General features: G+C 35.6%; 6 protein-coding genes across 6 annotated transcripts in view; 1 reads left to right on the top strand and 5 right to left on the bottom strand.

Annotated features, from left to right (window-relative positions):
- Nucleotides 1–2,528: 2,528 nt before the first annotated feature.
- LOC141295527 (uncharacterized) lies at nucleotides 2,529–25,077 on the bottom strand. Its single transcript, XM_073826751.1, has 80 exons — nucleotides 25,034–25,077; nucleotides 24,885–24,932; nucleotides 24,766–24,813; nucleotides 24,636–24,683; nucleotides 24,310–24,351; nucleotides 24,092–24,139; nucleotides 23,953–24,000; nucleotides 23,769–23,819; nucleotides 23,626–23,673; nucleotides 23,483–23,530; nucleotides 22,972–23,016; nucleotides 22,796–22,837; nucleotides 22,663–22,710; nucleotides 22,456–22,497; nucleotides 22,300–22,344; nucleotides 22,148–22,192; nucleotides 22,011–22,058; nucleotides 21,867–21,914; nucleotides 21,694–21,735; nucleotides 21,550–21,612; nucleotides 21,385–21,429; nucleotides 20,945–20,992; nucleotides 20,810–20,854; nucleotides 20,685–20,732; nucleotides 20,553–20,597; nucleotides 20,399–20,446; nucleotides 20,270–20,317; nucleotides 19,967–20,014; nucleotides 19,824–19,871; nucleotides 19,514–19,561; nucleotides 19,359–19,406; nucleotides 19,171–19,218; nucleotides 19,023–19,070; nucleotides 18,888–18,935; nucleotides 18,767–18,811; nucleotides 18,469–18,513; nucleotides 18,326–18,373; nucleotides 18,139–18,186; nucleotides 16,270–16,331; nucleotides 16,149–16,179; nucleotides 15,988–16,035; nucleotides 15,855–15,902; nucleotides 15,686–15,733; nucleotides 15,553–15,600; nucleotides 15,412–15,468; nucleotides 15,259–15,303; nucleotides 15,008–15,058; nucleotides 14,814–14,861; nucleotides 14,689–14,733; nucleotides 14,552–14,599; nucleotides 14,414–14,461; nucleotides 14,098–14,144; nucleotides 13,238–13,277; nucleotides 13,082–13,129; nucleotides 12,947–12,994; nucleotides 12,772–12,816; nucleotides 12,613–12,660; nucleotides 12,475–12,519; nucleotides 12,354–12,401; nucleotides 12,036–12,080; nucleotides 11,889–11,936; nucleotides 11,758–11,805; nucleotides 11,633–11,677; nucleotides 11,471–11,515; nucleotides 11,335–11,379; nucleotides 11,159–11,203; nucleotides 10,953–11,000; nucleotides 10,815–10,862; nucleotides 10,681–10,728; nucleotides 10,535–10,582; nucleotides 8,488–8,652; nucleotides 8,309–8,377; nucleotides 8,151–8,198; nucleotides 7,800–7,847; nucleotides 7,463–7,510; nucleotides 7,289–7,336; nucleotides 6,901–6,924; nucleotides 6,757–6,801; nucleotides 6,450–6,488; nucleotides 2,529–4,959 (listed from the first exon to the last, which is right to left on the bottom strand). Exons 29-80 carry the CDS (start codon nucleotides 19,858–19,860, stop codon nucleotides 4,874–4,876), a joined length of 2,592 nt encoding a protein of 863 aa, XP_073682852.1. The 5' UTR covers nucleotides 19,861–19,871; nucleotides 19,967–20,014; nucleotides 20,270–20,317; nucleotides 20,399–20,446; nucleotides 20,553–20,597; nucleotides 20,685–20,732; nucleotides 20,810–20,854; nucleotides 20,945–20,992; nucleotides 21,385–21,429; nucleotides 21,550–21,612; nucleotides 21,694–21,735; nucleotides 21,867–21,914; nucleotides 22,011–22,058; nucleotides 22,148–22,192; nucleotides 22,300–22,344; nucleotides 22,456–22,497; nucleotides 22,663–22,710; nucleotides 22,796–22,837; nucleotides 22,972–23,016; nucleotides 23,483–23,530; nucleotides 23,626–23,673; nucleotides 23,769–23,819; nucleotides 23,953–24,000; nucleotides 24,092–24,139; nucleotides 24,310–24,351; nucleotides 24,636–24,683; nucleotides 24,766–24,813; nucleotides 24,885–24,932; nucleotides 25,034–25,077; the 3' UTR covers nucleotides 2,529–4,873.
- Nucleotides 25,078–27,759: 2,682 nt separating this feature from the next.
- Nucleotides 27,760–44,914, bottom strand: LOC141295330 (uncharacterized). Its single transcript, XM_073826548.1, has 26 exons — nucleotides 44,638–44,914; nucleotides 43,250–43,453; nucleotides 43,043–43,147; nucleotides 41,627–41,722; nucleotides 41,429–41,536; nucleotides 41,180–41,296; nucleotides 40,969–41,073; nucleotides 40,677–40,787; nucleotides 40,386–40,505; nucleotides 40,185–40,304; nucleotides 40,066–40,095; nucleotides 38,823–38,849; nucleotides 32,361–32,426; nucleotides 32,085–32,246; nucleotides 30,407–30,490; nucleotides 29,872–29,907; nucleotides 29,712–29,759; nucleotides 29,588–29,629; nucleotides 29,412–29,456; nucleotides 29,219–29,263; nucleotides 29,089–29,130; nucleotides 28,750–28,788; nucleotides 28,315–28,362; nucleotides 28,086–28,124; nucleotides 27,886–27,933; nucleotides 27,760–27,767 (listed from the first exon to the last, which is right to left on the bottom strand). Exons 1-26 carry the CDS (start codon nucleotides 44,654–44,656, stop codon nucleotides 27,760–27,762), a joined length of 1,914 nt encoding a protein of 637 aa, XP_073682649.1. The 5' UTR covers nucleotides 44,657–44,914.
- Nucleotides 44,915–46,818: 1,904 nt separating this feature from the next.
- fyna (FYN proto-oncogene, Src family tyrosine kinase a) lies at nucleotides 46,819–60,209 on the bottom strand. The gene is made up of 13 exons (XM_073826525.1): nucleotides 60,036–60,209; nucleotides 58,415–58,502; nucleotides 57,041–57,297; nucleotides 56,472–56,568; nucleotides 55,863–55,961; nucleotides 55,576–55,679; nucleotides 53,680–53,829; nucleotides 53,427–53,591; nucleotides 53,040–53,219; nucleotides 52,651–52,727; nucleotides 52,387–52,540; nucleotides 51,416–51,547; nucleotides 46,819–48,376 (listed from the first exon to the last, which is right to left on the bottom strand). The coding sequence occupies exons 3-13, from the start codon at nucleotides 57,285–57,287 to the stop codon at nucleotides 48,168–48,170; spliced, it is 1,614 nt and encodes a 537-aa protein (XP_073682626.1). The 5' UTR covers nucleotides 57,288–57,297; nucleotides 58,415–58,502; nucleotides 60,036–60,209; the 3' UTR covers nucleotides 46,819–48,167.
- A 4,267-nt stretch (nucleotides 60,210–64,476) lies between these two features.
- marcksb (myristoylated alanine-rich protein kinase C substrate b) lies at nucleotides 64,477–67,207 on the top strand. Its single transcript, XM_073827135.1, has 2 exons — nucleotides 64,477–64,816; nucleotides 65,623–67,207. The coding sequence occupies exons 1-2, from the start codon at nucleotides 64,730–64,732 to the stop codon at nucleotides 66,241–66,243; spliced, it is 708 nt and encodes a 235-aa protein (XP_073683236.1). The 5' UTR covers nucleotides 64,477–64,729; the 3' UTR covers nucleotides 66,244–67,207.
- A 930-nt stretch (nucleotides 67,208–68,137) lies between these two features.
- On the bottom strand, nucleotides 68,138–72,845 carry col10a1a (collagen, type X, alpha 1a). Its single transcript, XM_073827222.1, has 3 exons — nucleotides 72,737–72,845; nucleotides 72,300–72,441; nucleotides 68,138–70,547 (listed from the first exon to the last, which is right to left on the bottom strand). The coding sequence occupies exons 2-3, from the start codon at nucleotides 72,424–72,426 to the stop codon at nucleotides 68,707–68,709; spliced, it is 1,968 nt and encodes a 655-aa protein (XP_073683323.1). The 5' UTR covers nucleotides 72,427–72,441; nucleotides 72,737–72,845; the 3' UTR covers nucleotides 68,138–68,706.
- Nucleotides 72,846–96,821: 23,976 nt separating this feature from the next.
- LOC141296067 (transforming growth factor-beta receptor-associated protein 1) overlaps nucleotides 96,822–103,757 on the bottom strand; it is a 10,732-nt gene continuing 3,796 nt past the window's right edge. The window contains exons 4-11 of the mRNA XM_073827346.1: nucleotides 102,888–102,970; nucleotides 102,398–102,742; nucleotides 102,266–102,323; nucleotides 102,048–102,191; nucleotides 101,493–101,633; nucleotides 99,672–99,831; nucleotides 99,134–99,555; nucleotides 96,822–99,031 (exon numbers count right to left, since the gene is read on the bottom strand). Coding sequence (XP_073683447.1) covers nucleotides 98,885–99,031; nucleotides 99,134–99,555; nucleotides 99,672–99,831; nucleotides 101,493–101,633; nucleotides 102,048–102,191; nucleotides 102,266–102,323; nucleotides 102,398–102,742; nucleotides 102,888–102,970 — 1,500 coding nt within the window. The 3' untranslated portion in view covers nucleotides 96,822–98,884. The remainder of the gene's footprint in view (nucleotides 99,032–99,133; nucleotides 99,556–99,671; nucleotides 99,832–101,492; nucleotides 101,634–102,047; nucleotides 102,192–102,265; nucleotides 102,324–102,397; nucleotides 102,743–102,887; nucleotides 102,971–103,757) is intronic.

The following is a 103,757-nucleotide window of genomic DNA, read 5'->3' as shown; positions in this document are numbered from 1 at the left end:
TTTATTTACGTTAAGAAAACTTTCCTGGCTAACCAATCGTGAACGAATATTCTGTTAATGCTACTGAAACAATTTGTTCATAATTTTTGGAGTTAGCTGAGATGTGTATTCATTCACAAAACTTTCATTAAGAAAATGAATTGCGCTCAGTATAAAGAGGGTTTGCACTTGCATCACGATTTGGACAGTTACCCGGATGTGTATCCATATTGGCAATACTCAGATGTAAACAACAGCATGGATTGCATGGTTAATGTACTACTGAATGTGCGTATCTGCTAATTTATGCTGTCTAAACCACAAGAAAAATGTGTTGAAGCTGCTAAATCATGTAGAGAAGGACTTAGTAACCAGGAAAGGGTGCAATATTCGACAAACTAAGTTAATAGTAGGTAAAGATACGTATGAGCAGTATTAACTAAGATAGCCTAATATTTCACCTACCTGACTGGAAATGATAAGAACAAACACAAATGTTGTCAAGATTCTTGCCCTGAAAATCCTGGTACAGTTTGGCCAACCACAAACGGCTTTTGTTCCTCAGACTTGTTATAACTTTTGGCAGTCTATAGTACACCAAATGTTTTTCCAAGTCCGACTAATTAGTACAGCCCCAAACATGACAATAATTGACCATTTTAGCAGCAATAATCAGCACAATAGAGTTTTGTTCGGTTTAGTGCTTGATATTGCAAATAAGTGTGTCTTACCATTTTACTTTATTGTATTAATTATAAACACACTGGTTTGTAGTGCAAACTGTTTTTTCATTCACTGCACGTTGTTTTTCTTCTTGTTATTTCCCTATAGCGGCTAATTAACCGGAAGTCTCGGCCATAGGCTTACTTCCGTGTTGAAGAATAAGGTGGATATATACAACTTCAAGAATATTGTCGTGTTCTCCAAGAAACTTTGCATACGCTCACAAAAAGACTTAGTGATTCCTTTGCATTTATATTTTGGTTGATAGTGTGGCAGTGTAGGTGAAAAGACATTAGTTACCTACTTAATTCAGGAACTGAATTCTAAAACCTATAGTAAAAAAAAGCTTTCATTTCTTTTAGATCACCACAGGTGTTTCCAAAAGTGCCAAGACTACCGTGTAGACTAATTTAGTCTACAAAGTGACTGAGCGAGAGGGAAAAAAGCGAGAGGATATGGGGGGTCTATTCAGCCCCTCAGTCTATGTCAAGTCTCTGTGGCCATTTGTCAGGAAGCATGAATGCTTGCCTTCATCTTCTCCCTTTTTTTCTTCTTTAGGCCAACCACAGTTCAGCTTTAAGCTGATTTTGCCTCTCTTCTTTGTGGGCCGAGAGTAGTCCGTTCTTCCGCGGGCCAATAGCCTATAAGTTTAGGAGTGACATCACTGCCAGATTATGCTCTTGCCAAGTGTCATGAAAGAAACTCTCCCCGTTGTTCCCCAATGAAAAGAAAAGAGGCAAAGAGGCTCTGGGAAACCCTGACACTCCTCCTTGCCTGCCATGGGAACTGTTAACATAGAAGAGAAAATATTTCAGTTGACAATGCACAGATTGTAATCAGGCACCGGTCCAAAACCGGACCACGGTTCACTCTGGGACTGCTTTTAATTTTAGGCAAGACTTGTTGCATAATGGCTATAGTTATGTTTAGTGTGAGAGAGTGATTCAAACAAACGTGTCTTCATTTGGTGTCAGTTTCACAATTTCAGTCGTGGAGAGATGTCAATGTGTAAACTGAACTCACATATACTTTCATGTCTGAAAATCATAAGCCATCTGTGCTACATATGTCCTGATATTGATTTTCTTGTCCTTATAGAATCAATGAGCACCATTCAAAATTGCGTAGTCTAATGTGACTAACTTGCATATTTTAAAACATTCATAATATATATACTGTACACACACATATGCATGTTTAATAAAATCTCATTTGCAATAAGGGTATTTTCAAATAGCCTCAGTTAGGAATAGTCTCTGTTGGCTTGGAGATGTTTAAGATTTTTTTGGGGGATGCTTGAATAGCAGTCTGGCAGAAACCTTGAATAGCTCAGTGTGCAGGGTGTGCATACCAATGCAGTTAACACTTGGCACTATTGGCAGCTTTTTGTAGTATTGTGAGAGTGATAGATTTAAAAAAAATTAGATACAGGCATATTTATGAATCCTAATCTTTTTTATTCATCTGAATATTGTTATTTTAATTAGGTGTTTAGATGTAGTTGTTTATTTCTACAATAAATGTAGTTTTTGACAAGACTTACCGGTAATATCCTAAAAGATAGTTTTACATGAATACACTTTTGAAATGCTATTCGTCTGAGTAACTTATCTAACAAAACCTGCATTTTTACTTGCTTTTTCACAAAAATTACACAAGGACCAAAAAGGTTTCATGAGAGCATATTGCAGTAATGCCACCTACTGGTGACAGTGGATGTTGACATAATGGCCTGTGGTGATGTTAAAATACAGTAGTTTCTTAAAATGACCTGAACAAAGAAGAAGACAAAAAATACAACATAAAAAATAAGAGCCCTTAAACAATTGATTATTGCAAACATTTATTCCTTCTAAACCTTAAATCAGACTTTCAGCAGAATTCAAGTCTGTATTACAACTCCAATAGCATTTACAGTTTCAACCAGGCCTCTTTTTTTGACTATATTGTTGATTCTCCTGAGAGCTTTACAAATATGATTTCAGTGTATGGCTATACATTGTTCAGAGAATGTACAATGTAATTGTATTTTTTTTTTGCATTTTGAATATCTGACTGAAAAAACATGCAAAAGACCAAGAAAAAATACTATACCACAGTATACATTTTTAGAGAAATATAATTCTAGCTACAAATGAAATGTGATCTGGTTTAGCTACATTTTTTAAACAATGAAATGAATGCAAACATCATGCAAAACTATGGCATTTTTCAAATATTTACTGTTAATTAGATTTAAAAATAACTCTATGCTAATTTTAAAGTAAACTATGGAAAAATTCTGTTATTTATTGCTGCACAGTCTGCCTGAAAACACTCCAACAAGCTCATAATATACCATTGTTAAAGTAACTATTTTTTTAAAAGTCCAAAAAAGACCTATTTCTGTTACACAAGCATTAATAAACATTTGTAGAGGTAACCATACGTCCTCTTTTTTTTCTCCCCCAGACATGTCCTGGTCAGGATTTCTATATTGCCTAAAATGTCAGTTTTTTGGGTTTGCTTTCTTACTGACATTCTCTATACACTCTTCATACATTATATGTACACAAATCTGCATTGCTCTGACTGTTCTTTGTAGATCCCACCTTCTCACACACCAAAATTGGTCAATAAATACAATACCTGCACGCTCATCAAACTACTTTACAGTCATTGCCTTCAGCAAGTACAAAAACAAAGCCAAAACCCAGACATTTAAGGCCATTTGGAAATCCTGGCTAGAATCTGTCTTGTAAAAACAGACGTTACTGTACATCAGAGAAAAAAAGCTCTTTGTACAGACAAGAGTTTATTCTCTATGGAGCCACATGCTGAACTCCAGCAGAAAAGACAGTGGCAGTCAAAGAAATGTCCCCGGGGCGGCCCAATGGCACAGTAGTTTAATGGTGTGTTTTACTAGTACACACCATTAAACACTCAACAACATCATTAAATCAAGTAATGGAGTAATAAGCCAGGGAGCCACCAGGGGCAGTGCTGAGAAACACTGTGGTTGCATGCAAAACATTTCATCTGGCACATAATTTTATCCCATACTAAAAACGTTTGTATGAGAATAATGTGCAATAGACAATTTGTGTAACACAATTCAGAATGCCATTTAACTGGCTCTTCTATATTAGGTAGGTCTCTCCGTGTAATACTGCAAAAGCACATCCACATTTTACAGTCATATCTTACATAAACTATTCATGTTATGTTGAGAAATGTAAAAACAGTAGTGTTTGCAATTTAATATATTGAAACAATGCAGTTGCTTTGATGTTAAATGTATTTTCCTGGATTTAGCACCACAGTTTAATTTTGTTATATACAAAATCCAGTGTGTTCATTTATAAAGAGCACTGAAAAAAGATTTGTTTCCTCTGTAAAGTATAGATTTATATATAAAAAAAGTTGTATTAAATAAAATGTATGGAAAGCTAAGAAAAAAAATAAAACAAAAAATAATAAAATAAAAAGATGTATACATTCAGAGGAACTGAGCTTACTGTGGAAAGCCCTTAATTCTCAGTGCAGTTGTTACTCCTGTAAACAGTTTAGTAAACAGTATTACTAAGAAAAGATAGATAAAATAGTTGTACTTATTTCACGATCTATTATATCCTTCCTTTCAGTTGTGCGAACAGTGAACAACGTTCAAACCCCATTCTGACAGAAAACACGGTGGAATGCTTTGAATTAGCACCCCATCAAAATGAGGTCTTGTCCCATGTATATATAAAATCGTACGTTCTTGAATGTTCCTGAAAGGAAGTTAGTTCTTTCATTACTTCCTGTCAGTGCTGTCTGGACAAACTATACTCACATTCCTTCTTGGACACATATTAAGCATCAATAGATATTAATCCTTCTGAAACAAAAGGCAAACCCATGATATTGATTAAAAGTTGGATAGCCTTAAGATGATATTATTGATAGTGCAATATTTGCAACCTCTGTCCTTCGAACAATTTGAGAAGGAAGTTTTCCAGTTTTGAAATCCAGGTAGTAACTTCTAAAAGTAAATCTCTTTCAGATTTCTTGGTCATTGTTGGTGTAAGGCTTTAGGACCTACTTTGAACCGCTCCGCTGCATTAAGAGCAGCAGGTTCCTCAGGTTCAGAGGTCCGTCTTCACTGGCTTTGCCATGTCGTTTAACATCAGACTGTGAGGTTTAGCTGGACTCACCACAGTGGTGGTGAAAAGGGGAAAAATGGATACTGAGTATCATCCTCATCCACAAAGAAACACTGGAAGTAGGGAACATCCTCTGTAGAGGAAAAGACATTAGAGAGGATTATTTTAGAAAAAAAAAATGAATGGCCTTTGACCTTTTTCTTTGACTTTGAAATTTTTCTATTGTCAAGATGGGTTATACATTACTACAAGATTGCTTTTAAAGAATATGTGCATATACAGTATCTCACAAAAGAGAGTACACCCCTCACATTTCAGCAACCATTTTAGTATATCATCTCAAAGGACATTACTATAGAAATGAAACTTGGATATATTAGAGTAGTCAGTGTGCAGCTTGTATAGCAGTATAGATTTACTGTCCTCTGAAAATAACTCAACATACAGCCATTATTGTCAAAATAGCTGCCAACAAAAGTGAGTACACCCTAAGAGACAACAGCAGTATGTTGTTTAATCATGCAAAGCCACATGTCCTAACCGTAACCCTAACCCAGACCATACGCTGCACACTGCAACAAATCAGTTTGCATGGGCATACTCCCAGAAGGAAGCCTCATCTGAAGCTGGTTCACAAGAAAGCCTGCAAACAGTTTGCTGAAGACAACCTGTCCAAGAGCATGAATTACTGGAACCATGTCCTGTGGTCTGATGAGACCAAGATAAACTTGTTTGGCTCAGATGGTGTCCAGCATGTGTGGTGATGCCCTGGTGAGGAGTACCTAGAAAATTGTGTCTTGCCTACAGTCAAGCATGGTGGTGGTAGCATCATGGTCTGGGGCTGCATGAGTGCTGCTGGTACTGGGGAGCTGCAGTCCATTGAGGGAAACATGGATTCCATTATGTACTGTACATTCTGAAGCAGAACATGATGCCTTCCCTCCAGAAACTAGGCCGAACAGCAGTTTTCCAACATTTTAACAACCCCAAACACACCACCAAGATGACAACTGCCTTGCTGAGGAAGCTTAAGGTGATGGGGTGACCAAGTATGTCTCCAGACCTGAACCCTATTAAGCACCAGCAACAGCCTGTGCAGCTCTGGTCAATTCCATGCCCAGGATGATTAAGTCAGTGCTAGATAACAATGGTGCTAACACAAAATATAAATTCAGTTGAGCTGAGTAATTTTCAGGGGGCAGTAAATCAATACCAATACAAGCTGCACATTGACTACTCTAAAATATATCCAAGTTTCATTTCTATAGTATTGTCCCTTGAGAAGATATACTAAAATGGTTGCTGAAATGTGAGGGGTGTACTCACTTTTGTGAGATACTGTAATATATGGAATCAGTGTTGCCAAGTCTGTTTTTTTTTCCACAGAATTGGGATACTTTAACACTGTTACTGTGGGTTAAAGTCACCTCAAAAACACGATATTAACCCTTGAAATGTGAATTTTACCAAGGGAACCGCCCAAAATGAGATTGGGCTAGTTTTGAGTAGCAATTGGGCAGGTTTTGTTGTGAAAACCTGGCAACCTTGTGTGGAATGATTTTAATTCAGATAAAGGTTCATCATGATTTGAGGTCCACACTTGATATAGTGACAAAAACTCACCCTCCTCTATCTCTGGAATATCTTTGGTGACATCAGGTTCTGAAACACATATTTTCAGGACATATTTCTTTAATTTAATCTTAATCAATTTATTTTACAGTACACCATAGGTACTATAATAAACTAAAATGACAACTAAAACCATTAACAAAATGAATAAAATAAAACAAGAAAACAAACTACATTTATTCCAGTTAGTGGACAGCATGATGTTAATAAAAAAATAAAAATAAATAAAAAATAGCAATTTTGTTGCGTGTGTTTTTTTAGTATTTCAAATATATATACACATGCATGAATATCTTACCTTTTACTTCCTTGTCCACAACAGCTTCCTTCTCAGTTGGCTCGACTACTGATTACAGAACATTCACAAAACATCAGGTAAATGTTTGTTATGCCAGTTTATAACTGTTTAATTTAAAAGAAAAACAAAATAGAAAAAGCTTACCTTTTTCTTTGACCTGTTCAGGTTCTAAAACAAAAAAGAAAATGGCTGTATTAGAAGTATCTTTAAATGTTCTGAAGCATATTCATGCATATGTTTTTACCATGAAGGACTGGAAAATAGATTTCTGTTTCTTATGCTAGATTGCTCTGATTTTCTTCTACAAGTGGGATTAATATTTTCAATATTTCTTCTTAAGGAATATCAGATTCCAGGTCACGTCTACGCTATTTGTAGCTGAAAAGATTTCTATACTCATGTGTCAACTATTATCATAATCAACTATTAATGGAAACCCATTGATGATTATATAAAACAATGAATATGAATAGGAATAAAAGTAAGAATAACATTAAAAGTCTGCGTTAGTAAATCACTTAGTAATCAGTACCTTTCTGTAAAGGTTTCTTTACTTCTTTAACCTTCTCATGGGTCATTTCTAGCATCAGAAGAGAGATTTTTATTCACTGACACAACAATAACAACTTATTCTTTTACTTAGTAAAAAAGAAAGTTTTTTTTTTTACAAAACACGTCAATTTTTAAAAGTAAATATAAATGTTACCTTTCTTTTTGGGCTCTGGTCTGATCTTAGCTCTTGGAGCCTCTTTTTCTAGAATAGAAAAGTTGATCAAATATAATGTATATAAATTTATGTGGATATAAATAATTTGCTGTTATAGCCTTTAATCTAAATAACACTTCAAAGTGATTTACAAGATGCAAGAAAACTAATAATAAAAATAATACTTAGCTTAACTAAATAATCTACTGATTTAGGATTTTATGTCTTAATTGCTCACAAAAATCAGATAATTCTTAAAATAATTTCAAGAAATTCTGTCAAATATGCATATTTGTGTAATACAGTAGGTGCTGATACATAGCTTTTTTTGACATACCTTTCTTGGCAGGTGCTGGTTTAGTGATGTTTTTCAGTGCATCACGTTCTGTATTGTGAAGAAGACATACTGGTTACGCTGCCTGCAAACTTTAATTTCATACTAGGACAAAAAAGCTAGATATAATTTACATTCATCTTGTACTTTATATATGCAAAGTACAGAGCTGGTAAAAAGAAAAAAACAAATTATACATAACAAGCAGAAGAGCTAATCTGACTGAAAATGCATTATGTAGAATATTCTAATATTGCTCTTATGAAGCTTAGATTTCAATAATAAATTGTCTTTGGCAACTTTCACAAGAAAGAAATTCCTGGAAATAAGTAAGCAAATAGGTTGTAGTATTACCTGCTTTAATACGTGCTGTCTTAGTAACATTCATCAAAGCATCACGGTCTAGAAAAGAAAAAAAAATTAATCACTCGCATGTGAACATTACATTGGCAATCAGTTCCTGTTTAGTTGTCGCTCGTTATGTCTATAATTCATGAGCAGCTTTTTAATACCTTTTTTTACTGTTTTCATCTTTTCTTTAGAGACTGCTGGTTTTACCTTTACACCAAAAGTCTCTGGCTCTGAAAGAGACACAAGCAGCATGTGGTTTAACAACAAGAATAATTTCAAGTCTTTTTTCAGTCTGATAATGTCTGATAACCATATTTCTAACATGGATCAGATCAAATACCTTTGATTGTTCTATTGTCCATTCTTAAAAGTGTAATTTGATTTTGAGTGGACTCCAGATCACTCTTCATTTCACCAATGTCCTTCCTCATTAAGTCCAGAAGAGACAGTTTTTGGTTGATAGAGTTCAGGAGCTCCAAGTCCAAACCAAGAAGACCAACATCATCTGTGTATTCAGAAGTGTTTTGAAATTGTATGAAATTTAAGCTTTCATTAATCATTAACATATTAAACAAACAAAAAAAAACCCTAAAAAAAAAATATAAAAAAAAAAATAGCTGCAAGCAGCAATTATGGGGCCAAGCACACCAAAGGGAAAATGAAGAGCTAAGCATGGCATGGAGCACCAGACCAACTGCAACAATGAGTAAAAAGGAAGCCATTTTAAAATGATTTTAATATTGTAGAACTCCTAGTAATATGATTTAATGGCTCATCACTTTTGTCCAACAGGTGCCGCTGTTGTCAAATCAATCTAGTGTGTTTAGTGTGAGGTGACAAAGGCACAAACAAAGTTTGGTGTCATTATGTCAAAGCTTTGCAGAGATAAAGCTTCAAAATCATTTTGGCATCAAGCCTAAAATTTGTAGTGGTGCTGCACGAAAACAGTTTCATCTATCAACATGAAATCCATAACTTGACTCGATTTTGGTGAAAATTGGACAAACAGTCTAGGAAGAGTTTGAAAAAGTAGGTTTTCAACATAAATCAATATGGTGGACAGGAAGTTCGGCCGACTTTGTATATTGTCGGCGTGACCCAAGGAATATTTTGAGACCAATACTTTTTTCATTACAACAGGCTAATGCAATCAATAGTTATTAGCATTTTTGGAAATTAACGGTTAATGAATGGCTTATTACTCTTGACCTATAGGTGGCACTGTTACCAAATTGATGTGGCATGGTCAGTGTGAGGTTCAAATATGTCAAAGCTTTGCAGAGATACAGCCTCAGATGCACTTTGGCATCTTTCTAGCAAATTCGTTGATGCGTTAAAAGAAAACCGTTTCGTATTTTGACACAAAATCCATCAATTTTTTGTCAGCATGGTCTGAAGATGATCCGAGTCAAATTGGGTGAAAATCTGACCAACAATCTAGGAGGCATTCGAAAAAGTAGGTTTTCAACATTAATCAAAATGGCGGACAGTAAGTTTAGCCAATTTTGTCAAAATTGATATCAATGTTCTAGGCATGACCCAAGGAATATATTAAGACTTTTATTACAATAAGCCATTTTGATCAGAAGTTATTAGCATTTTTACAAAGTTTATTATAACTTTTGACCACAAAGTGGCGCTGCCCCCAAACCTTTTGAATATTGTCAGGGCATAGTGCTGGAGGCACATACCGATTTTTGTAATATGTCAGTCTTCATAAAATATAGCATTTTTGGACAAAATTCTAAATGGCCGACGGGAAAATTTGGTATTGTTCAACTCGGCTTGTTATAACACACACCTCAATACGCCAAACCTTTGCAGAGATTCATTTTTGCATGCTTTTCGTAGAATTTGTTCACACGCTATTCGAGAACAGTTTGACTAATCAACTTGAATTCCATAACTTTTTGCCACCATGGTCTGAAGATGATCTAAGCCAATTTTGGCGAAAATCAGACAAACCGTCTAGGATGAGTTCGAAAAAGTAGGTTTTAGGAACAATTAAAAAAAATAAATACATAAAAATAAATTTGGGTGTTTTTGGCATGAGCCAAGGATTTAGAGAGAAAAAAGACTTCCTGTGCCTTACGGTTCAAAAGTTATTAGCATAAACATGAGTGAAACTTTGGAGAAGTGTTGGCGCTAGAGTGTTTGAGATAGAAACTCAAAATTTGCTATAGTGACATTTTAGACTGTCCCCTATTAGTGTGGCAAATTTCACAACTTTCCCGCAAGCGGTTCTATGGCCTGCCATAGACTCAAGAGCGGAAGAAACGGAAGAAGAAGAATACCAATAGATACAATAGGTGCCTTCGCACCTTTGGTGCTTGGCCCCTAAAAAAAAAAAAACAGTACATTTTCTAAAATATGTGTGTAAGTCTCACCTTTTTTAGGTGCTGGTTCTATTAACTTTGCTTTAGCGACTTCAGGCTCTATAAAACAGTATGGTTTCATGTGATGATTATTTCATATAATAATCATACGATAGAAAGTAGCTCTACATGCAGGATGATTTCATTGACATGCATACCTTTCTTTATAGGAGCTCGCTTAAGTTTCTTCTTAATGACTTCAGCCTCTGAAAATTAAATTATTGTTTTCTTTAAATTATTAAAATTTAAATATGATTTTCTTTAAATTGTAGGTAAAACATTGAACTCTTACCTTTCTTCTCAGGGGCAGGTTTAGCTTTCTCCTTGATGATTTCAGCCTCTGAAATAGAATTTAGAGCAAATAAAAGACTATACATAATATTCTGCTTGGGAATATTGTTAATGCTATTGTAAACAAAGTAAATCAAACCTTTCTTCACAGGGGCTGGTTTAGCTTTCTCTTTGACAATTTCAGCCTCTAAAATAGTAATAGCAATAACAGTACATTGAATAAAGCCTTATGGCTTGGCTGAAAATTGATGACTCAACTAAAATAACCTGATTATTTTAAGAGGCTGAAACCTGATTTGCAACACATGATATCACACTATAAGACATAAGCAAATAAACTCATACCTTTCTTCACAGGGGCTGGTTTAACCTCTTTAATGACTACAGCTTCTGAATTAGAGACAATGAAAAACATTTATAAAATGTAAAACGCAGATAAGAAAAATTGTTCATTTAACATTATTAAATAATTTATTATACCATAATCAGATGTTAAATGGCAATAATCTAAATAAAAGTACCTTTCTTTGGTGCTGGCTTTGGCTTTTCTTTGCTTATTTCGGGTTCTGTAAAACATGGCAGTAGAAGTTAACAAAAGTAAATGACAAATAGCAAATAAATGGACAGTTTTCAATTAAAATGTCAACTAGATAGTACCTTTTTCTTTAAGAACTGGTTTTGCCTTTTCCTTTGGAACCTCAACTGAAAACGAACCAAACAAAAAAGGATTTGTCTCTGAGAAAATCTTGAAATATGAAAACCTCCATTGCAAAGGGGAATTGTTAAAAGATAAGCATAGATTGCTCAATACATTAATACCTTTCTTTGTAGGTTCAGGTGCCTTTTCTTTATGAACATCAGGCTCTATAAAAAAGCAGTTTCAAGTGATGAATGATCATACAGTGGGAAGCAACATCATTACAGGATTTTATTCACATCCATACCTTTCTTTACAGGAGCTGGTTTAACTTTCTCCTTGATGACTTCAGCCTCTGCAATTATGACAATAAGCATTTTTTTTATTTGCACAGTCTTAATTATGGCTTAAGGATGATGTCAATTTGATAACACAAACCTTTTTTCTCAGAAGCTGGTTTAGGTTTCTCTTTGATGACTTCAGCCTCTAAAATAATGTTATTATAATAGTTTTTATAGATTTAGCATTATCTGGGCAAAATAGAAATTTGTTTTGACTTTTTTTTACAAAAATGAATTTAAATACCTTTCTTTGGTGCTGGCTTGGGCTTTTCTTTGGTTATCTCAGGTGCTGCAAAATATGGGGTTTAACTTTAAACCATTTTAGAAAATCAGGCAGATATTTCAGTTTCAAACACCTTACAATGGACTTCAATACAATACAAAAAACTCCTAATATATTTAGCATTTGAAATGCTAAGTTAAAGATTTTTTTCTAATTTTTGCTATGGGAAAATTTCTTTTTGCTGCCAGTTCTTTAGCAACTCTAAAAAACTGTTGAATAATGAATAATCATAATACACAAACAACAGCATATGCAGGATGATTTCATTGTCATCCATACCTTTCTTTACAGGAGCTGGTATAACTTTCTTTTTGATGACTTCAGCTTCTGAAATAATACTTGATTTGAGTACATTTAAGCCTTTAACTTGACAGTGCACATCAAGCTATATTGCTCTTACCTTTCTTAGGAGCTGGTTTAGGTTTCTCCTTGATGATCTCAGCCTCTAAATGGTGATAATATAAAATAAAAAAGATTTTTAGCATGATATTAAATTTTCTTTGGGAAATTTTTCAATACATTTTAACGTAAATCAAACCTTTCTTCTCAGGAGCTGGTTTGGCTTTCTCTTTAATGATTTCAGCCTCTAAAATGGTGATGATATAAAATATTTAAAGCATTAGCATTATCTTAAAACCAGCATAAATAGAAATTTAAATAGTTTTGATGTTGTTTTTTCACAAATAAACTGCATTACCTTTCTTTGGTGTTGGCTTTGGCTTTTCTTTGATCATCACAGGGGCTGCAAAACATTTAAAATGTTTTAAAATATTGATATTCGATATCAAAAATGCCTAACAATGAAGTTTATTACATTCTTAATATTTTTAGCTTTTAAATATGTTCCTTATTTTTGTTCATGGAAATCGTACCTATTCTTGGTGCCCGTTCAGGTGCCTTTTCTTTAGCAACTTCAGGCTCTATAAAAGTTTTAGTTCATGAATATAATAAAGATCATCATACAGCAGTCATCATACAGCAGAAAACAAGCATATTGATATTTATACCTTTCTTTACACGAGCTGGTTTAACTTTCTCCTTGATGACTTCAGCCTCTGAAAAAATGAAAAAAATTTGTATCATCATTGAATAGAGTAAATGAACTATATAACTATTATCTTTAACTTAAGCACATATCAAGACACAATAATGGTAACTTTTACCTTTCTTAGGGGCTGGTTTAGGTTTCTCCTTGATGACTTCAGCCTCTAAAGCGTTGATGATATTAAATAAGACTTTTTAGAATCATCTTATATTTTCTCAATAAGATATTTCATTACATTTTAAAATAAATCAAACCTTTCTTCTCAGGGGCTGGTTTTACTTTCTCTTTGATGACTTCTGAAATTGTGACATAACCATATAAACATATTTAGAGAAGACAAAATATATATAATATATTAATGTACTGCTCTAAACTGGGCAAAAAGTCTACATGAAAGTACACATTATTGGCCTGTGTTAAAAAACAAAAATCACCTTTCTTGGGTTTTGGTTCAGGTGCCTTTTCTTTAGCCACTTCAGGCTCTATAAAACAGTATGTTTTCATGTGATAACTGAATCATTATACAGAGAAAAGTAATAACATATGCAGGATTATTTGTACCTTTCTTTACAGGAGCCGGTTTAACTTTTTCCTTGATAACTTCAGCCTCTGAAATGATGAAAATATTTAGAGAATGAGAAAACTTTAGCATCATCACTGAATTAAATTAACTTTGAGATTTGTTTTTAACTTGAGCAAATATAAATATAAGCGACAACAAATGTAACTCTTACCTTTCTTTGGGGCTGGTTTAGGTTTCTCCTTGATGACTTATATATATTCAGAGATGACAGAATAGATATAATAGAGTATTAATGTACTACTCTAAATTGGACAAAACATTTACATGAAAGCTCATATTATTGGCCTGTGTTGAAAAAAATATATTTTGGGGGTTTTGATTCAGGTGCCTTTTCTTTATAAAACTGTATTTTTACTATACAGTTGTGCAAAAGCAACACAGCTGAAACACCTACCTTTCTTTACAGGAGCTGGTTTAACTTTTTCCTTGATGACTTCAGCCTCTGAAAAAGGAATAATGTAGAAATACTTTTTTTTTTAAACAATCTTAGTTTTTTTCCTCACCAATAATGCTAATTTAATTGCTAACACAAAAAAATCAAACCTTTCTTCTCAGGAGCTGGTTTTACTTTCTCTTTGATGACTTCAGCTTCTAAAAATGTAAAAATACAAACTTTTAGAGAAAATTAAGTACATGTATTAGAGTATTACTTTAACTGTCAATATAAAAAGTTATACCACATTATCTTCTTAGGTTGAGAAATAAGCTCACCTTTTTTCGATTTTGGCTCGGGAGCCTTTTCTTTAGAAACTTCAGGCTCTATAAAATAGTATGTTTTCATGTGATAATTTAATCATTATACAGGGGAAAGTGACAACAAATGCAGGATGATTTCACTGATATTCATACCTTTCTTTTTAGGAGCCGGTTTAACTTTCTGCTTGATGACTTCAGCCTCTGAAATGGCATATAATATATTTAGATATTGTAAAATCTTATTATAACACAGAATAAAATCACCCAATGTAAAAAAAGTTAACAATTACCCTTCTTCTCAGGGGCTGGTTTAGCTTTCTCCTTGACTTTAGCCTCTGAAAAGATAAACTTTTTTTAGCATAAACCTTTTTCTCATTAATAGCATTAATTTAATTGTTAACACACAGAATCAAACCTTTCTTCTCAGGGGCTGGTTTTACTTTCTCTTGGATGACTTCAGGTACTAAAATTGTGAAAATATAAACATTTAGAGCTGGTTTAGCTTTCTCTTTGACTTCAGCCTCTAAAATAATGATAACATAAAAGCATTAACATTTACTGAAAATCAGGGACCTTTTTGGCATTATTCTTATAAAAAAAATACAGTACCTTTCTTTGGTGCTGGTTTTGTTTTTTCTTTTTCTTTAGTTATCTCAGGTGCTGCAAAACATAAGAGTTTAACTTTAGATCTTACCTTTAAAATAGCAGCTGTGATGTTATAAGTTAACATAATTTGTCACATATCCTGTAATACACATTACATATAATAGTATAGAAACAAATCATAATTGACTATTTTTGCTAGCAGTTGCTGATGTGTTGATAAGTCAGCAATATTAGGTCCGACACTAAATATGTACCTTTTTCTTTGAGGACAGGTTTTGCCTTTTCCTTTGGAACTTCAACTGAAAGGAATTAGAAGAAAAATTAAATATTTTAGAGCAAAACCTTAAAAACTGAAACTAAACATTCAGGTATTCACACAAGTTACCAGAAAAACACACATATTATACCTCTCTTTGCAGGTTCTGGTGTTGGTTCAGGTGCCTTTTCTTTACGAACCTCTGGCTCTGTAAAACCGTATGGTTTGTTTTGATAAATGATCATCATTATGAAAGCAACAATATGTGCAGATTATTTATTTTAATCCATACCTTTCTTTGTAGGAGCTGGTTTAACCTTTTCCTCAATGATTTCAACCTCTGCAATGATAATAATACACAAATGTTTATATAACATTTTGCTTATAAAAAATTAAGTGAAATTTTTGTTGACAGTAAATCAAACCTTTCTTCACAGGGACAGGTTTAGCTTTCTCTTTGATGACTACAGCCTCTACAAAACAGAAAACAGAATAATATTTCAGTTTTATAATGTAAAACAGTTACGGTTAAATAGATTGACCATACTAGTAAAAGTATAAAATGCAAAAAGACCTGTGAGGAAAAAAACTCACCTATTTTGGGTTTCGGTTCAGGTGCTTTTTCTTTAGCAGCTTCAGGCTCTATAAAACAGCATTTGTGCATGTGATAAATGATCATTGTAATGTCAAAATCAGCAGTGCAAGAAAATGTTGTTGATATCCCCACCTTTCTTTACAGGAGCTGGTTTAGCTTTCTCTTTGATGACTTCAGCCTCTGAAAGGAAATTATGTGAATATTTTTAGAAAGAAAATTATATTAATGTTATATTTTTTGAGGGAAAATATTAACATAAACTTCGGGGTAAAAGCACACATGATCATTTCTACCTTTCTTCTCAGGGCCTGGTTTAGCTTTTTCCTTGACATCAGCTTCAAAAATGTTGATAATATAAAAAAATGTAACATAGTATTAGCAAAATATTATATTTTGCACAGATACATTGTTAACACAGTAAAACAAACCTTTTAATTTGGGGACCGGTTTTGCTTTTTCTTTGACAACTTCAGGTTCTATAAAACAGAAAACAGAAGAATATTTAAGCTTGTCACGTCAAACAATGAAGCTTTTTCACTATTTTTCTCCGCATGATTGGATAAACCATATTTCTGATACAAATTTCAAATGTTCTACAAAAAAAAAAAAGAATTTGTTGAGTCAACATAAAATAATTTGTTAGCCTGCTGCCTTAAAATTTGAAGTTTAGTCAACTTGAAATGTTAAGTTGTACTAAGTGACAACTTAGATATTTAAATTGACTTAAAATAAAATAGTTTGTTAAACCTAAAAGCTGGGCAAGTTACCCAGTTGCTGTAAAATTTTAAGTTGAATATATCTCAAATATCCAAGTTGTCACTTAGTACAACTTAACATTTCAAGTTGACTAAACTTTGAGTTGACTGAACTTAAAATTTTAAGACAGCCAGGTAACAAATTATTTTAAAGGAACACTCCACTTTTTTTGGAAATAGGCTCATTCTCCAACTCCCCCCGAGTTAAAGGTTGTATCAGCGATTTCTAGCCTGAAACATAAAGTGTCAATTTCAGCTGACCTTTCTTCACGATCCGCTCGCTGCCTGCCCCATAAATTGTCTGTGAAAAAAACGCGTCTCTCTGGTCAGCCTAGGGTCCGAGATATGCCAAAAAAACAATCGGCACTACCAACCTTTCCACAGATAAACAAACAGTGTTCCAACCAATCAGCGTCAGGGGTTTGGTGTTGTGGACTTTCCTACTGGTGCAGGGATGTGAAGGAGGCGGAGCGAAAGTCCACAACACCAAACCCCTGACGGTGATTGGTTGGAACACTGTTTGTTTATCTGTGGAAAGGTTGGTAGTGCCGATTGTTTTTTTGGCATATCTCGGACCCTAGGCTGACCAGAGAGACGCGTTTTTTTCACAGACAATTTATGGGGCAGGCAGCGAGCGGATCGTGAAGAAAGGTCAGCTGAAATTGACACTTTATGTTTCAGGCTAGAAATCGCTGATACAACCTTTAATAAGTTGAGTTTTACCGTTTTGAAATCCATTCAGCCGTTCTCCTGTTCTGGCGATATCACTTTTAGCATAGCTTAGCATAGATCATTGAATCCTATTAGACCAATAGCATCACATTCAAAAATGACCAACGAGTTTCGGTATTTGTCCTATTTAAAACTTGACTCTTCTGTGGTTATATCGTGTTCTAAGACCGGTGGAAATGCAAAGCTTCAATTTTCCAGGCTGATAAGATTAGGAACTACACTTCCATTCCGGCGTAATAGTCAAGGAAGTTTGTTGCCGTAATAAGGCTGAAGCAGGAGCAGTAATACCATGCAGCACATGTGCAAATGCTAAACTAGCTGGGAACTCATTTCTGATAATACTCCGCCTGCCTCGGCCATATTACGCCGGAATGGGAGTGTAGTTCCTAATCTTATCAGCCTAGAAAATCGCAGGTTTGCATTTCCACCGGTCTTAGTACACGATATAACTACAGAAGAGTCAAGTTTTAAATAGGACAAATATGGAAACTCGTTGGTCATTTTTGAACGCGATGCTATTGGTCTAATAGGATTCAATGATCTATGCTAAGCTATGCTAAAAGTGATATCACCAGAACAGGAGAACGGCTGAATGTATTTCAAAACGGTAAAAATCAACTTATTAACTCGGGGGGAGTTGCAGAATGAGCCTATTTCCAAAAAAAGTGGAGTGTTCCTTTAAGTTGACTGAACATGAAGCCAGGTAACAAATTATTTTAAGTTGACTGAACATGTAATAATTGATCATTATACTGTCGAAATTAGCAATGCAAGATTATGTCACTGGCATGCATACCTTTCTTTACAGGAGCTGGTTTAGCTTTCTCTTTCATGATTTCAGCCTCTGAAAAAGCAAATGATGAGGAAATATTTAGATGAGATAAAATTTTGGAAAGACTCTATTTTATATTAGTTTCGTATTTTTATTTTAATGCAAAATTGATTTTTTTGAAGTTTGGATGAAAGCACAGAATAACTTCTACCTTTCTTTTCAGAGGCTGGTTTAGCTTTCTCTTTGATGGCTTCAGCCTCTAAAATGTTGTAAAACATTTATAAAAAAACATTTCAATACAATATTTTATTTAGCTGAGGGAAAGTGCAAACAAATAAATATAAGTAGGCATACCTTTCTTTGGTGCTGGCTTGGATTTTTCTTTAATAATCTCAGGCTCTGCCAAACACAGAAGAATGTCATGTTAAAAAAGCAGAACTTGAGTTGAAACTTCTTATGGTATAAATTATCATAATGTTCTTTACAATATTTATAAAAGCCAAGTGGCTCAAGTCAGTCAACTGACAGTACTTGCTATGCATTCACAAATCAACAGGTCATTTACGATGCAAACATGGTTTTGCTTTTTCATTTGCACCCTTTTCTAAAACTTGTTTGAAATGTAAACAAGTAATATACATATAAAGTATACCTTTCTTTGTAGGTTCAGGTGCCTTTTCTTTAGAAACTACAGGCTCTATAAAACATTATTGATTTGTGTTATGAATAATCATACAGTGAAAACAACAGTATACATGGTTTCGCCTCCATACCTTTCTTTACAGAAGCTGGTTTAATTTTCTCCTTGATGACTTCAGCCTCTATAATAATGATATTGCAAACGTTTAGAGAAAAAATTACAATCTAATAACGACAGTGAAAACTGAATACATAACAGTAAATCAAACCTTTCTTCTCAGGGGCTGGTTTAGCTTTCTCTTTAGTAACTTCAGGCTCTACAAAACAAAACAGAGCGATTTCAATCATGTCAAACAAGGATTTAGTTCATGGGATTCATCATATAGCAGAACGAGCATTTCAATTCAATCCATGTACCTTTTTTTACAGGAGCTGGTTTAGCTTTCTCCTTGATGACTTCAGCCTCTGAAATGGCAATTTTTAAAAAATATTTAGATATTGCAAATATCTTTTTTACATTATCTTAGAATTTGTTTACTAGTTTTATCTTCACCACAAAGTGAAATTACTCTCAGATAGAGATAATAAGAGACAACATCTCATACCTTTCTTCTCAAGGGCTGGTTTAGCCTTCTCCTTAACAGCTACAACCTCTGAAATGAGATAATGCAAAAAAAATTAGAGGAAGCCAAAAACATCCTTTTGTGTGATCTTAAATTTTGCTTTGAGGAAATGTTTTAAATATTAACATAAATCAAACCTTTCTTCTCAGGGGCTGGTTTAGCTTTCTCTTTGATGACTTCAGCCTCTAAAATATTAAGACAAAACAATTCTAATCTATTTTGCATTATGAAAAGCCATCAAGTTTTATTTTTTGAGAAGGTTTATGAACATATGAACGTTTTAATGATGTCTTATAAATAAAATTAAGTTTAATATTGTGTAAAAGCATACAAACTTCTTTTTAGAAGAACTGGGTTAGCTTTTTATTTTATACAAAAAACTAAGAGAAAATAATCAGTATTACTTTAAAAAGTGGGTAGAATATATTTTTTTATTAATATACATACCTTTCTTTACAGGAGCTGCTTTAGCTTTCTCCTTCATGGTTTCAGGCTCTAAAGTGGCAATAATGTAAAAAAAAATTAAGGAATTGATTACCTTTATAATTTTCTTGTGAAAATGTTAATTTGATTCTCAACTCAAATCTAACCTTTTTTCACAGGGGCTGCTTTAGCTTTTTCTTTGATTACTTCAGCTTCTGTAATTGATATAATATTTTAAAAATTAGGAAAAAATAGCTAGGCAAAAAACATGATACTTTCATTTTAAAAATACAAAATAGAGTACAAAACAATGATATGAAAGGGTGAATGGCATAAATAAACACTCTGAGGCTGGTAAAACTAAATACTTGCAGGATAATGTCTACTAGGAAAAAAAAAATCAGGTCTTTATGATGATACAGCATTGTTTTATGTGATGAAAATCAGAAGCATTTCATCGTCATCCATACCTTTCTTTACAGGAGCTGGTTTAACTGTCTCCTTGAGGACTTCAACCTCTGAAATAGCAATGATATACAGGTTTTAATTTTTTTAATAGCAAGTGCTTGTGTAAAATGTTTCTTAACAGTAAATCAAACCTTTCTTTTCAGGGGCTTGTTTGGCTTTTTCTTTGATAATTTCAGCTTCTGAAATTATGAAAACATAAAACAGTAATTAAAACAACTGACATGAAACTTTTTTCCTTGAGAAAATAATTTTAATGTGATGAACTATCATCAAACAAAAGGATACCTTTCTTTACAGGAGCTGGTTTTGCTTTCTCCTTGACTTTAGCCTCTGAAATAGCAATGCGGTGACTGTTGAAGTTTTTGTTTTTAATATTAACTTTAAAACTGCAGAGATTACATTTCAACATGAACTCACCTTTTTTCTCAGGGGCTGGTTTAACTTTTTCCTTAATGACTTCAGGCGCTAAAATGATCATAAAGTTTAATCATACATGTTGTTACAGAAAACAGTAATTTGATTCTTAATACAGTAAATCAAACCTTTCTTCTCAGGAGCTGGTTTAACTTTCTCTTTGATTACTTCAGCTTCGAAAATAGATTAAAAAACATAAATTAAAATCTGAAAAAAGACCAACATTTAGGCATTATTATCAGTAATAAATATAAACAATTTACCCTTCTTTGGTGCAGCCTTGGGTTTTTCTTTGGTTATTTCAGGTGGTGCTGCAAAACATGATTTTACATGTTAAACATGATGTGTTTAACTTCAGAATTTGCAGATTTACAGAAAAATCAACAATGTACACTCTTAAAAATAAAGGCGCTTTAAAAGGTTCTTCAAGAGATGCCATAGACATAGAGGAACCATTTTTGGTTCCACAAAGAACCATCTCTTTCATACCTTTTTTTATAATCTTATTTTCGAACCTTCTTTTCACCACTTTTGTGAAAGAGAATTCTTTAGATGTTTAAGGTTCTTAATGGAACCATTTAGACAAAAAAGGTGATTCTATGGCATTGTAAAGCACCTTTATTTTTAAGAGTGTAGTGTACCTCATTACATAATTATTAAAAGTGATTTTGAATTGGCAGGTATACCTGTACTAGACACATACCTTTCTTTTCAGGCACTGGTTTTTCCTTTTCCTTTGGAACCTCAACTGGAAAGGCATCACAAGTTAAATTGATATTAGCTTCTAGACAACCTTAATTGAAAACAATGTATATTTTTCCAAAATGCATATTTTAAAATATAAAAAGTTAACACAGCATATTAACACCTTTCTTGGTGGGTTCGGGTTTTGGTTTTGGTTCAGGTGCCTTTTCTTTTGCAACTTCAGGCTCTATGAGACAATAGCATGTCATGTGATGAATGATCATCATAGCTGAAATTTAAATTATGATTATCTCATTCACATTCATACCTTTCTTCACAGGAGCTACTTTCTCCTTAATGACTTCAGCCTCTATAAAATAACATGGTACAAAATGTGATTAGCTTTGGGAAAATGTCAATCTGAGAAAAGCATACATTCAGAATTTTGTTCACAAATGAACAAAATCTAAAAAAAAAATATTAAATAATGGTAACTCTTACCTTTCTTCTCAGGGGCTGGTTTAGCTTTCTCCTTAATGACCTCAGCCTCTAAAATTATGAAAATTTACAGAAAAAGTATATTTTAGCATAATCGTTTTTGAAGGTGGATGATAATTACAATTTAATTGTTAAAGTAACTCATACCTTTCTTCTCACTGGCTGGTTTAGCTTTTTCTTTGATTACTTCAGCTTCTAAAATGAAGTTTATAAAATATTTAAAGCATTAGCATTGTCTTAAAACTGGCCAGACAAAAGGTTTTGACATTATTCTTACAAGATACCTTTCTTTGGCGCTGGCTTTGTTTTTTCTTTGGTTACTTCAGGTGCTGGAAAACAGCAGTAAAGAAGAGTCATAATTTACTTTTTACATTTGCAGATGTGTCAAAAAATAAATAAAAGTGATTTTCTATTTAAAAGCTAACTGGATGCTTACCTTTCTTTTCAGAGACTGGTTTTGCCTTTTCCTTTGGAACCTCAGCTGTAAGAGTTTACAAGGTGAAAAAGGACAGGACAATATGTGTATGAGATTCAATCTAATCCAGTATTTATTGCTGTAAATGTTGGTCAAGCATATACTGTATCTTATCACCTTTTTTTGGAGGTGCTGGCTTTTCTTTGATAACTTCAGGCACTAAAAACAGATGGATATTCTGTTTTATTTAATAATGTCAAGCAACTTCAACAGCTTCAACTTCTGAAATGGTAAGATAAAGCCTCTCTCTGGAATAATTACATTGAATGCTAATAAAATATGTAAAACACTCATTGAATGTTTTTTAAAGATTCAAGAACTAACCTTTTTTGAGTTTTGGTCCAGGGGCTTTTTCTTTAGCCACTTCAGGCTCTATAAAACAGTTTTAATGTAATGAATGCTCATTATATAGTGGAAAACAACAGCATGTGCAGGATGATTTCATTCACACCCATACCTTTCTTGACAGGAGCTGGTTTAACTTTGTCCTTGGCGACCTCTGAAATTACAATTATGTAAAAAAAAAAAGTAAAATTATGAAAGGTGTTCTTTAGCATGTCCTTGGATAATTTTTAATTAATATTTAGCACAGAATGAAAGTCCACATCAAGCTACAATAATGGTAATCCAAACCTTTCTTCTCAGGGGCTGGTTTAACATCTTTAATAACATCAGCCTCTGTAATGATAAAAAGAGATATTAAAATGGCTCATATGTGACCCTGGACCACAAAACCAGTCTTAAGTCGCTGGGAAATATTTGTTGCAATAGCCAAAAATACACTGTATGGGTCAAAATTATTGATTTTTCTTTTATGCCAAAAATCATTAGGAAATTAAGTAAAGTTCATGTTCCATGAAGATTTTTTGTAAAATTCCTACTATAAATATATCAAAATGTAATTTTTGATTAGTAATATGCATTGTTAAGAACCTAATTTGGAGAACTTTAAAGGTGATTTTCTCAGTATTTTGATTTTTTTGCACCCTCAGATTCTAGATATTCAAATAGTTGTATCTCGGCCAAATATTGTCCGATCCTAACAATGACCTATGACTGGTTTTGTGGTCCAGGGTCACATATGTTCTTTAATCTGTTTGGGGGAAATGTGCATTTGACTCCTAATTTTGCTAAACAACAATACCTTTCTTTACAGGAGCTGGTTTAGCTTCTTCATTGATAACTTTAGCCTCTGAAATGTCAATGATGAGTAAATATTTTGATACTGCCTGGTAGTAAATTTAGCAAATATTTAAAACAAACATTACATTTACTGCCTCCTAATACCTTTCTTTGCAGGTTCTGGTTTGGCTTTCTCTTTGGTAACCTCAGGTTCTGAATAGAATGATATTTCAGTTTTAAAACAGTTCAGCAAAGACATGCCTTTATAGCAGATTCAGACTCTAAAACTGCATTTAAAACATTAGTACCTTTCTTTGGTGCAGGTTTTGGTTTTGTCTTTTCAACTGCAACAGCAGGTTCTGCAAAACAATGACAGAATTTCATATAATTATGTTTTCTTGAATATCTAACTGTTATTGAAATAATATTGAATTATCGGTTTGGTTTTCCTGTTGTATAGCAATTATACAGTAAACACAGAGTCATCCAAACCTTTTTTCACAGTGGCAGGTTTAAGTTTGTCCTTGGCAACTTCTGCCTCTGAAATATTTATTACACAGGATATATTTTAAACAAAAAGGGAAAAACAATGCACAAAACAATGTCCCATTAAACTATATAGACAATTAACCTTTTTTGGCAGGTTCAAATTTTGCTTTCCCTTTTGGAACTTCAGGTTCTGTAAAAATAATGGAAAATCAACAGCATATTCAATGTGGTGTTTCATGTCCAATATGTGCTTATATTCAGGTAAAACAAACAATTAAAGATTCTTCTTTGTCTCTATATCTTCATGTAAAGTTTCAACTTGTCACTGGCCAGAAATAAACACTTAAGTAGTATAAATACCTTTCTTTAGAGAAGCAGGTTTGGGCTTTTCTTTTACAGCTTCTAAAAAAAATATACATTTTAATCAACATTTATTCTAAATTACATGAACACAAGAGTAGTACCTTGTGCAGTTTAAAAACTATTACTTTCTTTGGAGGTTTCTCCTTCTCTTTAATAATTTCAGGCTCTAAAAATCAACTCAAACTGGTGGGTAAAATATTTATGCAGAGCTAATGTACACACTTAAGTAATGTAAAATATTCAGAAAGTTTCTTTTCAAACAAACCTGCATCTTAATGGATAATGATCTGATGAATTTAATGACACTATCAGAAGTGCTGTACCTTTTTTAGCTGGTGCTGGTTTTGCCTTCTTTTTAACAGCTTCAGCTTCTGTGCAAGATTCAGTGATTTTTCTGTATGATAACTATTGTAACATACGCACATCGAAAATAAAAAATTGCATTAATTTTACCTTTCTTTGAAGGTTCTGGCTTGGCTTTTTCTTTGGAAACCTCAGGTTCTACATCAGTGGATGTTAACAGTTAGCATCATTAACATTGCAAAAATATGTCCAATAAAATCAAACTGTACCTTTCTTAACTGGGGCTGGTTTCACCTTCTCCTTAGGAGCTTCAGCATCTGAAATGATCATAATTGCATGCATTAGAAAGTGATATCTAAGTAATATCCAAAACATATACTTTGATAGATATTGATATTCAACAGAGGGTTATTTTAACCTTTCTTTGAAGGTACTGGCTTTACTTTCTCTTCTGCAACTGCAGGTTCTACAATTTAAGAAAAAGTTGGTGTAAAAGTAGACCTGACCTGAACTTAACTTATCTATGAATTTAAAAAAAAAGAAAAATTACTAATTGCCTGTTTTAACAGGAGCGGTTGTTGGCTTCTCTTCTGAAAAAGATGGAAGAATATATTTAATAAATTATATATGAGACTGACAAAAAAAAAAAAAACACATCAAGGACACATATTTCCATATTACCTTTCTTGGCAGTTGGTGGTTTTACTTTCTCCTTAGAAACTTCAGGCTCTGAAAATGAGTCAGCAGGCTCAGCTAATGCCATGCATAAAAAAAAAACTTTTAAAAGAATTGGTGTTACTTTAAGTGCATCCTACCTTTCTTCAAAAGGGCCGGTTTAATTTTGTCCTTGGGAGCTTTAGCCTCTGAATAAGTAAGAAAAGAGAAAAGCATTTCAACTTGCTGATTTCAACTTTTCCCCTGAGGCTCTTTAACTGATTAAGTTAAAACTGTGAAAAATAATTAAATACATAATTAGGTGGAGTTGTGATACCTTTCTTTACTGAAACAGCTTTATCTTTCTTTTTGGGAGGTTTGTCTAAAAGTATGGAATGACATTATTTGTTTTTATTTAGACCACAGGTTGTTTGTCTAATTCACAGTTGTCTATCTAAAAATCAAGCACCTTTCTTTTCTTCAAGAAATACAGTGGTGTGAAAAAGTGTTGGCCCCCTTCCTGATTTTTTGTTTTTTGTTTTTTTGTTGCATGTTTGTCACACTTTAATGTTTCAGGTCATCAAACAAGTTTAAATATTCATCAAAGATAACACAAGTAAACACAACATGCAGTTTTTAAGCTACACATCATGTTGAGATCCAAAGAAATTCAGGAACAAATGAGAAAGAAAGTAACTGAAAAGGTCTGGAAAAGGTTATAAAGCCATCTCTAAAGCTTTGGGACTCCAGCGAACCACAGTGAGAGCCATTATCCACAAATGGCGAAAACATGGAACAGTAGTGAACCTTTCCAGGAGTGACCGGCCGAGCAAAATTACTCCAAGAGCGCAGCGACAACTCATCCAAGAGGTCACAAAAGACCCCACAACAACATCTAAAGAACTGCAGGCCTCTCTTGCCTCAGTTAAAGGGGTCCTATTATGCTCCTTTACAAAGTCTTTATTTTTTGGTGGGGGTGTACTTGAACATGCGGTCATCCTTAGTTGTTCGAAAAACGCATTATTTTTCACATAATTTACATTATTACAATAGCTTTCTCCCCAGGCTGGCACAAACGGCTCGATTAGTTCCGGGTTCCACCTTCCGAAAAACCAAATGTATTGTGATTGGCCAGAAGTCCCACTGCGTTGCGATTGGCAAACAGCATAGACCGTGTTCCGCCCTGTTGTGCCCCTTCCCAAACCAGCAAATTAAATTAAAGTGATTCTTATGTTTTTTTTACAAAAACACATCTGATTGCTAAAGTAGGCTTTTACCGACCGCCCCGGAGCCATATGAGGCACTTTTGTTGTTATGGATCGACTTATTTTGGATTGATGGAACACTTGCCCATGCCGTTCAATCTATGCTGTTGTATGAGAGCCAGAATTGATTTAATATAACTCCGATTGCATTCGTCTGAAAGAAGGAAGTCATATACACCTATCGTCAGCCTGCGAGATCGCGGATACGTGATATTATCATTATTGTGCTAATGTATTTAATTATTTGCATGCCCGAAACCATAAGGCTAGTGAAACTATCTACACTGTATGATGAATAAATCTCTTACCACACACTGCACGTCTACGGCGCGGCGCCGACGCGTCCACGGATGATCACTAGTCAGTGTTTGTGTTTACAGCAGCCGTGGATCTGCGTGTGTTTGGACCCTCTGTACAACACACGTGAACGCCGCGGCTTCAGCACGGCTACCGGAGCAGTTCGCGGACCCTTTAGTTAAATCTCGCCTTTAAACGAGCCGACCTACGGCTCACTGCAGTATCCCAAAAGCGGCTGTCCATAATACATGGCTAAAGTTAGGCGAATCCCCCACCCGCCAACAAATTGAATTTCAGTAGGCGGGACTTACGTTGTGATATAATAGCCTCCGGAAAACAAACGCTGTAGTCCAAACGAGTCGTTTCCTTGTAGTTCTTGAAAAGGGATTTTTTAAAAACTAAATATCTCCCTTTGGAGTGGACTTTGAGATTTGTAACTTTGTAGATGTTTTATGCCCAAACATACACACCACACACTGGCTAAAGTTCAAAAAGTGAAAAAGCATAATAGGACCCCTTTCAGGTCAGTGTTCATGACTCCACCATAAGCAAAAGACTGGGCAAAAATGGCCTGCATGGCAGAGTTCCAAGACGAAAACCGCTGCTGAGCAAAAAGAACATAAAGGCTCATGTCAGTTTTGCCAGAACACATCTTGATGATCCCCAAGACTTTTGGGAAAATACTCTGTGGACTGACAAAACAAAAGTTGAACTTTTTGGAAGGTGTGTGTCCCATTACATCTGGCGTAAAAACACTGTTTCACACAGGGCCATGTGGGTTTGGATTTTGTTTTCCCTTCATAATAAAAAACTCCATGTTTTGTTTACTTGTGTTATCTTGATTAATATTTAAATTTGTTTGATGATCTAAAACATTAAAGTGTGACAAACATGCAAAAAAAAAATCTGGAAGGGGGCCAACACTTTTTCACACCGCTGTACATAAAGAAATCATAAAAAATTAACCCAAGTAAGATTCGACATGCAACAAAAGCTCTTAGCACTTGCTTTTGAAACAGTATTTATGTAAATGTGCATAATATTTCCATATTACCTTTCTTGGCAGTTGGTGGTTTTTCTTTCTCCTTAGAAACATCAGGCTCTGAAAATACACATATATATGTACATAAACAGTCACAGGTCATCAAAAGAGGCATGTTACTTCCATTTGAATCTATATACTGTATATAATAACAAGGCTGTAAGAACAACAATTTCATTTTTTTAGTATAAGTTTAATAGGAGGAGTCATACCTTTCTTCACAGGGACAGGTTTTTCTTTCTTTTCGGCTGCTAAAAGACATTAATAGATTAAGTTCTTGTTTTCTTCCAAATTAAATGTTAGCTAAAATAATACATAATACCATACCACAGACAGACATAAAAGCAAGAATGAAATACATCAAGAAATTTAATTTGCTTCAATTTTGTAGTTCAGGTTTTGGAATCTCAAAAAATAACTATTTTTTCCTTGTCTTTTTACCTTTCTTTGAGGGCTTCAGTTTGGCCTTTTCTTTGGAAACCTCAGGCTCTGTAATTTCATCAACATCAGCAGTTTATAACACATAGAAAAAACCCTTTGTTTAAAAACACATTTTTTTAGAGTAGCATTTATTGTTTGTGGAATGCCATACCCTTCTTTACAAAAGCAGGTTTTGCTGTTTCGACAGCAACTTTAGCAAAGATAGTAATTTTTCAACAAAAATAAATGAAACACAGCACATAAATACCTTTTTTACGAGGTGCTGGTGGTTTATCCTTGATCTCAGCTTCTGGAATAATAAAAAAAATGATGTACTTTTAATGCATATTTAGTAAACATTTTTCAAGCTCAGGAGTCAAATGCATGACATACATCATACAATAAAGCTGATCTCAAGAAAATACTTCATGAGAAACTGGAAAAAACAACGCATACCTTTCTTCACAGGTTTAGCTTTTTCCTTAGGTACTTCAGCTGTAATATGAAATAAAAAGGTACATTTTTCAATTAATCTTCAGTTGTATTACAATAAAAATGCACTAGTTAAATGTGTTTTTTGGTTTGCATCATTTATGTAGCTCAAATGGATTTTAAAAATGAATAAGAATGCGTAAGGTGAGGAAAGTTACAGTGTAATCATCAACTCTAAAAATATAGAGAAAGACTTCTCTAGCCTAAAGGACACATATTTCAGCCAAAATATTTTTGAAACATTTGAAACAAACTGTTCATATACAAAAACCTTCATACGTTAAAATATTAGTACATAAGTACCTTTCTTTACTGGCTTAGCTTTGTCCTTGACATCCTCAGCAACTAAAAAGACCAAATATGTTATCTCTGATACAAACAAATCATATACACTGTATACGACAAGCTTAATATTTTTACAAGACAAGCATACCTTTTTCTTTTGGAGCTGGTTTTGCCTTTTCTTTGCTAACGTCAGCTTTTTCAAAGAAAAATGTAAACATTATACTGATGTCAGAGCAAACTATAATTAAAACACACCATGAATGCACAGAACTATAAAAGTGATCGCTTAAAGCACTAGTTTCTAAATCAAAAATGGAAGTAGCAGTTTTGCATTGTGATACCTTTCTTTGAACGAGGTTTGGCCTTTTCTTTTGTAACTTTAGGCTCTGCAAATGAGTGGAGAAAAATTAAGAATTAATATAAGACCCAAACTTTAAAACCCTAGTGTACATAATGTACTTCAGTTATGACTTTGCATTATTATGTGTGCTCAGTGAAACTACACACACCACAATACCTTTCAGTGTTGGTTTGGTCTCTTTTTTGGCCTTTTCAGCTCCTGAAAAAAGAACAATTACATTTATTACCAGTTATTTCAGAATTTACCAAAAAGAAAGTCACTTATCACACAAGATGCATACCTTTCTTGGCAGGTACTGCTTTGGTTTTGTCCTTGGCCTTCTCAACATCTATGGTATAATAGAAACATTAGTTGGTGGTGAATGTTACTTTCTGTGAATCTTTATTTCCAAAAACCACAACATTAAAATATATCGTCCATATTCAGGATGTGTTGAATACCTTTCTTTGCTGGTTTGATCTTTTTCTCAGGTCCTGCTAAGATGAAATTGCACACATTAGAATTTTGTTTTATAGACAGCTTTGTGAAAAAGCATAATGATCATGTGAAACTACTGTAGCAATATATTGTAGTATTACAAAAAATGATAAAATATTAATATAAAAATTGTAATGGACAAAAGCTGAAATATATAAACCTGGTTTCACAGAGAGGGCTTAGAATAAGCCAGGATTAGGCCATAGTTCAATTAGAACTTTTTTATAGTTCAATTTTTACAAACGTGCTTAGAAAAAAACATTACTGGTGTGCATCTTGAGATAATGGCACTGATATATTTTAAGATCAATCAGTGCAAGTTTCTTTTAGTTGAAACAGCTCAGACTTACATTTAGTCTAGGACTAGGCTTAAGCCTCGTTTGTGAAACCGGGGGAATGTGTTTCAATTAAATACTGCACATTAACCCTCAGACAGAGTAATGAGGAAGCAAAGCTTTATTGATCTATTCTATTGGTGTTAGTACATCATGCCTGTACCATATTTCTTCTTTTTTAGAGTGGGTTCCTTATCCACTTTAGTCACCTTGACCTTTTTGTCAGGTTTTCTCTTGGTGCCCTTTTCTAGAACACATTTCATATACATAGTACAGGTATATGATCTATTGAAACAGAGGTGTGGGCTTTTACGTGTAATCTATAAGTGTAAAGTAGGCCTTGACAGTACAGTGAGGGAAAAAATTATACCCTGCTGATTTTTTAAGTTTGCCTACTGACAAAGAAATTATCAGTCTATACTTTTAATGGTAGGTTTATTTGAACAGTGCGAGGCAGAATAACAAAAAATCCAGAAAAGTGCATTTCAAAAAAGTTATAAACTGATATGCATTTTAATGGGTGAAATAAGAATTTGACATGACTTCACAAAACCCTTGTTGGCAATCACAGAGGTCAGATCTTTCTTGTAGTTGTCCACCAGGTTTGCACACATCTCAGATGGGATTTTGTCCTACTCCTCTTTGCAGATCCTCTCCAAGTCATTAAGGTTTTGAGGCTGACATTTGGCAACTCGAACCTTCACCTCCCTCCACAGATTTTCTATAGGATTAAGGTCTGCAGACTCCAGGACCTTAATGTGTGGCTGAAGGAAGGAGGTTCTCACCCAAGATTTGACAGTGTATGGCCCCGTCCAGCGTCCCTTTGATGCAGTGCAGCAGTCCTGTCCCCTTAGCAAAAAAACACCCCCAAAGCATAATGTTTCCACCTCCATGTTTGACGCTGGGTATGGTGTCCAAACACGGCGAGTTGAGCTTGTTTTTGGTCTCATCTGACCACAACACTTTCACCCAGTTCTCCCCTGAATCATTCAGATGTTCATTGGCAAACTTTAGACAGGCCTGTACATGTGCTTTCTTGAGCAGTGGGACCTTGTGGGCGCTGCAGGATTTCAGTCCTTCACAGCGTAGTGTGTTACCAATTGTTTTCTTGGTGACTATTGTCCTAGCTGCCTTGAGATTATTGGCAAGATCCTCCTGTGTAGTTCTGGGCTGATTCCACACCATTCTCATGATTTCTGACTCCACAAGGTGAGATCTTGCATAGAGCCCCAGGCTGAAGGAGATTGACAGTTATTTTGTGCTTCTTACGTTTGCGAATAATCGCACCAACTGTGATCACCTTCTCACCAAGCTGCTTAGCGATGGTCTTGTAGCCCATTCCAGCTTTGTGTAGGTCTACAATCTTGTCCCTGACATCCTTGGACAGCTCTTTGTTCTTGGCCATGGTGGAAAGTTTGGAATCTGATTGATTGATTGATTGCTTCTGTGGACAGGTGTCTTTTATACAGGTAACAAACTGAGATTAGGAGCACTCTCTTAAAGGGAGTGCTTCTAATGTCAGCTCGTTACCTGTATAAAAGACACCTGGGAGCCAGAAATCTTGCTGATTGAAAGGAGATCAAATACTTATTTCAATCAATTTATAACTTTTTTGAAATGCGTTTTTCTGTATTTTTTGACTGATCATTTTTTTGTCAGTGGGCAAACGTACGAAATCAGCAGGGGATCAAATATTTTTTTTTCCCTCACTGTAGCAGTGGGCTAAGCATAGCCTTCAACCTTCAATCTATAATCTAGATGTGGATTTTGAGCATTTCACATAAGAGAAATTAGATAGTTTACATTAAGAAGATAAGTTTAGTATGTTTTACTACTCTTACCTGGTTCTAGAGTCTTGTCCTTTTTGGATTTTTCTTTTCTTTTAGCTTTTTCTATCACCTTTTTCTCATGTTCATGTTTTTTCTTGACTTTTTCTACTGTTATGTTTATTTGTTGTAGAGTTATTGCTTCCTCTTCACCGTCGGCCTTCTTTTCCCTCATATCTGGAAGGACAGAAAAGATCATTTGTCACAGTTCTAGCATTTTCCTCTTAAACTGCAGTTTTCATTTTGCACAAGCACTGTATTTTTTGGTGTGCAAAACAACAAACCATTCACCTTGAATGATTTTGTATATCTCCTCTCTAGCTTTTTTCTCTTTGGCTTCTTTCACTTGTTCAAGAACTGAAATCATGATTAAATGTTAAATGAAAGTTACATGTTTTAAAATCTGTATGATTAATGAACAATGTAAATTAGTACATGAATTAGTGCACGATAAGTCTGTTAATTTAAATTTAATAGTACTTGTAAAGCAGCAAAGTGGTTGTCAGCCATGTCATGGTGTTAGATTGCAAACTAAAATGAATAATGTATAATGGATAAATTAAATCATTCATTCTCCTAATGGAATCATTTAGCTAAGCAACATAATCGACTTTGCAATCATTATGCACAGCCTTTTTGCAGAGTTATAGTTGCATTTTGTGCCATCAACAAGACTACCCAAATACTACAAAATATTAAATAATAAAGACACTGAAATTCTTTACAAATCAGTGCATACAAGTATGTAAGGTTTTTTAGGTTTTTCTTTTGATTTGAGTTGAGAAAGCCATTTTTAAACATAAATTACAAATAACAAACTTATTTTTTTGTGCAATTTGCCTAAAAAAGAAGAAATATTGGACAAAAGATGATACATTTCTTTCATCAGAGTCCTTTAGAGAATCCTCCAGCTGTTTTTGCTCCTCTTTTAAGCATCTTTCCAGAAGCAGAGGTGAAGTAGAAACAACAGTGAATGAAACTTCATCTTCATCCGTCAATTTGTTGTTCTTCCCAGTCCAAATTGTAAGAGACGTGAAATAACATTACAACTATGTTATGTTGAATTATTGGTCAATGATATTAAATATGGCGTTATATATTTATAACAACAATTAATAAATTATTTATTCTGTAAAGTGCAATTATGAAGGGAATATGAAAGCAAAGTTAGCTATGTTAAGATCTTGCACTCTTACAATCTTTATTAAATTATTAATAATAATTAACTTAATTTAGTGATTAATTTTCCCATTGTAAGTGAATTATAATTTATTATTAAGGTAATCTGTTGACATATTGGTTGCCATCTGTCAACTGAACTATCACTTTTCCCTATTTGTGAAGTATACAAAAATGTTCTATACCTTTGTTAGACTCTTCATGAAGATCCATGTGTGCTTCTTGGTCGTCTGTTTCAATGGAATGACTCTTTGATGTTTTTCCCCCGCTCAGGCCTCTTTTTATGCCATCTTTCTTCCTGTCATTGTTGTTGTTATTTTCATCATCTCTGTCTGTGAGGTTATGCTGGACAGGAGGAAGGGCCAGCTCCTCTTCATCCTCATAGTCATCTTTACCAGCAGTGGTTCCCAAGATAGTTTGATCTTTAGTCTTCTCAAGCTCATCTTTGTCTACCTCATTCTCCAGGTTCTTTGTGGCCTTTTCAGCATCAGCAATTGCCACATTATCCTTCTCCTCCTTGTCTTCTACTTTTAAGTCATCCTTACTCAGGACTTCAAGATCATCAAGTTCTGTTGCTGCAATTGTTTCCTTCACACTGATGGTATCTGGCATAGCTTCAGCCAATTCAGGTGGCTGTTCTTCTCCTTTTGTCTCTTCAGCTGTTTCAGGTTCTTCATCCTCACCTATGAGATCATAAGTATCTTTAACTGTTTCAGGTTCTTCATGCTCCTCTGTAAAACTAGGGATTTTATGAAATTCATTTTCAGATGTATCATCTAATTCAATTGTTATTGTAATATCAGAATTATCTTCTGCTGTTTCAGTTGCTGCTTCTTCAGTTGTTTCTATCTCCTCTATAACTTCAGAAGTATCTTCATCTGAGATATCATCAATGTCAGAAGTAATTGTAGTTAATTTTTCTCCTGAAAAGTTTAAAGAGACCTCTGGTTTTGCAGATTTCTTTCCCTCATCTGTGACATCGGGGAAATCAGATGTTTCCATCTCTGTAACAACACCTGAGGTATCGTCTATATCTTTCACATTTGAGGCATCAGAGGTCATTTCAGTTTCCTCTTCTTCAACTGCAAAGGTATCATTATCTGAGGTATCATCAATGACTTCTGCCACATCAGCGATAATTTCTGTTGATTCATCCTCTGCAAAATAAGAGATATCTTTAACCTTTTCAGTTGCTATTTCCTCATCTATGACTTCTGGCATATCAGATGTTTCCTCATCTGTAACATCCAAAATATCTTCAACTATTTCAGTAACTTCTTCTTCCTCTGTAACAACATCTGAGGCATCATCAATGTCTACTGTCACATCAGATGTTATCATAGTTGCCTCGTCCTCTATGAAATCAGAGATATCTTCAAATGTTTCAGTTGCTATTTCCTCATCTATTATTTCCAGAATATCAGATGTTTCCTCATCTGTACCATCTGGAAAATCTTCACCTGTTTCAATAACTACTTCCTCCTCTGTAGCATCATCAATGTTTTCTGTCACATCAGAGGTCATTTCAGTTGTTTCATACGCTTTAAAATCAGAGATATCTTCAAATGTTTCAGTTGCTATTTCCTCATCTATTATTTCCAGAATATCAGATGTTTCCTCATCTGTACCATCTGGAAAATCTTCAACTGTTTCAGTAACTATTTCCTCCTCTGTAACAGCATCAATGTTTTCTGTCACATCAGAGGTCATTTCAGTTGTTTCATACGCTTTAAAATCAGAGATATCTTCAAATGTTTCAGTTGCTATTTCCTCATCTATTATTTCCAGAATATCAGATGTTTCCTCATCTGTACCATCTGGAAAATCTTCAACTGTTTCAGTAACTATTTCCTCCTCTGTAACAGCATCAATGTCTTCTGTCACATCAGAGATAATATCAGCTGATTCATCCTCTGCAATATCAGAGATATCTTCAAACTTTTCAGTTGCTATTTCCTCATCTATTATTGCTGGAATATCAGATGTTTCCTTCTCTGTAACATCTAGAATATCTTCACCTGTTTCAGTAAGTACTTCATCCTCAGTAACAGCATCATCAATGTCTTCTGTCACATCAGAGATAATATCAGGTGATTCATCCTCTGCAAAATCAGAGATATCTTTAACATTCTTAGTTGCTATTTCCTCATCCATGGCTTCTGGCATGCCAGATGTTTCCTCCTCTGTAACATCTAGTATATCTTCAACCGTTTCAGTAACTATTTCCTCCTCTGTAACAGCATCAACATCTTCTGTCCCACCAGAGATCATTTCAGCTGATTCATCCTCTGCAATATCAGATATATCTTCAAACTTTTCAGTTGCTATTTCCTCATCTATTATTTCTGGAATATCAAATGTTTCCTCCTCTGTAACATCTGGAATATCTTCACCTGTTTCAGTAACTACTTCCTCCTCAGTAACCACATCAACATCTTCTGTCCCATCAGAGGACATTTCATTTTTTTTGTACTCTATATCTTCAAACTTTTCAGCTACTACTTCCTCATCTATTATTTCTGGAATATCAGATGTTTCCTCCTCTGTAGCATCTAGAATATCTTCACCTGTTTCAGTAACTATTTCCTCCTCTGTAACATCATCAATGTCTTCTGTCACATCAGAGATAATATCAGCTGATTGGTCCTCTGCAAAATCAAAGATATCTTCAAACTTTTCAGTTACTATTTCCTCATCTATTACTGCTGGAATATCAGATGTTTCCTCCTCTGTAACATCTAGAATATCTTCAACTGTTTCAGTAACTACTTTCTCCTCAGTAACAGCATCATCAATGTCTTCTGTCACTTCAGAGATAATTTCAACTGATTCCTCATCTGCAAAATCAGAGATATCTTTAACATCCTCAGTTGCTATTTCCTCATCCATAGCTTCTGGCATGCCAGATGTTTCCTCCTCTGTAACATCTAGTATATCTTCAACCGTTTCAGTAACTACTTCCTCCTCTGTAACAGCATCAATGTCTTCTGTCACATCAGAGATCATTTCAGCTGATTCATCCTCTGCAAAATCAGAGATATCTTCAAACTTTTTGGTTGCTATTTCCTCATCTATTATTTCTGGTATATCAGATGTTTCCTCCTCTGGAACATCTAGAACATCGTCAACAGTTTCAGTAACTATTTCCTCCTCTGTAAAAGCATCATCAATGTCTTCTGACTCATCAGAGGTAATTTCAGTTGTTTTGTACTCTTTGAAATCAGAGATATCTTCAAACTTTTCAGTTGCTACTTCCACATCTATTATTTCTGGTATTTCAGATGTTTCCTCCTCTGTAACATGTAGAATATTCTCACCTGTTTCAGTAACAACTTCCTCTTCTGTAACAGCATCACCAATGTCTTCTGTCACATCAGAGGCCATTTCAGTTGATTCGTACTCTGCAAAATCAGAGATATCTTCAAACATATCAGTTGCTATTTCCTCATCTATATCTTCTGGAATTTCAGATGTTTCCTCATCTGTAATATCTGGAATATCTTTACCTTTCTCAGTAACTGCTTCCTCCTCTGTAGCAGTATCATCAATGTCTTCTGTCACATCAGAGATAATTTCAGCTGATTCGTCCTCTGCTAGATCAGAGATATCTTCAAAAATTTCAGTTGCTTTTTCATCATCTATGACTTCTGGCATATAAGATGTATCCTCCTCTGTTATGTCTGCATCTTCATTCATTTCAGTAATGTCTTTCTCCTCTGTAACAACATCTGAGGCGTTGTCAAGGCCATTTACATCTATAGCATCAAATGTCATTCCAGTTGATTCATCCTCTGCAAAATCTGAGATATCTTCAAACTTTTCAGTTGTTATTTCCTCATCCATTTCTTCTGGAATATCAGATGTTTCCTCATCCTTAACATCTGAAATATCTTCAGCTGTTTCAGTAACTACTTCTTCCTCTGTAACAGCATCAATGTCTTCTGTTACATCAGAGATCATTTCAGCTGATTCGTCCTCTGCAAAATCAGAGATATCTTCAAACATCTCAGTTTCTATTTCCTCATCTATGACTTCTGGCATTTCAGAAGATTCCTCCTCTGTAACATCCATAATATCTTCAACCATTTCATTAACTTCATCATCTTCTATAACAACATCTGCAGCATCAGAAATCATATGATCTGCAAAACCAGAGAAACTCTCAAAACTTTCAGTGGATATTTCCTCATCGATGACTTCTTTCATATCAGAAGCAATATCTTCAACTGTTCCAGCAGTTTTATCCTCATCCATGATATCAGAGTCAACCTCATCATCTTCAACTGTGACATCCCTCCCTTCCTCCTTTGCAACGTCCACAATATCTTCAGCTTTTTCAGCTGTATCTTCAGCAGCTTCCACCTCACCACGTTCCTCCTCAACCTCTTTTATTTCCTGTTCAGCACTGTCTGTCTCCTTCACTGTGGATCTCACAGCAATGTAGGCAGCATAGGCAGGGTCCTGTGTTTTGCCTAGTATTTCTGCAACTGTTTCATTAAGTCATTTTTCAGGTCATGTTTAAAGCAGAACTGAGATCATTTTGCAAATAAAAACACATTTACCAGTTTATGTGCGAGACATGACAGTTTGTTCAGATTGTAAACACGTCATTATATCACATTGATGACCTTAACAGTATGCACATGTTGCGCCCTGACAAAAAAACTTCAGTTGACCCATTTTTAGTAGTTAAAATGCACTTTTAGGTACTCAAGTTATACATTTTATCATTTCAGGAAAGACCTTGCTAGTACAATTCTCCACTGTTTGAGCTGTTTGAACATTTTGTATATCTAGAGTGCAGCAACTTGAAAAGAAACTTTATTTCTTTCCACAACCTCAGCTTAAAATCTCAGGGCATTAATATCGTGACATTCACAATATTCTTGCAACATGTGCCATAACTGTGGTAAGAACTCCTACATGCTGTATGTTTGTGAAAAATATCAACCGACGAATGTTTCAGAGAAGGTTAGATGTTGCACGACACCGCAAGAAGGAACAGGAAATCAAACATCAAGAAATGCATTTGACAAAGTTTTTATTCTTCTGTTTTGTAAATGTGTCATGCACCTCCATTTAAACCATTCTGGAAAATTAAATGCAAGCACTTTTACATAATAATGAAGAAACACTGGGTACTGTGTGAGATGGAGAGTGCAGGATGTTAACATTCATACTACAGAAGACATAAATAACAATCATCCCTGTATGTAGTCAAGCAGGGCCTTTTCATGCACCATATTACATAACCTGTAACAGTTTTCTAAATGTTCTAATTACCAAATGGACTAAACATGGTAAGATGCAACATAACTGTGCATAAAGATGAATGGATGGAATGACAAGTCAGAAAACAATATCACAGAAAACAATATCATTCAACTAAAGATCTACATGCTCTCATTCTTTTGCAAGTTAAAAATGAACACATCTGAAACCTAAGTTTGTTGATGCTGTTTAGCAGGTTTATTTTTTTGTTTTGTTTTTTTTTTGTTTAGGTTTGACTAACGGTGTTAGTATTCATGTTAATCTATAGCTTTTATGTAAATTAAAAAATGTGCATTTACTAACCTTTTTCCATAGGGGGCAGAAATTCTCCTGGAAAAGTAAACAGTTTTTTATATACACGATTCCTCATTTCAATTCGAGTACTCGGTTTAAAAAAAAAAATCCTTGATTGCATTTTGCCCATGTGGAGTAACCGGCAAAATACAAAAAGTGGTGCATTCCAGGGACAAGAATTCATTATTAAACTGTTTTCCAAGGCTGCATTAGCTATATATCAAATCCATTTAAGAATCATAATAAAGCATAATTCTATTGTAATTTCACAAATGCTACGAGTCAATTAAATGAATATATGTGATGCAGGTTTAATATTTAAATTTGCTTGCGTGTAGGTTACATACGTGCGTGTCAGAGCGGCTCCGTTCATAGTCAATGCTGCTCCACACAAACTGTTATCATTTACATATGTGGAATGTCTTAAACTTTTTGGGTTTAGAGTTTGGGTTTATTATAATATTCATCTGGTAACACAATGTGTGCCATTTCATCAGATTTGTATGGTAAATAATTTATAAACCTACGCCAACACAAGAGAATACATCATTATCTTTCTGAATATGCTAACTGTTCATTGCGTTCATTCAATAAAATATAAAATATTCAATAAAAGCTCAAATCCTCACTCTGAGTTTGTATGTTTTGATGCCCACATATTCAAGAAATTACAGTGGCTGTAGTATTTTTGTCATAAAGAAATAGACAAATATTAAAGCTTAAGTGGACATTTGAATTAAATGTTGTTTAGTCAATAATAAACAAGGATTAGATCATGCAGTAAAGTGTAAAAACAATCATCAGGCCGTTGGTGCCCTCTGCAGGCCTTTTATATAATACATAATAACTTCACTTCTATTGTTTATAATACATTATGTATTTGAACAGTTTTGTTCAATAAAACCATATGATTATTTGCTTTTGATACTTAATTTGAACTAATTATTATTGCTTCATTGCTTTTATATATTTATTTTAAGTAATTTTAAAGGCTACTATATTAACCATATGATTACTTGCTTTTGATACTTTATTTAAACTAATTATTATTGCTTCATTTCTATAATATATGTATTTCAAGAAATTTTAAAAGCTATTGTTTGCTTAGGTCTATTTTACAACCTCAAACAAACTAATTAAAATGATCAGAGTACTTGATTAATCATCAAAATAATCGTCAGATTACTTGATTATCAAAATAATCATTAGAGACAGCCCAGTATATAAATTGTTGAAGAATATTGACGCAAACCTTTTCGTCGTATCACTTGCGGTGAGTCGTCTGAAACACAGAACACCGGGGATTATTAAAAAGATAATTGTTTTTAATAAACAAGAATACATTTGTGACATACTTAATATGTTGAATACCTTTGTCTTCCATGAGCATGTTTGAGAGATAGGCCAATAACATGTCCCTCCTGTCAGCAAACTCCTCAAAAGTGTCTGTGACAACTTTCATGGGATCAAAGCTAATGTCAGAAAAACCACCTGGGAAAAAATAAAAAAGATCAACTTACTATTTTTTTTACAAGTAAAATACATTGTTTTGAGCTGATAAATGAACAATACCTTCATCCCCTGGATACAGACTGGATAGGTAATTAGAAACGGTGGTCTTTAGATCTGTGGCCTCCTCTACAACAATTTCAGCGAGCTCCGCAGGAGCAGTGCTCATTTTGGAAAACCGAGCTGAAATATTGAGAAGGTTAGTCAGATATGCATTTATTCCTGTTATGGCAAAACTGAAAATTACAACAGCATATTGAATTTTGGTGTTTAATAAACATATGTTCTTACTCTGACCCCAAACTGTGTGTAGAGCATATCACTGAATGTCTTGTGAATGTGAGAAATAAATACCTTCAAGATTCCCGAATATGGGTGAAGAAATGGTCTTGATTCCACTTAAAAGTTGCAGAAATGCTTCACTGGCAATGTCCGCTGGATAAATGATTACTACATCCAGGATGTCTATGCAGCATGGAAAGCATTAAACAGAAGTCAGTGAGTCTGGCATAAGCAGATGAAATTATGTTTTACTGAAATGCTCAAATATGACTTGTTGACTGAAATGTTTTCTTGAGTTAGAACACATCATGAGTCTGTCAGCTCGCAGAACAACGATGGCCAATAATTTCAGTAATGTAGGTACCTTCAAATAAGTGGAATAAGTAGGCCACTGGGAATCTAATCCAGTCAGTAGCCTCATCCAATACAGTGCCACCCAGTTTCATTGTTTCAGTGATGTCTGCATCCCCTGTTAAGTGTTAAACAGACCATTAGGATCAGGAAACATTGACAAGATGCACCTAATAGATGATATAGCATAGCATATAAAATTATGAGAAGATGCTTTTCAATACCTTCAATGCCTTCAAACATGGTTGACATATATTGTATAATGGTCTTGCCTCCGCTTAAAATTTGCACAAGAGCTTCACTGACCATATCCACTGGAGTAAACACTATATTCAAAATATCTGTTGCAGAGAAAGCATTAAACAGGTATTAGTGCTAATAAGAGTAATACTTTATATATGAGTCTTTGATTGTATGTCAGCTCCCAGAACAACATCTGTCAATTATTTCAGCATGATCAGTAAAGCAGGTACCTTCAAATAAGTCGAATGAGTAGCTCACTGGGGATCTGATCCATTCTGTAGCCTCATCCAATATAGTGCCACCATATTTCACTGTTTCAGTGATTCCTGAGTCTTCTCCTGTGTGGTAAAAACAACAATATAATGCAAAAAACTTGATAGTGTTTTAAATGGCTTATAAATGATTTTTAAATGAATATATGTACATACCATCGGCGCTAAACATTCCTGACAGGTAAGACACAGATGAGTCCGCAGCTGAACTAATAGCTTCCACCGGATGAAATATTATTTCAGTGACGTACTCTGTATTTTAAATAAAGGGCAGAGAGAATTGCTTAGTTAAGTTTAAGTTAAGTATGTCAACAACATAATGTAATACTTTAAAAACGAAAATTCTGTCTTTATTTACTCACCTCATGTTAAAAACCCGACTTTATTCTTTCGCAAAACGCAAGTAAACTCAATTATAATGAACGTGGCTTTCAAAAAAGACGCGAAAAGCATAATAAAAGTATCAAAAAGTGGTCAACAATAAACCTGCGCTATATTTTAAGCCACACGATAGTTTTGTGTGAGGAACAGATCAAAATCAGTCATTATTCACTTACTTTCGACAAATTTAGCTCTCGCTAGCACGTTCCGGTGAGAATGAGCTTCTTCAGGCGACTGATGAATCAATTATGAGTTGAATCTTTTCAGTGAATCGGTTGATGCTGTCTGAATCGTTCGCGAACCGGATTGATCCAGTTCTCAAAGCCAAAACTCACGGATTCAATGATTCGTTCCAAGACAGTTCACTGGATATGAAGATTTGTGTGAATAATGACGGTCTTTTTTCCACACAAAACTACTGTATAACTTCAAAAGACTTATTTTTTTCCCCATTTGTACATTTTATGTTGCTTGATATTGCAAGTTGGTGTCTTACCATGGTATTTTAATGTATTCTCTTAATTATGAACACACTGCAAGTTTATATTGGCAGCACTGAATGTAAACAATGCCTCTGAACCAAACAAAACTCGCATATTTTGTTGATTATTACTGCTGAAAATGATCAATTACAGTCATGTTTTGTGTTCTACTTATCAGTCAGACTGGGAAAACATTTGGAGTACTATAGACTGACAAAAATTTTAACATATCAAGGAGAAGAGTGCCAAAAAACTGGAACAAAAGTCATTTGTGGTTGGCCAAACTGAACCAGGATTTCCAGGGCAAGATTCTTGACAACATTCGTGTTCATTCTTATCATTTCCGGTCAGGTAGGTGACATATTAGGCTAATATCTTAATTAATACTGCTTGTATGTATATTTACCGCCTGTTAACTTTAGTTTGTCCGAAATATTGCACCCTTTCCTGCTTACTAAGTTCTTCTCTATATGATTTAGCAGCTTCCACACGTTTTTTCTGTGGTTTAGACAGCATAAATTGGCAGAACAATATATTCAGTAGTACATTAACCGTGCAATCCATGTTGTTTACATCCAGGTATCACCAGTATGGCCATACTTACTTCTGTGTTGAAGAATAAAGTGGATATGTTTTGCAACCTTGTTTGAAGACTGTTTCAGTAAGTTTCAGTAATTGAAGAAAGTATTTGTGTGCTGTGAAAGCATACCTTGAGCATCGTTAAACCTATCGTTCATATGGTTTATCCTGTTTTCAATGCCTTCAATGGCCTTGCTCGCTGCTAGCACTGGATCAGAGCCAAAATCCTGGATACCTGCATAAAAACAGTTCTGAGTCAACCCAACAGATTCAACAACGGCACTGTATTAAATAAAATAGTAACAGTGAAAATGAATTAGGCCTGTTTAAAACTTACTTGCAATCTGATCATCACTGACAAAGTCAAACATGACAACGCCTGCTAATGACCAAGAGATCAGAAGTGTAATGATGACCACCCATTGTGCCGGCCGATTCATAATTCGTAAAATTCCATGGCTTCCAGCTGTAAGTGAGTCTGGGTGCGCTGCCCTAGCCGGGGCATCTACAGCGGTGGGAGGAATGGACTTCATTATGGCACCTGGAGACATATGAATGAATTTAAAACATACACTACAAGGTCTATATAGCAAACATTGCTCCTAAATGTCACCCACATATCGTTTGCTAAATTACTGTTCTTTTTTATTACTTGTAATAATGTATTCTAAATACTTTCCATATTTCTACATTGTTTTTTTCTATATAAATACAGCACCATAACAACATGTACTGATAGTTGTTGCAGCTGTTCACTTGCGTTAAGTGCAAGATGCATGACTGACTTCAGACTTGCAAGAATAAACTGCATCTCCATCTTGTGTTATTTTCTCCCTGCTGCATGAGCTTAATGACATCATGAACTAAAAGAAACTAATTAGTAACAAAAGTCTTAATATTGCATTTGTCATTGCAAATATAAAACACATTTGCTAGATTCACCAAAATGTAACAACATTTGGGGTCATTATTTTATAATTGTTTTGGAAGAAGTTTCTTATGCTCACCAAGGCTGCATTTATTTGATCAAAATACAGTAAAACAGTAAAATTGCGAAATATTATTACAATTTTAAATAACAGTTTTATCATTTAATATATTTTCAAATGTGTATTCCTGTGATGGCAAAACTGAATTTTCAGCAGCCATTACTCCAGTTCTCAACGTCACATGTTCCTTCAGAAATCATATATCACCATATCATCATATCATAATCATATATCAATATGCTGATTTTGTGCTCAGACAACATTTATTTTTATTATGAATATTAAAAACAGTGCTGTTTGTTTGATATTGTTGGTGAAAACCGTGATGCATATTTTTTCCCCAGGATTCTTTGATAAAGAAGTTGAAACAGCATTTGCATTGATAAATCTAAATAATGTAGAAAAATAAATACAGTTCAGAGTTTCTTAATTATTTTAAGCTAAATATTTACTTCTCTATATTAATCTTGAAAACATGTAAAAGTGTTTGAAGCTACATAAATGTTATGATTACAGCTTATCATTTGTTACAGCAGATTAAAATTATACTTAACTGAGCTGTTAATTCAGCCTTATATGGTACCACAATAGCATTTATTGTAATTCAATCTTTTATTTTTCAAACATTATTATTAAATGTCATACTAAATATGTACTTTTAATTTTTTATCATGTATTACTTAAACTCTGTCTGTCAATCAAATGCAGGAGATCTTGAGTACAAAACCTGCAGTACCTTTAGTTTCCTGAGCCATGGTGGTATTTCAGCCGAATGTCCTTTGATTTTGCTTGTGTAATCTTATTTGGCCGGTTTCACCCAGTTGATGTTAAATCCCATTTAGGAAAAGATGTTCCTCTTTATCGTCCCCATCCAATCCACGGGTGAAACCTCCCAATCTCGTGAGAAAAGCGGGATGAGGGTTTTCAAAGTGCCGGATTTGGGACCATGGCTGGGGGAGAATGGGATATTAGGTCAGGGCCATAAACAGGGGAGTCCAGGCTCTGGCAGGGGACGCAGCAAATAGGTGCTGGTAATTTAGCCCATGTTATTGGTGGGACGGGAAAAGTACTGGGGTGCTTCAAGGTAACCTTATCCACTGCAAGCCTGGTTTATTCTTAGACAGTATAGCGTTTACCAGCTGCACTCTCTCTTGCCTTTTTAGGCGGTAGGGGGTGTGATCTACTGGGAGCAAAAGAAAAGGAGACAGTTGCATGTTCACAGATTCTAAAGTTTTTAGTTGTTGGTGTTTCAGTTAATGCCTGTTTTATCATATTATGTAATATTGCATCGCCACAGTAATCATGTTTTGAAAATAAATGATTTAGATTAAATGAATCATTGCATTACACTCTATTTAAAGTGAATCATGCTTCTTCTAATTAGCACTCTTTATTAATTCTTACTGCATATGGTTTCACTGGTGATTTCGTAGAACAGATCTGAAATATAGAAGCACGGCTCCTATTTTTAACTACAAACTAGCTAAGAACAGACGTGAGATGTGGACTTTTATGTGGCGCGGATCAACATGTTTTGGCTGGAATGCAGTGGCCCTCCGCAGGACAACCAAGGAATTGCAGAACTGCACTGCTGAAAGTGGCAGCAATATGTGGGAACAGACCATATTGCCTGCTTGCAAATTGATTAAAATGCTACAAAATTAAAAAAAAAAAAAATGTATCCACCTTATTTTTTATAATGCGGAAGTAAGCTGAGCCTTTTGTCGAATAACGAAGTTCAGTAAACGGTAAAACTGTTTGCACTACAAACCATTGTGTTCGTAATTAAGATAGTACATTTAAATAATATGGTAAGACAGCAGTTTGCAATATCAAGCAGCAAAACGAGCTGTTTTTGTACAAAACAGCTGGAAGCGATAAGACCGGAAGCCAGACACACTAAAAAATGGCCGCGCCGGCTCTTAGGAGAAAAGTAGAAATATTTTATTAAATATGTGGAAATATATGAAAGCTGAATAAAGCTTTCAATTGACGTATGGTTTGATAGGATAGGACAATATTTGGCCGAGATACAACTATTTGAAAATCTTGAATCTGAGGGTGCAAAAAAATCTTAATATTGAGGAAATCGCCTTTAAAGTTGTCCAAATTAAATTCTTAGGCATGCATGTTACTAATCAGAAATTAAGTTTTGATATATTTAGCATAGGAAATTTACAAAATATCCTCATGGAACATGATCTTTACTGAATATCCTAATGATTTTTGGCATAAAAGAAAAATGTATAATTTAGACCCATACAATGTATTTTTGGCTATTGCTACAAATATACCCCTGCTACTTAAGACTGGTTTTGTGGTCCAGGGACACATATGTATTTAAATATAATGCAAATATAATAATTAATAACAAAATATGTTCTTTTGAACTTTCTATTCATCACAGAATCTTAAAGAAAGGTTTCCACAAATATATTATGCTGCAGAACTGTTTTTTAACATTGATAATAATAAATGTTTGTTGAGCACCAAATCAGCATATTATACTGATTTCTAAATGATCATTTACTTATGTATATAATCTTATGTATAATATGTATATAATATTTCACAATATTACTGTTTTACTATGTTTTTCCCCAGATAAATGCAGTCTTTGTGAGCTTAAAATATTTCAAAAACAATATAAACTCTTACCAACCTCAAACTTTTGAATGGTCATTGCATCAAATAATTAAATAAAAATGGCAACTAATGTTTTTTTCTTTTTTAACATTATATCTACTGTTTGATCATTAAAAACCTAATTAATGCATATTAATCCACCTTTGAAAAAGTTAAAATTTTGACAAAAATGTTAACTCTTGAAGAACCTGCCAAATTATCTAAACACAAAAGATATTCAATTATAATTTGATGATAATTGAGGTGAAAAAAACGAAAGTTTGAAAGAAATGGATTTGAATGACACTTTATTCTAAAAATGTTTGTGCATAAATGAAACAAAGCAATTAAATAAACACAACATTTATGAATTAATCCAAACATAGATGGTACAAAAATAAAAGTGAAAATTATGAGGTTGGATTTTAAAAATTATGAGCAGCCTTCATTTGAACCCCAAAATATTGGCTGAAATCAACACTATAGTCATGAAGAGTAGGTGAGTAACTGTTTTTGAAATATGGCTCATGTCGATATTGTCGCAATATGAATATGACCTACAGTAAGCATGTTCACAGAGAAGTCTGTTGCTTCTTAAATGCGACAAAAAAGTAAAGAATGACCCGATAGTGAATATTCAGACATGTCGTTTTATCATGAAGGACAAAATGAGGGGCAAAAAACAAGGCAGACCAGCAATGAGTTATCTCGAGTGAAATTCTACCATTTCATAATATTTCTCTACGCATTTAGTCGTGTTATTTTATAATGCATGATATTGTGAGATACATTTAATGGACTTGTTTTATTTTCTCTCACAACAGTAAGGATGTTAGCAGTCATTTTATCTTATTTGCAGGAAAGATGCAAGTATGGTCAAGCATAATGCCCACTTGGTCTCGTACTATTCTGATACATACATTGCTCTATTGTTAATCCAAAGTGACTAAATAGAAAATGCACTCATTCTAAGAAGCAGAAAAAACAAAAGAGCAACATTGAGTGCTTGCTAAAAGCAGGTGCAAAATAATTAGGCCCAGCAAAATCACTAAAACCAGTGCAGACATCATTACCTTCTGTGAAAGTCACAATAATGTGTCAGAAATGCTACCTATGCACTGCTGTATGTCTCGGCTAAAAGGGAGTGTTTTGACACGTACAGTTAATTGAATATACAATTGATTCCTTGAATATTTAAAAGAGGCTGGTCAACGTCCAACTGGAAGTGTCTAGGAATGATTTCCAGAATCATTGTAAATGTTAAAACGGTTGATATGGCCTCTGTTGATCATGCTTTCCTCACAGCGTTGACTTTCTCGGCCTGTATATGAACGCAAAACAGCATTATAAAAAGTAATAAAACAAGCCAAATACAAGGGAAAACTAAACACACTATTTACACTACATACAAACAAGCCATTCTTATCATGAACCGTGACTGATGTCTCTCCCCAGAACACTATTTTTGGCTTTACTGACAGATATAATGCGACTGCATGTCCTTTTTTTATAAATGGAAGATGAATTGTGTCAGATATTGGGTCGAGATGGCACAAAACTTGGAAGCTTTTTTCATCAAACGCTCAGTCTTTTGAAGGGCAGTCTGTTGTGGCGTTCACTCTGTGGTCTGGAGATCCGTGTTTAGAGGTTGTCCCCAGGTTGGTATTGTGGTTCAGTGGCAGTGAAGTAATCCTCCAGGAAGGCTTGCAGATACTCAAAGGTGGGCCGCTCCTCGGGGTCCCTCTTCCAGCATTGGAGCATGAGCTCGTGCAGGGAGCTGGGACAGTCCTGGGGGCAGGGCATCCTGTAACCACGCTCGACTTGCTCCAAGACTTCTCGGTTGTTCATGCCTGAGGGACAAATGCAAAGCATGTGCTCTTTAAATGAAGAAAAAAAGCCGTGGGGCCCTTAAATTCCTGTATGATGTGGAGTTGTACTTCATTCATATATTCAAGCTCTTAAAGTGATAGTTCATTCAAAAAGTGGAAGTCACTGGGGTCTAGTGTTGTTTTGGATCCCATAGACGTAAAATGTATAGACAAAATTATCTTCTTTTGTGTTAATCAGAAGACAGTCTTACAAGATTGAAACTTTTTGGGTGAACTATGCGTTTAAAGGGATAGTTTATCTAAAATGTTGTTCCAAACATAAAACACGTTGGCTAATATTCAGAACACAAATTAAAGGGATAGTTCACCCAGAAATGAACATTTGATGTTTATGAGCTTACCCCCAGGGCATCCAAGATGTAGGTGACTTTGTTTCTTAAGTAGAACACAAACAAATATTTTTAACTCAAACTGTTGCAGTCTGTCAGTCATATAATGGCAGTCAACGGGACCCAAGGCTTTGAGAGTCAAAAAAACATACACAGACAAAACCAAATTAAACCCTGCGGCTCGTGCCGATACACTGAGGTCTTAACACACAAAACAATCGGTCTGTGCAAGAAACTTAACAGTATTTATATCATTTTTTATCCTCTGATCCACCACAATGTCCAACTAACCTAAACACTTTCACAACAGCCGGCATTATCCTGAATGTTGCAACTGATTAAAAACTAAAAGTTTACGTTTGCTTGCACAAACTAATCCGGGAGTGTTGACTTTTCACCAACTCCCAACTTTTGAGCCTGATCGACTGAAGTTATGGTCGCTTGCTCTTCTTCACGCATCGGCTGTTGTGAACGCGCTCAGGACAGTTGGACATTGCAGTGGATCAAAGGTAAAAAATTGTATAAATACTGTTCAGTTTCTTGCATAGACCGATTGTTTAGTGTGTTAAGACCTCAATGTATCAGGTCACAGGTCGCAGGGTTTAATTTGGTTTTGTCTGTGTATGTTTTTTTGTCTCTCAAAGCCGTGAAGCCCATTGACTACTATTATATGACTGACAGACTGCAACGGTTTGAGTTAAAAATCATTGTTTCTACTGAAGAAACAAAGTTACTTACATCTTAGAATGCCCCCCTGGGGTAAAGCAGATAAACATCATCATCATTTTTGGGTGAACTATCCCTAAGATATTTTTTTATAAACCTGAGAGGTTTCTGTCCCTCTATTGAAAGTCATTTACATTTACATTACATTTATGCATTTAGTATAAACATAGAAGATCCAAAATGATCATTAATGCGTCGTAAAATTAATCCCTATGAATTAGGCGGTTTAATTACAGTCTTGTAAAGAGATGCGACCACTTTATATGATGAACTTATTTCATTTAGGCTTTTATTCAGATATAAACAGAAATACATAGAGCGTATCACATTTTGTAAAGCATATTTTAAACGCTACAACAAACTTTATTGGTTCTTATGCCTCACATCCATATGTGATGTGTTTGTCCATCATTGTTCAGAATGAAAATTTCCTGATAATTTACTCATCCCCATGTCATCCAAGATCTTCAGTTGAAAATAAATGAAGGTTTTTGAGGAAAACATTCCTGCATTTTTCTCCATATAATGGAATTCAATGAGGATCAGCAGGTTAAAGGTCCAAATTGCAGTTTTAGTGCAGCTTTAAAGGGCTCTACATGATCCCAGCCAAAGAATAAGGGTCTTATTAAGTAAAACGATTGGTCATTTTCTAAGAAAAATACAAATTTATGTACTTTTTAACCACAAATGCTCATCTGGCACCAGCTCAACCTCAAGCATAATGTAATCACACACACACACATGACGTAGGCGGAATTACCAATTCAGTGTTTACAAAGCGAACGTGCAAAGAAAGTCAAACGGCCTTTACAAAAAAAGGTAAAACTAATTTTGATCATTTTGAAGTTGGAGGTGAAAATGAATTGGAGTTTTCTCTTTACCCTACATTTTTGAACCAAAGTACACAGACAAAGAACTACCTGCGTGTGACATTTCCAAAGTAATTACATAATGTGTGAAGACACACATGCACATCGCAGAGCTAGTGCAAGATAAGCATTTGTGGTTAAAAATTATATACATTTTTATTTATAAAATGACCAATCGTTTCGCTGGATAAGACCCTTATTCCTCAGCTGGGATTGTGTAGAGCCCTTTGAAACTGCATTAAAACTGCAATTTAAACTTTCAACCCGTTGGCCACCATTAAGGTCCACTTTATTTTCCTCAAAAAACTTGGAACATCTTGGATGATAAAGGGGTGAGTAAAATATCAGGAAATTTTTATTGTGGAAGTGAACTTCTACTTTAAACAAAGTTTTAAATAAATTAATTTGAAACATCATGAGACAGTAAGTGGTGAATTATGCCTTTAAAGGCATAATTTACCCAAAAAAGGCCCCAAACCTGTAAGATTTTCTTTCTTTTGATGAACATAAAAATAGATATTTTACACGTTTCTGCTTTTGTTCATACAATGTAAGTCTATAGAGTCCAAAACAACACTGGACCCCACTGACTTTTAACTGTAAGGACAAAAAACACCCGACAACTTTTTTGTGTTCATACAGGTAAACAATGACAGAATTCTGATTTTTGAGTAAATTATCCCTTTAAGAATCATTTTAGTCATTTTAACCTACTAAACTTTAATCAGTTGCTGTCAGTACTGAAGGGTTAGTTCACCCAAAAATAAAATTCTGCAGCAACAGCAATTAACGTTATAAATTAAGGTTGAACCACTGTTGTCACATGGACTATTTTAATAATGTCCTTACTACTTTTCTGTGCCTAGAACCTGGTAGTTCCGCTGCTGTCTATACAGGGTCAGAAAGCTCTCGGATTTCATCAAAAATATCTTAATTTATTTTCTGAAGATCAATGAAGGTCTTGCGGGTTTGGAACGACATGAAGGTTAATGTAATAATTAATGACAGAATTGTCATTTTTAGGTGAACTATCCCTTTGTTAGTCTAAAAATGTACCTTCCACCATCAGATCTCACCTGGATAGGGCACACGTCCTTTGGTGACCAGTTCTGTGAGGAGTATTCCAAATGACCACACGTCTGACTTGATAGTAAACCTTCCATAGAGCGCTGCCTCTGGAGCCGTCCACTTGATTGGGAACTTGGCACCTACAACGGAACACTGGATGTATGGATCTGATCTCGAAATGTGGCCTACTTGTGAATTGGGCAATGTTCCCAGGGAAATTACAGATTTAGATATGTGCATAAGGAAAACATAAGTAAGCATAATAGATAACGCACAGCGTAGTCATATGTTAAATGACCTGTATAGCCACGTCATCCCCATTTGAGAGGCTGCCACATTGAAATCTTTTCATACGCAATTAAACATTGTACTATAAACCATATCCAGGAAAATATCCAGAAATAGAAGGAAATGTAAATAAATTTGAGCAGCACTTAAATATTACTAGTTTTTAAAAACTTTGATCTTTTAACTCCAATAATGCAATGTAGTGAAGAAAAATGAAGTTGCCATATGTGATCCTGGACCACAAAAACAGTCTTAAGTAGCACGGTTTTATTTGTAGCAATAGCCAAAAATACATTGTATGGGTCAAAATTATTGTTTTTTTTTCTTTGATGCCAAAAATCATTAGGATATTAAGTAAAGATGTACCATTAAGATATTTTGTCAATTTCCTACCGCACATATATTAAAACTTAATTTTTAATTAGTAATATGCATTGCTAAGAACTTCATCTGGACAACTTAACTTAGCGATTTTCTTAATATTTTTATTTTTTTGCACCCTCAGATTCCTGATTTTCAAATAGTTGTCTCTCGGCCAAATATTGTCCTATCCTAACAAACCATTCATCAGTGGAAAGCTTATTTATGGTTTTGTGGTCTAGGGTCGCATATGGCAACACTGTACCACAGAGGGTTGACTAAACCTATGAAGACAGAGTAGCTAAGTCTGATTTGGGGGTGTAACTCTTACCTTGTCGTGCTGTGTATTCATTGTCCTCTATTAGTCTGGCCAGTCCAAAATCGGCAATCTTGCACACTAAGCTGTCACCAACAAGTATATTGGCAGACCGCAGATCTCTGTGAATGTAGTTCATCCTTTCAATGTAAGCCATACCTGCAGCAACCTAAAAGACAAGCGTGAGCAATGAAAAATGTAAATGTCCCGTGGTTAAGTAAGCACTTACTGAAACCAGACACCTTTATCTATTATGAGTATCAAAACATTTTGACTAACCTGAGCGGCCATGTCCACTAAATTTGGCAATTTAAGCCCACGTCCTTCACCATCCTTCAAGAAATCCAGCAGGCTTCCTAAAATACAATCAGTATACATGTGAACAAACTTGTGTGATTTTTTTGGTGGACTAACTGTAATATTGTGAAATAACTGTATAAAGTTAAAATAAATGTAATTTTAAAATGACAAAAAAATTCAAATTAGAAGTGTCACATGATTCTTCAGAAATCACTGTAATATGCTGATTTGATTAAATCAGCGTTGAAAACAGTTGTTGCTTAATATTGATGTGGAAACCGTGACACATTTTTCAGGATTCATTGATGAAAAGAAAGTTCAAAAGAGCAGCATTTATTTAGCACTTCTGTTGCAAAATCTGTTCGTACCTTTGCTCATATATTCTGTCACAATGTAGATGGGTTCTTCAGAGACGACCGCATAAAGCTGCACTAGCTTGTCATGCCTCAGTTTCTTCATTATCTGAGCCTCCTCCAGGAACGACTCTGGGGACATTGTGCCTGGTTTCAAGGTCTTCACTGCCACTTTAGTATTGCCATTCCAAGTGCCTGCCATTCAGAGACGAGATTTCATAGTGAGTCACACGGCTCTTGAAAGGAACCACACATAAATCCCTCCAAGACAGCTGGCTTTCTTTTGACGAGAGGAAATGTTCTCTGCCTCACTGACAGGACTAGATTCATACCCCTGGAATTATAAGTAATGTATGAATATCAAACCCTTTTATTGGGCATGTGGTTAAGCTAATCTCTTACCCATCCAGACCTCTCCGAACTGTCCATTCCCCAATCGTTTGATGAGCTGAAGTGACTCCCGTGGGATCTCCCATACATCTTTGGTTTTGACAGACAGGTCGGCAAGGCGGGGCATGCCTTTATGGCATGGGACTATTAAACGGCAACAAAGTCCTGCAGCCCGTGCTGAATGCAAAAACATGAATAGATTACACTGTTAGTTCATCATTTAAGATGAATTACTTTTTGTATCAGGCATTTAATGCAGATTTACCGGAATAATGGTGCACAAGCTGTTGCAGAGTTTCAAACTGAGCTCTAGTGGTGATGTAATATCCTCCATTGTCCAATTTGCGGATCTTGTAGTGCTTCACGTGGTCACCTTTAGTTTCATCCCAGTCCTGTATAGACAATGAATACGCTCCTAGAATAAACATGAGAGAACAGAAAATTAGATATAGGACTCTCAAATAGTCTCAAATAACTCTCAAAATCTCTCAGTTAAAAATTCAAAGATTAATTTAGTAAATTTAATAAATTGGTATTTTAGTCTGTCAAGGATGGATTAAAGTTATCAAAAGTGACAGTAATGACATTTATAATGTTACTAAGATTTCTATTTGAAATGTTGCTCTTTAAAACATTATTCATTAAAGAATCCTGGAAAAAATGTATCACACTTAAGTTCCACACAAAATTATTAAGCATAATGATGATAATATGAAATGTTTCTTGAGCACCACATCAGCATATTAGAATGATTTTTTTTTTAAATCACATGACACTGAATGGCAGGTTAAAATTCAGCTTTGCTATCATGAGAATAAGTGACACTTTAAAAACAGTTGAAGTCAAAAGTTTACATACATCTTGCAGAATCTGCAAAATGTTAATTATTTTAGCAAAATAAGGTGGTTCATACAAAATGCATGTTATTATTTATTTGGTACTGACCTGAATGAAACATTTCACATGAAAGACGTTTACATATAGTCCACAAGAGAAAATAATAGTTGAATTTATAAAAATGACCCGTTCAAAAGTATACATACACTTGATTCTTAATACTGTTGTTACCTGAATGATCCACAGCTTTGTTTGGTAGTTGCTCATGAGTCCCTTGTTTGTTCTGAACAGTTAAACTGCCCACTGTTCTTCAGTAAAATCCTTCAGGTCCCACAAATTCTTTGGTTTTCCAGCATTTTTGTGTATTTTAACCCTTTCCAACAGTGACTGTATGATTTTGAGATCCATCTTTTCACACTGAGGACAACTGAGAGACTCATATGCAACTATTACAGAAGGTTCAAACACTCACTGATGCTTCAGAAGAAAACATAATGCATTAAGAGCCAGGGATGTAAACTTTTAAACAGAATGAAGATGTGTACATTTTTCTTATTTTGTTTAAATATCTATTTTTTTCATTTAGTACTGCCTTTCAGAAGCTACAGACGATACTTACATGTTTCCCAGAAGACCAAATAAGTTAAATTTACCACCGATACTCAAATGCAAAAAGTTTTCACCCCCCGGCTCTTAATGCATAGTTTTTTCTTCAGAAGCATCCGGGAGCGTTTGAACCATCGTAATAGTTGCATATGTGTCCCTCAGTTGTCCTTAGTGTGAAAAGAAGGATCTCAAAATCTGACAGTGATTGTTGGAAAAGGTTTAAATACACAAAAATGCTGAAAAATCAAAGAATTTGTGGGACCTGAATTTTTCTTCTGAAGAACAGCGGGCAGTTTAACTGTTCAGGATAGACAAAGGATTCATGAACTATCAATGAGCAAAAAACAAAACCCAGCTGTGGATCATTCAGGTAACAACACAGTATTAAGAATCAAGTGTATGTAAACTTTTGAACGGGGTAATTTTTATAAATTCAGCTTTTATTTTCTCTTGTGGGCTATATGTAAATGTCTTTTATGTGAAATATCTTATACAGGTCAATACTAAATAAAAAAATATCATGCAGTTTGTATGATCCCTCTTATTTTGGTAAAATAATTAACATTTTGCAGATTTTGACTTTAACTGTACATTAACATAGAAAAGTGTATTTTACTGTATATTTGATCAGCCTTGGTGAGCATAAAAGACTTTTTTTGAACACAGTAAACATTTTACTGACCCCACACTTGCGAATGGTACTGTAACTGCAAATTACCTTTCGTGGTCTCACTCTCCCTTATGAGGAAAGTGCCTCTGGGATTTCCATTTGACAACAGTTGCCGTTCTGCATCTTTACGGCCAAGTTTTCCAAAATACCAACTACAAAGGAATACATAGTGTTTGGTTTGGTTAACAGTAAGACCACATGACAAAACTATGTTACTGCCCTTGTCCCAATGAAAACACTACTAGGAGTAACGCAAAAAACAGACATTGTTCTTCTGGATAGTCTTTCTATTTATGTTTCACTTTTGTCTATTTTAGAACTAAAATGGAACTTACTCTTCTGCCTGTATGGAGTCTACTGGAGCCACATAATTACTGGGTATGTATCCTGTTCCACCTGTAGTGAGAGAGCGGGCCTCCCACCAGTCTCCTTCCCTGATATACAGCAACAAGAGCAAGAGAACAAATAAACAATTAATGCATTTTGAATGGGTCAAGTTTCAGTTATTGAGAAGGAAACTAAATTAAGGTAAAGTACAGAAAAAGTACAAACGTCCTATTCATCAAAGTATCATAAAAAATGCATTACAGTTTTCACTAAAGTACCATTGGATAAATATAAACATAATAACTGTTTCCTGAACACCATATAAGTATATAACAATGATTTCTGAAGAATAATGTGACACTCAAGACTGCAGCAATGTAAGATGAAAATTCAGCTTTGCCATCAAAGGAATAAATTACATTTTACAATCTATTAAAGAAGAAGTTACTCAGAAAAACATTTAAAAATCTTACTGATCTCAAACTTTAGAACAGTAGAGTACATTTAAAGCATTAGTTAATTTTTCAGACAGAATCCTTCTGAAAAGAGAATAGCTCTGGTATGAATTATGAAACATTGTTTTTGATTGCCTACTAAAATATGTTCTGTGAACTTACGTGCTATTTAGAATCTGGAACTTTTCCCCTTTCCTGAAGCTGAGGTCATCCTCTGACCTTGCCTCATAATCATAAAGTGCTACAAAGAGTGTTACTCCTGCAAAAGAATATGAAAAAAATAACATCAGCTACTAAAACAATGCCATTTTCCACAAATATTACAATGTCACAACAATGTGGCGTACAATGTGAAATTGTTGGGATATTTTGGGAAAAAAGGTTATTTTAAATGGTCAACCATAAATGGTATTTACAATTTATTTGAGAAATGTAGGCCAGGACCTTTTGACGAAATTTATCCATCAGATTTGATTAGATAATAATAGCAGAATAAAGCAAGGAGGGAAAAGAGGCCTTAGTGATGTCAGCCAAAAAGAAAACTTTTTTCCGAAACTTAACAATTTATTTGGAATGATGTGGATCCAATGGGCTCAATAAAACTCGGAATGATTACTATGGAAGTTAATAAAGGGGATTTTTATGTCACATTAACTTTAACATTCAGGGCAGTTCCAATATATTTCACTTTCTGTTCAAGTGCTAGAACAGTAAAGTCCCATTTGTTCTACCTGTTCCACCCCGGGACCGTAGCGTTCCAGAGTGTGAAGAAGAGTTCACTCCACCAAACACAGTCACTCCTTGACTGACAGGCGCATGGAAGTTGTTGTAGTTGGGTATAGTGGTGACTCCAAAGCTGGGGTAGTGCTGAGGTGTCGGATCTGCCCCATATCGATATCCTGCATGCTGCGAGACGCTAGTTTCTCTGTCGTCTGTGAGTTTGGTTGCCTCTTTGTCCTTGCATTGCACACAGCCCATTATCTATATTCTTTGGGGGTGAAGAAAGGCATAAATGAACATTCATACAAAATGACATTTTATTGGTTTGAATCTAATCAAATTAGACTTATTAAAGAAGAGGTTCAGATTCATATTCAAAACAGCTGACTGGAAGTGAACAAACATCCCTAAGTGATTACTTGAAATGGACATAAATCGATAATTAATTCAACTTCAGAAAGACATTTGGCTTTAAGCAACCAGTCTGTAATTACAGTGACAACAAATGGATTCTGTGATTCATTTCATCTTATTTGCAAATAGCACGATTTGGATAATTGAGTTTAGGAATAGTCCACCCAAAAATGAAAATTTGCTTAAAATATATTCACCCTCAGGCCATCCAAGATGTAGATGAGTTTGTTTGTTCATCGGAACAGATTTGGAGAAATTTGCATGATTTTCTCAGCAATGGATCCATTGTAGTGAATGGGTGCCATCAGAATGAGAGTTCAAACAGCTGATACAAACATCATAATAATCCACAAGTAATCCACACCACTCCAGTCCATCAATTATTGTCTTAAGAAGTGAAACAATAACTTTAAACCATTCTGATGAAAATACAAGTCCATTATCTATATTTCCTCTAATTAAAAAGTTCATCCTCTGTTGTACTCTTACATCAAAATCCACAGACATATTTGTTTTAAACTGTTTAAGGCTGTTTGCGCTTGTAAACAATACTTGATCTGTGCATATTTCTCTCCTGATACAAATGAGAAAGCAATGGTATGAGAAAAGAAAGATGGAAGCAGCAGATTAAAGTTAAAAACTTCTTAATAATGGATTTGTTTCTTACAAACACACAGCTTTTCACTTCACGAGCTTTAATTGCCAGACTGGAGTTGTGTGGATTATTGTGACAGCTGTTTAGACTCTCATTCTGACGGCACCCATTCACTGCAGAGGATCCGTTGGTGAGCAAGTGATGCAATTTTCAGCAAATTTTCATTTTTGGTTGTACTTTTCCTTTAATGTGACTAGTTTTCTATTCTGTAGAACATTGTGTTAATATTACATGTAAATATAAGTGGTGTTTCATACAAGACTTGTAATGTAACACATGCAGAAAGTAAATGAAAACATATATTCAACAGACATACCAAGGCAAGCACTGGGCTACCACAGTGGAGTATTTGCATTCCATTCAATTAAAGATGATGTGAAAACATCTACGATGTGTTCCTTTGCCTGAGTGGGCAAAACAAAAGCCAGAGACATTGTTTTAATGGCAAACAACTTATGGGGGAACAATACTTAAAGTCTAATGTTTGTATAAGTTAAACATCTTTTCATTATTCTGAAGAAAACAAAGAATTTAGAAGAAAGAGCCATTCATGCTTTTGTTGTACATTAAAGCAAATATAGTCAAAGAAATGTTGTTTTAGCTATACATGACCCTGGAACACAAAACCAGTCATAAGGGTCAATTTTTTTGAAACTGGGATTTATACAGCATCTGAAAGCTGAAAAAAGCTTTCCATTCATGTATGGTTTGTTGGTTTGTTAGGATAGGACAATATTTGGCCTTCGAATATACAATATTTGGATTTGAAAATCTGGAATCTGAGAGTGCAAAAGAATCAAAACACTTTAAACTGCCTTTAAAGTTGTACTAATCAATCAAAAATTAAGTTTTGATATATTTACAGTAGGAAATTTTTCATGGAACATGATCTTTACTTAATATCCTAATGATTTTTGGCATAAAAGAAAATTTGATAATTTTTACCTATACAATGTATTTTTGTCTATTGCTACAAAACCAGGTTTTGTAGTCCAGGGTCACATATTGTTAAAAACGTATATAAAGTTATATAATTGTATATTCATCATAACAAAAATACATAGGAGACATGTTAATTAAATCAGTAATAACCAATCCTTTTCATCAATGGGACTTTTTGTTCATGATTACTGCGTTTATGTATTTACAGCAATTGTTGGGAGATTTTCAGGAACCAGTCCTTTAAATGAAGAGATTTATATAATTTTATGAGTCTCAGAAAGATTTGAATGCTGCTAATGGAGGAGTTGACTTTCTGAGACTCAAAACATAAAAACATTACCATGACTTTTGACGTTTTATTACTTTCCCAGACTATTTAAAAATTCCTAGATTTTTCCAGGTTTTCCACGACCGTGGAAACCCTGTATTTATCATTCTGGATGCATAAAGAAAGCAATAGCAGGAGGAAAAGGCTGTTTGTACCTTAGGTCTACTGCATATACATTCGAACAGATCTTAAACAACCAAAAATAATCAATATAAACAGATTGTACTTAAATAAATAAAAAAAGAAATAAAAAATAAAATCCGTTAAGTCACACAAATACTTGTGTGTTGAGACTGTAAACCCTGATAAAGGGTATTGTATGATTTCATTCTCTCATAAGATGACTACTGTCCAGTGACAGAGGCCTTATTCTTCCATTCAATTGTGTACATAAGGCTTTTTCTGCTGCGCATCAATCCTGCTGCCAGAGACGAGCGCTTAGGAGCAAAAGCATCTCACCATCCCTACACAAAATACATTCGTTGTCGATGTTAAACATCTCTAAATATCACGCGACTGGTAAAGCGAAAGCATTACGGTTAGTCCGCCCGCTCTAGCATTATAAAGCCTCCATCTCCCATCATTTCCATTAACCACAATATCCATTGGATACGAATCGGTTGCACCAAGTGTATCAAAACCGCCAGACCATCAAAAAAATGCTTACCAAGAGAGGGGTCGCCTGAAGTGTGTTGTATTTCGCCGCAAAGACAGAATCGAAAATAGGTCATTTGCAGACAGCTTTTTCTATTAATAAAATCTCGGTGAATTATGAAAATATCAACATTGGCCCTGACGGCTCAGGCTGCTCCTGTCGCCGAGTGTAACAGATGATGGCGTTGCTGAGGCGGATTCTCTGGGGACCGAGGCTGTGATTGACAGGACGCTCGGCCAATCAGGTGGCGCAGAAGACGCCTGCGTGCGTGCGCATATTTTGCCTCCTCGATGGTCCTTTCTTGCTCCTACTATGCAGCGTGGGCTCAGCTGTGGTTACTATAGGAAAACAAGGACTGTCTGGTCATGCTCCACAAATCTTTGTAATCGTCGACAACCTGTGACACCAATAATTTGGTGTGTATTCTGAGAAAAATATACATTTGAATTTCATGATCCATGCATGTTGTGAGACACACCTGCTTTTTCAGACACTCCTGAGAATTTCGTTAAATTAGAAACGTTTTGGGTGTGAAACTTTTCAGTTAGTATAGCCTGCCAAAAGCAAATCTCGTTATCATCAAAGTAAATGCACCCTTATGCAAATCTTTTAACTGAAAGGTTGCACTGTGTTCTCAGGAGGATGGAACTTTTCATAAATGTCAGGTTGGGGCAAGTCATCACATTTTGGCTTATTAATTATAATATTTAGTGGCCAAAACAGTGGTTTGACATTTTACCTTTTTGCTGTTTCATAGTTTTTAGCTGAAAAGCCTAAGTTCCATTATGGACAATTCATTCAACTGCATTTTTTTTTTTCCTCTCTGTTGGTAATTTTGGAAATATCCAAATCACTTGTAAGGATGGTTCAGCTGTAAATTTCAATTCTGTGAACATTTACTCAAAATCATGTTGTTTGAAACCTGTATGACATTCTTTCTTCTGTGGAAAACAAAAGAAGATGTCTGACAGAATGACAGCCTTGGTTGGTGAAAATTCTCCTCGAACTCTGTCTTGAATCTCTTCTTTGTGTGAACAAAGACAGTCAAACAGGTTTAGAAGAGCATGGGAGTGAATTAATTATGATTTTATAGGTATGTGACTGTGCCTATAGTAAAACTGATTTTTGACAACTATCCCTATCTCCTCTATAACAGTGTACTGAATTTTACATACAGTACATCTTGCAGAATCTGCAACGTTTTAATTATTTTACCAAAATAAGAGGGATTGTACAAAATGCATGTTATTTTATATTTAGTACTGACCTTAGTAAGATATTTCACATAAAAGATGTTTACATGTAGTCCACAAGAGTAAATAATAGTTGAATTTATTTCCCCTCGTAATACTGTGTTGTTACCTGAATGATTCACAGCTGTGTGTTTGTGTGTGTGGTTTTTTTTTAATGATAGTTGTTCATGATCCCTTTGTTTGTCCTGAACAGTTAAACTACCCGCTGTTCTTTAGAAAAGTCCTTCAGGTTCCACAGATTCCAACAGTGACTGTATGATTTTGAGATCCATCTTTTCACGCAGAGGACAACTGAGGGACTCATATGCAACAATTACAGAAGGTTCAAACAATCACTGATGCTTCAGAAGGAGACATGATGCATTAAGAGCTGGGGGGTGTAAACTTTTGAATGGAATAAGGATGTGTACATTTTTCTTATTTTGCCTATATATCATATTTTTTCATTTAGTACTGCCCATTTAGCTACAGCAGATACTTACATGTTTCCCAGAAGACAAAATAAGTTTACAATAATTTTACCCTGATCTTCAAATTCAAAAAGTTTTCACTCCCCAGCTCTTAATGCATAGTTTTTCTTTCTGAAGCATCAGTGAGTGTTTGAACCTTCTGTAATAGTTGCATATGAGTCCCTCAGTTGTCTTCAGTGTGAAAAGATGGATCTCAAAATCATACAGTCATTGTTGGAAAAGGTTCAAATACACAAAAAATGCTGAAAAACCAAATAATCTGTGGTCCTAAAGGACTTTTATGAAGAACAGCAGGCAGTTTAACTGTTCAGGACAAACAAGGGACTCATGAACAACTATCACTAAAAAAAATCAAGCATTTTGTATATGATCCCTCTTATTTTGGTAAAATAATTAACATTTTGCAGATTCTGCAAGGTGTATGTAAAGTATGTAAACTTTTGACTCAACTGTATGTACCACTATGGACACTTCTAACATTATACTTTGTGTTTTCTTTAAATTACATAAAACTTGCTCACTCTGCATAAGTGTTTCTAATAGAATAGCCTAAAGGAGTGATTGCAAATTTGACATCTTTCTCTCATTTGACCAATGTAATAAATATCTAGTTTCTCTAGAAAGTAGAAACGCAAATGCAAATATCTATACTTCTTGTAGTTTCCATTCACCAGAAGTTTACCCAACTCTGATGACTTTCACTTCTGAGAACTCCAAAAATATGAAAAGGGTCAACTTGTACAAGCCAAAACCCAATAATACTGCCATGTTACATTGCCAAAAAAATGGCAATGTTTGTGTGTGACATGCAGTGTTACAGATGTATTCAAATTCCATAATCAGCAAAAACAGATCAAGGTTTGGGCTGACTTTCAAACGTTTTCAATATTATTAGTTTTAATCTTAAAAAATGAAACTCTGCCAGAGGACTCTCGCCCTAAATCAACATCTGTTACTGTAGCGTTGGCCAACAGTTGTGAGATTTTGTAATATTTTAATATACAGTCAAACCAAAAATGATTCAGACACCAGATTAAAATTTTTTTTTGTACTAGTGGGTGCAGGATGCTATTTCATTTATGTAAGTAAACTGTGACATATTATACCCAAAAAATTCTTCATACAGTGGACTATTAGTAAAATTGATTAAAATTTGGGACCAAAATTTTATTTGACACTTTGACCTGTCCATGTTTTGTTACATACCTTTTTTTTTTATCAAAGTTATCTGGCATTATCAAGCTGAATTTGTTCTGACACAGCTGAACTCTTGAGTTCTTGTCATATTTTATTACCATTTTCTATACTATAGCGAATAAACTGTGATAATGTGAGAAATTTTGAAGGTGTCTGAATAAATTTTGGTTTGACTACAATTCATTTATGATTATCAAGATGAATTTGTTTAGACAGTTTAACTGAGTTCTTGTAATATTTTATTACCATTTTCTAAACTATAGCGAACAAACTGTGATAATGTGTGAACTTTTGAAGGCGTCTAAATAAATTTTGGATTGACTAGAATTCATTTGTAATTATCAAGATGAATTTGTTCAGACACAGTTTAACTCTTGAGTTCTTGTCATATTTTATTACTATTTTCTACAACTATAGAGAATAAACTGATAATGTGAGAAATGTTAAAGATGTCTGAATACATTTTTATTCAGTTTGACTGTATATACTCATCAAGATTTTGTTGAGTCACTTCATGATATAGCTGACTTTTCAAAATGTTTTGTGAGGCTTCACTCCTTAAATTCTAAAATATTAAAGATATGGTAGTGTTTTTTGTAACTGTTTGTAAACAATGTACCTAAAACAATCTATGGGAAACAGTCTCTAAGTTTTATTATATTACTATACTATTATGTCCTCTTAATTTAATCCTATAATACATTTACGTTTTTAAAGATAAATGTGCAGTTTGCACAAACTGGTTTGGTCTGGTGAATAGACTTTAGGGCTTTATACTGTACGTTTTAGAGCTTCTCTGTTTAACAAACCATCCATCAGCTTAGTATTCAATATAAATCTTCGCTCATATTTCCTGGATTACTCAGGCAGATCATTCACTCGTTCAGACGTAAACAAATATTTCACCACTGCAGATTTACAATATTATTATTGTTTATGAGCAATCTGCTGTGATGTTGAGCAGTTGCCATGGCGACGTGAGTTAATATGGTGATGTGAAAGCGCACTTTAGACTATTTCAGTGCATTCAAAACAGCTCCGTCTGGGTTGACAATAAACTGTGACTGAATCTAGGTCACCAGGATTCCTCAGAATGAATTCATCACGCATGCAATGTGTGACTGGATGTTTATATTGGAAAATTGTAATCCACGGCTGGAGCGTTGGAAATAAAATGCTCACAAATCTACGAGCTGGCCTATGTAGTGACTATTCAGACAAAGTGGGTATAATCTGTGTTCGCTTTTTCCCTTCATATTTTAGAGAAAGCAAAAAGAACAGGTTTATGAAAAAAAAAAAACACAGAGACAAAAACAACAGCAAAGGCCAAAGGATAAAAAGAAATAAAAACAGCAATAAAAAGAAAAGCAAAACCTTTGTGACTGGATTCATTGCTACTGAATCACCAGTTGCTGGTTGCGCGCCCTTCCTCCCCCTCCAGTGCGTGAGTGTAACCCCTCCCCCCGGCTTCACGCAGCCCTCTGATTGGCTCACGCAGCTCTTCTGTGACGTCAGGGGTATTTGGGCGTTGTATCCAGCATCTCATTATCAAAAGAGAACAATTTCATTATCTCCATCTCGTATCCCAAAATAATATATTTTATTTGAGAGAGTGCTATAATTAGTGTTTTTTCCCGATCAGCTGATCACAGCATTACCTCTCGCTATCTTTTTTCCGCGGTTTTATTTGAAAACAGACGCTCTTGAGAGCGAACACGCGTCGCGTCTGAGGGAGAAGCTCTTTGTTCATTCATTTGATCTGCGATTCTTTGTTGCGTGTGAAAGCATGGGAGCGCAAATCTCCAAAAACGGAGCAAAAGACGAGACTGCCGCCGAAAAACCCGCCGAGGCTGCGAATAAATCAAATGGGCAGGTAATAACTTTAATTATTATCTTTGTACAGGCGTGTGATGTTTTGAGGGGGTGTGCAGTACCAAAAACCAAGTCGGTTCAAATGAACAATGAGCCGATCAACAAAGGGACTCTCCAGTTTCCACTCAAAATCACCACTTTGTATTAAACATCGACGTTATTATTGTATAAAATTAAATGATGAGCATAAATTGGTTAGATTTACTGCAAATTGCATTTTTTCCTCATTTGCACGTTGATTGGAATGGACCCCCAATGTAATCAATGCGTTTAAACGCAAGTTGTTTTTTTTATTTAAAATCATACAATTATGATTACGCTAAAATTCGGTGATTTCATTTACGATTTTTAAAAATGAGTTCTGAGGGAACACCTTTGTAGCTTTATCAAGCTTTTCCGTCGTGCAAAGCCATTTCGCTAAAACCACCACGCCTTTATCGCATCTTGTTGATAAAATGGAAGTACAAATAAGCTGTGAGACGCAATCCATTGATTTAATATGAGAAATGGCTTTAATATGCGAAGTGGCCTTACAAGACCGTCTCTTCTCTCAACACGATGATCTCCTCGGTTTGATCAACGCTGGTGGATCTACTCGTCCATCTTGCAACGCTTTCACTTAAATGGCAACAGCATCAGCCAGACAAAGTGCATGAGACTTCACCCACGTGGCGAACCTATAGACTCCAGATAGTGCTTTCAAACAGCGTTTTGTATTTATTAGATCGCAAATAAGCAAAATGCATGCAAACATTTGGGGTTTTAATTTTTACACAGCTCATATTAAGCATTTTTGTATTCCCACAGGAGAACGGCCATGCTAAAACCAATGGGAATGCCTCTCCAAATGCAGAAGCGGCCACAGAGGATGTCCAGGCCAATGGAAAGCACTCTGCTGATGGAGAGGTAAAAGCAGAGGAAGAAAAGCCTGAAGAAGGAGCTGCGGAGAAGGCCGCTCCAGAAGGCGAAGCAGAGAGCTCTGCCGTCGCAAATGGCGAAGACACAGCCAAAACAGAAGAAAATGGTGCTGCATCGGCAAGCGGCGAGCCTGCCAAAACCAAAAAGCGCTTCTCCTTTAAGAAACCATTCAAACTTAGTGGCTTCTCGTTTAAGAAGAGCGCCAAAAAGGAGGCTGAAGGTGGAGAGGCGGCAGCAGCTGCGCCAGCTGCTGCAGAGAACGGTGAGGAGAAGAAGGATGCTGAGCCTGAATCTGAGGAGGCCAAGCCTGAGGCCTCCAGCGAGGAGAACAAGACGGAGGCTCCAGCTGAGGAACCGAAAGCTGAGGAGCCAGCTGAAAGCAAAGAGGAGAAACCATCCACCGAGGTAGCCGAAGAGAAGCCAGCTGAGGAGAAGCAAGCAGAGGCTGCTCCTCAGGAACCCGCGGCTGCGGAGAGCTCAGACGCCCCGGCTGCCGCCGCCACAGAGTAAGATGGAGGTGAAACGCCCGTTTTAGATGAAGTCCGAGGAGCACAAACATGGAAAATTTGTACAAAAACCAATGACATTTCAAACCTTCTGTTTTCTCCCATACTTTCATCCATTCCTGTTCCATCCACTACATTGTATATGGCATTTTGAAGGAAGGAAGTTGGATGGAATGATTGGAAGTGAAAGGCACATTTTCCCTCATGTTTTTCATAATTTTTTGTAGCAGTTGTGTGGGTGTGTGTGCGGATGAGTGAGATTAATAGAGCATTGCTTGTTTCAATTGTTTTTTTTCTTTGTTCGTTTCTTTTGTAGGTGAACTACGTTAGTGTCGTAAGGACATTAAGTTGAAATGTTAGTTGAAGGTACTGGTGCCATACAATTGGGTAAATCAAGCGTGTGGAAAAAGGAGCTATCAGAAACAACATCGCTGAACAATTTACAGATGTTATTGGTCAGTTCTCATTTGATTTTACTGTCACCGTTACATGAATCACTAAAACAGGTGCTCAAAACCTCAGCAGCTGCATTGTGCAATACCGCAGCATTATGTATTGGTATTGGCTTTTGTCATTGCTGGATTTTACAACGTTGAAATGGCTTTATCATCTTTTCTTTCTTAATATCAATGGTATCAACTGAAGTTTTTGTTCTCTCTCTCTCTTTCTGGAAGTACTCCTGTTTCAATGAGAATGATGTTCTGAAATGTTGAAGATCAAAACATTTGACCTGTCATGTGTAATGCAGTCCAAGTGGTTTTTATTCCAGCAGAGTTCCACAAATGTTTGAAAAATTGCCGGTGCAATCGTCAAGTAGATTTTTTTTTTCTTTCCTGTAAATACTTCAGCACCATCTCTACTTGATTTTTAAATGGAATGTAACTGCGTGCAAATCGTTCACAATGCTTCTTTTACCCCTTCATTTTAGGGGCACTCAAAACAAAAATAAAGGATTTAGACAGACAAAATATGAGTTTTGTTTGAGTATTGATTTTGCAACATTGCCTTTCATATTCTTAAATTGGTGAAACATGTTATTTTGGTTAAGGTCTTCTATTTTTCCATCACTATCTCTACCATTGTGCCAACATATATTGAACAACAGAACCATTTATTTATGTGATTGAATGAGGGTTTTTAGGCTTTACTCCACCTCTTTCTCGTATCTCAAAGACCTTGAGGTATCAGAAACTTTTCATTATGTTTTGTGTATTTATCGTCAGCGCTAGTAAATACTGTTCTTCTAAATCCCAAGAAAAGCCAAATGCTTTCTAAGTATAAAATGAATGCTACTCGGATGTTTTTAGCCTACCACAGTGGCTAAAGATAATTTAGAACCATGCATTTTCTGCGCTCCAAGATGAACTCCACCACTAATCTTGCAACCACAAAATGGGTGTGTTTTCACCCAATATTCCTGTTCCTAGTTTAGATGCTGGATGTTCATCTTATATATGGCAATGTTAAACTTGCGGCTCCCACCTCTGCTCTCACAGATGGTAACGACTTTACCCTCCAGGTGCTCTTGTCTTCTTTTTTTTATTTAACCACATCCCTCAAACCCTCCAAATGCAGTGCCTGCCTGTGGCCTGTGGCTCCCAGCTTCTGATTGCCTCCACCCAGTGTCTTCTGTTTGACTTGTCTCTCCACCTAAACCACATCTTTTGGTTGACTTAACACAGTCATCAAAGCATGCTCCTTTACTTCCCTCTCCTGTTTTTAAAAACGCTACTCTCAAAAGCTACAGAATTTATTACTATCATTATAATTTTTTTTGCAACCACCAACACAAAATAGAAAATATAACCATTTAGATATGTGTAATTCTGTTGCAAAACAATCACAACCAATGACTCATGAAATTATTCAGCATACTAAAACACAAACACAGACAAGAATTCTTTAGGAAATATTTTATTTCAGCCATTATTGTTTACAGAGCAAAATTAATCATTTGGGATAACATTTATAGATGTTCATTTGTTTGCTTGTGAGTTTGCTTTTCATCATTTTCACCATCTCACAATATTCAAGTCAAATATAAGGATGTCAGGAAGAGCATTCTCTCTGTTTAATCAGTAAGGATATAAGGACAACAATAACAGTAAAAATAAGACACAAAGATTTGAATTAGCCACTGTGATCAGCAACGAGAAAACAAAAATACAAAAAAGACGAAACAAAAAACAACATTGAGAAAAAAAACATGAAATTACCAGAACACAACTTCACATGCTGGATCCACACACAAAAAAAAATGAAATTGTTAAGGTTTCTGTCTTTCTATCCCTGATAACATGTATAAATTACTTCCTTCTTATTGGCACCACTGCTTTGAATTTTCAAGTTGAGATGCTTGTATTTCTCAGAACAACAGCACAGTCTGTTGTGCATTAAGGTTTGCATAACAGGATATTTTGTTTGAGAAATAGTGATGTTTTAGAAATGATGTGGTTTGATCACCTTATCACGTAGAGGCAATCAGGAACCCAGAGAAAGAGCAATGGACATTATCAGCGGCGAAAACACCATTGGCTTCATCATCGGGGATCTGGATATAAACGGTGTCCTGCTCATTGAGCTGAAGGACAGAGCTACCAGACATCTGGTCCACGAATCCCTTGTTGTACTCATCATAGGTGAACATGACTGGTTCACCATTTTTATAAAGTGCCACTAGAGCATTAGCACCATTCACATGCACGCTATAGGAGAAGTAATAGATTCCTGGAATCTGGCAAGTGAACAGACCTGTCTCGGGATCATAATGCTGCTCTGCATTGTACACGATCTGATCGAACTTAATTGGGGTACCAGATGGGGGATAGGGTGTCACAGTTGCAACAGTGAATGCAGACACAGGACTTTTGACAAGAACTGGGTATGAAGATTCAGTTTGGCCCTTCTCAAAAATGACCTCACCAGGAGGACCAGGAGGGCCGGGAGGTCCAACGGGACCTGGAAGTCCAGCAGGTCCATCAGAACCAGGAAGTCCAGGTGGACCCTGAGGTCCAGGAATTCCCTTGGCAGCCAAACCAGCTGGGCCAGGTGCTCCAGGAAGACCTGGGTGACCTTTAAGGCCAGGTGCGCCTGAAGGACCTGCTGGGCCAACGGGGCCTCTGGCTCCAGGATTTCCTGCCTCTCCCTTTTCACCTGTCTCTCCGGGATATCCTGGAAGACCCTTTGGTCCAGCAGGTCCGGGTGTTCCTGGGGAACCAGGAGCACCGTTTTGGCCAGCTTCACCTTTGTGACCCGGAGCACCTGTAGCTCCCCTTGGACCAGGTTGGCCTGTTGCCCCTGTATAACCCTGCTTGCCCTCAATGCCTTGGGGTCCCTGTTCTCCCTTGTGCCCCTTCATCCCTTGAGGTCCCATTGGCCCTTGATCACCCTTATCACCTGTTGCTCCTCTCTCACCTGGGAAACCTCTTGCACCCTGAGGACCAGCTGCACCCATAGCACCAGTAGCACCTGGATATCCAGTGTGCCCTTTAGCACCTGGTTCACCTTTCTGACCTGTTGTTCCTGGGCTACCAGCTACTCCCCTCTCACCCTTTGCACCAGGCTCACCTGGTTTGCCATAACCTGGAACACCAGGAGCACCGGGAGCACCAGTTGCACCTTGTGGGCCTTTGGGGCCAGTTGAGCCAGGCATACCTGGGGCACCATTGTCACCTGGCTTGCCAGGCATTCCAATTCCGGGAGCACCTGTTTGACCTTTTGGACCTGTTGGACCCATAGGTCCAGGTTCCCCATCACGGCCAGGTGAACCTGATTTACCTGGTTCACCAGGAGCTCCAGATTTGCCAGGTCTCCCAATACCGGGTTCACCAGGCTTTCCGGAAGCACCCACTGGTCCGCTTGGACCTCTCTCACCTGGTGGCCCCTGAACCCCAATACCCCTTTCTCCTTTTTGTCCTGGTGCACCAGGAATACCTGGATGTCCTTTAAGACCTGGTGGACCCTGTGGTCCCGATGCTCCTGGCAGACCTGATGGTCCAGGTTTGCCTGTTGCAGAAATGCCTGCTGGTCCAGGGCTACCAACAGGACCAGGCATGCCTCTGGGGCCTTGAGGACCAGGTGCCCCACTATCTCCTTTATGTCCAGGTGCACCTGTGGCTCCAGGTTTTCCGGGTCCACCTGGAGTTCCAGGTTTTCCAGGTGCTGAGTAACCAGCTGGACCAGGTGGTCCAGGAGGTCCCTGTGGCCCTGGCAGTCCTTCACCATCTTCTCCTCGCTCTCCAGGGGGGCCAGGAGGTCCAGCTGGGCCTGGCTCACCAGGGATGCCTGGTTCTCCTGCTACGGATACCACTAGAATAAAACAAGAGGTATATCAGTTGCAATATTCACAGTCATTATGCACATCAATGGCTGTAATCAGTTACAGGTGGAATCGTCACTTTGTAATTGACTTAGGATAATCTGATGTTAGTTTGACTGCAAATACTAAAAGATTTGAAAAGTATAATATACTAAGAGTACAATATACCAGTATTAAAATGATAATATATAGTGTTGCTAGATATCTGGACAGATAAAAGTTGGACAGATTTTAGAAATGGTCCTATAACCATATAGCAACTTTTTACACACTTCCGCCTTGTTAGAAATTGTTTGACTATAGAATGGTTTACAGATACAGGGTTTTTGAAAAAGACCTGTTTTCCTAGAAATCAGGAAGTCAGTATTGAGTTGAGTATGAGTATGTAGGTATGCTCTACAGATATTCTAAGTCCTTTTTTATTCAAGCTCATTTTATAAAATCATTTAAAAAAAACAAACATTTTAAAACTTTGAAAAATACATAAAAAAATTCAGACCTTGTGTATTGTTGATGCATAGCAAATTTCTACATATAAAATTGTATGTTAAATTATATTTTCTTTTTGTAATTTTGGAATAAAAGTGCTTGTTTCAAATGTTAAATTTTAACTTTAAATCGTATATCTGTGATTCTGTATTATTTATCTTCAGAAACATTTTACTTCCTGCAACTGCATGCTGATAAATATACTTGACTAGCCAAGGCATCCCAGAATATCTATCCAAAGACATAAAGGATAAGTAACTCTTTCTCAAATGTTGCATTGTGCTTGTAACTTAAAATCTGAGGTAAGTTACATAAATATTATATTTTATACTTTCTATTTTTTGTACTCATAGTCATACATTCAGCATTCTCTTTTGTGCATTTCGCAGTTCCACTGGAAAATATAATCCCTGTTTTAAAAATATATATTTATGCGGCTAGGCCTCTGGTTTTATGATTCCTTTCATGTGGTTGAATCCATTGGTTTGTAAACTGCATCATACCAAAGGTCATTCTTCTTGGCACAGCTTTCATTAAACAAAACAGATGTGTCTAGATTTTGCTGCGACACACCCAGACAAATCACTTTTCAACATGTCTCTAAAAAGCTAATTCTGAATTACTCTTCATAACCTTCAAACGTTTGTTGGTTCTGATGTGCAAATACTTTCAAATCTAAAACAACACTGTATTGCTTCTACCCAAATCATGTAAGGATGACTTTGGTTGATATTTATATTTAAACAGCAGATTTTATGAAACTGTATGAGAAAACATTTAATATACTGAATCTTTCATACATTCCTTAACTTATTATTCAACTGGATTTTAGTAAAGCATATATAGAGAAAGAGGACAAAAATGCATTTTCTATGCATCAGTTTTAATGTAAAATGCAGTTTTGCTATCTAAACTTAAATGATTTTAAAAAATGAAATCCGGTATACAATCAGAGACAGCAGAACAGCTATACCTCATAATATGATGCATCTGTAAAGGCATGACATGTTTTAGTCTACAATTTGAATATTCAAAACCTTAGACAGTTTGCGTTACTATTGGAGGAAGCACAGTGCATCAGTAACCAATCAGTGTGCTGGATTCTACTCATGCAGCTTTGCTATGCGCAGACCAAATTTGTCCCTCAGATTTGTTTTGCCTGCATTTCTTAAAGATTCAGAATCTTTGACTGTAAATTCAGATTTTCAATGCACTGCAGAAAGCAAAGAGAAGCATTTTCAATTTTAACATACCATGGCCTTTTACAGAGTAAGGCTGGTACTGGGGGCCCTTCACCATCTTCTTGACAACATATCTCTCGCCATGGGCAGCCGTGAAGGCAACCAGGAGAAGAAGAACGCTTGCTACTCGTAGTTCCATTCTCTGAGGTCAAATCTGCAATGGAATTAAAGAATTTAGATGTGATGATAAAAACAAAACTGCTGCTGGTAAAGATTGCAAACATTCTAATAAAACAATTGGTTCGGTCATCTCAAGTAAACAACAGCTGGCAACCATAAACTCTGCTGATAAACTCGGTTTCCCTTTCATTAACAATAACTTTATTTAAACCATAACTCATAGTAGTATATAACAGCGCCCTCCCATATGCACCTGCGGATTGATGATAGATTCAATATCAGGGCCTAGTGTCTCAAAACCAAATGAAAAGAAACAAATGGACACCTACCGGCATACTTGGGTTCCAAATAAATAGAAAGTTTGACACAGCCGACTCTCCCACTTCTGAATATCCTTGTGGTAGGAGCCAGACAGGATCTGCTGCTGCCTAGCACAATGATGAGGGTTTTTATACCATATCTGGCCCTTGCATCATTAAAAAAGCACCTACCACACTAGTACCTCCCCTCTCATCGCAAGGCTGTAATTACCAAGCAGATTTGCCCACTGTTGGCATGTCACTTCAGGATGGCTTTTTCTTTGAGTGTTTAGACCCATGATTAGATCTTGTTAAGCTCCCCTCAAAGCTACAAAAGATGCACATTAGTACTAAATTTGGGATGAAAATGTCATTTTTAGGGTATGGATAGCCTGTGTGATGTGGAATTTCTTATGCAGTGGTGTTATCTTTAGAAACATGGTGTAAACAATAATTCACACAGAAGTTAGTTTGGTTTTCTAGCATCTGTCTGCCTTTATTTTAAAAAATCAACCTTATAAACAATAATTGACAGAGGTTTCTAACGGCATTGCACATGTGTTTTGTGTAATTTTTTGATTATAAATCTACAGATACAGTCAAACCAAAAATAATTCAGACATAATTTTTTAGATTTATTACTAGTGGGTGCAGGACACTATAGTTCATTTATGTAAGTGAGGATAGCAAAATAAAGTAAACTGTGACATATCATACCTAAAAATTCTTCAAACTAGTAAAATTGATAAAAAAAAGTTGGGACCAAAAATTATTCAGACACTTGTTAATTGCTAATGTAACCTTTTAACACCACAGACTGAACTAAATTAAGCATTGCTTGGAAAATTGGTCAATAAAGTATTGATAAGTGTGTAAATATTGTCATACTAACAGTTAATCTATTACCTTTCTATCAAAGTTATCCAACATTATCAAGATTCATGTATTCTGACTTCTTAACTCTGAGTTCTTGTCATATTTTATTACTATTTTCTAAACTATATTGAATAAACTGTGATAATGTGAGAAAGGTTTCTGAGTTAGTTTGGACTGTAAATGGATATATAAATATAAATATGTTTTAAGCCATGACAAAACTGCTATTGAAAATCTCCTTTCCAATTTCAGCCTTGTTTGGTTGTCTTTACAAATTCCTTTTTGGACTGTCTGGTGCATTTGAATTTCTCCCAGAAAAACATATAGAAAAACATTAGGGGGAAGACAGATCCAGCAGGTTGGTGCGGTAACGGAAACCCTCCTGCTGTTCATAACAACAAACATGATGGATCCAAATGTGCCTGACCATTAGAGAACATATTTAACTCTTTTCCTTGAGAAATGCACATACAGGGGCCACTTTTGACTCTGTTTGTTCAGCGTGTCTGTTCGGCGAGTGTGTGAGGCTTTCATAAAATTTACTATTTCGGGCCAAACAAGTTTATGGTTCTTTACGTGTGTATTTTTGTAAAGTGCTTTACCCAGAAACAGCTAATAAAGAATATATAAAAAGACGCTCTGGAAAATACATCTGACTTTGACTTTTTTACCCTGTTGTGTGGGGGTTACGATGAGAATTGTCGCGAAGCGTCCAGAAGGGGGCGCACATTTTGTACTGTAGTCTGAGAGCATGAATGTTTTTGGATTTGTCAGCATCTTCATCACTAAGCATTTCTTGCCATTATGGTCCTTTCATCATGTTTTGTTTTCTTAAATGAGGTCTCTGCCTCACTTTTCCGAGGCTGCTGCTGCTGCTGGATTTTTTCCCAATTTATTTTTGGACGCATGGGTAACGTGCACACCCAATTAATCATACCCTCTACAACACAAGAGTGGTCTTGAGGTATGATCATGATCAGCTATGTGTGGTAGTCAACAGCTCCTAAATCTTTACATAATAACATATACTGTACGGTTCAGCCCAAATATGATTTTATATATGATGTAGGCCGAACGACCAGGTTAAATGGAAGATCCCTTTGCACACATGATGGAAGATTTGTGCCACATAGCATATCATTAAGTGTTCCTTGAACATGAAGTTTGTTTCAACATCTCCAATTTTCAGAATTAGTCTCAATCATGTATAATTTTCCAAAGTGGTGCCTTAACATACTAAATAGTTTTGAACAGTAATTGCATTTGACAAGCATTGTTTTAACATGTTCTGCTCTTGAAAAGCCCACCTCTCTGACCTGCTAAAATACGGCATTGCTGAGAAAATTAAGACATGCTGTTTTATAGACATGGCGTGACATCTAAAAGAAAGATCTCACTATCAGCTGTCGGCAGCACGTCTTTGATTACAACCTACACTCAGACATTTCATTTCTTCCAAGACAGGATTTTTCCTCTTCTTTTAATTCTGATCATTTATTCACTGTAATGTTGCTTTAATCATGTATGCTATGTTGTGTAAAGGTGTGAGAAATTGAAAGGTTGCTTACAGTAAGGCTGCATTTATTTGATTGAAAATACAGTAAGTATATAATATTGTGAAATATTTTTACAATTTAAAATAACTATTCTACTATCATTTTCAACAGCCATCACTTCAGTGTCACATGATCTTTCATAAATCATTCTAATATGTTGATCTCTTATTTCTATCATCATGGGCGCCGCTAGGGTGGGGGGGGGGGGGGGCATTTACATATAGACCCTTTAGGGGCCCCCAGAGATCTACTTAGGTGTGGTACGGGGGGGGGACCCTAACTCATATTTTGTCATAGGGCCCAAAATTGCGAGCGGCGCCCATGACTATCATTGCTAAATTGCTTAACTTTTTTAGGATTCTTTGATAAATAGACAACACATTCTCACTCCCAAACTGTCACATATTGACGCTTGGTCAGGACCTTTTTGGTTTTGTTTTCTGAAGCTCAGGATACCCCTTTAGCGTAATTTTTCGACGTTCAGGGTCCTCCATTGCTTTGAATAAGAAACCCTTGGCTTCAATATGCTGATGCTGATGCTTATATTTGCCTGTTGCGTGTTTCATATTGTTCAGAAGTGGGTAGGTTTAGGGTAGGAGTGGGGTTAGGTGCTCCAATTAAAGTATACATTTATATAAAATTCTTTCTTTTTCGTTCTTTATTTTTTTTCAAATGCATGCAAACCGTCCAATTGAGACAAATAACTGAAAACAATGGAGGACCCTGCGCAACGAAAAATGACACTAAAGTGGTAGCTTGAACGTCAAAACGCGACGCCAAAGGGGTCCTGACCAAGCGTCAGTGACGAGTTGGGAGTGAGAACGTGTTGGAATAAATGCAGTTATTTGAAATACACTTTTGGTCAATTCAATGCATCCTTGCTGAATAAAAGTATTAATTTCTTTCAAAGTAAAATAAATAAATAAATAAAAACGAGTATATGCCAAGCTTAAATGGATAGTTCACCCAAAAAGTTCTGTCATTAATACTTACCCTCACATCGTTCCAAATCAATAAGATCTTTGTTCATCTTTGGAACACAAATTAAGATATTTTTGATGAAATCTAAGAGCTTTCCAAGCCTCCATAGACAGCAAGGGTCCTACCATGACCCTAACATGCGTCATGGTACTTTTGGGTGAAAAATTGTTGAATATAGTCGTTTTTGTTTTTTTGCGTACAAAAAGTATTCTTGTAGCTTCATAAAATTACATCTGAGCTATGTTTTTGGTACCTTTCTGGGCTTGAAAATGGTACGACCCTTGCTGTCTAAAGAGGGTCAGAAAGCTCTTAGATTTCATCAAGAACAAATTAATTTGTATTTTGAAGATGAATGAGGGTGAGTAATTAACGACAGTTTTTTATTTTTTATTTTTTGCGTGAACTATTTCTTTAATAGTTTGATAGCTTTGTGGTATGAACTAAAATTTAATTACGTCTACATTAATCCGGATACATTTGAAAACTGAGTTTTCGTTTTAAAACGCTCTCCGTCCACACTAGCGTTTCCAAGCATTTTCCAAAAGATTCTCGTCCACACTGAAACGTAGGAAAATGTCAAATTCGCCTTACTGCGCATGCGTAAAGCCTTCAAAATTATACAGAGGTAATAAGTTTTCACGCAATTCTTCTGCCGGCATCATTTACAGAAATATCTCATCGTTCACTGACGCGTCTATGTCGCGCTCACTCATATTTTATCTGAAAAGCAGTTGTCGTCATGTTATGCAGGACAGCAACTGTGAGTAAATTTTTTGCCATCATTTTAGGACTGTAATTTGAAGAGTGTACAAGGTAAATCTCTTTAGCAGCAGTGTGACAGTGAATAGCACAGGCACAATTACTGCTGTAAACATAGATATCTATTGGTACAATATGCGTCACATGACTAAATATGCGTCATCGTTTTCAAAAGCCTCCGTTTTCACAGTCCGCACACTACAAGGCGAAAACGGCGTTTTCAAATTTATCCACTTTGGAGAGCGTTTTCAAAAAGCTCAGTTTTCCTTGACAAAATCACCGTCTCAGTGTGGACGGAAGGCCAAAACGGAGAGAAAAAGATGCGTTTTCAAACGAAAACGTATTAGTGTGGACATAGTTGTGTTGGTGAAAATGAGTCACTGAGTTGAATTGAAGGACTGAATCATTTAAAAGAATCATTCCAAAACAACTAAAAAGTTGTTTATACTAAACTTGACATTACCATGAATTGCTCTATGACAAATTGCTTATTATCTACCTCATTTGAAAGTTATTGAGGATAAAAGCTAAATAAATAAATGCAAATGTAAGATAATTGTTTGTAAATGAACTCATATGGTTCATGGGTTCAACTCACTGACTCATTGACCTGATTCTTGAGGTAACAGCTCACTGGAAAGCAAAAGTATCAGTGAAAAAACATCTGAAATTTCTCCTTCTGTGTTTCACAGATAAAACAACAGCATATGAGTTAGGAATGACATGAGGATGAGTAAACAGTGAAAGAATAACATTTTCTGAGTGAACTATCCCTTTAAGCGTGTTTCAACACCATGAACACTTTCCTCTCTGCTGCTGCTGACAACAGTTCTTTCTAAATGTGTCATCGCACCTCCTGCAATGAAGTCTCCAGCAAACATTCATTTTTGTAAACTATGTTTGTGTTTACAACCCACTAAGGAGGCGAGTGAGTCAAAATGCTACTAACATTAAGTTTAATGACAGAGCAAGTATGGGTGGAGTCTGTCTTTTTGTAACATTTTCAGGTTCAGTTAATTTATATCCACCTTATAAAAATTGTCAAAACGAGCAGCGTGGAAGGCTTTTTGCCCCTCTTTTCAAAACCTGAGAGCACAAGATGTGTCCACCTGATGAAATCATGTTTGTGTTTGCTGTAAAGGTCATTAAAAGTCTATGTAGTCATGTGAGTGATTTAGATTTCTTTTTATGAGCTGCGTGATAGGGCCATAAAATGACACAGCACTTAAGTTACGGTGACTTCACTTTGCAGTAACAGAAGAAAAGATGGAGAATAATGTCTTACAGCCATGCATGCCTCTGTTAAACTCATTACACTCTCTGACCCTCTTGTTGTGGTTAACTTCTTATTTTATAATAACCATTATGGCCTGAATTGTAGGCATTAATAAAAATAACAAGATACTGTACATCTGAATTAATTGTCTACCTACGGAAAGCTATTGGTTAACATGTGTATTAAGAAACTGGAATTAATTCTTAAAGGGACAGTTCACCCCAAAATTTTAATTATGTTATTTTACCACCCTCATGTCATTTCAAACCAGAATGACTTTCTTTCTTCTGCAGTACACTAGTTAACACTGGAATCCATCAAATACAAATTTCTGTACAAAATATATTCTAACTCGGTTTGATATAATCACATCATCATTCACATGGCACAGCTGATTGGTTTCTTTTCACATCAGCAGCCAATGAGCTTGCAGCTCAACTTTCAAATACTTGGCTATGTTTGCTCTAACAGTTGCAGTGCGCTTCAGAAACCCTTCCCCTTCCCCAGCTCCACCTGTATAGATCTGCTCTGGGGTTTTTATGTATGTTATACGTAAGGGATAATCAACGGTTTGCCGTTCGTTAAAGGATTTTAAATGCACGACGTGGATGTTAATACCAGCCCAACGCGAAGCGGAGGGTGGTTGCCTCCGCGAAGTGCATTTTAAATCCTTTAACGCACGGCAAGCCGTTGATTATCCCGCTTATTCCATGGTTATAGACAAATTAAAACTAGGATTGATATTTGCAGCGCAAAATTTGACTGAATGGATAAAAAAGACGGTTATTTTCGTCAGTTATGACACACAGCTCTAGCATTCTGGCCGCTTCAAATCAGACACAGAGATTAAATAGTCCGGTAAAATCACATTTATTTGAATGAAAAATAGCATTTGTTTCAGTAGATTATCGATCGACCAAGAGTGAGTGTGAAGGCAAGAGAGATGACAGTTGTGTGTGTGCGTAACGTTACCTGCCTGCATGCTGTGCGTCTCTCTCTACAAACAACAATTCATTCAAAAACAGCAGCTTTACCACCCCGTTGCTGAGGAATATAATGTAGCGATCTAGTATCTAGGATATTTTAATAAGGATCGCAGGCAAACGCTGACAAGAAGTTTATGTATGTGCGCAGCACAATGCGATCTCCAACCTCTCTCTCTCTCTCTCTCTCTCTCTCTCTCTCTCTCTCTCTGTGCTTTTGCGTGCATAAATTAAAGCAGCGCATTAATATAGAACGGTGATTAAACTGACTTGGAACTACCTGTGCATTAAACGGTTTTACTGCACACCTGCCAGCCAATCAGAATCCAGTATCCAGACATTCCATGGAATAAGTGACAGTACATGCATAGGAAACATGCTAAGTTCACATACTTATTTCTCAGAAAAACAATGCTACAGCCAGTTGTTCTATTTTGAAAATGTGTATTCCGTGTTGGAATGTTTATTTTTGTTCTGGTCTGTATGATTCCGCCCACTGACAGTTTAACTAATTTTTCGACACCCTGGGTTGCCAGTCAGTGAAAAACACGGTGTATCGAAGCTATAGAAGGCAGCGAATGAACTGGCTCAGAAAGTGCAGATTCTACCAGGCCTCTGCATCCATCTAAAAAGCTCTATGACCAGAGGCATATTAAAACGCGGATAAATCAACTCATAAACTTACAGCATAAGACTTGTCGCCTTCTATTGTCAATTGCGCTCATTCCTGCATGTCCTCAATTTGACAACCCTCCTGAGTGTCGCGTTTGAGAAGGAGGAGGCGGGAAAAGCAATATTTTGAATTTCAACCGCTAGCTTTCAATACCTTTAACATTGCTATGTATATTACCATGCTTTTTGTCATGACAGAACTTTCATTATGAACAAGAAACATACAGATTTAAATCTGAGTGTGAGTAAATGATGACAAAATGTAGGACAAAACTGGGTGAACTCTTCAGTTAAATCACAGCCCCTGCTGGTGGATACTGTAACTACATTTTCTAACAATTTAAACTACCATTTTGGGGAAAAGTAAAAAAAGGGGTTATTACAGTAGATATTTAGTCATTGAAAATAATCGTGTTTTGAGGAAAAAATAGCTGCCATTACAGTAATAACAGATGTTTTGCAGTACATAAAAAGATGCTGATTTTGATGCAAAAAGTATAGCCATATTTCTAGGTTGGTAGCCACTTTTTCAAAAGTTTATTATTTTACCAAAATAAGAGGGATCATACAAAATGCATGTTATTATTTATTTAGTACTGACCTGAATAATATATAAGACATTTACATATAGTCCACAAGAGAAAATAATAGTTGAATTTATAAAAATTACCCTGTTCAAAAGTTTACATATACTTGATTCTCAATACTGTGTTGTTACCTGAATGCTCCACAGCTGTGTTTTTTTGTTTAGTGATAGTTGTTCATAAGCCACTTGTTTGTCCTGAACAGTTAAACTGCCTGCTGTTCTTTAGAAAAATCCTTCAGGTCCCACAAATTCTTTGGTTTTTCAGCATTTTTGTGTATTTAAACCGTTTCCAACAATGACTGTGTGATTTTGACTTTCCATCTTTGCACACTGAGGACAACTGAGGGACTCATATGCAACTATTACAGAGGGTTCAATCACTCACTGATGCTTCAGAAGGAAATGTTTGCATTAGTAGCCAAACTTTTGAATTTGAAGATTAGGGTAAATTCAACTTATTTTGTCTTCTAGGAAACACGTAAGTATCTTCTGTAGCATCTGAAGGGCAATACTAAATAAAAATATATGATATGTAAGCAAAATAAGAAAAATGTACACATCTTCATTCTGTTCAAAAGTTTTCACCCCTGGCTCTTAATGCATCGTTTCTGGAGCATCAGTGAGTGTTTGGATCTCAAAATCATACAGTCATTGTTGGAAATGGTTCAAATACACAAAAATGCTGAAAACCAAAGAATTTGTGGGATCTGAAGTATTTTTCTGAAGAACAGCAGGCAGTTTAACTGTTCAGGACAAACAAGGGTCTCATGAACAACTATCACTAAACAAATAAAACAGCTGTGGATCAATTCAGGTAACAACACAGTACAAAGAATCAACTGTATGTAAACTTTTGAACAGGGTAATTTTTTATAAATTCAACTATTATTTTCTCTTGTGGTCTATATGTAAATGTCTTTTAACTGAAATATCTTATTCAGGCCAATACTGAATAAAAAATAGCATGCATTTTGTATGATCCCTCTTAATTTGATAATAATATTTAACATGTTGGTCATGCAAAAGTGTATGTAAACCTTTGACTTCAACTGTATCTGTGTATTCTAACTGTAAAAAAATATTTTGTTAAATTATAGTGTACATTTTGTCATTAAAAAGAAAAAACACTGCCAGGACCACAGAAATTTCAAACTATACAGTACACAGTACACTGCACAGAGCAATCGCCCTGGATCAGCCTTGGTTTTTACTGAGGGCTACAAAGTAATAGTACAGGTTCAAACCTCCAAGCTTCATTAGCTTTAGCCATGTGCTATTTGAAGCTACACAAGAAGATGTTTCTAGCTCACTTCCCAGTGACCAGAGCACTTCCTCACCCAGGAGAAGAACATGCTATATAATAATTATTGGTTGATGCAACAGGGAGCTGCCTTTGAGTGAGAGTTAAAGATACCCCATCTGGATTGGGACCCAAATTTAAGATTTCAATAAACTAACTGTACCACTAAAAGCTACTTTGAGTTTTATGAATGGAAGGGTGGATGGGAACTACTCAACTAGATTGTTGGTGAAATTATAGGGTCTTGGAAATAGACACTCTGAAACTGGTCTCTGGGACGTTATTCATCAAGCATGAAACGTCAAGCGAATGCTGATTCCATCATTGTTATTTGTCCCAAGTTGCAGTATAAAGATCACAGATACTTGAAAAACTTGAAAGTGAAAGGTGTGTTGATGGTGTCAAGTGTGCAACTCTAAGCGCAACGCATTACTGGCTTCACTCCCTTTCATCTGAACCTATAGGTGGGTCTTCTAAAAGCATCGGCAACAAAGAAACCTTTCAGACATGTCTCGCCTTTCACTCTTTTATGACAGCACAAGGGAGAAAAAATAAATTGTTTGTGTCAAGGAATCAGAATCACTTAAAGGAATTGGTTAAATAAAGCTACCTAATGGGTTTTTCAGAACATAAATTTTGGTGGTTAAGTCCTGTATTTAAAGATAATAACTGATCCAAGAGTGTCTTCCAAAGATAATTGCAGGTTCTCTGTCTGCAAGAAACAATTTAAGCGGTTTTAGAATAAAACACGACAAACATCTAAAAGCCTGAAGAACACTTTGGAGTTTAGAAAAGTGTTCTGAATGCAATAATCAAGGCATTGTGAAATGTTATAATAGGCACACAAAAAAGACATGAAAAGACTTTTCATATCAAATGGATCAGTTGTTTACACTGCAAGAGCTCAGTGACATGAATCACTCTCACAGACTACCTTGCATTTGTGACCCTGGACCACAAAATCATAAGGATCTTTTTTATTATTATTATTTTTTACATTTATACATAATCTTAAAGCTGAATAAATAAGCTTTCAATTGATGAATGGTTTGTTAGGGTCCGATAGGACAATATTTGGCTGAGATACAACTATTTGAAAATCTGGAATCTAAGGGTGCAAAAAAAATCTAAATACTGAGAAAACCACCTTTAAAGTTGTCTAGATGAAGTTCTTAGCAATGCATATTACCAATAAAAAGTTTTGATATATTTACGGTTGGAAATTTACAAAATATCTTCATGAACCTGATGTTTACTTAATATAGAATAAAAATCGATAATTTGACCCATCCAATGTATTTTTGGCTATTGCTATAAATATACCCTTGCTACTTAAGACAGGTTTTGTTGTCCAGGGTCACATTTATGTTATATTGGCTGTTTTTATACATCCATAAATAAAGTAGGGCCATCTCTATTTGTAGGTTCTAATCGACTATTCGATTTCATTTTATTATAACGTTCATCTGGGAACGCAATGTGTGCCTTTTTTTCAGATTTGTAAGGTAAATAATTTATAAACCTATGCAAACTCAGGAAAATATATTAATATCTTTTTTCTTATGCTAAGTCGTGTTCATCGCGATTTCAAAATAAAAGTTTAAACCCTCACTTTGTGTTTACATGTTTTGATGTCCACATATTCAATAAATTACAGTGGCTATAGCATTTCTAAAGACATAGATATGACCAAATATTCAAGATTAAGTGGACATTTGACTTGAATGTTGTTTAGTCAATATTAAACAAAGATTAGATCCCGAAGTGAAGTGTAAAAACAATCGTCAGGCCGTTGACGCCCTCTGCAGGCCTTTGTTGTAATGCATATACATTAGCTCTATTGTTTATAAAAATATATTATGTATTTCAACAGTTTTGTGCAATAAAACCATATTCGTTCTTGCTTTTGATTCTTTATTTGAACTAATTATTATTGCTTCATTGCTATATATGTACTTTAAGTAATTTTAAGGCTATTGTTTACTTACATCTATTGTATTACCACAAAAAATTATAATTATAGGACCCTATGAAATCCGTTCTATTTCCAAATTCATTTTTTTTTTCAGTTTTAATTTTTCTATACTTTGTTTTAATGGTTAAATTAAATTGTTTTAACCAAGAAGCCTGTCTAAATAATTGAGTTTTACAGTTTTATTTTTACTAAATTCTTGGATTCCATTATTTTAATGGTTCCATAAAATTATAAACAGGATACAGTATACGTCACTCCCATTATAATCAACGAAACTGTCAATCACTGCAAAACCGCTTAACGCGGAAATCGATAAACACACGCTTAACAAAACTGGATCGGGATTATGAGTGGATTTCTTTCGCGCCAGTTCACAAGAGAGGTAAAGCTTCCTTTTGATTGTAATGTGATGTTTCTTACCGCTCATTTTCGTGTGCCATTGGGACCAGAAGTGAACGTTAAAACGCGCACATATCGATTAGCTTTATGGTCATTAACGTTACAGCCTAGAGACTATTTTAATTCAATCTGGGACGTTCTAAAATGCTTAACGTGTCTTAACGTACGTAAAAAACGACCAGGAAACCCCAAATTTCTGTCAAACCTTACTTGTAATAAACACTAACTACTGTCAAAAGAACAAACCATTATTCCACAGATAAAGGGAATAATATCACGTTAAGCGTTTTCTCTTCATAGAAGCCCATTATAAGGAAACAGCTTAACGTGGTATTATTTCTTTATATGCTGAATGAGATCCCATTCTTTTGACAGCAGCAAGTATTTATTATAAGTAAACGTTGACAGAAGTTTGGTCTTCCCTGGTCGTTGTTGAGGTGTTACGTTAAACCACGTTAAGCTGTTTCCTTATAATGGGCTTCTATGGGGGAGAAAACGCTTAACGTGATATTATTCACTTTATCTGTGGAATAAGGGCTCGTTCTTTTGACAGTATTTGTGTTTGTTACAAGTAAGGTTTGACAGAAATATGGTGTTTCCTGGTCTTTTTACGTACGTTAAAAGCCACGTTAAGCGTTTTTCACGTTAAGCCTTTTAGAACGTCCCATTTAATCTGATTCTGATTCGCCATTGCGGTTTATTTGCTCAACAGCCACGTCTGTGATTGGTTACTGTATTCACCGCTGAATATTACAAATAAAAGAAGTTGAAAAGAAAACACTGACACGATAATCATAGGAAGTACTACTCCAGACTAGTAAATGCTTCCAGCTGTCCATTTATCTGGTTAAATATTGTGGAGAGGAAGAAATGCAGGAATGCTGGTAGGCTATTGCTTGGATGGAAGTGTGTGCTGATTTTACCTTTCCTCTATAGGCATTAAAGATAGACATACACACTTTGAAATGATTAGACATATGAAAATATCCATAAACATTATTCACTGGTTAATGGAGGCTGTATATATAGAGTGTTTTCATGACACGTCATAAGTTGGCCATATTGGCGGCACTAAACGTTGCATATTTTGCTGATTATTACTGCTGAAGATGGTATATCATTGTCATGTTTTGGGCTGCACTAATTCATCAGACAGGGAAAAACATTTGGAGTACTATAGAAAAGTTATAACAAATCAAGGAGAAGAGTGCAAAAAAACTGTCTGAGGAACAAAAGGCGTTTGTGGTTGGCCAAACTAAACCAGGATTTCCAGGGCAAGAATCTTGACAACATTTGTGTTTGTTCTTATCATTTCCAGTCAGGTAGGTGAAATATTAGGCTAATATTTTAATGAATACTTCTTGTATGTTTCTTTACCACCTATTAACTGTAGTTTGTCAAAATATTGCACCCTTTCCTGTTTACGTCCTTCTCTATATGATTTAGCAGCTTCCACTCATTTTTCCGTGTTTTAGACAGCATAAATTAGCAGATCAATGTATTCAGTAGTACATTAACCGTGCATTCCATGCTGTTGTTTACATCCAAGTATCGCCAATATGGCCACGCATCGGGGTAACTAACCAAATTGTGATGTAAGTGCAAACCCTCAATTTGAAAATGTTAGAAAAGTTGCTATATTTTTTTAAATGGTCCATAAATGCTTAAATGATGTATTTCCTCTTTGAGTAAGCAGTAGATGCATTTAAATAATCGTGCTTAAGCAAGACCTACATTGCAGACAGTTTTAGCAACATATATTTGTGGGCTAATGCATTTATAAACTACGCCAATCATAAACAGTTGGAGCCCGGATGAGTAGACAAGTCCTCAGCGGAAAGTCTGGGCTAATATAGGAGCTTGGCACCAAACTCTGAGACAACCTCAAGAGTATTTGACTGTGAGAGCTGAAGTGATCTCTGTAATTTCAGCATGTGCCAAAGTTGCTCTTCAGGAACCACAACTGATGACCTGTTGACTTTTAAGAACCACATGTAAGGTGGTCTTTTTGCCCCACATAATGATCTCTTCTGATGTTTTTATCCTCAATAGCAACTTTCCGGCCTCGAAACAGAAGTGAACACTATGAAGTTTAGTGTTCCAGAACGAGCAAAATGCCTTTTTGCTAAGCTTTTCCCGTATGCTATAGCCTTGGGGTTGTGTGATAAGACATTCTTGAGAATTATATAAATTAAGTTAATTTTTTGGTAGCTTTGAAAGGCCGTCGAAGTGTTGCACTTTCAAAGAGGCACTTCTAAGGTGTTTGTATTAGTTTAAGGGGACACCTAAGCTATTTGTAGTGATATATGAATAAATTCAGAGAGGGCAGTTTGTGGTTTTATGGTGTACAAATAGAACAGCTGAAACCACAAGGCTAAACTTGCCAGAAACGTGGGTTTAGAGCCTTTGCTAAGTTGTGTTTGGTCAAAATTCAGCTATTAGTGGTAGAAATAAAACTTCAAATTTCCTCTTCTACAGATGTTCCAACTTAGAACTGACAATTGCAGACAAATTACCTTCAGAAGATTTTCTTACTTTGTTTGATTTGCTTTTCCTTAAAGATTTGCCCATGGCCCTCCATTAAAATATCCGCTCATTCATCCACAAACCAAAGCAGACAGCCAAGATCCAAACATTTTCATCTGGACAGGTTTTCTTTATCCTTCATCACCACTTAAGAGGCAGTTTTGCTCAAAAATAAACTAGGCTTTACTTTCTAAACATGGCATGCTTGGATAAACTACTTATGAATGATGTATGTTATATAAATATGAATGTTGTCATACATTAAGTAGAATGTATGATCCTGAAAAAAAAAGCATCACTTCAAAGGCCCAGAGTGAAGTACCTTTTGTTTTTTCACACAAGGTTGAACATTTAAAGTCAATTGAAGATTTTTATCAGTGTCAAACTACATTTACAGGTTTCCGCCTGTGGGTTTGTTCCATTGAAATTAGCCAAATTATATCGTTGGACCTTGGAAATCCACTGTAATCTATACATTTACCCTCCATTATCTTTCTAAGTTCCGTGACATTTCTGAAACGCCCTTTCCAAATTAAAGGACAGAAATGCGCCAGAGCCCGACATTATGAGCCGTGTGCTTTTTAAAGCAGCGCCTACTCAATCTCCATCTATCTTAATGTGAGATAAGCGGCTGACAGTCAACTTCACGCCAAGTGCTCATTATTGTGAATATGCAGGAGCTATTTTTGATATTCCTAAACTCTGTCTACAGGTTACTACAGGTTGAAACCTTTGCGTACTTGCTAAGACATATTTTAACATTAATATGCTTGGATATTGTAGTGTGCAGTTTTTACACCACTGATAAATCATAAGAGTGTCTCTGACATTTATATAGAGATGTACCTTGCTTTTTATAAGGTCACATGTCTCCTCAACCAACAAACTCTTTACAGTAGCCCAGTTCAATTAAAACACACTCGCCCACTGTACTTAATTAAAACCAGTTTGATGTGTTGGAGATGAGGAGGAAAATTATTATAAGAGATCCAACTTTTGGACAATGTTAGCTATACTATACCATACAGTAGTAAAATAAATGGTCATTCTTTACACTTCGCTTGAGCTAGAGGGTGCCTGAGAGGATGTGATGTAAAAATGTATGTTGTGCCAGGGTTCAACAGGTGTCTTCATGTGAACTTTATAAAAATGTATGACATGTGTAATTTTTACTGCGCAACTGTGATTGGTGGTCTCATAATTTCTCAGCATGTGTCGCTGGGAATTGCTTGTGCGTAGTTTCTCTCCCACCAAGCTACGATTTGTTTGGGTGTGTTCATTTGTGGAAACTGATTTTCTAATTACTGCTTGGCTAATGCTGTTTGGAGTTTCTTAAGTGTATGTCAAGGAATGTTTACTCTTTAATCAACAGCGTTATATAGCGAATGAATCCGCAGAGTTGCTGTAAAAGAGGTTAAGAGTCATTTTTGTTGGTCAGAACATGTCTAACTTTTTCTCATGAAGAGTGCAGATTAAATTTATTAAAAATCCTACCTGATCTCATGACAAAAACATACCTGTGCAAAAACTATTTCACAAGGCGTGAAATATGTACCAATAAGTAGGGTGATATCAGGTAAATTGGGCCACTTTTTGGTTAATCGCTTACTAACAAAAAACCCATGTATGACATTTAACTGTGTTCTTATGATTAATAAGGACTGTTTTTAATATTTTGTGTTGAATTGATGTAATAAAATATAATTGTTCAGGCCCTACAGGTTTTGAAACATTAGCTGCCCACATTTTTTGAGATAACAGTGTTCAGGTAAAATGGGCCGGCTAATCTGCAAAAATGGGCCAGTCAAACTGCAAAGTGAAATAGACATTTCTGATAAAACACATTTAATTATATTTAATTTTATAATGTAACAGTGTAACATTGCATTTAAATTACATCAGAACATCAGTTTGAATTACATTTAAACGTCAATTTAAATAAATTTCCCTATATTCGCCCAATGCTCCTCTCATCCTCTCCCCTACCCACCGATTTTATTTTTTGCCCCTTCAGTGGCAGCAGACATCTTTTCTATCTCCTTTATGTTCCTTTCTGACCGTTTTCTTTCCTTTCTGATCCTTTCTGTTTTTCAGGCTGTCTGTAATAAATAGTTTAACATTAGGCTACTTCAACACCTATCACTTCTATATCAAAATGTCTCTTTCACCCTTACAGCATATTTCGCTTTCCGGTGTTGACCCTCACTAGATTATCACCCCTCCGGTACTGGTAGTTTTAGGGTTAAGTGTGGGGTTAGGATTAAGCAATTATGTACTTAAAGGGGTCATATGATGCAATTTCATATTTTCCTTTGTCTTTGGAGTGTTACAAGCTTTTTGTGCATATAAAGGATCTGTAAAGTTGCAAAGATTAAGGTCTCAAACCCAAAGAGATATTCTTTATAGTTAAAGTAGTTCACTTCCAGAACAAAATTTTACAGATAATGTACTCACCCCCTTGTCATCCAAGATGTCTTTCTTTCTTCAGTCGTAAAGAAATTATGTTTTTTGAGGAATTTCTCTCCATATAATGGACTTCTATGGTGCCCCCATAGAACTTCTGTTGAACGTTGAACTTCCAAAATGCAGTTTAAAGGGCTCTAAACAATCCCAGCCGAGGAAGAAGGGTCTTATTGCGAAATGATCGATTATTTTGTAAAAACATTTACAATTTATATACTTTTTAATCTTTACACAGAGTACACACAGAGCTAGACAAGATGAGCATTTGAGATTAAAAAGTATAAAAATGTTTTTTTCTTTTTTTTCTTTTAGAAAATAAATGATTGTTTTGCTAGATAAGACTCTTCTTTCCTCCGCTGTGATCGTTTAGAACCATTTGAAGCTGCATTTTGGAAGTTCAAACTCGGGGGCACCATAAAGGTCCACTATATGAAGAGAAATCCTGAAATGTTTTCCTCAAAAAACATAATTTCCTTACAACTGAAGAAAGAAAGACATGAACATCTTGGATGACAAGGGGTTGAGTACATTATCTGTAAATTTTTGTTCTGAAAGTGAGGTCTTCTTAAAACGGCTCATTTAAACACGCCCCCAAATGTCTACATCACGTTGTGGAAAGATTTGCATAACAACGCTTAAATGCATACACACAAAAAAAAGGCGTAACTTTTATTATGTAGTATTGTTGCAGTCGGCGCCATGTTGTGGAAACGCTGTGTGTTTCATTGTAAAAGCCAGAGTACTTTGTTTGGCACAGCTAGCTGAACATTAAACAATTTTAATGCACGATGTGGAAGCCAGGAACCACCTGACGCGAAGCGGAGTGCGTTACAATCGTTTAATGCAAAGCTAGCCGTGCATTATTTCTGCTTATACTTTAGTCATTTGCCAGCATTGACAAATTAAAGCTGTTAATGATATTTGCAGCGCAATATTTGACCGGGCGAAAAATGACGATTATTTTTGTCATTTATGGCTCGTTTGCTCTAGCATTCTGTTGCTCTAGTAATCAGACACAGAGATGAAATAGCTGAGTAAGATCACATTTATTTGAATAAACTAAACTATAGCATATAATTCAATTAATTATTTATCGAGAGAGAGAAAGAGAGAGTTGTCAGTTGTGTGTGCGTTACCTCCCTTTGCACGTCTCTCTACAAACAATGATGTTACTTTAAAACAGTGATTTTACCACCTCGTTGCTGAGGAATATAATGTAGCAATCTAGTATCAAGGCTATTTTATTAATAAAAATCATGGGGCAGCGTTGACAACAAATGTCTGTGCAGCGCAGTCTGCGATTACCTCTCTCTCTGTGTGTCCGAGTGATGCGTGTGGGTTAGGGTGACCCCCCCCCCCCCTCAACAAAAGTACCCAAGTGTTTGAACTGAATCTTATATCACAACCTTATTACCTTGTCATCTCTCTTAGTCTTTTCTTTATAAAGGCCTATGACACACATAACTAAATAATACATAAAATGCTTAAATAAGAAGAAAGAGATAGCCTGCGTTTCGGCATGTTAGTGACACGCTAGTCTCGTGTAGCCAGACCTTCAGACTGACGGCTGAAGGTCTGGAACTCATGGCAGCTGTCATTGGCCAAGTCCCGCCCATAAGACCGTTTGATCGACATGTCAAACAACCAATCACAGTTCGTTTCGTTCGGCGTCACGTTTCTGTGCGTGGAAATGCCCCCACAACAACAGACTGGCGTGCAACAAGTCATTCATTGAAATAACCAGCATTGAAAGATAACGAAGAAGAGGGAGAACAAGCAGTAAGTCAGTAATTTGTTCGCGGACGTCGCATGTGTGTATAACAACAATGGCGTCTGCATAAGCACATTTTAGCAAAACGCAGAGTAAATCAGTCTGCGCTTTGTTGACACTCGGAAATCCGGTCAAATTCAACTAATCAGATGACGACTTCGACATTCCTGAAGTGTTTCCAGTTAAGCGTACCATATGCATCAGACGTTTAGCCAACGTTCCGTGGGCGTGGCGTCTGAGGCTGAGACTAGTGACACACAACTCTTGCAGCGCAGCTCCTCGTTTGTTTTGTTTTGACAATTGGGTCTTTCACTGACCAACTTTAAAATCAGCAAAACCTGGATGAGTAAGTTTGTGTCCACATGTGAAACTTCCAAACACGTGAATGCCTAGTGAAATAAACTGCAACAAATATAATGCCTGAATACTTTTTTCCCCTTAGGTCCTATTCGACTGATGTTTCCAGATATCTAGAAGTACTTTTTGTGCTTGACCACTTTCATCAGGCATGCTGAATTTATTTTATGTATGACAACATGGCATATAAATAGCACAATCATACAGAATTATGGTTATGGGTAAATGGTGGTGGTTTTAACCACCCTCAATAGTTAAAAATGACTTTTAACTGAAACAGAGGATTTGAGGGTTAACGCATTAAAAACAAGGATAACAATGCCACAATGTGAACTTCCATGAGTCAGCAAACGTAATTACTTTCCTTCCCAGAAGCAGGGATGCAGTAGGGTTAGGAAAACTACTTTAAATGTATATTACACTCGGGGCTTCAAGTTCAAAACCCAGTCAAGGGAACCACCCTTGAGCGTATACTGGGTTTAGTGCCAGCATGGCAATATTGTTTTACGATTCCAAGATCTGTAAATTTCCATATTTATTTCATGGCTTGTTATATCATATTTAAACTCAATATCTTCATTTTCCTTTAATTAACACATTCGAGCCAAGAGTTTTCTATGGACGTCGACCAATCTCACAAAGTCATTAGTCCTCATAGTCCAGCTCATTATGGTAATAACCCGTAAGTACAAGATAAACAGGTTTTTGAGTATGGTGGCGTTCATGAATCTATATTTACTTCTCAAAAACATCTGCATGCAAAAGGCCCCATTTACAACAAGTTTTAAAGCCAGTTCACCTTCCCAGCTTGCGCAGCTCTTCTGCATGCTAAACACATTTAATTTTAGCCCTTAAATAGCAGTCTGATGACAAATTGGAAGGCAGCTGAAGTTTGACACTGCCATTGTTACATGTTAATTAGACTGATTGCATGGCCGTCAAACATGCTAACAATGAGCATTCAGTCCATTGTGTGAGGCTACGACGGCTAGACAAAGCAGAGAAAAGATGTGAGCCGGGAACGAACAAATCCCATATGCCCTGCTGTGGGATTATTCTACACGCCACACTACAGGCCATGTCTGGGAGCCAGGATGCATGGTAGGAGCCTGTGGTCTTTGCCTCTCCCCCGGTGTCTCCAGTGGTCTACACTGTGACTATCCCCTGGTGGCCTGGCTCCAAAACCGAAGGTAAAGAAAGCTATGGAAATGACAGCGTTGCTTATAGGGGTTGAAAAATAGATATGTTTTGATCATCGTTTGGGTGTTTATTCTCGGATTTCCTCACTATAGAATTAGCTTCTTCAAGGAAACTGCAAATTAGGGATGGTTCTATCTTTACATCTTTTGGGTACCTTACCATTATTGCTATCCAAAGGTTGCAAATTAAGATCCTCCTTGTGTCTCAGCAACCACCGAGGCCAGAAAAATGCGTCATAAAGAATACGTTGCAATCGTTTGTGGCTTATTTGCTAAAAGTGTCTGAAATGCACTTCCTCTCATATACAGTACCAGTTCCCATGGTTGTACTGTATTTAAGCAGCTACCTGACACTCACAGTGTGATGTCTTTTTGTTCAGAAGCCCAACAGATGTCTCAGGATTACTGCATCTTGGCCTCGCTGGCACCAACAGCTGACTGAGCATCTTTGTGTTTTTCTTAAAGAAGTTCTCTAGTCTTTATTAACTCAGCCTACATGTTGTTATTTTTAGAGGAACACAGCTAGACTTTTTAAAGAATTGTTACGCAAGAGCTCATGGTGTAGAAGAGCTCTCAGACTCCAAAAATAAAGAAAAACATTGTTGACTCTCGCATTGCAAGTCTTCGAGCCAAACAAATGGTTTGTGTGAGAAACATACTAAAATTTGTTTTTACATTCGCCAAAAAGTAGAGTTTGTATCCAAAAATAGTGCATCAAAGTCCTTGACGATAAACTTAACCTTTTTTATGACTCCTGTATTTTTGTGGTACAATATTTGGATGTAATTGTACAATGTATAGTATATTATAGTATATTGTACAATGTATAGTATATTATAGTATATATTGTGCAGGTCAGTGGCAAAATTTACTAGATATAAAATATATACACATTGTCAAGATATCAGATTTTTCACTACATGATTATCGTGGCCTATATATTGTGATACGGTTTATTGTGATATCTATAGAAATCTTCAAAAGGTGAAAATAAATAAATAAAATAATTCACGCTATGCTGTCTAAACCATTGAAGCTGCTAATTCATATCGAGAAGAATTTAGTGAGCAGGAAAAGGCACAATATTTTAAAAAAACTTGGAAAAGTTAATACGTACTAGCAGTATTAATTAAGATATTAGTCTAATATTTCACCTACCTGACTGGAAATGATAAGAACAAACGTGAATGTTGTCAAGATTCTTGCCCTGGAAATCCTGGTTTAGTTTGGTCAACCACAAACGCCTTTGTTATGGTTTTTTGCACTCTTCTCCTTGATTTGTTATAACTTTTGGCAGTCTGTAGTATTCCAAATGTTTTTCTCAGTCTGACCAATTAGTACAGCCCAAAACATTACTATAATTCACCATTTTCAGCAGCAAAATATGCAAGTTTCGTTCAATTTAGTCGCATTGTTTACATTCAGTGTCGCCAATATGGACGATTGATGACATGTCATGAAAAAACTCTATACAGTGATAAAGGCTATGTCGATTAGCATTGCAATAAAAATGTACATTATCCATATGAAAATACTTGAGATGGCTTGAAGAAGACTGATAAACCATATACTGGTATAATCTTGTGCTGATTTCTTTCAAACTAATGTTTACTCTATAGTCTGTCGCACTTTCGTTGTGTCTTAAATCATGAAAAGGCAGGACTTGATTTATATCCTCATTAAATTCAGCCATAAGTAAACACAAACAAAGTATAAAACTGATTCCATTTAGAAATACAGGGTATGTTTCCAATTCATTGCTAAATTAAAAATGTTTTGAAGTAAACACATGCATTTTAGATGTCTGCGTTTATCTTTAGCAGCACGAGAGGAACATGTTTTTTTGTTTTTACTCTTTTCCTCTGTCTGTGGTGTAGATATTTATAAAGATGACTGGTTCTCTACCACAATTTGTTCTGTAACTGTTGATTTTTGCATCCATCCTGTTTCCTCATGTGTAAAATGACCATCTGTGCATAAGCCTTTAAAGATCCCGGGCTTCTCTCCAGGGGACATGCTGACTGGCCATACAGGCAAGTATTTGCACCAGATTGCATTATTATTTGAGTATTGGTGAGCATAAATAACACCTGAAAGATAAAGTGAATCTACGTTAAATCAAACTTACTAAAACTGCTGCAATACTGCAAGCTTGTGGGTTTGTAGTCTCCTTAGGCCTGAAATGCCAAAACATTAAAGGTCCCAAGAGACATCTATCAAAGAAGGGAGGGATCCTAAAGTAAATTCTGAGTCCACCCAAATGACCATCGGCCCGGCCCTGTACACAAGTAGACGGCTTTAACTGGGGGCAGAATGAGTCACTCTCAGTGTGGTCAACTCATAAGTGCATGCTGAATATTATACCATTTTTGCTAAACATGGACCCATATGGATGTATTTTATGCATAATCACTTTTTTTGCTCTAATGCACAATTGCACAAAAGATGTGTGCACATTATTTGCAGCATGCTTCACACATAGCACATGCAAAACATGGGGAATCACACACAGCTTGTCAGGGTTAGTGTTTGCCTCAGTTTTATTATTTTACTCAAAAAGAGAACATAAGCACATTTTCCAACAGTTCTCATTACCATAATGCAAACAAATCTTATTCTCATTACTGGAATGTTTATTAAAATTAGAAAGTGAGATTTGCCCACTTAGATACACCTATTATGCACTCAAAACACACTTCTTTAGCTAATTTGGCTTATGAATGCAGCTTATGAATACCACCTAAAGTTGAGGTCAAACGTTTATATACACCTTGCAGAATCTGCAAAATGTTAATTAGTTTGAACAAAATAAGAGGGATCATACAAAATGATATTTTTTATTTAGTACTGACCTGAATAAGATATTTAAACTCCCTGCTGTTCCTCAGAAAAATCCTTTAGGTCCCACAAATTCTTTGATTTTTCAGCTTTCAGATTTTGAGATCCATCTTTTCACTCTGAGGACAACTGAGGGACTCATATGCAACTATTACAGAAGTTTCACAAATGCTTCAGAAGGAAACACGATGCATTAAGAGCCGGGGGTGAAAACTTTTTTTATTTGAATATTAGGGCAAATTTAACTTATTTTGTCTTCTGGGAAACATGTAAGTATTTTCTGTAGCTTCTAAAGGGCAGTACTAAATGGAAAAAAAAAAAAAGATATTTAAGCAAAATAAGAAAAATGTACACATCTTCATTCTGTTCAAAAGTTTTCACCCCCTGGCTCTTAATGCGTTGTGTTTCCTTTTGAACCAACAGTGAGCTTTTGAACCTTGTTTAATAGTTGCATATAAGTTCCTCAGTTGTCCTCAATGTGAAAAGATGGATCTCAAAATCATGCATTCATTGTTGGAAAGAGTTCAAATACACAAAAATGCTGAAAAACCAAAGAATTTTTGGGAACTGAAGGTTTTTTTGAAGAACAGCAGGCAGTTTAACTGTTCAGGTCAAACAAGGGACTCGTGAACAAAAAACAAAAAAAACAAAACAGCTGTGGATCATTTAGCAACACACTGGCAAGTCGATGTAAACACATTTTTTAAAGTTCAAATATTATTTTCTCTTGTGGACTAATGTGAACATCTTTTATGTGAAATGTCAGGTCAGTACTAAATAAAAACTAACATGCATTTTCTATGATTCTGCAAAGTGTATGTAAACTTTTGACCTCAACTGTTTATAGTTATTAGATATATGTTTACATATAAATAGATAGTTTGGCACATAAATCTGTGTTGAAGCTTTTTCTAAATTTTGTAAACACAATAAAACGAAAGCCAGTTAAGAGATGTCAAGAGATTTATTTATGACAGGAATGGAAGCAGACGGCTTTGTGCAACAGTGATTCATTTTGACATCTCACAGTCTGTTCGCTATATATTGAGATTCACGTGGATAACATATTTGAGGCGTTTTGAGATTTATTTTTTCATGTCCACAAACAAAACAGTCTGGTCTGAGAATTTGTCCACATAAGGTGGCTTGTCTGGAGAGCACCATGTCCTGAAGTGGTGTACAGCCTGGGTTTGTCAGGCTGCCAGTTCCTCACCATGCTTGGGCTAGAAGCAGACAGCACTGAGCCAACCCAGTCCAGTGGGTGTAAAAGGGATGTCGACTTGTTTATAATATAGTTTGTTCTCTGGCACCCGTGTCGAGGCCCATAGTATGAAAAGGTCATTTCAGCCAAGTCTGAAGACATACAGCCTCAATGAATGTATATGAAGCATGAATGAACGTGGTTGAAAGAATAGTATATTATTTATATAGGCATGCCTCGGCTTTGGCTGGTACTTGAAATGCATGCCTGTTGTTTGCAGAGAAAGTACATTACAATGTTGCAAAAAAGAGAATAATCCTGTAAAATAATGCAAAAAGGGTGATTTCAAGTGGAAAAATATGAATACTTTTATTCAACAAGGATGCATTAAATTGGCAGTACAACTGAATTCAACGTTAATAATAATGAGCATATCAGTTTATTAGAATGGTTAGAGAAATAGCTGCTGAATTCAGCTTCACCATTACAGGAATATATGTTAAAATATATAAAGGATAACAATTTAAATGTATTGTAAATATTAATAATATTTTACAACATTACCAATTTTTCTGTATTTTTTAACCAAATAAGAGACTTCAAAAACTATTCAGACTTTATTTATATCTAACAATTCTGAGTTTTTTTTCTCAGATCTGCAAGAAACAATCTCTCTGAAGATTGAATATCAATTATTATGAAACAAAAGTTGAACTTTCGACTCCCCCTCGCAAAGGGACACCAAAACGCTCAAAAGGAGCAGGGCTGCCTTTTACTAAAATGGCTATAACTTTAGAATGGAATGAGATATTAATAACTCACAACTGGTATGTAAGAGCTGAATCTGAGGTCACATGACAAAAGTGGCAGAGTTTGGTACTATAAGAGGGAGAAAACATACAAACGCCATAACTATGCAACAATTTGTTCTATGAAAATGAAAACCAGTACGCACGGTCTTAGTACAAAGCGCCACAAGTGGCTATAAGGACATTTGCATAAGTCAAAAAACATGGAACACTGCAGTACAATTCTCTAGACTCTGTAGGTCATTGATTATCAAACAAATGTTGAAATTTGCCCTTTGGGAAGCTATAATGGGGTAATTTAGAAATGGGGCCTTTCTAAATATACCCCAAAGCCTATAAACCCTAAACGAAAACTGGCGGGGATGCTACAGCAATCAAAAGTACGAATTCGATCATAACTTTTGGGTATTTAGCATTTTTTGAAAAACCTACTTTTTTAAACTAGTCCCCTAGGCTGTTTGCGCAATCGGAACCAAACCAGTGCGGGAAGATTCTCTGGAAAGTGAATATCAATAATAATCAAAAAAATTCATCTTTCGACTCACCGTCGCAAAAGGACGCCAAAACATTCAAAAGGGGCATGGCTGCCTTTACTAAAACAGCTATAACTTTAGAATGGAATGAGATATCTTTGCCAAACTTAATACAACGGATATGTAAGCACAGAATCTGAGGTCCCATGAAAAAAAAGTTGCAGAGCTTGGCCACGTGGTGGCTCTATAAGAAGGAAAAAACTTAACTATGCAACTGTTTGTCCTATCGACACAAAAACCAGTATGCATGGTCTTGGTCCAAAGCACCACAAGTGGCTATAAAGACATTTGCGTATCCCAAAAAATATGGCCGCCATATCGGCGCTAAAGTTCTGTGAGAAATTTAAAAGAAATCGACCACTGGGTTGATATCACTTTTTTCAAGGGTGTAAACAATTGTATATTACGCTGTTTTTCACACATACACATGATATTCATATTCTCATTCCAAACTACTTAGCCTCTAGAACCTTTGCTGTCAATCAAACCATTCGTTAAATGGTTTGAGAAAATGTTAAAACCTACTTTTGTAAACTAGTCCTAGCTTTTTCGCTCAATCGGGATAAAAACACTAAGGTACAATTCTCTGGACTCTCTAGGTCAATTATTATTGAATAAATGTTGAAATTTACCCGTTGGGAAGCTATAACAGGGTCGTTTAGAAAAGGGGCCTGTCCAAATATACCTGTAGGCCTATAAAGCCTAAATGAAAATTCAAAACTTCACAAAACCTGATTTAGGAGGTTACAGGCTTGCTTAATAATATGTAATGTCTTAAAGTGTTTAAACCCTGGTAATCGCTGCTTGCTGCTATATTTTATTTTTTATATTCATATTCACATTTTAGTCTGTCTAGTATGCATTAAATTGCACAGTATCATCCCAGCTATGTTGTGGTGTAGTATAAGTGCAGTTGTTGTGGGTTTCTTGCTTGTGTTTGTGGTCTGCTTTGTTGGTGTCTTGGTGTCATCTATTCTCAGGCAGTTTGTACTAGTAATTGTCTTACTGTCCAAGTAATTACTGTCTTTATTGCAGCTGACCTAGTAAAACAGCATCTGCTGAGAGTATAAATGTAAAGTGAAAGTGTGGATAGGTATGAATAATAGCGTCTTTGTTGTTCAGTGCCCGCTTTCTCCACCATGACAGGATATGTGTGTCAGCTCTCCTGTCGGCCTGCGCAGAAACTCAGGCCCTGTAAGACGCTTCTGGCATGAATGGCAAACAAATCCTCTGTCAACTCTGATTTTTTCATGCGTTGCTTCCATCTGGGAGCAAAAAGAATAACATAAGCATTGCTGTTTGGGTTTAGTGAATATTTGAGATTTTTTTTGGCACATAAATGGTTTCATTTATAGTAGCAGTCTCACCCAGACATGCTTGTGTCTTAGGGTTTCCACCTTGGCTAGGCTCATTTCCAGCCCTCTCATTCTTTTGTCATGTACTGTTCCTCTAAGTGACTCACAGAGGAACCGCAGCACCAGTTGCAGAGACCAGGAATCCGGCAGCACCCTCAACACACTTGCTAAATCAAAAGATGCAGCGTTTTTGTTTAGCAGATCCACTGCCGTGGTCACATGATGACTGGACGCAAGGTAGATTTGAAGCAGGGTGAGAAATATTCCCTGTGTGAACTTCCTGTCTTGACCAGCAGAGGTCCTCCAACAGTAGTTTTCAGCAGCATGCTGGTCTTTTTCTTCATTGACCAAAACCTGCAGGGCCTTTCTGTGTTTACCAGACTTCCCGAGCAAAATTGCTCTCTCCACATTAAGAAGTGAGGGTGTTATTTGGTCTGTGAGAGTAAAGAGAATAGTGCTTTGTTTTATCCATTAACACTTGCAACAGTTTCAAACACTTTCTAGTTGTATTTAACCTATCAAAGTCATTATCTGCATGTGTTCTGCTCACCATATATGGCATCCGCATTATAGAACGAAGATTGCCAAAGTAATTGCTGTAGTTTATGTCTCATCTCTTGCTTGCTTGTTTCATTGTTGCAGTCATCCTCAATTGACTGCAATATCCGCTTGACATATGATGTGATGAGCATGGTATGATACTTTTCCTCCTGTGAACAGACAGTTGGCTTCTTAAATGCGACATTCGGTCATGGAAAACTGGCATTAGAAAGGGGTCATGTAATGTATTATTACATTTTTTTCAATCTGACCTTTTTCAAACAGTCTTTTTTTGTTGCTGTGCCTTTAAAAAACATCCTGTGTTTTATATTATTATGGGACAACATTACAGAAACATTCTAATTCTAGAATCTTATCTGTTTAGTTACCATGGTGATTTCTGTTTGAAACTTGGTAGGGCTTAATTTGAGACTTAACTTTCTGTAATACATGCCCTGCGACTTAGAAATAATAGCATTTATCCTGCTTTCTCCTTATTACATCACTGTGAATGGCCAGGTAAAGTTTCTGATCATCCGGTTGCAATGTGTAAACGTGGACGCTGGTTATGTGTTGATGTGATGCCATGAAATTGCAGAAGTTCAAGTCGTTTGTATAACTTGGTTTCACAAAAAAATCTTTTTGGACTGAGGAGGAAACGTGCTGTTAATGTAACAAACCTTTTTATATAAGTGTTGTTATCTTTAACTAAAGGTGAACTTCTTAAAAACTATTATAAATGTATAAATTAGCAATCAAACTTAATAAAATATTAGATGAAAAACTTAATGAAATTGATCAGGCTAAGTAACTACGTTCACAAAAAAAACCTGTATAAATATTAAAAAAATAATAATTAAAAAATAAATACCACATAATAAAATGAATAAAAATGTAACTGAAATTAAAATCTAATTCATAATATAAAAAATAAAAGCTAATTCAAAATATAAATAAAAGCCATAATAGTATATAAATAATACTAAAATAACACTGCTCTATGTATTTTATACACATCCTGTCAAAAGTTTTTGAACAGTAAGTCTTTCCTGCTCACCAAGCCTGCATTTATTTGATTCAAAATACAGCAAAAACAGTAACATTTTGAAATATTATTACTATTTATCATAACTGTTTTCTATTTGAATATATTTTAAAATGTACTTTATTCCTGTGATTTCAAAGCTGAATTTTTACCATCATTACTCATTCTAATATTATGATTTACTGCTCAAAAACATTTAAAACATTAGGAATTGTTTTCTTTTTTATCACTTTTGATCAATTTAAAGCATCCTTCTATAATTTCTTTACCAAAAACTAAATATACTGACCCCACGCTTTTGAATGGCATAGTGTATAATGTATAATTTTTAGATAAATGCTGATCTTTTGATCTTTCTATTCGTCAAAATATCCCGAAAAAAAAAATAGTTTTAAATATTGATAATAATAATAATAATTGTTTCTTGAAGAGCAAATCAACATATTACAATGATTTCTGAAAGGTCATGTGACACAGAAGACTGGAGTAATTATGCGAAAATGTGCTTTGATCACAAAAATAAATAAAAGTTTTAAATATATTGAAATAGAAAGCAGTTATTTTAAACAATAAAACTTTTTACAACATTAGTGCTTTTGCTGTATTTTGGATCAAATAAATGCAGGCTTGGTGAGCAGAAGAGATTTTATTTTTTTAAAACATTCTTACTAAATCATACTGTTCAAAAACTTTTGACAGGTAGTGTATTTCAAAACATGTAAACATGTAAATTTGGTTCCTGATAACCCCATTTAAACAGTCATTAATTACAAATTGATGACTAACCTTGCTGTGTAATTCGTTGACTAAATATTCCAAGTAGAGAGTGATAGCAACTGGGTAGTTGGTGAGAATGGTAAGGACTTCTTCCGGTGCAAATGTAACATGGCTGCTTGTATGCACCTTTGTAAAAATCAGTACTCCAGCCTATAATAAAAGAACATGTTTTAGAAAAAACACATTGCTTACAATGCAATAAACTCTAATGTTTAGCAGTGAGAAAAAAGAACTTCACAACTACTTTCAAAATCAATAATAAATGTTCCTTGTTTACCAAATCAGCATTTTATAATGATTTCTGAAGGATCACGTGACACTAAAGACTGGAGTAATAATGCTGAAAAATCAGCTTTGACATTACACAGAAAAAAAGTAAAAATTCTTACCAAGGCCAAACTTTTAATCAGTAGTGTATTATAACATGGTTGTTCTTCAAATTCTCAAATTCTAGATACATAATGGTTTACTGCCAAGGCCAAAAGAGTAAACTAGACTTAATGAAATCTGTATAGCTCTGCCCTCTGCTGTTGTTAAACAGTAAATGTCAGTTTAAACACTTGCCTCTTGGTCTCTCTGAAGAACCCAGTCTACAAATTTCCAGATGATGGGTTTATGTTCCAGATTTGAGAGGGTATTAACTATATGTTTGAATACGCTGATGTGTGAGGTGTCCTCAATTTGCTCCTCCACAATTTTAACCCAGGTCTGAAAAAAAAAGTTGTTTAGTTTTCTTTCAGATTCATCATTAGTCATTACTCTGTGGATCTTTTCAAAGATACCTGAATTGCATTGAAATGCTGGCCTTGACTTTGATAGAGCAATCCAAGTGTGAAAAACCTGAAATGACAGCAAATTCGTTTGGCTTCTCACTAGAAAATAACCTGTATTAGCCTTAAATGATGGGGGCGAACCTTTTGTGCTCTTCCAAGTCAGGTACACATGTTTGGAGGTTACAGTTATTCTGCGACGATACAAGCTGGTCCAGTTTTTCATGTTCACCTTGTTCCAAATACAGCTTAAAAAGTGCTGAGTCGATGTCCTGAGAACACATTTGGCCCTGTTCTGTTGGCCTGACTTCTCTCAAGAAGTCATCCAAAAAGCTTAGGTATTGTTGAAATGTCGGCCAATCTTCTCGACTTAACGTCCACAGGTCCTTGGCATTGCTGACTGCCGTTGTCTGAGGTGTAAAGTCTTCACTCATAACAGGCATAGCTGGATAAAGGCTAATGACTTCCCTCGGGTCTAGTTCACCTTTACTGGGAGGTAAAAGATTATACTGAAAAGATGTAAAATTTGGAAACGGTTTTCACACAGAGATTGCTAGTAAATTTCACAAATTACATAAAATTATGAAGACTGAAATAGTACTTTCTTGTAAAAACACATTAAAGCATTACTTACATAAAAAGCTCTTTTGCTTCCACAAAAGCCTCTCTGTAGAACTTTATTAATCCAGATGTACAGACGACATTCTTATGTAGATCCTAAAAGTAAAGTGATGAATGGCTTAAATTAGGATAAATATTATTGTATTTGTGAATTCCATGTGAAATTATATATGTACACTGCTGCTCAAACGTTTTTAAAGACATACAGAAAAATGGTTTTTAAAGACATACAGAAAAAACTAATATTTTGAAATATTATTTCAGTTTAAAATAACTGTTTTCTATGTGATATATATTGTAAAATTTATTCCCGTGACGCAAAGCTAAATTATCAGCATTATTACTCCAGTCTGCACTGTCACATGATCCTTCAGAAATCATTCTAATATTATGATTTTTTTTTTTTTATCAATGTTGAAAACACAAATATTTTTGGGAACCTTTTTCTTCTGGATTATTTGATCAAAAATAGGTTAAAAAGAACAGCATTTATTTAAAAAAGCATTTATTTCTAACAATATACACTACTGTTCAAAAGTTTGGGGTCAGTAAATTGATGTGTTAAATTAAAAAAAGTGATAGCATAGATATACATTGTTAGAAAAGATGTATATTTTGAATAAATGCTGTTCTTTTTAACTTGTTATTAATCAAAGAATCCTGAAAAAAAAAAAGAATTAACAGGTTCCAAAAAATATTTGGCAGCACAACTGTTTCCAACATTGAAAATTCTACATTTAAGACTGGAGTATCAGCTGATAAAAATTCAGCTTTGCATCACAGGAATAAATTATATTTTAAAATAAAAAACATTATTTTATATTGTAATAACATTTTGCAATATTACTGTTTTGTTTCTGTATTTTTCATCAAATAAATGCAG

The sequence above is a fragment of the Garra rufa genome, chromosome 21 (assembly GCF_049309525.1).
Source record: "Garra rufa chromosome 21, GarRuf1.0, whole genome shotgun sequence".
Lineage (NCBI taxonomy): Eukaryota > Metazoa > Chordata > Actinopteri > Cypriniformes > Cyprinidae > Garra > Garra rufa.
This window is presented reverse-complemented; position numbering and strand designations above follow the sequence as displayed.

Bases quoted from the DNA above. Each gene is read 5' to 3' on its own strand.
- marcksb (XM_073827135.1), top strand. From the start codon at position 64,730: ATGGGAGCGCAAATCTCCAAAAACGGAGCAAAAGACGAGACTGCCGCC. The intron at 64,817-65,622 runs GTAATAACTTTA...GTATTCCCACAG, and splicing joins CGAATAAATCAAATGGGCAG to GAGAACGGCCATGCTAAAAC.
- fyna (XM_073826525.1), bottom strand. From the start codon at position 57,287: ATGGGCTGTGTGCAATGCAAGGACAAAGAGGCAACCAAACTCACAGAC. The intron at 55,680-55,862 runs GTAAGTTCCATT...ATTCCTTTGTAG, and splicing joins GACTCCATACAGGCAGAAGA to TTGGTATTTTGGAAAACTTG. The intron at 53,220-53,426 runs GTAAGAGATTAG...TCTGAATGGCAG, and splicing joins GTTCGGAGAGGTCTGGATGG to GCACTTGGAATGGCAATACT.
- LOC141295330 (XM_073826548.1), bottom strand. The intron at 41,297-41,428 runs GTACCTGCTTTA...TCTCTGCAACAG, and splicing joins CTCATTCGACTTATTTGAAG to ATATTTTGAATATAGTGTTT. The intron at 41,074-41,179 runs GTATTGAAAAGC...AACACTTAACAG, and splicing joins CATGTTTGAAGGCATTGAAG to GGGATGCAGACATCACTGAA.
- col10a1a (XM_073827222.1), bottom strand. From the start codon at position 72,426: ATGGAACTACGAGTAGCAAGCGTTCTTCTTCTCCTGGTTGCCTTCACG. The intron at 70,548-72,299 runs GTATGTTAAAAT...GTTTTATTCTAG, and splicing joins TTACTCTGTAAAAGGCCATG to TGGTATCCGTAGCAGGAGAA.
- LOC141295527 (XM_073826751.1), bottom strand. From the start codon at position 19,860: ATGAAGGAGAAAGCTAAAGCAGCTCCTGTAAAGAAAG. The intron at 19,219-19,358 runs GTATGAGATGTT...TTGCCATTTCAG, and splicing joins ACCAGCCCTTGAGAAGAAAG to AGGCTGAAGTCATCAAGGAG. The intron at 14,600-14,688 runs GTAATTGTTAAC...ATGCCATTTCAG, and splicing joins ACCAGCCCCTGAGAAGAAGG to AGGCTGAAGTCATCAAGCAG.